The sequence below is a fragment of the Euphorbia lathyris genome, chromosome 8, assembly GCF_963576675.1.
Source record: "Euphorbia lathyris chromosome 8, ddEupLath1.1, whole genome shotgun sequence".
Classification (NCBI taxonomy): domain Eukaryota; kingdom Viridiplantae; phylum Streptophyta; class Magnoliopsida; order Malpighiales; family Euphorbiaceae; genus Euphorbia; species Euphorbia lathyris.
In genome coordinates, this window is record NC_088917.1 from 60,665,248 (window position 1) to 60,809,426 (window position 144,179).

A 144,179-nucleotide genomic window follows, 5' to 3' on the forward strand; every position below is an offset into this window, starting at 1 on the left:
TAGATTCTTCTCTTGCTGAGTTGCGTTTTGTACACAGCGACATCGTTTTGATAAACGCGGGCCGAGTTGTCTTGAACAGTTTGACTTGGGCTTTGACTGTTGTATTAGGCTTGGGCCTTTTAATCCTTATGTCTTATAAACAATTTAACTCAACATTGAACAAACACATTAGTGGAATAAATCAAAGCATTTAAACTTAGTGTTTTTAGAATATGCTTTTAAGTATACTTAAACAATTTTGTCAAATCAAAGTTATGTGGAAAGGTGTTTCAACAAACTCCCCCATTTTGATGTTGGCAAAACTATTCAGCGAGGAACTCAGTATTGAGCTCCCCCATGATAGTTGACCTATTATAACTTAGCAAACTCCCCCGTAAGGGTTGAGCTACTGACTCAGTTTTACTCTTAAACATTTTAAAGGTTTAATCGAGTAAGTCTAAGGTCAGTTTTCAGATATAGGCCAGTTCATGGAACATATTCTATTTTACTCAGTGTGGAGCGGAAGGTTTTATCATTCAGAGGGCGCTGAGTAATTTGTTGTTCAATGAGTTTTATAAGGCAATGTTTTATAAACATATAGGTTAGTGTCAAACATGTTATCAGCATTTGGTTCAATCAATAAATTTTATAAGCCTTTAAACATAGCTGATTTAATTGAAGATACATAATAACATAATACACAGCATCGTATAAAAATGATTCATAACTCAGAGTTTGAACAGAAGATGCAAGTATTGATATTTAATATAGGTAGTCAGTGTACAGAAGTTCAAAGACAGGCATACAGACTACATACTTAGCCTATACTGAGCTAGCCTATATATCTATTTCTTTTTCTTCTGTTGGGACTGATTAGACCCATGCTGTGTTCTCGCTTGTTCTTTCTCTCCCGTTTTGTCAGCATCGGGAGGAGGAATCCTAAAGCTGTCGGTTAAGATGGCCCTGGTCAGTTCGTTGGACAACGCTTTAAGTCTGTCAGCGCTTTCATTGATGCCATCAAAGATAGCCACACCATTATCTGAGACCTCAGTAGGTATGTTAAGCTCAGCAGCGCTGATTATGCTAACTATGAAGGCTTCAGCTTTGCCTATCCATGTAAGTGCGTCGGTCATTCCAGCAATGACTTGATGGAATGTTTTGAGTAAGTAGGTGTCATAGTATTGACGTTGAACATTATTGTGACGTATGTGATTAAAGGTTTGTCTGGTGATAGACAGCATTTCGTTCTGTTTCATAGCGTCAGTATCCATCTCTTGCTTGTTCAGATTCAGCAATCGAACAGCCTCTCCAATTTGCTCTACTGAGCACTGAGAATAAGAAACCATTTGCTCATTGGTTTTGAGTTGCTCGGTGTGAAGCTGAGCAAAGAGCATCTTTACTTCATCAGAAGTTGCATAGCGTGTGTTCGCAGCTGACAAGGTCTGAACTTGTTGTTGTAGAGAGTTTAAGTGTTGAACAGTTGTCAGCTGGATTTCAGCCAGCTTTGCAATGGAATCCCGCTTAGCTTGCTGTGTTTGAAAAGTAATGATGACATTCAGCAAATCCTTGAATCCCTTAACTTCATTGAGAAGCTGAGTGACTTGGGAAAGCTGAGTAGTCTCAATAGTTGAAGACCCAGCAGCAAGAGGAGTAGGTTGTTGAAGGTCTTTAATCAAAGCTTGCACTGAGTCGATTATTCTCTTTTCCAGACTCAGTGGCATTTAGGTAACTTTGAGAGCCTTCAGTGACATCAGTATGACCGGTAGGAAGAGGAGATAGAGGAATGACGTGGTCAGTGACTGGTAGTGTGGTTCCAATCTGCACTTGAGGTTCTGGTAGAACTGATTGATCGGCAGATATGTTGAATGGAGAAGAGGAAATTCAAATACTGTCAGTGCTGACGGGGGCAGTGATTTTTGGAGTCAGCACAATGCTTGGAGCAGCAGTATTTACAGTAATCGGCTCAACTTGACTTGTTGAGTTGGCGGAAGCATTTAAGTCGGCATGTTCCTTTTGGGAAGAAAGAGAGGCTTGCTTTTCGATAGATGCCGATGTAGTAGAAGGTTATTGTCGTTTGAAAAATTTTAGCTTAACGACAGAAGGGTCCTGGGTTGGCTTTTGAATAACGAAGTCAGGAAGAGTTGGTGGTTGTACAGGAGGTTCACTGACTGTCTTTTCACTTGCTTTGACCAATATTCTTTTGCGAGGAGGATTGTCAGCCAGAATAGATTCGCCTGAGTGAGATGGAGAAGTTTCTTCTTGTTCAGTGTTAAGCTGGTCAGCTTGCTCATGTACTTGATCAACATCGTGTTGGTCATGTTCTTGTTCTTCTCCAGCAGCCAACTCAGTATTGGCTTGCTCGGCTTCAACCTCACTGGTTGTCTCCTTATTATCCTCAGCGTCATTCTGACCGCTGGCCTCTTCTTCTTCGTCATCTTCTGAACTATCACCATCTAGTTCTTCCTCAACTTGTGCAATAAACTGGTCGTCCAGATGCACCTCTTCTTCTTGTTCCTCAAATACAGTTCCTAGACACTGTGTGTAGTGAGAGTCACCAGGCAAAATAATGTCAGTAGGGATAGCATCGAGGGGAGTCAGTGGAGAAGACTTGTGCTTCTTCTGAGGCTGCACATCAGCATTAGTCCTGTCCTCAGTTTCAGGCTCATCTTGCCTGCTCCTTTTCTCAGCTGACTTAGGTCTCTCCTGACCTGGTTCAGCAACTGACTTAGGCTTCTTTGCCTTAGGCTCAGCCTTCTTTGAAGTGGTCTCAACAGCTTTCCTCTTGCGTGAAGCTGGAGCCTTAGTTCTTCTCCTTTTCTTCGGGGCAGCTGTTTCCTCAGCTTGTTGTTCATCAGCAGCAGCAGTTTTTCCTTTCTTCAGAGGCTGATTGAACTTTAAAGCCCTCAGCGAGGCTGCTGTGATTTCAGATCCTCTAGCTTCAACTTCATCAGTTAGGTCTATCTGATGATCAATGAGGATCCTTGTGATGAGTGATCCCAGCCTTAGAGTTCCGGTACTCCTTAGGAAGCCAGCAATGAGGAATACTGGCATGTTGATTGGCTTATATGTCAGCATATGCCATATGAAGCATTACTCGAAGTTCGTTGCTGAGGTGGTGCAGTTGATCTTGGGGTAGATGAAATAACTCAGCAGATAGTGAGCCATCTTTTGGTGCTGACCCATAGAGGAACTGGATACTTCTCCTGAGTGGCCTTCAGGTTTATAGAAGTTGACTACGTACCCAGTTTTGTCCTGATCTCCAGATCTTCTCAGCTTTGCTCCTTCATTTTTCAACTTTAGCAGGTTTGCCAGATAGTCAGGATTTATAAAGATAGTCTTTTCTTTTACCACAGTTACCAGACAGTCCTGGTTGTCATCAGCAACACGGAGGTTGTGGTAGAACTCCCTTACGAGGTCAGGATAAGTGTGATCCCTAATAGAGAACAGCTCGGTCCATCCATTTTGCGATATCCATTCGCAGAAGGGTTGCTCGGAGGTTACGAAGGACTCAGAGACCCATCGTGAGAAATCCACCTTCCATTCGCTAATGTTACCAAAGACCTTGGTATAGGTTCTGGTTTTGGTCGGTTTTTCTTTGGAAAAAGTAGCTTGCCCAGTTTTTCCTTTACTCAACGTAGTGACCTTGGTAGTTTTAGGGTGACCGGCACCGGAGATGTTGACGGAAACTTGAGTCATTATTTCAGAAAGGTTTGAGAAGCTTTGAGAGTTTTGAGAGAGAAAGCTCTTTGCCTTAAAAATTCGATAGATGTAAGAAAATAAAGAATGGGGATTTGCCCATTATTTATAGCGGTGAAGTGTGGATCTTATCGAATCCATGTGTCAGTTTTGCCTTGGGATTGTCAACCGACAAAGATCCTGGCATTTATGACACATTCGGCGCGTACGTCATCCTAGGTGGCTTTTCGCGTGCTTAAGCAATAAGTGCAACGGATCAAACACTCAGCGTTTAGAATACTAAGCGTTTTGAATTCTGAGTGGTCAGTAGTATGAAAGAATGATTGCTCAGTTTAAGATTACTACTCGGTGTGCATATTGACTCAGTATTGATGTGTATTTTGTGTTAAGTGCTCAGCATAACAATCACTCAGCATGCATTTGCATAAATCATTCAGCATAGTAATTCACTCAGCATAAATTCACATTTTAGAACAGGAATTTACTGAAGAGGATTGAACATACCAATGGCTTCTCTCAGTATGCTGAACTATTCACGAGCCAGTGGCTTTGTGAAGATATCCGTAAGCTGCTCATCCGTTGGGACGTAGGTCAGCTTTATCTCACCCTTGAGTATATGGTCTCTAATGAAGTGATGCCTTATGCTGACATGCTTCATTCTGCTGTGTTGAATTGGGTTCTTTGATAGATCAATTGCACTTTTGTTGTCGCATTTGACCTCAATTGTCTTTGTTTGAACACCATAGTCTTCAAGCTGTTGCTTAATCCATAGGACTTGAGCAACATAATGACCAGCAGTAATGTACTCAGCCTCAGTGGTAGACAAGGCTACTGACGCCTGCTTCTTGCTGAACCAAGATACAAGACAGCTTCCTAAGAAATGACATCCTCCAGAGGTGCTTTTTCGTTCTAGCTTGTCTCGACCATAGTCAGCGTCAGTGTATCCAACGAGTGTAAAGCCATGTGTGTTGGGATACCATAAACATGCATTCACTGAGCTTTGCAAGTATCTAAGGATTCTTTTTACAGCTATGTAATGGGATTCCTTAGGGTTAGATTGATATCTAGCACAGTAGCATACTGAGAACTGAATGTCCGGTCTACTGGTTGTTAAGTAAAGTAGAGAGCCTATCATACCTCGATACAATTTGCTGTCTACTGACTTACCATTCTTGTCAGTGCAGAGGACAGTGTCAGTGCCCATAGGAGTGGATATTGGCTTGCAATTTTCCAAGTCATATTTCTTTAATATCTCCTTGTCATATTTAGCTTGACTGATGAAGATGCCATTCTTTCCTTGTTTTATTTGAAGTCCGAGGAAGAAGTTGAGTTCTCCCATCATCGACATTTCAAACTCAGTCTGCATTTGTTTGCTAAATTCATTGCACATTGATTCGTTAGTTGCACCAAATATTATATCATCAACATAAATTTGAGCCAGCAGGGTATCTTTACCCTTTCTCTTAATGAATAAGGTTGTATCAGCTTTGCCCCTGACATAATTTCTAGTCAGCAGGAAACTGGTCAGCCTCTCATACCAATCACGTGGTGCTTGCTTGAGACCGTACAGAGCCTTTTTGAGTTTATAAACGTGGTTTGGGAACTTTGGATCCTCAAACCCTGGAGGTTGATTGACATACACTTCCTCGTTTATAACTCCATTAAGAAATGCACTCTTAACATCCATTTGGAATAATTTAAAGTTCATGTAAGATGCATATGCACTTAAGATCCTAATAGCTTCTAGCCTTGCCACTGGGGCAAAGGTCTCACCATAGTCAATACCTTCTTGCTGACTGTAGCCCTGAGCTACAAGCCTTGCTTTGTTCCTGACTACATTTCCTTGCTCATCCAGCTTGTTGTAGAAGACCCATCTTGTTCCAATGGTCTTCTGACTCCTTGGATGTGGCACTAGCTCCCATACATCGTTTCTTCTGAATTGGTCAAGTTCCTCTTGCATTGCGCTCATCCAAAATTCATCTTCCTCAGCATCAGCGAAGTTCTTAGGTTCCTGTACTGAGACGAAGGCTACATTGCTGAGGTACTTCCTGAGTTGATTCCTCGTCATCAGGGTATTCCCAGTAGAATCAAGGATTGCACTCTCTGACTGCCCTCTTGGAATCCTTATCTCTTTAGGTAGATTTATGTCTTGTGCTGTCTGTGTTTCAACAATCTCTGCAGAAGTAGATGGGTCAGTGAAAGTAATCTTAGGTTCACTCTTACTCTTGGCCAGCCTTTTAGTGAATGACTCAGTTGCTGGTTCTTGGTCAGCGGTTACTGAGTGTGGATCATCCTCGGTCAGTTTCTGGTATCTACCTGCAGGGTTAGTCTCGTCGAACTCAACATGTACTGACTCTTCCAAAACTTGAGTTCGTTTATTAAAAACTCTGTATGCTTTGCTGTTTGTTGAGTAGCCTAAAAAGATAGCCTTATCAGCTTTTGAGTCAAACTTTGCTAAGCTATCTTTGGTATTCAAAATAAAGCATTTACAGCCAAAGGCACGAAAGTATCCGATATTGGGCTTTCGTCCTTTCCAAAGTTCATAGGGGGTTTTCTTGAGTATAGGTCTAATTAGAGCCCTATTAAGAATATAGCACGCTGTGTTAACAGCCTCTCCCCAAAAATACTTTGGAAGCCTATGCTCATCCAGCATTGTCCTGGCTATTTCAACCAGAGTTCTGTTCTTCCTTTCTACGACCCCATTTTGTTGAGGTGTTCTAGGAGCAGAAAAATTGTGGTCAATGCCGCTGGCTTCACAGAATTCAACAAACTTTTGGTTTTTGAATTCTCCACCATTATCACTTCGGATGTGAGCCAATTTTAGGTCTTTATCATTTTCAATTTTTCTAACCAAATTTGAAAATGTCTCAAAGGTCTCATCCTTGCTACTCAGCAAGATGACCCAAGTGTACCGAGAGAAGTCATCTACAATGACCAAGGAAAATCTTCTTCCACCCAGACTCAGCAGCTGGACTGGACCGAAGAGATCCAAGTGTAGTAACTCTAACGGACACTTAGTTGAGATAATGTTTTTGCTGTGAAAAGATTGTTTGGTTTGTTTTCCAGCTTGGCAAGCGTGGCATAATTGATCTTTTTCAAATTTAAGTTCAGGCAGTCCCTCAACCAATTGCTTTCTTGCTAATTTGGCCAGGAGGTCCATGCTTACATGACCAAGTCTCTTGTGCCATAGCCAGGAATTTTCTTCCTTTGATACTAAGCATACAGTTTTTGAAAACTTTTTCTTTAAGTCTAGCATAAAGACATTATCTATGCGAGGGGCAGTTAAGATTAACTCATTTGTTTTACCCTCGTATATTTTACATCCAGTAGCATCAAATATAACTTTTCTCCCATTGTCACATAGCTGAGCTACGCTGAGTAAGTTATATTTGAGTCCGCTGACTAGGGAGACTGACTCAATAGTGGGGTTACCTCCAATGGTTCCTGACCCTACTATCTTACCCTTTTTGTTGTCTCCAAAACTTACACTTCCTCCTCGTTTACGCTCAAACGTGATGAATTGAGTTTCATCACCAGTCATATGCCTCGAGCATGCGCTGTCAATATACCTGTTAACTTGAGGAAAAATCCTTGATCGGAGCACTTCCCTGTGAGGTGTCGTTGGGATCGGCCGGGGACACTCCGATGCCAAAGTCAGTAAGATGGATCAAGGAAACCAACGGAATTGACAAGAATGGTGAGAATGTGTGTGTGTGTACCTTGATAACCTAGGGGATCAGGCTATATATAGCTGGGAAGTTGTAACCTTCAGGTAACTAGAAAGTCTCCATTAATGCCTCATTAATGGCGGTTACAGGTTATTCTGAACCTGGCGGATTAGCTAATTAATAACTCATTAATGATCTTTTATGGCCGAGTCAGTGGCCAGCCGTTATAGAGGCGAAGGGAGAGATTCGCCCTATAGGTCCGCCAGCGGATCTCTCTGAGCTGATCTAGGGAGATCCGCCAACCAGCTTCCTTTTGGAGACCACTACGCGGCGTACTTTGAGGTGAATATCCCTTTTGGTCCTCAAGATAATATCTCAATGTTATCAGAAGCCCCCCTAAAATGTCCTTAAAGTCCTTTAGGGCTTTTGAACTTCCGCGCGCCGTCATAAACACTTGCATTAATGAGCACATTGTTCAATGCCATTGGATGATTGACACGTGTAGTGGACACACTGTCCCAGGAAGAAGAAAACTTCTTTCTTCTTCTTACGCTTTCTCTTTCTTCCTCATTTCCCCATTTTTCTCCTGCGCTCGAAGCTTTTCTGGGATTTCTTCTGGGTTTTGCACCAAGCTTCCGATTTCTCATGTAAGCTTTTCTTTTCACTTTAACTTTTCCTGGATGTTTAGAAGTTCGTCTTCATCTTCTAGATCAACTTCAGAACTTTTTAATTCCTCTCCTCCTCCTGAAATTGAAGTAGATTTTAGCTGGACTACCTCGTCATCGGAGAACTCCCATTCTTCCGAGGACACGGTTAATTCCGATTTAGCTGAGTTTGATAACTCGGCGCGTAATCATTACCAGACTCGTTCCACTAGGAATCCCTCTCTTTTTACTTCTATCTCCGGTGCTGCTCCGGCCGGTGACCCTAGGTGGTTCCGGGGATCAATGGCCTCTTCTTCGATTCCTCCCAAGAAAAAGAATCCCCGAGCGGAGTCCACTACGTCTCGCATGAATGCCGCGGATCTAGCGAATCTGGCGGATCACTTTCCCTGGATAAAAAATTATGAGACCCAGCTCGCCGTATCTCATCAACGTCCTTCCTGTCCGCCTAGCGGCTTCCTCACTTACTTTGACATCAGAGTCAGCCAGCTACATCCTAACTGCTAGTTGGACATTGCTTTAGACTGCTACCTTGCCTCGAATTTAGGAGTTGTATACACGAGCCATATCTTTAGAGCTTTTCACAAACCCTCAAAAAGGAAGTCCGAATCTTATCTCATGTTCGCCAAGTTCGGAGCTTATTCGCCTTTTAGCGAATAAATGTCTAATGTTCATTGCTGGGATGAGAAATTCTTCTATGTGAAGATAAAGGATGGCGAACCATTGGGCTTTCCTTCAGTCTAGAATCCCAGGCCGCTACATATGGCGGGTGACATGCGAATTTTAACAAACAGTGATGAAGAGGTGGCGGAGCTCATGAAGCAGATTAAGGCGGATGCATGGACTTATGCAGATGCCTTAGCTTTCATGATGAGTGATATCCCATTGATTCGCCGGGAAGAGGATAAATTTATTTACTCAAAGATTGCGCAATTTGACCAAGGTACCCTTCATTTCTTCGTGAACTTTGATTACTTTAATGTTTTCTTTGGCAGGGGTGTATCTAAGGCCAATCACGCTCTTGCAGAGACACGCAAGAAGTTTTTGGAGGCTGAAGTACGCAAGAAAGGTCAAGCGGTGAATCCTCCAGCTGATACTGGTAAACGTCCCGCAGAGAAGGTAGCTGATCCGCCACTAAAGAAGAGGAAGCCCAACACCGCTGGGGGCGTTAAGCTTATGGCGGACTCCATGAGGTCCGCCAAACCTGATGAGGAGATTGCACAGGTAGTTTACCTTTTGATTTCCTTTCGTTCATCAAGTTTCGGACCGGAGTATGACTCTTTCATGTTTGTGTAGACGGCGAAGCCTGATATTGGTGGATACTGGTCCGCCAAATTGGGAGCCCAAGGTTCTTTCGAGAACGAATCCATCCTAAATGATCTGGATGAGGCCTTGGGTCAGGTGGGCGAAGTGCAGAGGAACTATGACCAGATTCCTGGTTCAATTCATGCTCAAAAGGGGAAGACGGAGCTCCTTTCGGTGAGTTTATTTTAGAAAAGATGTAGAAAGTATTAGTTCCTTAGTCCTTTTGCTTTTTGATTGAATCGTTTGTTTTTTACAGTTGTATGCTCGCCTTCGCACCATGGAAAATGAGCTCCTTCAGAATGTGGCGGATAAGGCAACTATTGAGAGGTTAGAGAAAGAGATAGTGGAAGCCAATTCCACTATTGCTTCTATTAATGCAGGTCTTGCTTCTGCGAATGCAAACCTTGCTTCTGCCACAGCCGCTTTAATTCTCAGGGATGAGGAGATTAAGAGTCTAAAGGCAAAGATTGCATCTGATGCCAAGAGCCACGAAGACGCCCTTGGAGAAGCTGAATACACGACGGGTGTGCAAGCTTTTTATTACGGCGAGATGCTTCTGGCGTACTTCTCCTTAGCGCATCCTGAGATTAACTTCACAGACCCGCAATTCGCCGTCCCTGAACCGAAAGATGTGGCGAAGTTCAATAAAATGCCAGACGCTAAGGAGTACCTCCGTGATTACGTTCGGAGATGGATGAAGGGACCTATGGAGGAAACCAAACCCTCTACTACGGTCTTGGTGGATGAGCTTGATGAAGTGCCCCTTAAGGCGGATGCAGAACCAATTCCTGACCAGGCTCTTCCACTTGGTCCCGCATCTTTGGTGAATAAGGAGGTATCTCCTGATGGCGTATCTGCGAATGTGGAGAAGGAGGATCCCCAAGCAAGCACCGTGGGCGAAGAAAGCGCAAAGGAGGATGCTCCTATTGTTGTTTAGCTTGCTTTTATTTGGGATATTGTAAAAACATTTCTAAGTACAATTTGTTTTGATCTTTTATGGAAACTATGTTATTTTACCTTTACGTTTGCGTAAGGAAATATATAGACACCTAGGATTTGGAGTAGGTGGCCAGCCATACTCCATTGTATGAACCTTTCTGAAGGTTTGAAAGCTGTTCTATTCCTTCTAGAGGAAGTAAAGCTGCCCAGGGGATCGATTTGCTACCTATCTTTGAGGTGAAATGATCCGCCCGTAGGACTTGTGAATTCCTATCTGGGAAGGATAAGAGAGTGTAAAGACCTTGCGTCCAAGGATCGTTTTAACTCTATTGGAGATTGGGATCCGCCTAGAGGCGGATCCACCCATAAGATTGATCCTCTTATGTTTTTAAGGGCATCGAGGACGTATCTCTAAGGTAGCGATACATTGCAAATGTGGAGAGCGTTGGATGCCCCCCCTCTTTTTAAGACTGGAATATTGATATTGCTGCAGTAAACAATAAAAAGAACATAGATAATAGAACAAATGATGTTTATTAATGGGAGAAACCTTATTACAGCAAGTAGGTCTTATAAGTGAGCCTCGTTAAAACCTTTAATAAGAAAAACCACATGGGAAACAGCTTATTAAAGGAAAAAGAGTACTCAAGACCGTGTATACACTTCATTTTCTGACAAAGTATTTGCGGAGATTTTGGAGGTTCCACGTGTGTGGTAGTGTATTGCCCTCCATGTCCTGTATTTTAAACGTGGCTGGTCCAATCTTATCCACTATCTGATATGGACCCGTCCAGTTAAGTCCTAGCTTGCCCTTGCCTTCTCGAGATTGGATTTTATCAGCTTTACGGAGCACGAGATCTCCCACATTTAGATCCACAAGTTTGGCGTTTTTATCATGGTAAGCTGCAATCCGCTGTTTGTATGCTGCCATGTGTACATAGGATTGATCCCTACGATCTTCAATCTGATCTAGGTGCTCCCTTAGTCGTTTGCCGTTGTCCTCTTCACAATAAAAGGCCACTCGGTCACTGGGGACCTGTATTTCGACTGGAATAACGGCTTCAACGCCATGAGAAAGGGCGAACGGTGTTTCCCCTGTAGCCGTCCTTGGGGTGGTGCGATAAGCCCATAAAACACTTATTAGTTGATCCGCCCATTTCTTATCATGCTCTCCCAATCTTTTCTTTATCCCCTTCACGATCGTTCGATTGGTTACTTCGGTCATTCCATTGGACTGGGGATAATAAACGGAGGCGAATCTGTTCAGGATGCCCAACCCCTCACAGAAAGCCTTGAATTCGCCACAGTTGAACTGTGTTCCATTATCGGTGATGATGGTATGTGGAACACCGTATCTTCCTACGATGTTGTCTTTGACGAATTCCACCATTCGTTCTGCAGTAATGGAGGAAACAGCTTCGGCTTCTACCCATTTGGTGAAATGGTCTACTGCCACTACCACGTACCTTCTTTGCCGACGAGTCGGGGGAAATGGGCCGACAATATCTATTCCCCAGAGGGCGAATGGACGTCCTTCTATGATTGGCCTCTGAATGTGTTTGGTAGTATGTGATTCATTCGCATGAACCTGACAATTGTGACATGATTCTACCAATTTTTGGGCATCCAATTCAGCCGTGGGCCAGTAGAAACCTGCTAACCTGGATTTTTTCAAGATGGTGGCGGATGCTTCATGTGCCCCACATGATCCCTCATGTAGCTCTTTGAGGATCTGTTGCCCTTCTTCCGGTAGAATGCATTTCAACCAAGGATGACTAAAGGACTTTCTGTAAAGGCCGTCATTGATCAAGGAGAAATAAGCTGCTCTCCTGACTATCCGTCGTGCCTCTTCCTTGTCTTCAGGTAAGGTTCCATTTAGCAGATATTGGCGAATGACCGATCTCCAATCATCTTCTACCGTTGTGAGTAGGGATACCTCCTCTAAGGCAAATGCTGGAGCTATTTTAACTTCGAAGGGACAATCCGGATCTGTCCAGTTTTCTTCACAAGACGCCATTTTGGCCAAATGATCAGCCTCTATGTTGGACTCCCTTGGTACGTGAACCAGCTCCCATTTAGTTTCCTCAGCTTCAAGGCGATCCAGCAACTTTTTGACTTCCGCTACGTATTTGGCCAGAACCTCGTCTTTCACCTCGTAATTCTTGATTACTTGGTTGACCATTAGTTTAGAGTCGCTATAGATTACGATCCGCTCCGGAGTGATTTCTTGGAGTAAGCGTAATCCCAATATCAGAGCTTCATATTCATCAGCATTATTAGTGGCATGGAAATTTAATTTTGCTGCGTATCGTAATTTTATGTATTGGGGACCTTTGATCACAACGCCCGCACCCACTCCATCCACCGATGAGGCTCCATCGGTGTACATTGACCATTCCTCTATCGGAGGCTTGGGATGATCTATCCCTTCGTCAGTGAATTCATTCACGAAGTCCGCCAGGACCTGACTCTTTAGAGCTGACCTGCTTTCATACCTCACATCGAATTCGCCAAGGCGAATTGCCCACTCCATCAACCTTCCTGAAGTGTCTGGTTTCTGCAACACTTTTCTCATTGGTATATTTGTTCGAACCACTACAGTATGCACCTGAAAATATGGCCTAAGGCGGATTGCCGTGGTTACAACAGCCAGTACCATTTTATCAAGCTTTGAATACCTGGTTTCGGCGTCTTTCAAAACCTTGCTCACGTAATAAACCGGAAACTGCTGGCCATCCTCTTCTCGTATCATAACCGTGCATACGGCTTTGTCTGTGACCGATACATACATGTAGAGATCTTCTCCCTTCAAAGGTCGACTCATCATGGGTGGCTCTGTGAGGAACTGCTTGATTCCTTCGAAGGCTCTTTCACAATCCTCATTCCACTCGAATGCCTTTTGTTTCTTGATGACTTCGTAAAAGGGCTGGCATCTGCGAGCTGAACAAGAGATAAACCTGCCTAAGGCTATGATACGCCCGTTAAGGCGTTGTACCTCTCTGATATTCCGTGGTGCTTACATTTCCAGGACTGCCTTAACTTTGTCAGGATTTGGGCTAACTCCTTTTTCGCTGATCATGAACCCTAAGAATTTTCCATAGGTTGCCCCGAAAGTGCACTTCTCTGGGTTTAACTTAATGTTGTGGCGTCGGAGTACGTCCAGTACCTCCTTTATATCATCTGCATGCTTTTCTACGGTCGTACTTTTGATGATCATATCATCTACATAGACATAATAATTACCCCTTTTACTATCTGCGAATATCTTGTTCATCATCCTCTGATAAGTTGCACCTGCGTTCTTAAGCCCGAAGGGCATAACTTTGAAACAATAAGTGGCTTGGTGTGTTACGAACGAGGTCTTGATTCTATCTGAGGGCTCTATAGGGATTTGATGATAACTTGACTTCACATCAGTAAAGGAATACATTGCGTGACCGGCGGTTCCATCTACAAGCATGTCAATACATGGCAAAGGATAGTTGTCCTTGGGGCAAGCTTTATTGAGATCTGTAAAGTCAATGCACATACGGTAAGATCCGCCAGCTTTTTTCACCAACACGACGTTCGCCAACCACTGAGTGTAAAGTACCTCCTTGATGGCATCCACCCTCTAGAGCTTGGCGATCTCTTCCTCAATCACCTTCTGCCTTTCCGGGCCATGATTTCTCCGTTTCTGAGCCACAGGAACTGCATCCTTATCAATGTTGAGTTTGTGAGTGATTACGTCTGGGCTAATTCCGAGGAGAATTTCATCCTTCCATGCAAAGACATCCTCCGCCTCACAGAGCACTTTGGTGATTGCATCTTTAATCTCGCCCTTGAGCCCCTTAGCCATTCGCACCTGCTTTCCATCCGCCATAAGGTACATTTCGGTCTCGCCCAAGGCCATTGTGACGCGCTCCTCTTCATCTTCCTCCTTAGACTGGGGGCGAATCATTAATGATGCCAAATACGTCTCTTGGGCCACCTTTTGGCTACCTTTGATCATTACACCTCCCTTGGCCGTGGGAATGTAAAGTGTTAAGTGGCGAATGGAGATAAGAGCTGCAACTTCAGAGATAAAAGGTCGTCCGAGGATGATATTGTAAGCTAACTGACCATCCAAGACCGAAAACTCAAAATCTCCCCTCCAAACTTGATCATCGTCTGTAAGCTCACAGTCCAAAGTAACTTGGCCTTTTGTTTGAATAGTATGTCCCGTTACTCCCAAGATATCGACCACGGTTGGCTCTACTTGAACAGGATCAATCCTGAGTTTGGCGAAAGCTCCTCGGGTAATGATATTGCATGAACTTCCGGTATCAATCATTACCCTTTTCATCTCTCAGCCTTCAACCATCATAGTGACGACCATAGCATCTGCATGGGGTGGTATATCCGGACCTGCCTCTGAAAAGGGGCGATTTAATGACGTCCTGTCAAGGGCAGTAGTCCTTGCCTTTTTCACCGTTGGCTGGTACCCAGGTCCGCCTGCTATGACATTGATGGTACCCTTTCCTTTCTTCTTTGGGTCCTCCTTGGGTCTGTCACCTTCTCCTCTTTTGCCTTCCGTTTGGATGAACCGATCCAATTTGCCCCTTTCTATGAGACGCTCAATTTCTCGAGCTAATTCCCATCATGCATCAGTGTCATGGCCATTTTTCCTGTGGTACTTACAATAGTTTTTAGGGTTTTTACCATTATTGGTATACTCCCCCCCCCCCTTTGGTTCGGGGTATGAAATGCTCCGCTTGTGTTGGCTGTTCTCGATCCACATAAGAACTTCACTCTTAGAAGCATTGAGAGGTGTAAAGGAGGTGACAAACGTTGATTTATTCCTAGAATCTCTTCGCTTACTTCGGGAGGAAGGATCCTGACGCTTGTCTTTGTCCCGATCTCGAAGACGAGATTCGCCCCTGTCTCTTTTTGGCGATGATGGTGAACCTCGGCGAATGTCGTCTACCTCTATAAAATCTTTACAACGCTCCATCAGCTCCGCCATGCTGGTGGGTTTCTTTCGGATGAGATCTTCCTGCAAACTCTTGCAGGTAGTGTTTCTTACGAAACATTCCACAGCTACGGAGATATCTACATCAACGATTTGTATGCATAATTGGTTGAAAGTGTCCACATACTCCCGAAGGGGTTCATTCGCTTTCTGCTTTAACTCAAAAAGCTTTCCAGATTTCACCACTGCAGGAATACAACCGGCGAATTTAGCACAAAATTCCCTGCTTAATTGATCAAAGCTGTTTATCGAGCCCGGAGGTAGAGATTGAAACCACAAATAGGCTGGGCCCCCCAGCGTGGTGACAAACATTTTACAGAGCACGGGCTCGGTGGCTCGATTGAGCCTGGCCAGTATTCGATACTTTCAAACGTGAGCTTCTGGATTATCTTTGCCTGTGTATATTGCGAGATTGGGAATCTTAAAAGCTCTTTCTGTCTCCTCCGCCTCAATCCAAGCTGCAAAAGGCGAATCTCTATTGGCGAACGGGTTGTGCCTGGCATTTTCTTCATTCATATGGAGCACCAGGGCCCTTACCCTATCATCAAAATTTTCTGGATCCGCCCTGGGACGGCCTCTTCGTGGCGATCTGCTTGGAGAAGAAGAAGAAGAAGAACTCGAATCACACGATGGATCTGATGGTGAACGTCTTCCTTCATTACCGCGTCCACCTCCTCCGCCTCCTCCTCCACCACCACCTCTACCTCCATTTCCTCCACCTGGGGGAGTCGGACCGCTTCCTCCCCCCTGGCCTACTGACGGGATGTGTCCAACAGTTCCTGAAGGCGGCGGAGGAGGTGGTCCACTTGCATGGGATGCCTTTTCTGGCCTTTTACTTCGCCTACGGCCAGTAGATGGGGGCGATCTGCCACGACAGGAGGATCTTGCTCGTCGGGGCGAAGGTGACCTTATCCGCTTATCCTTCTCTTTTTTATGCTTCTTGCGAGTTGGCCCTTTAGATCCGCCAAGGGATAAATTCGTCCGTGGACGCCTGGGTATATCGGACCCACCAAGATTCAACCCCGGACCCCCAGATCCGCCAGGAAGGGTCGTATCATTTCTTTGACTTCCTTCACCAGGGAATAACTCCCGATTAATTGGTCGCTCGCCACCTGATGTCGTGGCCGTTAACATGGAATCCGTGTTGTGAGCTTGAAGGAACGAGGAGCTATGGGCACCTGGTCCAAGGCCAAAGTTTAACAAACGCAAAGATGAAACGGTTGAAGTAGACGTCGTACTCCAATGCGGAGGAAAAGTCATGTATGTTCGAAGGCGATTTCCTATCTCGAGTCCATATCGCGCCTCGATATCTTGTGCACACATATTGATAAAAGCAGCGGTAGGCATGTTATTGTCGACATGTGTTATTGGAGCGGTTGTATCGGTGCGACCAGCACTAGATGGTGTAATTAACGGTCAATCCCTGAGGAGGGATTTTCACCTCCGTTGGTCATTGCGTTTTCAGCGTGAACGAAGAAACCCTTTGTTTGATTAAGGATTCCACGCTCACCGCACCAATGTTAACTTGAGGAAAAATCCTTGATCGGAGCACTTCCCTGTGAGGTGCCGTTGGGATCGGCCGGGGACACTCCGATGCCAAAGTCAGTAAGATGGATCAAGGAAACCAACGGAATTGACAAGAATGGTGAGAATGTGTGTGTGTGTACCTTGATAACCTAGGGGATCAGGCTATATATAGTTGGGAAGTTGTAACCTTCAGGTAACTAGAAAGTCTCTATTAATGCCTCATTAATGGCGGTTACGGGTTATTCTGAACCTGGCGGATTAGCTAATTAATAACTCATTAATGATCTTTTATGGCCGAGTCAGCGGCCAGCCGTTATAGAGGCGAAGGGAGAGATTCGCCCTATAGGTCCGCCAACGGATCTCTCTGAGCTGATCTAGGGAGATCCGCCAACCAGCTTCCTTTTGGAGACCACTACGCGGCGTACTTTGAGGTGAATATCCCTTTTGGTCCTCAGGATAATATCTCAATGTTATCAATACCACATCTTTGACTTCTCAGCACATCTCAGGCTTACCTGCATTGTAACTAGTTACTTTTAGGTACCCAATTCTTTTTGGGTCCTTGCTTGTTAGGTGCAATAGGTAAAGCATCATATTTTATTTTATGGCGAAATACATGGACAGTATGGCCATTCTTTCCACAGAAGTCACAGCTGACCTTCTGTTTAGGTTGTCTCACTGACTGGTCAGCACCCCAGTGCTGAGCATGCCAGCACACCTTTGTGGTGTGACCTTTCTTCCCACAGAAGTCACACTAGACGTTCCGCTGGGGATTCCATCTCTGCTGAGTACCTTGGTAATGAGTTCTCAGAGGAATGTTTCTTTTATTTGGAACCTTTAATTGGTTCTGGATAGTTGTGATGTCCTTTCTCAGTTTCTTTGAAACTGACTGGATTTCAGAGACAAACTCATGTATGATCTTCATATTATCATGCAGAGTTGAGTTGTCCTGAAGAAGGTATCTGAGGTCACTCAGCTTGACCTCTTCAACCTCATCACAGCGCCTGCTGAGTGCTCTAATTTTCTTATTACACTTTTTGACAAGTGTATAGAGATCACTCAGGGCATTACCTATTTCGTTTCTGAGCTGGGAAAGTGATATTACCTCATTTGATTGCTCCTCATCGTCAGATTCAACGGAGGGGTCAGCATGCTCAGAGACGCATGGCTCAACAAGTTTGTCAGCCATGAAGCATATCTTTGCTGACTCGGTGGCCTCAACTTCTGTTGATGAAGACTCATCACTATCGCTCCATGTAGCCACCATTGCCTTTTTGCCGTTCTTCTTATCTTTCCTCGGCGTGGGGCAGCTTGACTTTATATGGCCAGTTTGATGACATTCAAAGCATGTAATGGGCTTTGAGTTGTCTTTCTTGTATTTGCTATCGCTGGAGTCAGCTTTATACTTATCAAACTTTCTGTAAGGCTTCTTAGAATATTTGTCATTCTTCCTGAAGAGCCTTTTCATCTTCCTTGTGAACATAGCCATCTCCTCATCATCTGTTGAGCTCCTGTCAGTGGAGTCAGCTTTCATGACAAGAGACTTCTGCTTCTTATCTTCAGATTTTTCCTTCACCTCGAAGTTTTTCATAGAGATCTCATGGGTCAGCAACGAGCCGATGAGTTCGTCATATTTGTAGGTGGTTAAATCCTGAGCTTCCTCAACATCGGTCTTCTTTGCTTGCCAGTCTTTAGGAAGACTCCTGAGTATCTTTTTGACTTGTTCTTCCTCAGTGAAGATTTTCCCAAGTCTCTTGAGCTCATTAATGATGTTGGTAAACCTTGCATTCATGTCAGATATGCCCTCATCATTGTTCATCTCGAACAGCTCGTACAGTCTCATCTGCTAGTTGACCTTGGACTCCTTTACTTTATTGGTTCCTTCGTAGGTGACCTCCAGCTTCTTCCAGATCTCTTGCGCCGACTCACAACCTGAGATTTTATTATATTCTGCAGCATCGAGCGCACAATGAAGCATATTAATAGCCGAAGCGTGATTTTGAAGCTTCTTGAGATCATCCTCTGTCCATTTGGCCTCAGCTTTTACAACTGTTTGGCCAGCCACAACTTCGACAGGTACAAATGGGCCTTGCACTATAGATAGCCAGGCACTCATATTTGTAGCCTGAATGAAATTTTTCATCCTATTCTTCCAGAAGGTATAGTTAGACCCAAAGAATAGGGGAGGCCGAGTGATGGACAGCCCCTCAGGCAATATCTGAGTTGTTTGGTTTCCTGGGAGAAACCGAGTACTGTTTTCGCCCATAGTAGGGATCAGCTCAAGGTTGTTAAACCTTTTAAAATGAGCTTTTAGGCTCTGATACCACTTGTTGGTCCCTTATAACGTTACAAGTATAGTTCCAATGGGGGTTAGGAACTATTTAAACTTTTTAATGATTTAGGGCAGACTTCTTTTCTCAAGAGAAAAGGTTTTAACAGCGGCGCTGAGTAAACAGTAAGATACTGGCTTAGTCAACTGGTGACTAGGTCAGTTTCTTACTTGAGTCAGGAGATAGCACTTAAAGTCTATTCCTGAGCTCAGATGTTCGATGCGCACAACTCAGCTTGACCTCTTTACTTGGTCAGTTTTTGGTTATTTAAGCAAGCAATATATAAGGAGTTTAAGGTAAGAAATACGTTACTCAACAGATTTATCCAGGTTCGGCTTCTTCTAAGCCTACGTCCTGTCCCCGGAACACGTTCCGAGATTTCGAATCCTCTACTGAGCTCTTTAAAGGTAGAGCCTCAAACCTTTTACAATCTTAGCAACTGAGTATAACAAGAGTACCTTCCTCTATACCTCTACTCAATCCTAATCTCTCGCTGAGTACTATAACCGAGTACTCAGCCTCTCCTTTCTAATCTCTAGAAATGATAAGTGTTTGTCCTAAACAATGATTGCTAAGACACCTTAGATGATTTAATAATCACTCTAGACTTTTACACAAATATATGAAATGTAGTGTAAGATTTGCTTTGCTTTTTGCTTGCAGAACTTGTGTAGAAATTTGGTCAGCGTAATGGCTTGATCAAGTTCTGTGTTGAATGAAGCTTCTGATGGCACTATTTATAGAGACATCTTGAGGCATCAGTCATTTCGAATTTCGAAATAACCGTTGGAGGGAAACGACTTCCTGTCGTTGTCATCCTGACTTGCTCAGAGCTCTCGGCCAATCAGATTTGGGTATCTTCTGTCATCGGTTAGCTCAGCAGAATGTCTCTTCTTTTATAGTAAAGTCAACTGGACAGCATACTGTGTCGTCTGAACTTTACCCAAAGTGGAAACACTTTGTCTGGAAGTTTTCCTTAGCCAGCTGCTGTCTTGTACGCTTTGTCGAATCAACTCAGCAGCTTCGTTCCGAAGTTGTTCTTTGAAGGTCTTCTAGATTCTTCTCTTGCTGAGTTGCGTTTTGTACACAGCGACATCGTTTTGATAAACGCGGGCCGAGTTGTCTTGAACTGTTTGACTTGGGCTTTGACTGTTGTATTAGGCTTGGGCCTTTTAATCCTTATGTCTTATAAACAATTTAACTCAACATTGAACAAACACATTAGTGGAATAAATCAAAGCATTTAAACTTAGTGTTTTTAGAATATGCTTTTAAGTATACTTAAACAATTTTGTCAAATCAAAATTATGTGGAAAGGTGTTTCAACATCCCGTCCCACCTATGGGACAGACGATTGTGCCGCTTGTTCCACCTAAGGTGGGAACGGGTGGCAATCCCGTTCTGGCCCAAGACGAAATGCATAGTTCATGCGTTCTGCCCTATGGCCAGAATGGGTGGCGCACCTGTCTAGTGTGATATTTCTGAATTTCGCCTCTGATTTCGGAGGCAAAACTCGTGTTTTCAAACAAAATCTAAGAAAAAAACTTACCGGGATGCCCATTAAGCCTTTTCCCATCCTGTGTTTTGGTGTCATGAGTTTTAGGTCGGGTTTTTTAAAATCCAAAAAAAGTTTGAGAGGATTTGAGAGGTTTGTGTATTTTGAGTTGAAATTATGAGAAGGGCAAAAATGTCAAAAGAGGCGGTGATAAGTAATTTAGGAGTGGTAAATAGCAGTTTACCTTCTTTTTTTTTTTGTAATTCCTCATCCATGTATACATATATAGTGGTTGCTCATTGATTAATTCATTAACTATTGAGTATCAAACATCTTCAAACTTTTCATCTCGCAATTACCAACGTAAATATAGTGATGAAGGTCAAACAAACTCGAAATTTTTTCATATTGATCCATGTGGTAAGTGCGGTTATATTTTTTGGGACATGCCTATTGGTCCACATATCCAGTATGATTATTTGCATGTTATCATATGTCCCCTTTCAATGAATCGAAGCATTATTTGGCCTGTGTTCAGAGAATCGAAGCTTGACCTAATCTTGGGTTTTATCAGGGGCCGAAGTAGGATTTGATGGGTGAAGGATGTTACAACATTCATTAAAAATGATAGCATTCTTTTACATGTGATGTTTTAATTCCTTAATTGGGGTAGTTGAGAAATTCAAATACGGTATTGAGACGTGATATCAACTAACAGGACACAGAATCACTTGTATATGCCTTTTCAAATAAAAAAGTCCTCCCACTAGAATATAGCCACGAGTCAATAAGTGTGCTGCTAATATGAAAAGCAAAAGCAAAGGGTTTGGGGGGTTATCGAGTGGCGCGCTTGTAAGGATGTCTTTCAAAACCGTCTCTTTTCTTCCCTAGGTGCAAACAATCTATAAAATGGGGAGGGATTTTTTAGTTGACTTTTTACATTATATCTCTTTTATATATAGATGACAATCGTCCTTTTATTTGAGGATAAATAATAAACTCTTAATGAAAAGAATAAAAGCATCTCCTTTGTATAGGAAGGACAATCGCTCCTTTTCTATAGGATAAAAAATCGCCTCCTAATTCGGAGATAAAAATTATCTCTTTTACATGGGATGATTAGTCATCATTTTCTTTAAGGACAAAAATGTATCCTTTAATTTAAAGATAGAAGTCGTTTCTTTTATATAGGGACGATAATCGTCTCTATAAATAAGGGTGATAATCATTCCTTACAATGGGAACAATATTTGTCCTTGATCTTAGGGCGATAATCATCTGGTGATGTCATCATCTCTGATGTCCCTTATAAAAAGGGGTACATGATATTAAGGGAAATAAGAGGACAATAAGGGTTCGTTTGGTACGTTGTAATGCAATGTAATGTAATCAAAATTGTAATGTAATCAAATGTGTAATGTAATGGAATGAAATCATGATTACATTACCATGTTTGGTTGTCAAATTTTAATAAAATTGATAAAATGCAATTATCCTTACAATACGCATGTTTATATTAGTTAAATACAATTTTCATTTTTTTTTTTGCATTTTTCTCGTTTTTCGCATTTTTTGCATTTTCATGTTTTTTCAATTTCATTTTCCATTTTTTTTGTTGTTTTTCTCTTTTTTCTGTTTTTTTCATTTCGCAAATTTTTCTTGTTTTTTCTCGTTTTTATCATTTTCGTGTTTTTCGTATTTTTTCTCGTGTTCATGTTTTTTCGTTTTCAGTTCTTTCACTTTTTCGTATTTTTTCGGCTTTTATGTTTTCATGTTCTTTTCGTATTTAGCCATTAGTAATAAAAAATACAAATACTATTTGTAATGGGGATTCATGTTTATTTTGTTTGTAATGTCCATTACATAAATTTGTGAAGAAAAATTGGATGATGTAATGGTGATTCCATTACGATAAAAATGATATGACTAACCAAACATAGTAATGAGTCTCCATTGTAATGGTCATTCCATTACGACACCCATTACAGCGTACCAAACGGAGTCTAAATGTTTTAGGTAGGATTGTCAACGGGTAGGGTACATGTTGGTAGTGTCAACCTTAAATCCTTACTCGTTTATTTTTTCATTAGATGTACCTGTCTCATTACCCTAACATGTATACTTTATGATCTCATTCCCGTCCTATTTAAAACGTGGGTACCCTTATCCGTTAAAAATCAATAGATAAAACAAAAAATATTACAAATTTAATAAACCATTCATAAATAATTCATCCACAAATTTAACAAATATTCTGAATTCTAAATTACTTCAATTATCAATAAATTAAAATACACTAAAAATAAATAGATAAATATATGGCAGCTACCGGATAAAAGGTACCCTATGGGATATTTCCATACCCGTCTCATACCCGACATGGCTAATTTTATTGATCTTATACACGTATGATATCTTTTTATATAGGGTACGGATAATCATATTAGAGTTGGATAGTACCGGATACCCGCGGGTACAGTAGTCGTTGTGATTTTAGGAGACAATATTTTTAGTCCCAATATATATATTATATTGGCATGAGATGTCACCTCATATATATATTGTATTGGCATGAGATGTCCCCATAATGAGGTGATTTGGTTGAGTCATCAATTCAATAAGGCATGGTGCTTCTCCATCATATTATATATGAAATTGAGTCACCCTAACTAACTGGAGCCTTAAATCAAACAATTCAATAATTTAATTTCTGAAAATAAAAGAAGATAAGCCTCTTAGCTGAGGTGGCGAACACATGTTAGAATAGGCAAAGGTGGAATGATGATAAATCATTTCATAAAAAATAGATATATTCTCATCCACATAAAATAGGGGAAAATAAAAAGAATAAAATTAAAAGACAATAACTGAAAGTGACGGGTGATGTGGATGCTATTATCCTTTTCTAGATTGGATTGGATCTACGTTTTATTATTTACGGCATCTCCAACTACAAATTCTTCTTTTCTTATTTTTTTTTTGGTAGAATAGGAAGGCACACACGCCCGAGAAAATCACAAACAACACTAACTAGTCACTATCCTTAATGATGAATGCCCACAGCAATCCATATAAAGGATATCTTGGAGGCCTGCAGGAGGCGCACCACACTCGTGATGATCCAAGGGAAGAGTACCTGCGAAGTTCGCCATCCAGTCCGCTGCTTTATTTCCTTCTCTAAACACATGGGAAAACTTGATATCCCAGTTTCTATCCCGAAGATCTTGACATTTGAAAATGAGCCATGCGTGGGGGTGGTGGACCGCCGTTGTTGAGTTCATAAAAAAAAGGACCGAGGCCGAGTCCAGTTCCATATGAACTTTTCTAAAGCCTTTATTCCAAGCAAGAGTTAGACCAAAGAACAGCCCCCACAATTCTGCTAGAAAGGCCGAACAGATGCCAAGGTTGACCAGAAAGCCTCCGAGCCAATTACCGTTAAGATCTCTAATTAGACCTCCTGAAGAAGCGAATCCCGGGTTGCCTCTGCTTGACCCATCAGTATTAACTTTCACCCAGTCTTCCTCCGATGTCCGCCACTGAACCCAAATAGGACCTCTCATCGGTATATTTCCACTAGATTTTAACTGATAAGCTTTAAATATTTCACCAGCTCGAGCCAAGACCCAATCCTTTCTTGATTGATTAAACTGACGCCCCTCGAAGACCCTCTGATTCCGCCATTTCCACTGCCACCAGATGCAGGAAGCAAAAATAATTGGCCATGGGATTCCATTAAGGAGCTGCTGTATTTCAATGTTTATTCGAGTCCAATCTGACCAGTTTGCATTAAAGAACGCCTGATGGTAGCTGCTTGGGATGATCTGTTGCCAACAAAATCTGCTTTGGGGGCAGTCTCTTAGAGCATGCAGCAAGGTTTCTTCAGAGTTACAAAAGATACAGTTACTATTCGTTGCTAAGTGTCGTCTGGCTCTCTCGCTATTGCACAGGATCCCCCGCTTTAGCGCAAGCCAAAGGAACATCCGAATCCTCTCCGGAACCATAAGGCGCCATACCTCCTTTGTAAAACTAGGCTGGTTGTTTGACCCCTCGTCACCCTCCAACGATGCGCTTCCTGAAGCAACAGTGAAAGAGCCATTAGATGATTCCGTCCAGAACCATCCGTCCCTACGGTCGCCTTCTGAGTCCACAACGATTGACGCCATCTGCATCAACGCTGATTTCGGAAGATAAGTCGACAGCAAATTCCAATTCCAGCCAGAGTTTGCCATCCAGAAATCACCGACACACTTTTGAAGCCAATTCGGCGGGACAGGAATGAGGGCCTGAGAAATAAGCGGTGTTTTACCACACCAAATATCATACCAGAACAAGGTATCGGCTCCCGTGAAGATGATTCGACCCATTCTGCTCTGAAGAACCGTCTGCGCTGGTGACAATGCTCTTCCAGATTCGAAAGTTAGTCGGCCGGTGTTCAAAGATTCGCATACCCTGATTCATTCTCCCGTACTTGCTCTTCACTACTGATATCCATAAAGCATTATTATTTGTGAGGATTTTCCAGCCAAGCTTAGCCACCAAAGCTAAATTGAAAGTTCTGGTACAACGGATTCCCAATCCTCCATATTTCTTGGGGAGACACACTTCTTTCCACTTTACTCGGTGAATTTTACGCTGATCGGCCGTTGAACCCCATAGGAAGGCTCTATTCAGGGCGTCAAGCTTCGAGCACACCCTTTTAGGTAATAACACATGTTGCATTACAAAGGCTGGGATAGCGGACGAGACAGATTTGATAAGCGTCAATCTGCCCGCGAGGGAGAGGCATTTGGCCTTCCATCCCGTCATACGGCTCCTCACTTTATCTACAAGGTAATTGAAAGTAGCATGAGTAGGACGCTGATGAAACAAGGGAACCCCCAGGTAAAGACCGAGATCCTCAGTTTGACTAACACCAAGGATATCCCCAATACCGCGGCACACCAAATCAGACACATTGGGGGAGTAGAAGACTTTAGATTTCCCAAGGTTTACCTTCTGACCCGAGCAAGCACAAAAATAGTCCATAATCTGTCGAATTGAGTGAGCCTGAGCCACACTTGCCTCAGCGAGGAGAATAATATCATCTGCAAAGAGAACATGAGAGAGCTTCGGTCCCCCTCTCGAGACTTGAATGGGATTCCAAATTGCAGCCTGGACTGCATCTTCGATGAGATGGCTAAGCCTTTCCATACACATGACAAAAAGGTAAGGCGAGAGTGGATCCCCTTGCCTGAGGCCCCGAGAAGGCTGAAAGCCGGAAAGCTTTTCTCCATTCCACATCACGTGCATAGAGGAGGCTTCAACACAACTCATGATTAAGTTAACCCAATGGGAATCAAAGCCAAAAACCTTGAGAGTGTCACGAAGAAAGTTCCAGCTGATCCTGTCATAAGCTTTCTCTAGGTCTAGCTTGATGACCATACTCCCCTTCCGACCCTTCTTCCTTTTCAAGGTGTGGATAATCTCTTGAACAAGAATGATATTGTCCGAGATAGCCCGGCCCGGGAGGAAACTGCTTTGCATTGGGCCAATCATGCTTCCCAGAACCGGTTTGAGACGATTGACAATGCACTTTGTAACTAGTTTATAAACAACATTGCAGAGACTTATCAGGCGGAATTGATGGAGATATTCAGGATTAGACACTTTAGGGATCACCGTAAGAAGGGTTGAATTAATTCCTAAATCCATAGCGCCCGAATGAAGGATATTAATCACATACCTGCACAGGTCCCCCTCAATTAAGCCCCATTGCCGTTGATAGAAAATTGCTTGAAAGCCGTCTGGGTCTGGTGCTTTGAGAGGCCCCATCTGGAAGAGGGCTGATTTTACTTCAATAGGCGTGAACTGTCGAGTGAGCCCCGTTATTACATAGTCATCCAATCGAGGGAAGGAGTGAGCCGCTTGCAGAAGAGGCCGGTTGAAATCAGTTTCACTATATAGTTGTTCAAAGAAAGACCGAACCAATACTTGGATCTGATCTGCTTCCCAAACCCACACGCCACCAGCATCCCGAATACCTTCGATTCTATTACGTCGCCTACGGATAAGAGTAGAAAGATGAAAAAAGTGTGTATTACGGTCACCATCCTGTAGCCAATTAATCCTTGACTTCTGAAGCCAGAGGGTTTCCTCTTGGGCAAGCACCTCATCCAGCTCAGTCTGAAGTCTGCGTTCAAGTCTGATCAGTCCGTTTGTTACTCGTACGACTAAAGCCCGTTGGGTTCCTGCTAGCCTATTTAACAGTTTCTGCTTATTGTGATGAATATTACCGAAAACTGAATGATTCCACTCCCTCGGACTCGTCTCAAGGGACTCTAAACTGCTACGGAAACAATTGGAGGATTGCCAGTTATCAGCCAGAAATTGCTGAAAATTTTCGTGACTGAACCAGGCGGCCTGAAAGCGGAAGGGGCGAGCAACTCTAGGCGGAACCGAACCAACATGGGACAGACAGATTGGAGTATGGTCGGATTTATTCCGTGGGAGATGACGAACAAAAGCTTCAGGGTGACTAACTCTCCAATCTGAACTGCATAAGGCTCTATCCAGTCGGCAAGCTAGCCGAGTTCGTGCAGTGATACCCCTATACAATGTAAAAGCAGGTCCCTAAAACCCAAGATCAATAAGCCCCATATTGTTGATCCAGTCAGCGAACATTGAACAGCGATTCATAACACTCAAGTTACCTCCTTGTTTCTCCTCAAGTGACTTGATACAATTAAAGTCACCAATCATGAGCCACAGATTGTCAATCTGTGATTTCAGTAAGAGCATTTGATTCATGAATTGGCGTTTAAAGTGAAGCTGGGGACGAACGTATACAAATGTTAGAAAAGAACTGATGCCCGACTGAGATCCACTGAGAGGAGTCACCTTAGTGTGAAGAAACTGCGGATCCGAATGAATTACCTCAACAGAGAGACTATGACTTTGCCAAAACACCCAGATGCCTCCACTAAACCCCTCAGTTTCCACAATTTCAACATTGGAGAAAGAAATTCGTCGACAAAGGTCCAAAGCCCGCGTCCCCGGGAGACGAGGCTCAAGCAGAACAAGAATATCAGGATGATGAGAGCTCACCATATGACGAAGCGAGCGGATAAAGTTGGCATTTCCTGCGCCACAACAATTCCAAGATATTACTTTCATAAATAAAAATTGATGAGAGGATACCTGGGGACTACAAGCTACGAACAAGGGTTTTCAAGCCCCCCCAAGGTCCCTCTTCCGGGGTCAGAAGACTGGTTAGCAACTTTGTCCGCAAAAGCTCCCAGGGTTTGCCCTTGAGCGTCTTTAGATAGTCCACTATGCCCTTCCGGTTGTGTACTGAAGACAAATCCACCTCCCCCAGCCATAAAGATAGGGGATATGTTTTCTTTTGAGCTTTCAGCCCGAAAGCGTTTAGATCGGTTTGGACTAGCTGTGTCAGTGCTCGGCTTATTTGATAGAGAAGCAAACCCATTCTCACAAATAATCTCCCTCATCGGCTTCCTGAGTAGTTGAACTCGCCCCTGATTCCCTTTGTCGGGTTTAGTTTGAGTTTTCCGCCCTGGTACTACTGTATCTTGTTCATTAGTTTTAGCCAAGCTCCCTGACCGAGCACCCCCGGGATTTTCTAGAGGTTGGATCGGCTCTGAAAGAGGTTGTTGTTTAGGCCCTCTCGGGGAATACTTTCTTCTTGGGACCATCCTCCATGGCCCATACTCATCCTCTTCCCTATCCTTATTCTGAGCTTCCTGGGTCTCAGACGAAGTGGTATCCGGTTGAACTGGGGCTTTACCATAATTCTTTTGCACTGTCCTCACCACACCTGATAGCAAAGCTGGGGCAAGACATTCAGTTCTGAGATGGCCGTATTTTCCGCACTTCGTACAGGCTACATATAACCCCTCATATTCAATACGATAGGTTAATCCATTAACTTCGAACTCAGCAATGAGGGGTTTCTGAAGGTCTACTTCGATACAGACTCTAGCAAAGCGTCCTCTTGCTGTCTTGAGCGTGTGCTTATCAATCTTCACTGCTTTGCCAATGACATTAGCGGTAGTCATAATAAAATCCTCATCATACATTTGAATCGGTAAATCCGGTAGACGAACCCAAACTAAAGTAGAGGTAATAGAAGCAGAAGCTGCCACGAAGTCAGAAGACCATTGCCTAACTGTGAGGTAGTGTCCCTGGACAGTCCATGGGCCATCACTGACAACCCGATCCCTATCGGCCAAGTCATCAAAGCGAACAAGATGAAAGCCGTTGCCGACGTCCATAATATTCACACCCCCCTTAAGCTTCCATAGTTCTAGGACTCTCCTCTGGAGAGCAATAAACCCGACATTCTTGCCCAAAACTTTGATAATTAAAGCATCATTCCACTTTAGGGCCCAATCATCGAGCAGTTGGGGGGCGACCATAAATTTCGGTTTGAGAGGGTTTATCTTGTCTACGGAGACTAAACCCGCAGCTTGTAGGTCTCGAGTGGTGTGGCGAGGGCTTCTAATCTCAGGGCCGGCGAGGGAGTCGCGATAGGAGGGGCGTTCGGAGGTGTCCATCTGGACGGGGCCGCCATCGCCGGATGGAGGCGAGGATGAGGGAGGGGGATCGATCATGCGAAGGTTTTAGGGCAGAGCAATTTGATAATCACTTCTTTTCTTATCTTATTTCATAGTTTTTTTTGTTTATAAAAAAACTGGTAATATATTAAGAATCGAGCAATAATGCAATACAATAAAGGAGGGAGGTTTTAAATGACCAACTACCCCGGTTAGATTCAGACGTAGGGATGGCAACGGGTAGTGTACCCGCGGATACTCGGCACTACCCGACCCTAATGGGACTATCCGTACCCTGTATAAAAAAGTATGGGATGGGTATGTGATCAAAATCATTACCCGTTAGGGTAATGGGACGGGTATGGGAATACCCCCTAGGGTACCCGGTACCCGTCATAAAAAAAATTATATCAATAAATATCATTGTTTTTTAGATGTAAGACATGAAATTTAAATCCCAACCATTTATTTTTCAACAATTGAGTGATACGACTAAGTTACTTTATTCTTATTAATTAAGGTTCAATTTATTCAATTTTTAGATCGATGATTTATTAAATTTATAGTTTGTTAAATTTGTAATATATTTTTTTATTTATTGATTCTTAACGGGTAGGGGTACCCGCGGGTACCCGCGAATTAAATGGGAAGGGTATGGGATGCAAAAAGTATACCCGTTCGGGTAATGAGACGGGTACAAGTAATTAAAAAATAAAAAGGTAAGGGTTTGGGAATGGCATTACCCGCGGGTACCCTACCCGTTGCCATCCCTATTCAGACGCTACAGCTCATGCTATTGTATGTAGTAAAATATTCGTTGACCTAAAAATGAAATTAACCAAACAATTCCCTAAATCTTTCAGCAAGGATTGACAATCATCAATCAATAAATCCAGAGCCGAATTGCCACTAGTTTCTTGCCACAAAACATACATTAGTAATTGTGAATCTGATTCAATTAGTACGTCCTGCCAGCCGTTATTCTTGAACCAACTGAGTACCTCTCGACATGAGAGCGTTTCCACCATAAATGGGTCCAGTTCACCTCGAACCACCCCATTACCCGCCGCAACAAACGAGCCTTCCCAATCACGAATAATAAAACTGAAGTCTCCATACGCCAGATGCGGGAACACAACACCATGAAAATTAACCTCGAACCCAGGCAGCAGCACCAGGCGATCTATCAAGACCATTGTTCCACCTAACCATTCGAGCCAAGTCCCAGCTAGCCAGAAAACCAGTAGCTCGTGTGAAGATGACTACCCAGGGACCCATTTCGATTGCCAAACTGCTTTATTACGCGCCAACCAAATATGTTATGTAGTATGATACTAGCCTCCATAATATCATGAAGTTTACTTTGGTGCCAAACCCTAACTAGTCCACGAACTATTGCAAAACGGGCTTGGAATACCCTGAATGCCCGTTCGACATCCTTCCGTTGCAAAAAGAGACTTTGGAGGGTTCAAAAAGATAAAGTGATGGTGAATGCATACTTTAATGGTGGAAACAAACGCACCAAATCCAAACTGGCCCGCTTAATCTGACGCGTCAAATTTGGCCAGTTGGACGCCAAGCGTTCGTATACTTTCCACTAATCCCCTATTTATTGCCTATTATTCTAGCAGACAAAATACACTCCCAATTATAATGGTTGTTTACTTCTAATATTCTAAAAACACAAATGAAGTATAACCACTAAACATTCTCTAAGATTTCAATTTGTGTATTAGCAAATTGCTCATCTCCATTTATGTGCATTTATGTATAATGTCTATTTCGTGAAATGAGTTCATTTCTTATTGATGCACGTAAATTTGTTGTGTGTTTATTAGAGGTTGTAGTATTTATTTCCGTTTTTCTTTTAAATTTGCATCTCTATCTAAAAAAGTCGGCTTAGACTCATTATAAAACATATCCTTGTTAATCATTTTACATATTAACACGAAATAATTAATTATAATTTTATCAAATAATAACAAATAAATAGCAAATAGCTAACAGAAACAGCTAATAACAAATAGTAAATAGTAACAGTAATAGTTAAACCAAACGGATTCTAAATTTACAAGTATTAATTAGGAAAAAAAAACTTTTTTGTAGTTTCATTTTGAAAATAAATAAATTGTTAAAAAAAACTTTTCGTTCATAACAAAATATAAGACAGTAAAGTCTGTTTTGCATTAATATTATATGAACTAATGATATGAAGTACTTTTTATACATATATAAAAAAAAATATTGTTAAGATTTTGTTCATTATTTAATGGTTAATATAAATTACAAGTGTTAAGTGTTAAGAGTGCACTTGATTTGCACAAAAGTAGTGGTGAGTACAAGATTGGATTCGTTTGAATTTTTTTCTTTTTTTATATATGCATATTATTATCTAAATGATTCGGAACTAGTTTTTCCATACCACTATAAATTTTATTAAAACTAAGTTAGATTTAGATTATAAAAGCAAAACTAAGTTGTTTTGAATAAATAGGAAAATTTATTCTCTACCCTATTGTATATTAAAATTGGATTTTATAATTAAATACAAATTTAATGAGATAATTAATCACATCAACCTTAATTTATCGAAAACAGAAAAATGAAACCGTCCATAGTAGGAGTGATTATAGCGGCAAGCGGGAAACCTAATGCTAAGGGTGGTTGGTTCCAATGGCCTCTTGAATCCATCCAGGCCTCATGTCTCCGCGTCCATCCAAAATATAAGGAGAAAAGCAAAAAAAAAAAAAAAAACCTCAAATTTTTATGTCTATTTGTATTTGTTTCAGAAAATAAATGACGCATCCCTAATTTTGTTCGTGAATCTTTAATTCAAACAATGGAATCAACGTATATGCTTCAAAAAAAACCTATTAAAAATTGCAAATTTGTAAATTTACTTGTTTTTTTTTTAAGAAAAATAAGTTTCATTAAACGGAATCAACATATAAGGAATATAAAATAAAATCTGAAAGGATAGTACCCCATTCTAAAAGTTCTAACAAGGAATGAGAAGACCTAACTAAATCATGACTCACCTTATTCACAGAACGACCTATAAATCTGACAGAAACGTCATTGATACTAGAAATAAGACTTTTATAATCGTCTATAATTGAACCATAAAAGAACGAAAATATACTTATTTTGTATTAATAAACTAATAATCAGTAATTATAGAAATTAAAGTTAATTATTTTGACAATTAAAACAAAAGATAGCAATGCTATTTTGCAGGCTTTTTTGTCACTGGACCAGGAGATTTGTTGCACGTTGGCCATGACCCTATGGACTATATGGTCTCAGCGGAATCAAGTGGTTTGGGAGCACAAATTGTTGCTGCCGACCCAAGCAGTCACTGCAGCAGCTCACTTCTTGGCGGAAAGGCGGATTGCCCAACCTGTAGCACTACGAAGGATGGGAATGCCACTGTAAATCGAGAACCTGCCCAACCGTCATCTTCATCGCCTAATCGCTGGACCCAACCCGCTGCTGGCCATGTCAAATGCAGCTGTGATGCTGCCCTGTTTCAAACGGAGAATCACAGCAGTACAGGAGCTCTAATTCGATCCTCGGATGGATGGTTTATGGTATGCAAAAGTTGTTTATTCCCACTTATTAATGAAATACGAATTGTAGAGGCCCTTGCCTTAAGGGATGCGACTCTTTGGTCAATTCATTTACTTTGTGCCAATGTGTTGTTTGAGACTGATCCTTTGCTTGTGGTTAATATTAGTAAATAATTAATTGTAATTACCTTATACTCAGTCAATATTTGGCTTAGTCATAACTGTTGAGAGATATTAGGGAAATCCCTCAATTATCTCTACAATCTTTTTAGTGGTTATCTGTGTATATTTAAAGGATTCTTCATCATTAATAAAAATTAATTGCTTCATGCACTTCTCTATATGGTATCAGTTAGCCATTTCTAATCCTTCTTCTTTTTCTTCATCTTCTCCATAGGGACGTCGTTCCCAACCCTAACCATGGCCGGCGATGGCCCTTTCCAAATCCCTAGCCCTCATGACGCATTGAAACCCTTTTCTTTTGTCAATCTCAACAACGTTGTCAAATTAACACCTTCCAATTACATCAATTGGAAACTTCAGGTTGAAGCAATTCTCGAGGGGCTGGATCTTTTCAAATTTGTTGACGGCTCTCATCCCTCTCCTCCACTAACTGTTACAAACACAGCCACACCACCAGTCACACGAACAAATCCGGCTTTTCTCACATAGAAACGCCAGGATCGCCTCGTTTATAGTGCTGTCCTCCCCACTCTATCAGATTCTGTGGCTTCTTTAGTCACTCAAACCACAACCTCTGCTGACTTATGGTATGTCTTGCGCAAAACATTTGCCTATGCCACTCGTGGTCATATCAAACAATTAAAGGACCGCCTTCGATCAACAACAAAAGGTAATTTTTCAATTACTGAATACATGAACTCTATCAAGGTTATTGTAGACCTTCTTGCCTCCATTGGTTATTGTCTCGATTGAGGATGTTACAGATCATGTTCTTCGTGGGCTCGATGACTCTTTCCAAACCATTATTGATGGCATAAATGCAAGGGATAATCCTACCGCCTTTGATGAACTTCATGAAAAGCTTATTCATCATGAGCTAACACTCAAATCTCATCATCGTCTCGCAACAGGTTCTGCAACCGCACTCATGGCACAATCCCAAAAAACAAAACCCAAGGCTCGAGTTATTCCTCCCAGTGCCCCTTTCTAGCCGTCCAACCGTCCGTACCAGCGTTGTTCTACTCTGCGACCTTATTTAGGCAAGTGCCAATGGTGCAAAACTCCTGGTCATCTCATGCCCCAATGTCCAGTTTTCAAATAGCAGCATCCGCACATTCCATTATCGTCACCTCCGGTTAGACAGTCCAGTTTTCATCGACAAGTAAACACGATGAACACATGTCCCTCCGATTCGGCCTATCTTGTTGATATCGGTGCAACACATCATGTCACCACGAATTTAAATAATCTTGCCCTCTATCATCCATACACAGGTCCAGACTCGCTTTTCATGGGCAACGGTTCAGGTTTGCATATCTCTCACTCCGGCACTCTTAAGTTTGATAATATGTCATTGTCTGATGTTTTATTTGTGCCTACCATGAAACAAAATATTTTGTTAGTATCTAAACTCATAGCTCAAACAAACACTGCCCTAACCTTTTTCCCGGACTATTTTGTTATGAAGGATCTCTGAACCGGTCAAACGAAACTTAAAGGCCCATGTCGCAATGGTGTTTATGTGTGGCCTACTGCATCTCCATCTGTCAATCATCTACATATTGAAAAATCCAGTAGTTGGCACCACAAAATTGGGTCATCCATCCTCCTCAATTTTTAAGTTTATTCAGAAAAATCTCTTTAGGCCATTTAAAATTTCAGCAATCAGATTGTTATTCTTGTCAAATAAGCAAAAGTCACAAACTTCCCTTTCATGAATCAACTCTTGTTTTGACTTATCCTTTGGAAATAATTTTCTCTGATGTATGGATTTCGCCTGTCATATCTACTGATGGTCTTAAATATTATTGCATGTTCATTGATCACTTTACTCGTTATATTTGGCTTTATCCTATGAAAAGAAAATCTGATGTGCAATTTATTTTTCCTAAATTTAAGAATCTTGTTGAAATTTTTTTCTCCAAAATCATAAAAATTCTCTACACCGATAACTGAGGTGAATACATTGGCCTGTAAAAACCTTGTTGACAATGGCATTACCCACTACACAACACCACCTCATACACCCGGACATAATGGGATTTCTAAACGCCGAAATAGACACATTGTCGAAACCGGACTATCCTTAATGCACCACTCCAAAATTCCCCTCAAATACTGGCCCTTTGCTATGACAACAGTAGCATACCTTATAAATCGTCTCCCCACACCAATCCTTGCCTATGAATCCCCCTACTCCAAACTCCTTAACCAAAACCTGACTATTATCAACTTAAGAGTTTTGGATGTTTGTGCTTTCTTTGGATTAAACCGTATACTAATCATAAGCTTTCCCCAAAGTCTACCATGTGTGTTTTTGTAGGTTATGTTGCTGATCAATATGCATATCAATGCCTTCATCCTCAAACAGGAAGAGTTTATGTCTCTCGCCATGTTCGCTTTGTAGAAACAGAATTTCCTTTTTCAAACTGGAAATACGTCCGGAGATTACATCGCCCATGTCATCATCACGAACTACCCTTACTGCGCCTATTTTTCAACAAGTAGAACCACCAACTCGACAACCCAATACAACACATACTTCACCCTACACAAACCACCTGATCTCCAACCCTCATTCCATTGTATCTCCCACTATATCACTGTCACATCCAATTACCTCACCAATCTCAACCTCGAACACATACCTCACCAATCTCAACCCCTCCTACACAAAGAACCCGACCACGTCTCAAACCCCCAAGTCCCACGGGTGTCATCCCAAGATCCCGTAATAACATCTCCAAACCTCTCACCAAAATGAATCTCCATCTACACACCCAAACACCAACCAAACCCACAACCATTACCCAAGCTCTTCGTGACCCGGATTGGCACTCCGTAATGCAACAACAATTTGATGCACTATAGGCCCACCATACTTGGGATCTTGTTCTACCATCCTCAGATCAAAATCTAGTTGGCTATAGATGGGTATGGCGCGTCAAACACCACCCTAACGGGAATATTGAACGCTACAAGGCTCGTTTGGTTGCCAAAGGATTTCATCAGCGTCTTGGGTGGGATTACAATGAGACTTTCAGTCCTGTTGTTAAACCAGTGACAGTTCGTGTAATTTTGACTCTTGCAATTCATCGAGGGTGGTCGCTTCGCCAACTTGACATAAACAATGCCTTTCTTCAAGGTACTTTAAATGAAGAAGTCTTTATGCTCCAACCATCTGGTTTCATTGACAATCTCATCTGAATCATGTATGCCTACTCCGTAAAGCAATATATGGTCTAAAGCAGGCCCCAAGGGCGTGGTATAATGAACTCTAGAGTTTCTTATTGTCTCTAGGCTTCAAAAATTCAGTTGCAGATGCTTCACTTTTTATTTATCATCATGGACTAACCACACTTTACTTGTTAGTCTATATTGATGATATAATCATAATAGGAACATCGTCAGATGCCTTGAGCAAGTTGATTACGCAGCTAGCAACGAAGTTCTCATTAAAAGATCTAGGTGCCCTTAATTATTTTTTGGGAGTCGAAGTTCTGCCTACCAACAACAACAACAACAACAACAAAGCCTTAGTCCCGAAATGATTCGGGGTCGGCTAACATGAACCATCATATAAAATTGTGAAAATCAAGTCGTGTCAGCGACACAGATTCGCTCCCTCCACTCCGTCCTATCCACTACCATATTTTCCTCAATTCCCAATAAACTCATATCACTCTCGATCACCCTCCTCCAAGTTTGCTTAGGTCTTCCCCTACCCCTCACCACTACATCCCTTTGCCACTCTTCGGTTCTCCTAACCGGCGCATCAAGCGCTCTACGTCTCACATGGCCAAACCACCTTAGTCGGTTTTCTCTCATTTTATTCTCAATAGATGTGACCCCTACTTTTGTCCTAATTATTTCATTACGCACCCGGTCCTTTCTCGTGTGACCACACATCCATCTCAACATACGCATCTCCGCCACCGACATCTTATGGATGTGGCAGTGTTTCACTGCCCAACACTCCGTACCATATAACAATGCTGGTCTAATTGCCGTCCGATAGAATTTTCCCTTCAATCTATTAGGCATGCCGGGATCACAAAGGAAACCCGTAGCACTCTTCCACTTCGACCAACCAGGTTTAATCCTATGAGCAACATCTCCATCTACTTCTCCATCCGTTTGGATAATAGATCCTAAATACCGGAAGCAATCCGAGGCCTGAACAACTCTCCCATCTAGGGTGATTGTCCCTGCCTCCCTACTCCTACGGCCGCTAAACTTACACTCCAAATATTCTGTCTTACTTCGACTCAACTTAAAGCCTCTAGATTCTAGAGTTTGCCTCCATAGTTCCAACTTTATCTCCACTCCTTCTTTTGTCTCATCAACCAACACAATATCATCTGCAAACAGCATGCACCATGGTATACCATCTTGAAGTGAACTTGTTAGTTCATCCATAACGATGGCAAAAAGAAATGGGCTTAGTGCGGAACCTTGATGCACTCCAATCGTAATAGGAAACTCTTCAGTCTTCCCAACACTAGTACATACACTCGTGCATACTCCCTCATACATGTCCTTTATGATGTCAATATATTTCCGCGAAATGCCTTTCCTTGTCAAGGCCCACCAAAGTACTTCCCTTGGTACCTTATCATATGCTTTCTCCAAGTCAATGAAAACCATATGCAAGTCTTTCTTCTTATTTCGATAGTGCTCCATTAATTGTCTCATTAGATGGATGGCTTCCATAGTTGATCTTCCCGGCATAAAGCCAAACTGGTTTTCCGAGATCTTCACCGTCCTCCTTAGCCTTTGTTCAATCACTCGCTCCCAAAGTTTCATAGTGTGACTCATTAATTTGATTCCCCGATAGTTGGCACAATCTTGGACATCGCCTTTGTTCTTATACAAAGGGATTAAGGTACTTTTCCTCCATTCTGCCTACCAAAGATGGAATATTCCTATCCCAACGTAAATATGTGAATGATCTCTTACACAAAGCTGGCATGAATGACACCAAATCCACCTCCACCCCTCTATCTGCATCTACTCCCCTGCTACGAGATGGAGGGACCTTATTACCTTCTCCCACTGAATACCGCACTATGGTTGGCAGCCTTCAATACCTGAATTTGACAAGGCTAGACATTGCTTTTGCCACCAATAAACTCTCCCAATTTATGCAAAAACCTACAACCAAACACTGGTCTGCACTCAAACACTTGTTACGCTACCTCGGTGGCACAAGGTTCCATGGCATTATCATCTCCAAAACATCACCACTGGTCTTCCATGCGTTTTCTGATTCGGATCATGGAGGTGATAAGGACAATTATCTATCCACAACTGGGTATCTTTTCTATCTTGGTGGCACACCCATGTCGTGGAGTTCCCTTAAGCAGCAGTCGGTAGCAAAGTCTTCAATTGAAGCCGAGTATAAAGCACTTGCCGATACAGCTGCTAAATTGCTTTGGATACTCTCACTTTTTGATGAACTTGGTTATAAAATTCAACAACCTGTTATATAATGTCACCCCTTGGCGCCATAAGCCTTAGTGCAAATCCTGTTTTTTTTTACTCAAGAATGAAGCATATTGCACTCGCCTATCATTTCGTAAGGGAGCAAGTTCAACAAGGCACGTGTCTCCTATATCTCCACTGCTGATCAGTTGGCTGATGTCCTTACAAAACCACTACCACGCTCACGGTTCGATTATCTGCTTTCAAAGTTACAACTCCTTTACAAGTCGTTCAACTTGTGGGGGAATATTAGTAAATAATTAATTGTAATTACCTTATACTCAGTCAATATTTGGCTTAGTCATAACTGTTGAGAGATATTAGGGAAATCCTTCAATTATCTCCACAATCTGTTTAGTGGTTATCTGTATATATTTAAAGGGTTCTTCATCATTAACAAAATTAATCGCTTCCTGCACTTCTCTATAGTTAATAGTGTCAATTTCGTCAAGTCTGATCTATCAGAATATGGATCAATTATACAGGATTGTCATCTCCTCTTGAGTAGCATGCACGATTTTAAAGCGTCTTATGTGTTGAGACTAGCAAATAGGGGCTCATGTCGTTGCACGTCATGCCCTGTCTAATGCTAATGATTTTATTATCTTTCTACTCCGAATTGGTGGCAGGAAACTATTGTTCCCGATTCAAACTTTTGATTTATATAATTCTTTCTTAAAAAAACAAAAGATAGCAAAATAGATAAAATTGAAATAAAATCAACCAAAGTCGGCCTATTAAATTCATAATCTTAAATTTTTTATATATGAGATAATATATGATTTTCTGATATACATAAAATATACTATTTGATAATTAGATAAATATTTGTTATATGTACAAATATGGTTTGTCTTCCAAATTTAGCTGAAACAGAATAGTGGAATATGTAGCGAAAGAGCCAAACGTTTCTTTGGCAGTATAGTCCCCAACTACCACCTAAAGGAATATATGACATCAATTTCATAACTGTGTCAATTATTCCTATTATTTTCAGGAAAATTGGGTTACTTAAAAAAAAAAATATTCATATTAAACTTTGTTGGCAGTATGTTTATGGATTAATTTAACTCTCTTCCTTTTGAAATTCTTTCTTATCTGTATCTATTCATAAAAAAAAATATTTATATTCGAGTTTAGCAAGAGCGAAAGCGATTTACCTCGATAACTCATGATCAATGCAACATAAATTTTATAATCTATGTGATGTCAATAGAATAACTACAGGTCTGTTTATCTCGAAAGATTTCAATAATGGTCCTGTTTGGGAATTAGCTGTTAGCTGATTACATTATCTGATTTGACTAGCTGTTTGTGTAGACCTGTTTGGTAAAAATTAGCTGATTGATAATAGCGGTTTGTGCAAAAAGACGAATAAGGGCATTAATTTTGGCGCAGGAGAAGATGAAGTCTATCTATTAGGGTTAAAGAAGTCCATTAATTTTAATATTGCAAAACGCTAATTGAAAAAGCTTCTTTTAAGAGCTTTTTCTAAATTAGCGTTTTCATCCCAAAACTCTCTCCCAAACCTCTCTCCACCAAACACTCCAATCAGCGGTTTCAGTGGTCAAACCTCTAAAGTTGGTTAAAACCGCTCTTTTTATCCCAAAACGCTCTTTACCAAACAGGGCCAATAAAATTTGAATTGCAATTGTTTTTCTACGGATTTAAATTTGTGAAAAATATTAATATTTCATTTAATTTGTGATTTATTTTCATGTTTTAGCCCTTCGGTAAATGTATGTAATGAAATCGTGAAATATTAAATTAATATTGTTTGAGAGCTTTTTGAGAGTAAATGAAATTTTATGGAAGTTAACATTTTACTTTTTTTTTTTTTTTTTGAATCATAACATTTTACTTTTATTAGCTCTAAACTCTAACCTTCAAATTTAGGATTAATGAGAATAACTATAACATTTTAATGAGATTTCATAAAAAAATAAAAATAAAACTTTTTAATGGTAGTTAACCTTTTAACTCTTATTTACATTCCATAAACTCTTAAATAATATTAACTTTTAACATTCATTATCCATTTAATTCTCACATACAGTAACCTCCCAACTTCCAAACAAAATTTTAACTTTACCTTTTATGATTTTGACAATTTTGCCATTGTCATATAGTTTTACCAAAACTTCGCATTCTCTCATTCAGAAACTTTCAACTCTCAAATTTCTCTCCAAAATCACTTTTTGGAACGAGAGTCATGTCGGGAATGAGGCACGGTAAAGGAAGAAGATTGATTCATAGCAAGGTACGCTTTTTTTACAAATTTCGTTCAAAAACACTAGGAGACGAAACTCAAATTCCGCCTGCCCGAAAGGCAGACGGTTCGAGATTCCGCCTGCCAAAGGGCATGCGTTTTTTTCTGATCGCTCCTCTTAACGGGGCGAAATTGTAAATTTCTTCAATATTAGAGGGGCTGAAATTGGAAAAACGCCTATACCGAGTTACTGAAACGTCCGATTGTTGTTTTTACATTAAATTTGTATTTATTTTTCATTAATTAACGTAAATTAGTGTGTACATATGGAATATATTAGTGTGAAGTTATTTGACGTAAGTAGCGAAATTGATAGTAAATAACGGAAATGCTTAGGGTTTAGGAACGGATTTCAATTAGAGTAAATAACAACTGACGTTATTCGATTGGTTTGTCATTTTTTAGAGTTTTGAGATAGACAGGAGTTCCAAACATTGGATACAAGTCATCCCAAACAAGCATCCAATGTGCAACGGTACAAGATGTACCATCCCACCTAATATGATGGACTGCTGAATCAATCACGTCAAAGTAAATTGGCTCGTATAGTGTACGGTTAACAAGAATTTCATTTGCAATGCACACTTTTACTAACCGCCAACTATTTTGATCGCCAAATACACGATATGCCACAACACGGAACCCGCAATTACCATCACCTACCACGTCGAGATAGCCTTCAACAAACGGCTTAATTATTCCCGGAATTTTATCGGCATGGTAGTAATCTGAAATATCAGATCTAGAGATGATTATGAGAAGGTATTTAGTGTAATATTTAGGAACTAATACACAAAATTTAGTAGGTTTTTGAAGGGAACAATTTGATTAATCTAATATGCAATTGACCTCTAGAAATTCTTATCACTAGTTATTTGTTTTTTTCCCTCAAAGCCACTAGTACATGTTACTAACCGTTCGGGGATCCGTATGGTTCAGGAGTAGTAACCCCATCCCCATCCAAATTTAGCCTTCGGGATAAAATTTCCCATGCCCTTAAATAATTCGGCGATTCTCCGCTTCCATCGGTTTGGATCTCTGCCTCGTTGCTACCCTTAGTCTTCCCTCTTTTAAAAGTAGAAGAAAAACGACAATGTTGAGTTTTCTTTGGGATAGAGTGTGGAGTATGCTTAATGTATGGTATAATAAAATTCCAAGCTGAAAAAAAGGTTCTTATTAAAGCTATTATTCAAGGTATCCTATCTTACGTATGAGTGTTTTTCTTTTTCCAGTATTTTTTAATAAAGAGCTTCAGAGGATTATGAATTCCTTCTGGTGGGATCCTATGCCTAATGGGCATCACTAAATCCATTAGGCCTCATGGGAAAGGTTTTGTGATCGGAAGGAAAATGGTGTTCTTGGCTTTCAACATCTATAGTCTTTCAATTTGGCTATGTTGGGTAATCACATTTGTAATCTCATTTATAACCCTAATGCCCTTTCAATAGGCTTCTCAAACCTAAATATTTTCCTTAAAGGAGTGCCTTAACGACTCATTTGGGAGCGAAATTTGGAGCGACATTTGGAATGCAATTTCTCATCTCAATCAAGGTTATCGTTGCAGAATTGGGGATGGTTCTTTAGTTCGTATATAGGATGGTCATTGGATTCCCCGTGATCACTTTTATATCATGTATAATACTTTTTTGCATTTGGTTTAAGATCTTTGGAATCCGGGAACTACCTGGTAGGATTCAGAGCTTATAGTTTACACCTTCTCGATTGTGGATGTTAAGGTTATCCTTAAGTTACATGGGGTCTACTAATCTTTTGGACTCCTTTTGTTATAATTTTGATTACAAAGGTAGTATAGTTGTCTAGTCAGGGTTATCATGTGATTGCAAATAATATTCTTTTCGATTCTCCTCCAGATGACATGTCGGTTGAGTGGGAAAAAATATAGAATCTCATATTCCCCCTCGAGTGAAGCATCTTTTTATGGAAAGTATATGTTTGGTGTTTACCATTATGGGAATGCCTCTACCTAAAACGGTCAAATGTCCCAAATTCTTGTGCCTTCTTTGATGATAGGTTTTGTGGATTACTAATTTGATATGGATTGTTGGAATGCATCAATTTTTACTATTGTTAATCCCCACTATGGATTCTTTCATGGATTGGTTCTATTTTATTTTGCAATATCCAGACCCAGTGATCATCAAGAAAGCCTACATGATTATTTGGGTCATTTGGTGCCATTGTAACGTTGTTGCTTGGAATAATAATCTCACCAGTGCCCAAATCAGTGTCTCTCTCTCTTGATTTTCTGGCATGATTTTTGAATGACGCATCATTGTCCTCCTCATCATCAGGACGCCAACAATTCTTTTTCAGATGTTTGTTGATCTCATTCCTCTCACAACATGTTGAAATTAAATGTTGACAGGTCCATTTTTAGTAACATTGGTGTTGTTGGTTATGGTGTGATTTTGAGAAATCACAAAGGCGAGGTTAAGGGGTTCTTTTCGAAGATCATTCTTGGGTTCCTTAATGTTATAATGGCCCTCTATTGGGTTAAAAAATTTAACATCCAGAATGTCATCCTCAATATAGATATTAAGTTGATGATTGATGCTCTTCATTGTGCTTCAGATATCTTCTCCAATTTTGACAGTTAGATTGTGTGATGATATTAGCTTTAAATTTGTCTGACATCAAGCAAAATAGGTTGTTCGTAGCATTGCTACGCCATCCTGATTCCATTGTAGTTACTCTTTTTAGCTACGTGGGTTTTTTTTGTGTTCTGTTACACAGTGACGTAAACACTTTCTCGTTAATGAATTATTTCTCTTTATCGATCATAATAAAGCACTCAATTGTTCTTTTTTTTTTTTATTAAAAGTCAAATTCTTATTTTAACATGTTTCCATATGATGATTATAAGTAACTACTTTTTATTCAACCTAAGATTAAAAAGCAAATTAAGGGTACTTTTGTTGAGTTGCAGTTAAAATTGCGAAATAGTACCGAGGCCAGCAGCCAGCCGACGTGGAAAACCAAATAAAAATAACACATCAATCGGAGCAGAGCAGTCTTTCACGCCTCTCTCTCTTTCCCCGAGGACTTCCCTTCTCCAACTCAGACAGCATCCAACTATCAAATTATTATTATCATTTTCCATTTCTTTTATTATTCCCTGCTTCTACTTCATACTCTTTTCACATTTGCCCTCCAATTTATCTCACCAACCAACAATCAATCTATCGAATTCGTAATCCTTTCGATCGGTTTTCCTTTTTCAAGCTAAGCTCAGGTTGATGATAATACTTCTTCTTTTCCTTTTCGTTTTTTCAAGATTTTTCTGACGATGTTTCTATGGATGTATGTATGTATTTACATGCATTCAATTGTTGTCCCTTCTTTAATGCAATGGTTTGAATGAATTGTGATTTTTTTTTTTTTTTTTTTTTTTTTTTTTTTTTTTGCGGATTGATTAAAGTGTTTAATCGTTTTTCATCAATGGAATCTTGAAATTTATCTTTTAATGATACCTTTGAGTCTTTAGAATTGACGCCGTTGGTATAATTCCTCTTTTTGTTGGTTTTCTTTTATATATTCTTTCGCAATTATTCTTCGCACACCCTGTTCCTTTCTAAAGTTGAAATAGTATAAAGGAAATGCAAATTGGGAGTCTGTAGTGTCTTTTTTCTTTGAATTATTGAGGATTCTGTGATAGTTACGGTTCAAGTAACTGGATCATGTTTTTGTTCTAAAACTTTATATATTTTTTTGGTGAATTTCAGGGCTCTGTGTGTTATTAGAATCTGAGTGGTGAAAGACTCCGATTTGATTGAGAAAAGAAGCGTTTGAATTTTTTACAAAAATGAGAAGAGGTGTTCGATCGGCATACAGAGTTATATCAGCTTTTCAACATCGAGAATGCAATTACTCTGTTGGTTTGATGAAAAGGCAACAAAAGCATTTGATAGATACCAATTCTAGTACTTCGCTTTATAGACACGTCAATCCTGCAGATACTGATAGATTTTCGTGCCCCAAATTTATAATCTCAAGAACTCTGTCGACATCTGCTGCTGAACATTCTAATGGAGGTAGCATTCCTTTTTTTTTTTTTTGAGGGGTAGGGGTGGGTATTGAACGCTATAGGGGAAGAACAACTTGAAAATTGTTTCTGATTGCTGCCTGTATTGATGTTTTATTGGTTCAATTTGCAGATTTGAGCAAGGCAGGACCACTTGTAGAGTATGAGAGAAGAATTGCTGCCGGAGACCTAGTGGATGGTGATAATTGCCAGGTATGATTACTCTATGCATTACCCCTTACCCATATTCCTTTTCATAGTCGTAGTTGCATCGAAGGACTTTTTCCACATTCTGAAAGTTGACCATCTTTGAGAATCTTCATTTAGTTATATGTGGATAAATTTTCATGGCGATCGATTGTGTACTGTGGAGTGGTAACATAGATGTTTATATTCAGCTCCACACTTATACGAATTAGTATATCTATTCTGTTGTGGCTCATATTGTAACTTAAAGTCAATGAGATCATGATTATTCAGAAGCTGTCATATAAGGGGTTGTGCATGCTAAAGTTTTCAGTGCAATTATCTTGCCTTGCTGAAGGGTATGCCGACCATGATTTCTGCAGTTGGGCACCTTAAGAGAGCTCCAAAGACTTTATGATGAGATTGTTGAATCAGCTGATGCCTGCAAGTTGGATCGATATGCTGCTTCAGACAAATCTGGAAGGTATTTATTCCTTGTTGTTCACAAGTTCTGATTTCCATTTTCTATTACCTGCATGGCAGATGAAGTTCTTATTTGTATAATTAATCACTTTTCACATGTCATTTTGCCTCTAATTTGCCTCAATTATACTTAATCTTCAGGAGTAGGTGGTTATGGTCACGTTTCATGCCACAGGCCTCATATGCACCTGTTAAAGGACTTTATCTTTATGGGGGAGTTGGAACTGGGAAGACTATGTTGATGGACTTATTCTTTGATCAATTGTAAGCTTTAACCTATTGCAGTTAAAACAATTACATTGTAGTACCCTGGTATTTTTGTAAGAAGCTCAGCGAAAGCAAAAGAGAAGCATGGTGTGCAAGGATTGAATAACTTCACTGTTGCTTCTGCTTTTATCGTTTGTTATCTCATTCATCAGGCCTTACAACTGGAGGAAAAAGAGGATCCACTTTCACGACTTCATGTTGAATGTCCACAGCCGCTTGCAAGTAAGAAGCAGCTTCTTTTCTTTTAATTGGAATTCCTTATTTTTTACACTGAAATTACTGAATGATTACAGAGGCACAGAGGTGTGGCAGATCCACTTGAAGTTGTAGCTGGAGAAATATCCGATGAGGCTATTTTATTATGTCTAGACGAATTCATGGTAGAAGCACTGGATCCTAATGCATGCTGATAAGACATTTCAGTTTAAATTTCTGGCAATATGATTATTTTTCTCTGACTTCCTTTTGTAGGTGAATGATGTTGCTGATGCATTGATACTAAACCGTCTATTTAGACAACTTTTCAGCAATGGCATTGTAAGTCTATTTTGTATGCTCTACAATATGGTTGGAGTTAGATGGAAATATCTGGTACTCAGATCTGACATGCTTACGCTTGATGGAGGCAAGTGTAGATTCTTGTTGCTACCTCAAATCGTGCGCCAGATAATCTGTATGAACGTGGATTGCAGAGGGATCTTTTTCTTCCCTTCATTGCGACTTTAAAGGTATGCATATATACATAGGTGATGCTGTTCTAAGTGTTCGCACGCTTCTTATTATATTATAGACATATGTTATATCTTAATTGTTTGGATATTTGTAGGAAAGATGTGTGGTTCATGAAATTGGTTCGTCAGTGGATTATCGAAAATTGACTTCGGTAAAGTTTTGATAATAAGTTAGATTGCTTAAAAGTTTACTTCTGCAGTTTGTGTAGCTCTTGATTTCTTACGTGTGTTATAATCTACATCACATAAGTGAATACTCTTACATGTAGGCTGAGCAAGGTTTCTACTTTATCGGTAAAGATTTATCTGACCTACTTCGTCAAAAGTTTCAAGAATTGATTGGGGAGGAAACAGCTGGTCCTCAAGAGGTGGAAGTAGTAATGGGAAGAAAATTGCAGGTATGTACCGTTCTAAATTCTGATAAATAGTATAAAGCATAGCCTACTAATTCAATTTCTAATTGTTTCTTAATGTTGTCAGGTTCCACTGGGTGCAAATGGATGTGCATATTTTCCTTTTGAGGAACTTTGTGACAAACCTCTTGGTGCTGCAGATTATTTCGGATTATGTAGTGAGTCATATTCAGCTGTTTTAATTTTTACGTGCACATTCTGCATGCCGGCAATTGTTAATTGGGTCTCTACTTCAATTGGGTTGAGTTTGACATTAAAGATTGGAAATGCAGAGTGGAATTGTTTGAATGTAGAAACAGTTGCCTTTCTTAATAATTTCAAAATAAATAATTCTGTATTATTTTCTTGAACAAACATATTGATTTGTTTCCTATTGCAGTACACTAACACACTCAAAAGTCAGTGTATGATTTGAAATCCCCTTTGAAGATTCTGAATTTTGAAATGGAAATTGTGCAAATTGTTGGGAGGGGAGGGGTGAAAAAATATCTAAAGTATTTCCTCGTACATATCTTAAAAATGTTATACATTTCTTCTTGGATGAATCCTCACAGAGTTTTTTTCCCCCTATTGACAGAGAATTTTCATACCTTGGCATTGGAAGGTGTCCCAGTCTTTGGACTTAACAATAGGACAGCAGCTTATCGGTTTGTTACTTTAGTTGATGTATGTCCTCCCTTTCCTGATTGGTTGATTGCCTTGAATCAATAATTTTCCATGTACTATTTTGGGCCTAATTAAACATCTAATCTATGTGGTCAATGGTCATCTTCCTCAAGCTAGTTAATTTGTTCTCAATTTACCATGATTCAGTTTAAAATTACCATTATTATTGTTTAAACAGAGAGGGATTCAAATAGTTATTTCCTTTTATTTTATTTCCACTTTCCATGATTCAGTTTGATCTCATTTAACTATGTGAGTTTATCCTATGTAGGTGTTCCTATTTAGATTATGTTTTTATTTGCTTTTCTGGGTTGAGTTCATGCTTTTAACTGAACAATTAGATGGTCTTGTTATTTTTCCATTGATATGGCATCCTTTGGGTTACTTTCTGCGGGCAAAGTTGTTTTTAAAAATAAATTGAAGGAAGCAAATTGGAGCAAAAAGAGCAGTTTCATCAATTTTTTGTGATCTACTGCAATACGCTTGTCTATGTGCTAAAAGTTTGGCTAAGCCTCTCTCTCTCACACACAGTTGTTTCTGATGTTTCTAGGATTGTTACAGTTAGCAAATTACTGTTGTAGACGATGTTTGTCAACCCTAAATCTGTAGATGAATCTTCGGCAACAAGTTTAACTGTCATATGCCTGACCTTTCTCTACGTATTTGGCAAAAGGCCTTCTTTCCTTCAGCTGCAAACCCGAACACCAATTTCCTGATAAACTGTTGTTAATGGTTAATAAAAAACAATATGTATATGCTCGTTTCATCTATATAAAAACAATGGCGCCTAAAATTAGATAGAGTAATTAGTCTATAGAAATCATTTTACCTTGAGTTGGCTATAGAAGTTACAAAGTGCTGAAGTATAAACTCCTAATGTTTTTTGATAGTGTTTATAGTCACACATAAGCACACTCTTATACAGGGATGAGAGGTTTTTTCATGGAAAACAGAACTCTGTAGAGAACTGAAGAAATGCTGTTTGTAGATTATATTCTGAAGTTATTTTAGCAATTGAAGAGTTATAACCTGACATTTGAACTGAAAGCACATTGTATGAGCTTGGTTGTTGAACATCTCACAACGGATGCATGATTATTAATAATGGGGATCTCTTGCATTTGTTTCCCTAAAAGGAATTGTTATCATTGGTACAGGTGATGTATGAAAACAGGGCCAGACTAATGTGTACAGCAGAGGAAAGTCCTGTAGAACTATTCAGAAGGGTAGTTACAATTTCGGATGCACAGCAAACTGCACCAAGAACCTCTGCAAGATCAAGGAGAAATGATGAAGCAGACATTTGCGTAGATAATGAACTTGGGTTCGCAAAAGAACGCACCATAAGTAGGTAAGTACAGATATTTCAGCAGCATCTAATTTCTGTAATGCACATTATAGCCACCTACATGGTTCTAATCAAGGAATCCTGAGTTTTAAAATCTGTTCTTTATATGGTCATTCGCATGCCTAGTGATTTAGGTGTTTCTGGGGTTATGGAGTTAAACATCTTGAGAAGCAGAGAAACAATGGTCAAACAACTGCTGTTTATCTAAAAAAACTATCAAATATAGTTTCGGTTAGTTAAACTTTCAAGACCATAATTGAATTAATTTGCTGCAATTGGGGGGGAAAAGGGCCTGGATGATAAGTGCTTTTTCAATTGACTCAAATGGTAGGCTCGGATTGAATAGCTATAAAAATAGAACAAAATTTGAATCTGTAAAACATAAAGTCAAGAAAGTTATTGAAGATTTGAATGGGATTAAATTTTCATATCGAATTATACGGGACTCAAGACTTTCAATCTTTATTTGCAGAAGGTTCCTAAGAGATGAATATATTTGATGAATTCATTTGTTTATGTAAATGCAGATTAACAGAGATGAACAGCAAAGAATACTTAGAGCAGCACGCGGCCAGGTTAGCAGAGAAGCACGAAGATGTGATGGTTGCCAGATAAAAAAAGGATTCCATTATTTGAATATGATTATCCAATCCTAATAAAGCAAGCTTCATCAGTGGTTGGTATAATGAAATAAGGGTATGGCTAACAAAGTTCTAACATGATTATGGTTTTGTGACCATTTTAGGTAGAGGTTATACTTAAAATTGAACTTAGTGTAAGTTATCAGCTGTAAAATAATGCCTGGTAGAATGTTGTTTGTAACATTTAATTAAGTACATGTATCCTGGTTAGTGGAGTTGATTTTATGAAATCTCGCTTCTCGTTATTACAGTGTACCGTGGGCTATATGCTTTCCTGTTCGCTTGAAATATTTCTTCTTTTGTGGATAAGAATTAGTATTTCATGAACATTTCTTCTTTTTTGGGACATCTGTAACAACAATCTGTATGTACTCCGATACTAAAATACGCATTTTATCAATCAGATCATCATTAAATTGTTCAGAAATTGATGAAAATGCATATCCTTTATAGTAAAATTCATTTTGAAGTGTCATTGTGCTTAACTTTTTTCTCAAATGATAAGAAAAAGGCATTAATACATAAACACTCGTTACTACAATATTTTAAATCAATTTTACATGGCTTATCTACTTCTACCTGAGTGTTGAGACAGGTTAAAATATCATTACACTAATTTCAAACACTATCCCCTCAAATGAAAATTATTGAATTTCGTTAAAAGTTAATTAAATTCATCTACAACGATCCAAAGTCTTCTGAAAAATAAAACTTACAGAAAAAATGAACTCAAATCGCTATAATCAAACTGATCCTCAAATCTAATTCTAAAGCAAATATTTTAGCCTTTTCAATTTCAATTGTCAATTAACATTCTCCAGCAAAATTTAGTTACAGTTCAATTTCGAATTCAAACATTCATTTCGATCCTATAAGTATTTATTTCAATTCCAGCATTGTCCTACTTTAATTGAGCCATTTCATCACGATATTAATTATTAATTATGAATTTGATTATTTCATTTTTTTTAGTTTTTACAATCGCTTCGTTCGACAATCAGGTTAAAGCACATTTACTTTTTATAATTTTTCATATAAAATTACTTTTTTAACATTTTCTAAATGACAACAAAAATAATGTCATTTTTCAAAAATAAAAAAGATAAAAAATAAATAAAACCAAAGAGAAATTACAATCATTAATTTAATTTGAGATGCTCAAAGCCACCAAATTAAGAGATTGTTTTTTTTTTAATGAAAATAACAACAAAATATAAAGCAATACTTTTACACAATAATAACGATAAATTAGCAAATGGAAAAACAAAAAGTATATATTATTACAAATTGGAAAAAAACCTGAAGTTGTTGAAACCCCGTTATTCTTGAAGTCGGAACCTTCTTCTTATACAGTCTCCGTCCCTCCCCAGCAGCTCCGGCGAACCCCCGCCCGCCCTCCATTTATATGACTCTTTAGGTTTCATCTTCTTTTTATTAATGCATTCTTTCAAATGTATATATACCTTTTTCGGACATATCTATTTAATCTTAATCCAATAACTAATCTATATATAATCAATAATTCTAAAAAAATTAGGCTTATTTTCTTTAAGGAAAATTTCTGAAAAAGGTGTTGAATATATTGACATATTCTAATTCTTTTTCAAATTTATATATTTTCTTAGGAAAAAAAGATCATTTATCTGAGTTTTTTCTCCAAGAATCCGTTAATTAGAATATATATGATCAGAAGATTAAGATTTTGTAAATCTATTGATTCATCATCTTAAATTTTGATTAGGCTTTTTTTTTGTTTTTCCTGATTGAAATTACAATTTAGGATTTTATCTTTCTTCCTTTTTAATCTTTGAAATAGAATGTCAGCTGGCGATTTCAGTCAGCAAAGCATGAGAAGAGCTATTGGAGCTCTGAAGGATTCCACGACGGTTGGATTGGTGAAAGTAAATAGTGGAAAGAAGGTTAATTCATCTTAATTAATCTCAATTAATGTGAGCCTTGGCGATATGTAAATGTTGTCGTAGCGTGACCGAGAGGTCACGGGTTCGAGTCTTAGGAGCGGCCTCTTGCCAAAGATATTGGCAGGGGAAGGCTTGCCTCCAATACACTCTTATGGTGGGACCCCCTCCCTGGACCCTCGCTTAGCGAGGACTCATAGTGCACCAGGCCGCCCTTTAATCTTAATTAATGTGTTTGTTTATAGATATTGAAATATTGATTATTAATTAATTAATTGTTCATGTGATTAATCCAGGGGCTTCAAGTTGCAATTGTGAAGGCCACAAACCATGATGAGGCTTTGCCTAAGGAGAAACATATGTGGAGTGAGTCAATATGGGGATTATTCAATTTTATTTTCAGAATTTTATAATTTGATAAAAAAATTAATTGATTTCATTTCTTGTATCAGCTATATTTGATTCACTATCTGCTTCAAGTCCGCGTTTCGATGTTGCTTATTGCATAAACGCTCTTCACAAACGAATTTCCAAAACACGTAATTGGACGGTATGTTTAGTTTACATCCTTAACATAGTACCAGAGCCTCTTATACTACCACGATATTCACTCGTTCGCGTATATTTTCAGGTTGCATTAAAGACATTGGTTGTGGTACACAGAGCATTGAGAGAAGTTGATTGTTCATTCCATGAAGAGCTAACTCATGGCAGCAAAGGCAGACTTATGCTCAACCTATCGCATTTCCGGGATGATTCGAGTCCTCATGGTATCTATATCTTACTTTTCTTTGTGTTTGTAAGGTTTTCAGCATCAGGAACTGATTGAAAATCGGGTTTTTTCGTGTTAAGCATGGGACTATTCGGCCTGGGTTCGAACATATTCGTTATATCTCGAAGAACGTCTCGAATGTTTCTCTAGATTGAAATATGATGTTCAGAAAAATCACTCGGTATGTTATCAGTTTCGACCATGAATATCATTCCGTGAAGTTGTTAATGAACTTGTTTTTCTTTGATAGAGAATGAAGGGGCTTGACACCCAAATATTACTCGAAAAATTACCTTCCATGCAACAATTACTTTTTCGTCTTCTTGACTGTAAGGTATGGATATACGCACGTATTTATCCGATTAACCGATTCAGAGAAACTTTCATAATCTGATCCATGTATAATAGTCTCAAAAAACATTCAACATGTCTGTCTCTACAGCCAGATGGGATCGTGGCGCGTAATAGCTTGATTCGATATGCTCTTTCAATTGTAAGATTGTTTATAAAATTTTCTTTGCTTTTCATATCCGTGATTGGAGTTGACTTATCCTATCGTCTTGTACGCGGTTTTCATTTCAGGTTGCAGGCGAAAGTGTTAACTTATACGTGGCAATTACTGACGGACTTCTCGATCTGATTGACAAAGTAAGTTGTCGCAAAGATTCTACAGAAGAATTTTGTTTTTCAGCGCATAAAATTGATACATTGTGTATGTTTTTCGAGTAGTATTTCGAAATGGAGCGACAGGATGCTTTACGAGCATTAGAAATTTATAAGAAGGCAACAAGTCAGGGGGAAAAGTTATCCGAGTTCTTTGAGATGTGCAGAAGCCTTGAATTCGGAGAAAAACAGAAGTATATGAAAATTGAACAAGTATGTATATGAAATCTTATCATAATTTAATTTCAATTCCGCCTTTAGATCGTGTAAACGTTGAAATTAACCAATTGCTTGATATGTACGAGTGCAGCCTCCGCCTTCATTCCTAACTGCAATGGAAGAATACGTAGAAGAAGCACCGCATATTTTAGCACTCGAATGGGTTCAAGTATGATTTACAAAACTCTTGTTTTTGTTCTATGCTTTTTCTTGTAATCTAGGAAATTGAATAAGCTACACATATATGTATCATCCCCGAGGCGTATCTAGGGTGTGGCTGGGGTGTGTGGCGCACCTTTGACCGTCGGAGTTTTTGTTGGACTCCGTCGGTGGTTGGTCTGAGGGTGCTGCAATTTTCACCATGCAGAATGCCATCTGCAATGGTGAGCATATGAGCGTTTCGATCCTGAATCCGTCACTATGTATCACATAGGAATTTTGTCGGTGACGCAGTTTAATAGGTTCAAAATTGACATCTCCTAGAAATGATCTCCTCAATGGTCATATCTTACATCTTCTAGACACATAAGTCTATTGGAGATTGACATGTACGATTGTTCTCTTACAGACATATAGCGGTCAGAGATGAACTTGTTGGCCCTTATCTCTAGGGGTGTTCAAAAACCGAACCGAACCGAAATAACCGACCGAACCGATGAATTTCGGTTTTTTCGGTTTGGTTTTCGGTCTATTAGGTTCGGTTTCGGTTTTAAATATTTAACAATATCGGTAATATCGGTCGGTTCGGTTTTTATGACAAAATAACCGAATTAACCGAACCGACCGAAATAGAGATTAATTAGATTTATAATTTAGGTAGAGACTTTATATGACCTAGACTTTGCATTTTCCTCCGACCATCCAAAGAATGTAACTATTTATAATTTTTTTTATCAATGTTAAGTCTAATACATTAATATTGTTCTACTAAGAAAAAGACATTAATACTGTTCAAACATTGCTCTAATACTGATCAAATCAATAACATTAGTGCAAATTATGGTTGCAATGCGAATTGTGGTCGTAGAAGGTTTGTAATTACATTTTAATAAAGTTTTATTTTTAATTTTCAAACTTTGCATAAATTTTATGTTGTATACTACTCAACTTGCGTAACTATTTTTTAGACTTTAGATTAAACTAAATTAATTAAAACTTATAAATATTAATTTATTTTTTATTTTAATTAGTTAGCATGTGTTAAAACCGAAAACCGAACCAAACCGATCGAAATAATCAGTTCGGTTCGGTTCGGTTTACTAATATTATTCGGTTAGGTTCGGTTCTCATTTTAAGTGTTATTCGGTTTTCGGTTATTTCGGTTCGGTTCGGTTTTTAGACCGAACCGACCGATGAACACCCCTACTTATCTCCGACCAGGATAAAGTTCCGGAGGGTAAAAAAGAGATGGGGTTAAAGCAGCCATGACTGGAGGTGCGAAAATAACTATGTCCTAGAGTGAAGTATCGTTTTCCTTGAATGAATCCCAAGAGTAATTCCCCTTGAATTAGCCTCGGTCTATGATAGTCGGCAGAGACATCAACCGGTCAAAGATTCTTAAGTAGACATTGCTATAGGAGAATTTTGCAACACGTACAAGAGCGAGAGTCCTTTGACCCCGTGACTCTGGAGAGAAATAAACAAAATTTAGAATTACCGATGCAAATTTCCACCGCTATATATATAATTTATGTTGGTAATTTCACTCTATTTGAATCGGTAGCGGATTTAACTTTAATGGCAGAATTGGCGACGAAATTATACGCCGTGGATGCTTGGTCCCAAAAAAATCTGCAATTTTAACATGTTCTGGTTCATTAACCCCGGAGTATTTGTTTCTGGCTCCACCATTTAACTCACTCCGACACATGTTAAGTACAACAACAACAAAGTCTTAGTCCCGAAATGATTCGGGGTCGGCTAACATGAACCATTATATAAAACCGTGAAATCAAGTCGTGTCAGCGACACAAATTCGCTACCTCCACTCCGTCCTATCCACTACCATATTTTCCTCAATTCCCAATAAACTCATATCACTCTCGATCACCCTCCTCCAAGTTTGCTTAGGTCTTCCTCTACCCCTCACCACTACATCCTTTTGCCACTCTTCGGTTCTCCTAACCGGCGCATCAAGCGCTCTACGTCTCACATGGCCAAACCACCTTAGTCGGTTTTCTCTCATTTTATTCTCAATAGATGTGACCCCTACTTTTGTCCTAATTATTTCATTACTCACCCGATCCTTTCTCATATGACCACACATCCATCTCAACATACGCATCTCCGCCACCGACATCTTATGGATGTGGCAGTGTTTCACTGCCCAACACTCCGTACCATATAACAATGCTGGTCTAATTGCCGTTCGGTAGAATTTTTCCTTCAATCTATTAGGCATGCCGGGGTCACAAAGGAAATCCGTAGCACTCTTCCACTTCGACCAACCAGCTTTAATTAGACCTGTCCATGGGCCGGGCTGGGCCGGGTTCGGGCCGGGCCTGGCGGGCTTTTGTGTAAAAGTGCTCGTCCCAAGCCCAGCCTAGCCCAGTATTAATTTAGGCGGGCTCGGGCCGGGCTGGGCTCGAGCTTAAAAATCAAATCCCAAGCCCAACTCATATAAGCCCACCTAAAAAAATATACATAATTTTTAATTATAAAAAATCAAATTTATACTTAAAATAAATATTTAATTATAAATATGTAAATTTTTTAATTAATATTAATAAGGCGGGCCGGGCTGGGCCGGGCCGGGATATTTTCATATGTCCCAAGCCCGCCCAAAAAATAGGCGGGCTTTAGCGGGCCTGGACCGGGCTGGGCCTAAGAGTAAATTTCATTGTCCAAGCCCGGCCCAAGGGACACGGGCCGGGCGGGTACCCGGGCCCATGGACAGGTCTAGCTTTAATCCTATGAGCAACATCTCCATCTACTTCTACATCCATTTGGATAATAGATCCTAAATACCGGAAGCAATCCGAGGCCTGAACAACTCTCCCATCTAGGGTGATTGTCCCTGCCTCCCTACTCCTATGGCCGCTAAACTTACACTCCAAATATTCTGTCTTACTTCGGCTCAACTTAAAGCCTCTAGATTCTAGAGTGTGTCTCCATAGTTCCAACTTCCGCTCCACTCCTTCTTTCGTCTCATCAACCAATACAATATCATCTGCAAACAGCATGCACCATGGTATACCATCTTGGAGTGAACTTGTTAGTTCATCCATAACGATGGCAAAAAGAAATGGGCTTAGTGCGGAACCTTGATGCACTCCAATCGTAACAGGGAACTCTTCAGTCTTTCCAACACTAGTACGTACACTCGTGCATGCTCCTTCATACATGTCCTTTATGATGTCAATATATTTCCGCGAAATGTCTTTCCTTATCAAGGCCCACCAAAGTACTTCCCTTGATACCTTATCATATGCTTTCTCCAAGTCAATGAAAATCGTATGCAAGTCTTTCTTCTTATTCCGACACGTGTTAAGTATTGGGATTATAATTAAACGACTAGTTGCGAGAAGATTGATACAGTCAAATTAAGGTTTTGACATTGAAATGCTATTTAATTGATACAAATGCATCTGAAAATCAGATAAATGATGAAGAAGGTTCTACTCCCCAAACAGTTCCTGCTCCACAAGCCATTTTGTCAATCAATCGCAGACAAATTGAGGAACTGGAACCAGAACCAGAGCCGGAAACTGATCTTGTTACTAATCTTTTGGTTAGAATTTTACTTCCCCCTAAACTTTTTATTTTTTATCATCAGCATTCTAATAATTGTGAATAAATTATGCATTATTTTTGTGACTCTCCAGGACCTAGATATATTGAGCCAGGAAGGACCTGAATTGAATAAGAATAATGAAGCAGATCCAGTAGTTACCGACGGTAAAGTATCCGTTACTTGTTGGTTATTATTTTTGTTCCGAGATTCTAACTGTTGTGTTGTATGAAATAATGCAGAGAATGTTATAAATGTAGAAAACAAGATGAATCCGACATACGAAACGACAAGTTGGGAGCTTGCACTCGTTTCAGCTCCAAGCTCTAATCAAACTGCACTTACATCTACTAATTTCGTAAGTCTCGTATTTTCAGCTCGTTTAATAAGTAGCAGCAAACCACATGTAAATGTCATTTGTATTTTTGAAAATTGACTATTTATCGACGGAATAAATTGACTACACGGAATAAACTGACTACTCGTAGTAGATTAAACGCATGAACTAATAAATTGATTAAATGGGATAAAATGAAAAACCATAATCTAATCGATCGGATGTTTATGATTTGTAGGCTGGTGGGCTGGATCTATCAACACTTGATAGTCTGTACAACAGTGCCATAAATACGGGAATGAATGGAAACCAGAACAACGTTATTCCTAATTTTGAGTCGGGCAGTGGAGGAATGGATATCGTTATTCCTAATTTGGACTCAGCCACGAGCGGAGGAATGGATATCGTTATTTATAATTATGAGTCAGGAGTGAATGGAAACAAGAAGAAGCTGAATCCTTTTGAGTCATTTCATGATCATAACAAGGCCTCATTTAGTGAAGAGAGTAACATAAATGAGGAAATGATAGTAAACTCAATAGGAGTAGAATTGGAGCAGCAGCAGGGTAATAAGATGGAGATTGTTCCATCTAATCCTTTTGCAATTCCTGTTATGGGTGAAAATCTAGATTTTCATGATTCTTCTAACTCTGGCTTAATTTAATTAGCAACTTAATTAACTCTCTTCAATTTTTCCACTATATGTATCATTCAACCACAAATCAATAATATTAGTATTTAAGAGAGTTATGTTTGATAATTGCACTGCACCCTTTTTCAGTATATTTCCCAAATGTTTCTTAGATTTTTTTTGTTTATAATTTTAATTTTCATGATAAAATCATGTTTAAATTTACCAATGAATTAAATAAAAAGCTAAAAGTATACAAGAACAATGAAAAAAATAAAATAAAGAAGAAAGAGTTATAATATTAATAATAACTATTTTTGAGCTTTAACTATCAGTTTAAGATAATAATAAAAGTTGTTCTTAACTTTAAATATCAGCTTAAATTTTTGGTTTAATTTTTTCTTTGATAGTGTAGCTCACATTATTTTAGATGTATAAAATTAATGAATTTCACAAGTAATTGTGACCAATTTATGCATAAAAACTTAACGCATATCTACCATGTGTATCTTTAACAACTGACGTGACAAACACAAAGCTAGAATTGCAAATGGGATGGTATAGGCGTGGGGTTGTTTCCCCCATGGTTGCCTATGTCTAGATGTAGGATCATTGTCTCCGTTTCTGAAATCGAGAAAAATTATCCATCCATTTCTAAATAGTATTAGTGAAATTTAAAATTATATCCCTTAATACAATTAGCCGTAGTCTATAAAACATTAGTATAAGTAATACATCATTTGGATAAGGAAGCAATCTAGGTTTAAGATTTTGAAAAAGTATAAATTTAGACTTCACGTTCAAAATAACACCAATGTATGTTTAACGTTTAACTCGTTAACAACATGTTACATGTCATTCATATTACACCATTAAGTTTTTATTTCTCTCTTCGTGTACAATTGAGGTAATTTAACAAAGTAATATGAATGACGTCTCACATTTTGTTATCAAGACCTAAATTGATATTCTTTTTTAAACGTTAAACCTATATTGGAGCTATTTTATACATAAAGCGTAAATCAATACTTCCCTAAAAACGTTGGGCCTATTTTTTGGTACGTTATCCCTTCATTTTACGATATTAAACCTTTGATCTTTTATTTTTTTATCACATTAAATCACTACTTACCAAATTAATAATTTTTATAATTACCCGAAATTACTTTATTGAAATCAAACGTAAAATTAAGTGTTTTTATTACAAAAAAAAAAAAAAAAAAGGAGGAAATTTGTGATTCACAAAAGTTAATATCCCAATTCAAGAAAGGGATGGGACTCCCATCACCACCATCTACACAAGGTCTATTGCTATTCAAACTTAAAGGTAGCCTTTTCTGATTAGTACTCTCACACGTCTCAGCTATTAATTTATGACATTCCAAATAAAGCTCTGATCACCAACCCATGTATTAACGAACAAAAATGAAGAAATAAATTGTAGCATCATTTACACAAATGCACAAATGGAAACTTGAATTTCAAAGGATGACACCGTTTTTCAAAGTGTTGATGGATAATTTACCATTTTACAAACTGCAAACACAAAATTCTCTATCTCTATCACCAACATTATATAAAAAACCTTTTCCACCATCGCACTTGGTTCCCACTAATTCTATTAACTAAATAAATGTAGCAGCAGAGCAAATATAAAAATGCAGCAACAATGATCACATACTTTTCTTCTCAACTAACGCTGGAATGAAATGGAATAGGAACCTGTATTTGGATCTTTAATTGCTTTGAAGTTGTCAATACTCAACCCTACTTTTCCCAGCAGTGTATTCCCTATATCCTTTGCTTTTGCTGCTCACCAAAAATAAACACATTTCAAACTAAATTAGACAGATGTCAATGCCTCAACACAGAAACAAGCCTGTCCACAGCACAATTTCAGATGCCTAATCTCTCTATTGTTTCCATAGCACATGAATGGCAATAACAATAAGAGCTATTCAGTTTTCTGGCCTATAAAGTTGCCCATAACTTATAAGAGCTAAAATTCAAATGGAAAACAAGGAAAAAGGATAGAATAATTATGAGGCAGGAAAAAAAAAGAATCAGAATATTTTAATTTTCCAGATCATGAGCATCAAGTCTCATGAACATTGGGGAAGATCAGAAAAGTTTATCTTACAAAATGGTACATCAATCTACAAACCATATCTTAAATATGCTTAACAAACTCTATTATTTAGGAAGGTCGTATTAGCCCCATTCATGAGAATCCATTACATCTGGACACTAGCATGCTCCCTTAACATTAGCAATGCACACCCCTTTTCCATGCATAAAAAAAAAAAATCAACATTTGATTCTCAAATTCAGAATTTTCTGGCTAAAGAGTTAAGCGAACCCACCAACAATAAGTTATGCTATCTATCAGTTTCCTTTAACAGAATGGCATAACATAACAAATAAATAATGCAACCAACAGCAAAAACCGTTTCATGCTTTTGTAGCTTTGTACAAACCCCTTTACTTTAGCAGATTAATCCCAAAATCCCAATTTTAGTAATTAGATGCAATGAGCCACACAGGTAAACTACAATTATCGTTGACAGTTTCCCTACCCAAGACCTAGTTTTCAAGTAATCAAGAGTTTCAAATATTTAAACATCCTATCTTTTTGCATAATAGTGGATTAATGGATTTCACTTTCTTCTGTTAGTTTTAGCTACCATCCCAAGGATCAGGAAAAGGCAAACAGGGCACACAAATGATGAAACTAATTTGTGCTACCTTCCATCAAACGGGTTCAAGTCAACTTTAATATAAAGCATATAAAGCAACGTGTCTCTTCTGGACATGAAATTTTGTCATGAAAAGTAGAAAAGGACCCGGTGTTTTAAATTCCAAGCTTACTGAAATTGGAGAAAATCTGCCTTCCAGTATTGACACAGCCACAACATATGACTATTATCGTGCCATGTTACTGGTCTAACTTCTAAGATAATCTGCCAAATTACTATTAAAGGAAGACAACCAGGTCAACAGAAAGCATAAAAAAGAAGTTTGTTCGCCTACCTATCATCTCTTCCTTCAGTTTTTCTCGTTTTTCTGCAGCCAGTGGCTCCAAGCGGCAAATTGCTTTCTTAGCTTGGATATTAGAAGGATCCAATTCTAAGATTTTCTTCATATCTGCAGGTAACCAAAATCCATATTTTTCGTCAATGAGAAGAAAGGAATTACACCATATTCATTTCCAACAAGCATAAAGAGCACAAGAATTAGTAATGCCTCCGTGCATGCATGCACACAAAAAACAAAGGGCTTATAAAACCAAAATGAAAAAATGAAATAGAGAGCTCAAGACAAACTAAAGAGATGTAAAAGATACAGAGACGCATTATATGAATTCTTAAACATAATGCAAGAAATTAACTATTAATTAAACACTTACCAGCTATTGCCTCATCAAAGTGTTCTAGCTTTTCATGGGCCTCTGCTCTTCTAACTAGAGCTTTCACATAGGACGGATTTAGTTCTAGTGCTTTTGTGCATTCCTTGATTGTATCCTCATATTTCCCCTAGAATCATGCTTAGTCAAATCAAAATTTAATTATTCGAAAGTTTATAGATAAGAAGTAAAGGCTGAATTCAAAAGCCAAAGTGTTATGGCTACATATGATTATGGCACCAAGAAATACCACCATCGGTATAAAAAAAAAAAATCAAGACATTGTTTGCCATGGTTTTGATACTCCGGGCCTTGCAAAATCCAATTTAGAGAGAGGGAGAGAGAGATGGCAAGAAACAGAATTTGTGATGTTTGAAATAATAAAATGCATACAAAAGTCAAAGTTGCACTTAAACAGATGCAACAATGCTATCAAATTCCAAAACTGAAGTATGAGGCCACATGCATTTTATCTCAAATATAACAATTGTCAATTTCTAGTAGTGCAGTGCCCTTCACCTAAGAAGGAAAGGAAAAGGGATGCACATAAATAGTTTTATTTGACCAAGCTCATTTTTTCCTCACAAACCCATCGGCGCACCAAAAGAATCTGTTGCTACAACTTGATTATTTTAGTAGAGAAACTGTATAACATACCAATTTCAAGAAGCAAATACCACGATTTGAATGACATATGGAACGCAGATCCACAGATGAAGGCATGTCAGGCACAACTTCAAGAGCAATTTCATATTGCAATAATGCCTCCTCATATCGCTCATCTCCAAACAATTTATTTCCTTCCAATTTTCTATCATTTGCTTGTTCCAAAGCTTTCTGTTTCATAAGGAAACAATATATAGCTCAATACTCTTCTCAACAAATATATAAACAAATCTAATTAACCAACCATGCTGATTTCCTTATATTAAAGAAAAAACGTTTTAGAACAGAAGGAATCCACACAAAAGTAATTCAGAGTAAGATCCTAGCTATTTCAGGTAGTCAAACATTGCAGGTTCGCATTCAAGTAAAGGAGTATGATTTTTACTATACTGGTATCTTTGTTATAGAACACAGATCACTTGGTGTTCAAAAACGTTATACTTCAGCTGCAATCCAAAATGTTGATACAAGCATGTTTTCTTCTCCCCTATTGAACCTAAGTTGTAAGTTATACCAACTAAACTAGAAACTCAACTCGAACCCAATGCACCACGTAAACCATTTAGAAAGTTTACTACGCCCTAAATGTGGACAATTGAAAACCAGAAAAATGAAAACGATAGGCAAATTAGAGACTAAAGAGAACTAGTTGCTCTGCTATTAAGCTAAGACAAGCATACAATATGCTGTAAAGGCAAAATGGAACCAGTTAGGGCAACCAGAGGTGTACTTATTGACAAACCTGTTTCAATTCTTCGTCGTTTTTATTGGATTCCTCTTGCACTACTAGTGCCGGTTCCTGAGGTTCCTCTTGTTGCTGTTTAGGTTGATGATCTTCGGAGCTGCCCTCTTCGTTATCGCTCAACCCGTGTTCGCTTGCCGTTTCAAATCCATCAGAGTCGTTACCCTGAACAGTCGTTGTTTCTGGTGGCTGTGATATTACAGTGTCAGTAACTTCGCTAGAATCTGAAGACGTAAAGGGCTTTGGTTTTGGAGGATTATTGGTTAGGGTTGGTTGGTTATCTTCTTCTTGTTGCTCTATGACCACCATTTTGAAGCTTCCAGGCCTCGCTATTGATCTGCGCACTCAAAACGAAAAATCAATAATCAAGAATAAATAAATCAATATCCGTAGGATAGAATCCGCGGCACCGATTAATAACTTCATATATAGATATGTAAAAAACGAGATAATAGCTATAAAATTCGAGGAAATACCAGGAAGAAGATAGAAGAGATTCGTGAGATGGAGGAAAAACAGTATGAAAACACAAGGATGATGGCGCCGAGGTCAGTAATGGGGGATTAGGAGCCTATTGAACAAGAATTGGATGCGCTAACAAGTAACCGGAACTTTTGTCCTGCGAGTTCCAGATTCCAGAACCATCGACGACGTGCTCTTTGGCAGGTTATCGATTTTTATTTTTTTTACTCAATTTTACTTTTTAGGAGCCTGAACTTTAGTAAGAACTTCATTTAGCTCCCTGAACTAATGAACTTTTTGAATTAAAGCTTGATTTCACACAAATAATAGCAAAGTACATGTGCCATTATCTTAGACTAATAGGAAAGACTAATAAAAAAGTATGGATTAGCGGAAGGTGTGAGATTGAACTAAATAAGAATGACGATCTGACAATATCATACCATAATCAAAAGGTACAATAGTTCGAGCGACCAGACCTAACATAAATACATTTCCTTAGACACGTGGACCAATGGAAAAATATATGAGTCCATCATAGATCAAAACCCGCCAATTTTGCCTAGGATTAAGAAATTTCAAATCAGGTATAATACAAATTACCTAAAATACATTCATCATTTAGTTGTCTTCCGAGAAATTTAGAGAGAACATTAAGCTGGCAAATTTACCTCTAGGCATCCTATAAATACGGCGTAACATCATATTCAAGCTATATACATACATCTATTGCAATTACTCTTAATTGTTTGATACCTTGTCTAAAAATCTGTTGACTTAGGCATCGAATATGGCTGCGGTCAACGACATCTTTTTGTCTTATAACAGGCACCGAAAATGTCTCTTCAGGCAACAGAGTTTTATCTCATAAATTCTCTCATATCAAATTGGTGCAGTGAATGTGGATCAAACCAACCAAGCGACTATGGATGATCAAGGAAACACAACTAACCCAACATCCTCGCAATAACTTGGCACCTTCCACGATGCCATCAACAACCTACTAACTTTTCTCCAGATAGCCCCGGTAATTGACCAACGTATTGATGAATACTTGGGGTCTCTTGAACCTTCAAACAGAGAATTTATAGACCAATCACAAAGAAACTCCTTTACTGTTCTACATGCTACCATTGAGCAGGCAATAACGATGGTCGAGCTGCATGAAAAATTAATAGCAGCAGAAGAAGCCATTAGGTTTGAAAAAGAAATAAGATTCCACGGCCTGTTCCACCAAACGGAATACAAAACGTAGTCGTTCGTAGAGGGGAACATATCACAAAAGTACCACAGAGAGGACGAATGAGGAAAGACTTGCAACAAGCAGCAAACTCCTTGTAGAAACCAAAGTAATTGTCATATGAATGTCCTTCTCCCATAGTGAGAGTAGCTGGAAAGGCTCCTTCGAGGAAGATACTCTAGTCATCTCATTAATCGGTTACCATCATCTTTATCAACGACAAGACACCTTTAGAGATATGGCATGGAAACCAGCTAAAAATTATAATTCCTTACGTGTGTTTGGTTCCACTACATACTACCACGTTAAGGAATCAAAGTTGGATCCGAGAGCAAAAGAAGCGGTCTTTATGGGCATTTTCTCTAGAGCCAAAGGGTATTATTTATGGTGTTGTGAGTCCAAGAAGATAATCTTTAGCAGGGATATTATATTTGATGAATCCACCATATTGAAGAAGGTAGAAGATAAGCAAACAGATGGTACTCCACAGCAGGTGGAGGATACTTCCAAACAGGTGGAGTTTGAAGGAAGTAGAAAAATTGTTCCATCAATGGAATCTGATAGTCGTGCTGTAGAAGGATCAGATGAAGAAGGTGAGGTTCCAGTATAAGAATCACCATAAAAAGAGATGCCAATTGCATTGAGAAAGCTACATAGAAATAGAAAAAAGCCTGCTCGTTATGAAGATATGGTGGCTTGTGCATCTTCAGTTGAAGAAATTCCTACATCCTATTCTGAAGTTGTACAAAGTTCAGAAGATGAAAAATGGAGAAATGTTATGGATGAGGAGATGCAGTCCCTTGAAAAGAATCAGACATGGAAGCTAGCAAGTCTACCAAAGGGAAAGAAGGCAATTGGATGCAAATGGGTATTTGCAATAAAGGAGTGATTTCCTGACAAGTCCAGTGTTCACTACAAGGCAAGGTTGGTGGCTAAAGGCTACGCTCAGAAGGAGGGAATTGATTATAATGAAGTATTTTCTCTAGTTGTAAAACACACCTCCAATAGAATATTGTTGGCTTTGGTAACACAGTTTGATTTGGAACTAGTTCAATTGGATGTAAAGACTGTGTTTTTACATGGGGACTTGGAGGAGGAAATCTATATGACTCGGCTAGAGGGATATAAGGTTGATGGTAAGGAAAAATTAATGTGCAAGTTGAGCAAATCATTGTATAGATTGAAGCAATCTCCAAGGCATTGGTACAAGCGATTTGATAAGTTCATGATGGGGCAGAAGTACACCAGAAGCAAGTACAATCACTGAGTATATTTACGCAAGCTACAAGATGGATCATTTGCCTATCTTCTCCTTTATGTTGATGATATGTTGATTGCGTCAAAAAATAAAGGAGAGATAGAGAAATTGAAGGCTCTACTGAATCAAGAATTCGAAATGAAAGATTTAAGTGAGGCCAAAAAGATTCTCAGTATAGAGATAAGCAGAGATAAGAAATTGGGGAGACTTTGTTTGACTCAAAAGGAATATCTAAAGAAAGTATTAAGACAATTTTGCATGGATGAGAAGACAAAATCAGTCAATACTCCACTTGTCCTCATTTCAAACTTAGTGTAGCTCTATCTCTAGAAAGTGATGAAGAATGAGAACATATGTCAAATGTTCCATATGCGAATGCAGTTGGTAGCTTGATGTATGCAATGGTGTGTACGAGGCCCGACATTTCACAAGCAGTTGGAGTTGTGAGTAGGTATATGCATAATCCTAGTAAAGGACATTGGCAAGATGTGAAATGGATTATAGGGTATATCCAACATACTGTGGATGTTGGTTTAGTGTTTGAGCGGGATGTGAAAGTCGGCCAATACGTAGTAGGATATTATGTTCGGACTATGCCAGTGATTTGGATAATCGGCGGTCAACTACTGGTTATTTGTTTACTATAGCAAAGGCACCAGCTAGTTGGAGGTCTACCTTACAGTCGACGATTTCTTTGTCTATGACGGAGGCAGAGTACATGGCAGTTACAAAAGCTGTTAAGGAGGCAATTTGGCTTCAAAGGTTGTTAAAAGAGTTGGGAGTTGGACAGAAGCATGTCAAAGTGCATTGTGACAGTCAAAGTGCTATTTATTTAGCAAAGAACCAAGTCTATCATGCAAGGACGAAGCATATCGACGTTCGTTATCATTTTGTAAAGGAAATTCTTGAAGTAGGTCAAATACAGTTTCAGAAGATTCCAACCGCTAACAATCCTGCAGATATGGCAACGAAGGTAGTAACATCAATCAAGTTTCAACATTTTTTGGACTTGATTAATGGCATCTCTACTTGAAGTTGAAATTTGAAGACACTACTGAGTATGGGAAAGGATGGAGAGATAGTTTGGTTGAGGTTTCTTGGAAGATCGCCAAGGTGGAGATTGTAGAAAAAATGGCTCTCTTTCAAGAATCTCATATTGTTAGTTTAAAGGGAAGAAGAGGAAAAAGTATATATTAGTTGTTCAAAGTCCCACATTGGAAAGCTAGACTTTTTGGGGGAGTTTGGAAGACTATATATTAGGGCTTGGGTTTTAGGCTTAAGACACCCCACAACTAGCCTCCTCTAATTTCTAAGGCTTAGTTGTTTTTTCCTCCTTTCTCTATTGTAATATTTGCTCATTTGAAATATTATTTAGTAGTGTCCGAGGACGAGCCTTGGCGCAATGGTAAAATGTTGTTGTCGTGTGACCGAAGGTCACGGGTTCGAGTCTTAGGAGCGGCCTCTTGCCAAAAATATTGGCAAGGGAAGGCTTGCCCCCAATACACCCTTGTGGTGGGACCCCTCCTCGGACCTTCGCTTAGTGGGGACGCGTAATGCACCGGGCTGCCCTTTAGTGTTCGAGGACGTAGGTAATATTGGCCGAACCTCGTTAAATCCTGGTGTCTTCTCTATTTGTTTTATGCTTTAGCTTTCAATTTGCTAGTCATTTCCGCAACCGGTTATATATGTTCAATGCAATTCACGGTTACACTGAACTAGATAGCAAATTAACTTCTTAATTTCTATCTATTATATCAATCTAAATTAATCCAACTAAACGTATAACGGACCGGTGCTCCGACTTAAGAAAGAATTGTCCCATTCTCCTAAGAGCCCATAAGAAGTCAAGTTGATTTTGACCTTTACTTTTCAGTGTATAGTTGTAGTATAATACGATCATCATCAACTATATCCAAATGAATCGTGACTATTGAAACTGTCAAGTTACATGTACAAAGACGTTATTCACTTGCACAAGTTGAATTAACTCAGAAGTGCTTGACTTGAGTTATTTAAGTTTATTATCATTTAATTAGAAATATAAAGTATAGTCTAACTCCATCTTGTATGAACATTTTATGTTTATAAATATAAACTAAGGAATAATTTTATCTAGTTAATGTTGAAACACCTTTCCACATGATTTTGATTTGACAAAATTATTTAAGTAAAATTAAATATATTCTAAACACACTAAGTTTAAATGCTTTGATTTATTACACTAATGTGTTTGTTCAATGTTGAGTTAAATTGTTTATAAGACATAAAGACTAAAAGGCTTAAAGCCCAATACGGAAGTCAAAGCCCAAGTCAAACAGATCAAGACCACTCGGCCCGCGTGTGCAAAACGCTGTCATTGTGTACAAAACGCAGCTCAGCGAAAGAAGGATCGAGAAGACCTTCGTTGAATAACTTCGGAACGAAGCTGCTGAGTTGTATCGACAAAGAGTACAAGACAGCAGCTGAGCAAAAACAACTTCCAGACAAAGTATTTCTACTTTGGGTAAAGTTCAGAAGACACAGAAAGCTGTCTAGTTGACCTTACCATAAATGGAGAGACATTCTGCCGGACTGACTAAAAGCTGCTCAGTACTGACCGAAGACAGAAGATACTTGAATCTGATTGGCCAAGAACACTGACCAGGACTGAGTGATAACGACAGGAAGCCGTTTCCCTCCAACGGTTATTTCAAAATTCGAAATGACTGATACCTCAGACGTCTCTATAAATAGGGTCTTTCAGTTGCTTCATTCGATGCAGATCTTCATCAAGCCATTACGCTGACCAAAATTCTACTCGAAGTTCTGTGAGAAAAAGCAAAGCAAATACTTACACCAAATTCTATATCTTTCGTGTAAAAGTCTAGAGTGATTATTCAATCATCTAAGGTGTCTTAGCAATTATTGTTTAGGACAAATCTTTATCATTTCTAGAGATTAGAAAGGAGAGGCTGAGTACTCGGTTATAGTACTCAGCGAGAGATTAGGAGTGAGCAGAGGTATAGAGGAAGGTACTCTTGTTATACTCAGCTTCTAAGTTGTAAAAGGTTTGATGCTCTACCGTTAAAGAGCTCAGTAGAGAATTCGAAAGCTCGGAACGTGTTCCGGGGACAAGACGTAGGTTTAGAGACCGAACCTGGATAAATCTGCTGAGTAACATCTTTCTAACCTTAAACTCCTTAATATATATATTGTTTGCTTAAACAAAACTGACCAAGTAAAGAGGTCATGTTGAGTTGTGTGTATTGAGTATCTGAGTTCAGGAATAGACTCAAGTACTATCTCTTGACTCAAAGAAAGAAGCTGACTTAGTCACCAGTTGACTAAGCTAGTGTCTTAATTTACTCAGCGCGATGTGTAATCCTTTTTCAAAGAAAAAGAAGTCAGCCTTAACGTACTAAAATTTTAAATAGTTCCTATCCCCCCCCTTGGAACTAACTTGTTACGTTATAAGGGACCAACAAGTGGTATCAGAGCTTAAAAGCTCACTGTGAAAGGTTTAACTACCTTGAGCTGATCCCCACTATGGCTGAAAATAGTACTCGGTTTCTTCCAGGAAACCAGACAACTCAAATCTTAACTGAGGGGTTGTCCATTACTCGGACTCCCCTATTCTTCGGGTCTAACTACACCTTCTGGAAGAATAGGATGAAAAACTTTATTCAGGCAACAAATATGAGTGCATGGCTTTCAATAGTCCAAGGCCCATTTGTTCCTGTTGAAGTTGTGGCTGGCCAAACAGTTGTCAAAGCTGAGGCCAAATGGACAGAGGATGATCTGAAGAAGCTACAAAATCACGCTTCGGCTATAAACATGCTTCACTGTGCGCTTGATGCTGCAGAATATAACAAGATATCAGGTTGTGAGTCAACGCAAGAGATCTGGAAGAAGCTGGAGGTCACCTACGAAGGAACCAACAAAGTGAAGGAGTCCAAGGTGAACCAGCAGATGAGACTATACGAGCTGTTCGAAATGAACAATGATGAAGGAATCTCTGACATGAATGCAAGGTTTACAAACATCATCAACGAGCTCAAAAGACTTGGGAAGATCTTCACTGAGGAAGAACAAGTCAAGAAGATTCTTAGGAGTGTTCCTAAAAATTGGCAAGCAAAGAAGACCGTTGTTGAGGAAGCTCAAGACTTAACCACCTATAAGTATGATGAACTCATCGGCTCACTACTGACCCATGAGATCTCGATGAAGAATTTCGAGGTGAAGGAAAAGTCTGAAGACAAGAAGCAAAAGTCTCTTGTCATGAAAGCTGACTCCACTGATGGAAGCTCAACAGACGATGAAGAGATGGCTATGTTCACCAGAAAGATGAAAAGGTTGTTCAAAAAGAATGACAAATATTCTAAGAAGCCTTATAAAAAGTTTGATAAGTACAAAGCTGACTCCAGCGACAGCAAGTACAAGAAGGACAGCTCAAAGCCCATTACATGCTTTGAATGTCATCAAACTGGCCATATCAAGTCAAGCTGTCCCTCGCTGAGGAAAGAAAGAAAGAACGGCAAGAAGGCAATGGTGGCAACCTGGAGTGATAGTGATGATTCATCATCATCTGAAGCTGATGCCACTGAGTCAGCAAAGATTTGTTTCATGGCTGATGAACTTGCTGAGCCATGTGTTTCTGAGAATGCTGACCCCTCCATTGCTTCTGACGATGAGGAACATTCAACTGAGGTAATATCACTACCCCTGCTCAGAAATGAAATGGTTAATGCCCTGAGTGACCTCTACACACTTGTCAAAAAGTGTAATAAAAAGGTTAGAGCACTCAGCAGGCGATGTGATGAGGTCGAGGAGGTCAAACTGAGTGACCTTCGATATCTTCTTCAAGACAACTCAGATTTGCATAGTAACATTGGAATTATGCAAAAGTTTGTCTCTGAGGTCCAATCAGATTCTAAGAAACTGAGGAAGGACGTCACATCCATTCAGAACCAACTAAAGGTTCCAAACAAAAGAAATATTCCTCTGAATACTCAGTACCGAAGTACTGGTCAGCAGAGATGGAATCCTTAGTGGAATGTCCAGTGTGACTTCTGTGGGAAGAAAGGACACACCACAAAGGTGTGCTGGCACGCTCAGCACTGGGGTGCTGACCAGTCAGTGAGACATCCTAAACGGAAAGTCAGCTGTGACTTCTGTGGAAAGAATGGCCATACTGTCCAAGTATGCCGCCATAAAATAAAACATGATGCTTTACCTGTTGAACCTAACAAGCAAGGACCCAAAAAGAATTGGGTACCTAAAAGTAACTAGTTACATTGCAGGTAAGCCTGAGGTGTGCTGAGAAGTCAAAGATGTGGTATATTGACAGCGCATGCTCGAGGCATATGACTGGTGATGAAACTCAGTTCATCACATTTGAGCGTAAACGAGGATGAAGCGTAAGTTTTGGAGACAACAAAAAGGGTAAGATAGTAGGGTCAGGAACCATTGGAGGTAATCCTACTATTGAGTCTGTCTCCCTAGTCAGCGGACTCAAATATAACTTACTCAGCATAGCTTAGCTATGTGACAATGGGAGAAAATTTATATTTGATGACACTGGATGTAAAATATTCGAGGGTAAAACTAATGAGTTAATTTTAACTGCCCCTCACATTGATAATGTCTTCATGCTGAACTTAGAGAAAAAGTTTTCAAAAACTGTATGCTTAGTATCAAAGGAAGAAAATTCCTGGCTATGGCACAGGAGACTTGGTCATGTAAGCATGGACCTCCTGGCCAAATTAGCAAGAAAGCAATTGGTTGAGGGACTGCCAGAACTTAAATTTGAAAAAGGTCAATTATGCCACACTTGCCAAGCTGGAAAACAAACCAAACAATCTTTTCATAGCAAAAACATTGTCTCAACTAAGCGTCCATTAGAGTTACTACACTTGGATCTCTTTGGTCCAGTCCAGCCGCTGAGTCTGGGTGGAAGAAGATTTTCCTTGGTCATTGTAGATGACTTTTCTCGGTACACTTGGATCATCTTGCTGAGTAGCAAGGATGAGACCTTTGAGACATTTTCAAATTTGGTTAGAAAACTTGAAAATGATAAAGACCTAAAATTGGCTCACATCCGAAGTGATAATGGTGGAGAATTCAAAAACCAACAGTTTGTTGAATTCTGTGAAGCCAGCGGCATTGACCATAATTTTTCTGCTCCTAGGACGCCTCAACAAAATGGGGTTGTTGAAAGGAAGAACAGAACCTTGGTTGAAATAGCCAGGACAATGCTGAGTGAGCATAGGCTTCCAAAGTACTTTTGGGGAGAAGCTGTTAACACATCGTGCTATATTCTTAATAGGGCTCTTGTTAGACCTATACTAAAGAAAACCCCCTACGAACTTTGGAAAGGACGAAAGCCCAACATTGGATACTTTCGTGCCTTTGGCTGTAAATGTTTTATTTTAAACACCAAAGATAGCTTAGCTAAGTTTGACTCAAAAGCTGATGAGGCTATCTTTTTAGGCTACTCAACAAACAACAAAGCATACAGAGTTTTCAATAAACGAACTCAAGTTTTAGAAGAGTCAGTACATGTTGAGTTCGATGAAACTAACCCTGCAGGAAGATATCAGCCGCTGACTGAGGATGATCCACACTCAGTATCCGCTGATCAAGATCCAGCCGCTGAGTCATTCCCTCAAGGGCTGACCAAAGGTAAAAGTGAACCTCAAATTGTTTTCACTGACCAGTCTACACCTGCAGAGATTGTTGAAACACAGACAGCACAAGACATCAATCTACCAAAGGAGATAAGGATACCAAGAGGACACTCAGAGAGTGCAATTCTTGATGCCGCTGAGAATACCCTGATGACAAGAAATCAACTTAGGAGATACCTCAGCAACGTAGCTTTCGTCTCAGTTCAGGAACCAAAGAACTTTGCTGAAGCTGAGCACGATGAATTCTGGATGAGCGCAATGTAAGAGGAGCTTGATCAATTCAGAAGAAATGATGTATGGGAGTTAGTGCCACATCCAAGGAGTTAGAAGACCATTGGAACAAGATGGGTTTTCCACAACAAGCTGGATGAACAAGGAAATGTGGTCAGGAACAAAGCAAGACTTGTAGCTCAGGGCTACAGTCAGTAAGAAGGTATTGACTACGGTGAGACCTTTGCCCCAGTGGCAAGGCTAGAGGCTATTAGAATTTTGTACGCTTATGCAAGTTATATGAACTTTAAACTGTTTCAAATGGATGTTAAGAGTGCATTCCTTAATGGAGTTATAAATGAGGAAGTTTATGTTAATCAGCCTCCAGGGTTTGAGGATTCTAAATTCCCAAACCACGTTTATAAACTAAAAAAGGCTATGTACGGCCTCAAGCAATTACCACGTGTTTGGTATAAGAGGCTGACCAGTTTCCTGCTGACTAGAAATTATGTCAGAGGCAAAGCTGATACAACCTTATTCATTAAGAGAAAGGGTAAAGATACCCTGCTGGCTCAAATTTATGTTGATGATATCATTTTTGGTGCAACTAACGAGTCAATGTGCAAGGAATTTAGCAAGCAAATGCAGACTGAGTTTGAAATGTCAATGATGGGAGAACTCAACTTCTTCCTTGGACTTCAAATTAAACAAGGGAAAAATGGCATCTTCACCAGTCAAGCTAAATATGCCAAGGAGATATTGAAGAAATATGATCTGGAAAATTGCAAGCCAATATCTACTCCTATTGGCACTGACACTGTCCTTTGTGCTGACGAGAATGGTAAGTCGGTAGACAGCAAATTGTATCGAGGTATGATAGGCTCTCTACTTTACTTAACAGCAAGTAGACCGGACATTCAGTTCTCAGTATGCTACTGTGCTAGATATCAATCTAACCCTAAGGAATCTCATTACATAGCTATAAAAAGAATCCTTAGATATTTGCAAAGCTCAGTGAACGCAGGTTTATGGTATCCTAACACTCATGATTTCACACTCGTTGGATACACTGATGCTGACTATGGACGGGACAAGCTTGAACGAAAAAGCACCTCTGGAGGATGCCACTTCCTAGGAAGCTGTCTTGTATCCTGGTTCAGCAAGAAGTAGGCGTCAGTAGCCTTGTCTACCACTGAAGCTGAGTACATTGCTGCTGGAAGCTGTGTTGCCCAAGTCCTTTGGATCAAGCAACAGCTCGAAGACTATGGTGTTCAAACAAAGACAATTGAAGTCAAATGTGACAACAAAAGTGCAATTGATCTATCAAAGAACCCAATACAGCACAACAGGATGAAGCATGTCAGCATCAGACATCACTTTATTAGAGACCATGTACTCAAGGGCGAGATCAAGCTGACCTATGTCCCAACGGATGAGCAGCTTGCGGATATCTTCACGAAGCCACTGGCTCGTGAACACTTCAGTATACTGAGAGAAGCCATTGGTATGTTTAATCCTCTTCAGTAAATTCCAGCTCTTAATATATGTTCATGATGAGTGAATTACCATGCTGAATGACTTATGCTATTACTTGCTGAGTGGATAGATGTATGCTGAGTATTTAATGCTAAATGAATGAATATCACATACTGAGCAAATATTGGCACCGAGTAGTTATCTCAAACTAAGAAATCAATTACTTAAATCATCCATTTGTGTAAAATTGACTACTCAAAATATAAAACGTTTAGAATTCTAAACATTGAGTATAAGATCCATTGCATTTAATGCTAAAGCACGCGAATAGCCACCTAGGATGACGTATGCGCGGAATGTGTCATAAATGTCAGGATCCTTGTCGGTTGACAATCCCAAGGCAAAACTGACATATGGATTCGATAAGATCCACCTCTCACAGCTATAAATAATGGGCAAATCCCCATTTTTATCTCTTTACACTTACCAAATTCTCTGGCATAAATACTTTCTCTCTAAAAACTCTCAAAACTCCCAAACCCCTCTCTGAAACTATGACTAAGATTTCCTTGAACATCTCTGGTGCCGGTCACTCTAAGACCAGTTCCGATGAACCTTTCAGGCATTCTACTCCGCCTGGAATGACTGAGGCCACTACACCGAGCAAAGGCAAAGCTGGCCAAGCCACCTCCTCTAAAGGAAAGCCGGCCAAAGTCAGAACCTATACTAAGGTCTTCGAAAACGTTAGAGAGTGGAAGATTGACCACTCAAGGTGGTTCTCTGAGGCTTTCGTAGAAACCGAGCAACCATTCTATGAATGGATATCGAAGAATGGCTGGACCGAGCTGTTCTCAATCAGAGATCCAACTTACCCTGACTTAGTAAGGGAATTCTACCATAATCTGCGGGTTGCTGACGATAACCAGGACCACCTAGTAACTGTGGTAAAAGAGAAAACAATTTTTGTCAACCCTACCTACCTTGCCAACTTGCTGAAACTGAAGAATGAAGGTACAAAACTGAGGAGGACTGGTGATCATGAAGGAACTGGGTACTCTGCCACCTTCTGCAAGCCCGCTGGCCATTTTGGAGAAATTTCCAGTTCCTCAATGGGCCAGCACCAAAAGATGGCACACTACCTGCTGACCAATTATATCTTCCCGAAGATAAATTGCACCAGCTCAGCAACAAACTTTGAGCAATGCTTCATATGGCATATGCTGACCTACAAGCCCATCAACATGCCAGTATTCTTAATTGCCGGCTTCCAAAGGAGCACTGGAACTCTAAGGTTGGGCTCACTCATTACCAGAATCCTTATAGACCATCAGATTGACCTATCCGAGGAAACTAAGGCCCAAGGCTCTGAGATCACAGCTGATGCGCTGCGTGCCTTAAAATTTGACCAACCGATTAAGAAACCCAAAGGTGCTAATCAGCCTGTTGAGGAGACTGTCCCAAAGAAGGGCAAAAGAACAAAGGCTCCAGCTGCCCACAAAAGGAAATCTGTTGGGACTCCTTCAAAAGATGATGAGTCTCCGGCCAAGAAGCTGAAGTCAGTTGCTCAAAAAGGTCAGGAGAGACATAAGTCAGCTGAGAAGAGAAGCAGGCAAGATGAGCCTGATACAGAAGAAAGAATAGATGCTGATGAGCAACCTATTGATGCTATCCCCACTGACTTCATTGTTCCTGGTGATTCTCACTTCACACAATGTTAGGGAACTGAAGCTGAGCATCAAGAAGACGATGTGCAACTGGATGATCAGTTCATCACACAGCTTGAAGAAGAGCTAGAAGAAGACGAAGGGAATGATCAACAGGAGGAAGAAGAAAGTGGTTAGGATGACACTGAGGAGACAGCCAGTGAAGAGGAAACTGCTGACCCAACTAATACTGAGTTAGCTGCAGATAAAGAACAAGAACAAACTGACCAGCTCAATGCTGATCAAGAAGAGACTTCTCCTCCTCACTCAGTAGAGTCTATCCCAGCTGACACTACACCTCCTCGAAGAAGAAGACTAGTAAAGGCAAGTCAGACAACTGTCATTGACCTTCCTGTCCAGAAGCCGACCAAAGACCCTTCTACACTTAAGCTAAAATTTTTCAGCAAACAAACTTCTTCTTCTCTGCCAGCTTCTCTTGAAAAGCAAGCCTCTGTTTCTTCACTACAGGAACAAGCCGACTTGAATGCTTCTGCCAACCCTACAAGCCAAACCGAGCAAGTTCTCGCTAATGCTGCTGCTCCAAGCACTGTGCTGACTCAGGACACTCCTCCCCCTGTCAGCACTGAACCCATTCAGCTTACTTCTGCACCAACAATCATTCCTGTCGATCAATCATCTCTACAAGAGAACCAAGTGCAGATTGAAAACCCCCTTCCAGTCACTGACCATGTCGTCACTGAGAAAAATCTGACTCCTCCATCAACTGGTCACACTGAGGAAACTAGGCAATCTGATGAAGGATCACTCAGCTATCTACATGCCACCGAGTCTGGTAGACAAATCATCAACTCGGTGCAGTCATTAATCAAAAATCTTCATCAAAATGTTGAACCTACTGTTGGGTCTACCAACAATGAGTCAACTCAGCTGTCCCAAGTCACTCAGCTTTTAAATGAAGTTAAAGGACTGAAGGATCTGCTAAGTGTTATGATCTCAATTCAATCACAACAACCCAGGCAGGACTCAATAACGAAGCTGGCTGAGCTCCAACTGACAACGGTTCAACATCTTAACACTCTTCAGGGACAATTCCAGACCTTGTCAGCTGCGAACACTCAATATGCAACTTCTGCTGAAGTTAAGATGCTCTTTGCCCAGCTTCACACTGAGCAAAATAAGACCAATCATCAGCTGGCTTCCTACTCATAATGCTCGGTGGAGAAAATTAGCGAAGCCGTTTGTTTGCTGAACTTGAATAAGCAAGAGATGGACACTGACCAAATGAAGCAGAATGAGATATTGGTCACTACCCAAAAGACTTTCACCCATGTGAGTCACTATAATATCCAGCGTCAATATTATGACTCAGCCTTGCTGAAGACATTTCATCAAGTTTTTGCTGCACTGTCAGATACAATTACTTGGGTGGGTAAGTCTCAAGCCTACATACTGAGCATGCTCAGCGCAGCTGAACTCAGTATACCTAAAGAGGTCTTGGATGATGGCGTTGCTGTCTTCGACGACATCAATGAAAGTGCCGACAAGCTTAAGGAGTTGTCCGCCTTACTGACCAACGCGGCCTTAACCGACTCCTTTAGAATTCCTCTTCCTCCCGATGCTGACAAAACGGGGGAGAAAGAACAAGCTAGAACTCAGCACGAGGCTACTAGAAGTAGTCAGTCTAAGCATAAGAAGAAGAAATAGAAATAGGCTAACTCAGTTTTCTGTGTTACTTTGTAGTCTCTATGTTTCTTTTTGCTTATCTTTTTGCTGTATATACTGACTACTTTATTTCAATACAATACTTGCATCTTTTATCCAAACTTGAGTTATTTTATATGATGCTGAGTATTATGTTACTATGTATCTTCAAATACATCAACTGTGTTTACTGCTTATAATACTTGTTGATTGTATGCTATGCTGATAAAATGTTTGACATTATCTTGTATGTTTATTAAACACTGTATCATAAGACCCATTGAACAATAAAATACTCAGCGCTCTCTGAATGATAAATCTTCCGCTTAACACTGAGTAAAATAGAATATGTTCTATGAGCTGACCTATATCTGAAAACTGACCTTAGACTTACTCGATTAAACCTTAAAATGTTTAGAGTAAAACTAAGTCAGTCGCTCTACCCTGACAGGGGAGTCTGCTAAGTAATATTAGGACAACTATCATGGGGGAGCTCAACACTGAGTTCTTCGCTGAATAGTTTTGCCAACATCAAAATGGGGGAGTTTGTTGAAACACCTTTCCACATGATTTTGATTTGACAAAATTATTTAAGTAAAATTAAATATATTCTAAACACACTAAGTTTAAATGCTTTGATTTATTACACTAATGTGGTTGTTCAATGTTGAGTTAAATTGTTTATAAGACATAAAGACTAAAAGGCTTAAAGCCCAATACGGAAGTCAAAGCCCAAGTCAAACAGATCAAGACCACTCGACCCGCGTGTGCAAAACGCTGTCGTTGTGTACAAAACGCAGCTCAGCGAAAGAAGGATCGAGAAGACCTTCGTTGAATAACTTCGGAACGAAGCTGCTGAGTTGTATCGACAAAGAGTACAAGACAGCAGCTGAGCAAGAACAACTTCCAGACAAAGTATTTCTACTTTGGGTAAAGTTTAGAAGACACAGAAAGTTGTCTAGTTGACCTTACCATAAATGGAGAGACATTCTGCCGGACTGACTAAAAGCTGCTCAGTACTGACCGAAGACAGAAGATACTTGAATCTGATTGGCCAAGAACACTGAGCAGGACTGAGTGACAACGACAGGAAGTCGTTTCCCCCCAACGGTTATTTCAAAATTCGAAATGACTGATGCCTCAAACGTCTCTATAAATAGGCCTTTCAGTTGCTTCATTCGATGCAGATCTTCATCAAGCCATTACGCTGACCAAAATTCTACTCGAAGTTCTATGAGAACAAGCAAAGCAAATACTTACACCAAATTCTATATCTTTCGTGTAAAAGTCTAGAGTGATTATTCAATCATCTAAGGTGTCTTAGCAATTGTTGTTTAGGACAAATCTTTATCATTTCTAGATATTAGAAAGGAGAGGCTGAGTACTCGGTTATAGTACTCAGCGAGAGATTAGGAGTGAGTAGAGGTATAGAGGAAGGTACTCTTGTTATACTCAGCTTCTAAGTTGTAAAAGGTTTGATGTTCTACCGTTAAAGAGCTCAGTAGAGAATTCGAAAGCTCGGAACGTGTTCCGGGGACAGGACGTAGGCTTAGAGGCCGAACCTGGATAAATCTGCTGAGTAACATCTTTCTAACCTTAAACTCCTTAATATATATATTGCTTGCTTAAACAAAACTGACCAAGTAAAGAGGTCACGTTGAGTTGTGTGTATTGAGTATCTGAGTTCAGGAATAGACTCAAGTGCTATCTCCTGACTCAAAGAAAGAAGCTGACTTAGTCACCAGTTGACTAAGCTAGTGTCTTAATTTACTCAGCGCGCTGTGGAATCCTTTTTCAAAGAAAAAGAAGTCAGCCTTAACGTACTAAAATTTTAAATAGTTCTTATCCCCCTTGGAACTAACTTGTTACGTTATAAGGGACCAACAGTTAATTACGTAATAAAAGATAAAATGTTTTTTAATAGTTAACAATTATATTGAATGAATCAAATAACTCAAATCAACCATTCATATATTTAATAAAAGTATCCAAAACTATTATCTCGTGGGACTTCTTTAAAGCCTCCACCTCACTCTTCTTTGCTTTCTCTTTCAGCTCCTTCTAGTAAAGCCTAAAAGTTAAACCAAGGGAGCAAAAGGCAAATGGAATGTAACTACAACAAAAGCAAAGATGGAGCAATAAAACAAACATGTATCGCTAAATGAGTTTATTATTTTAATTGCATGAATTCGCCTCTTTTACTTTTTTTTTTTTTTTTTTTTTTTTTGTAAAGTTTTCGGTCTATTTGTAGAACTAAATTTAGTTCCTCTGAGAGCCGTCCATTTAGTTCCTCAAAGAGCAGATACGTCATGATTCAGTCTTAAGCTCAAATTTGAAAATTTAAAGATGCAAGATATTTATGTACTTTTTCGAATTTAATTATAATAAGTATTGTACCATAGGTTCTTATATATAATAGTACAATTTTTAGTAAGAAATATTGAAATCTATTTCCCTGGAGGTGTTTGAAAATGAAATTTTTACTTATACTTTTGTACTTCTGAATTTTTGTTCGATTATTAAATACTTTTGTTTAGTTAATGTCGTTTATAATTAATTTTTTAAACTATATTTCTATTCTTTCCATTTGGATAAAGATTTAATTTTTCCCTTCTCAATCGTTGTATTACAAATTTATTTATAACGTATGAAATTATATACTTTTGCTTTTTAATATTTTTACATACGGATAATTTTATAAAATGATTTACTATTATTGACTTATTATTTAACTGTCACATTAAACCTTTAGTATTAATTATGTCTAAATTTTTTATTATTTTAAACAATTATAAAAACTTGTCAATATTTATATTTTTTACAAGTTAATCACAAAAAATAGCTTAAAATGTTTATTATATTATAAACAACTTGTTAAAATACACGAAATTATTTAAAAACTTATTTAAAAGATTCGGTGTGACAGTTAAATAACTGTCAAATCAGTCATTAATATTTTTTTTGTTAAATAGGAGTAAAATTAATTTTGTTTTTCAACATTAAAAATAAAATTACATTATTTTAGAATTATTTTTTTTTGAAAAGCATAATTTTGGAAGTTAAGATAAATATATAAGCAATTTCGGACTCCTTTTATTTTAATCTTATATAAGTTTTCTTTTTAATTTGTCCAGTTTCTCGATTACTCTTTAGATGGATTATCTTCCTATCAAATCTTTCTGCGCATGCTAGAACTTAAATTCGAGATCTAACTTAAACGACTTGATCTCGTTAACCATTTAAACCAACTTTAATTTGATAATTTTATACATGTTTTAATATATATATATTAAAAGGGCAAGGAAAAAAGGGAAACAAGTAAAAGGTGGTGGTGCCGATAAGAACGTGTAGCAAAAATAGTTCACCAACCCTTCTTTCTATTTGTATCCATTAATCCCACCTACGCATATCCCTTCCTCCCCTCTATATATTAATTTCCCCTAAATCATATATTAATTAAAATTAACCAAAATTATGAAAGAATTAACCCAAATAACTATGAATTCTTCTTCTTCTCCTGTCTGCGTTCTTGATGCCTCCTCCTATGTGGGCTTTTGGATTCTCAAAGGCCTCTTGACTAAAGGCTACACAGTTCATGCTGCCATCCAACACACCAACAATATCGGTAAGTAAGTCCGTCTACACGGACACTCCTCTTTAGTAGCGTTTCTGCTTATTCGTGTTCTGATTTGGGGTTTTTTGTTTTGTTTTTTTTAGGGGAGACGAATATTGAGAAGAAAATAAAGGAAATGGAGAAAGAAAATGAGAAATTGGTGGTTTATGGTGTTGATGTTTTTGATTACCAGAGTATTTTAATTGCTTTGAAGGGTTGTTGTGCTTTGTTCTGCTGTTTTGACTCTGCTGATGGATATGATGTATGTAATTGTAAACTAGTGATTTCAATTGGGGTTGTTACTAAATTATTTGTTAATTGATGGTTTAATTTGTGAATCTTAATTGAAGGATGTGAAAGTGGTTGATATGGAAGTAAGAGGAGTAATAAATGTAGTAGAGGCATGTGCACAGACAGAGTGTGTAGAAAAGATAGTGTTTACTTCTTCTTTGACTGCTGCTATTTGGAAAGATAATATTAGTACTCAAGTTGATGTTGATGAAAGATCTTGGAGTAATCAAGACTTTTGCAGGAAATTCAAGGTTTGCATTTCTCACTAATAATATATTATCACTGTATAATTATTAATTTGACCTTTTATATTATCAATGCATTCCTCAGGATAGATTTAAAATTTATGCAAATAATTTTAATTAAATCATATTATTTTAAAACGTAAGATAACTTTTTTTCATAAAAAGAGATAAAAAAATTTCATAAAAAGTAGAGTTTTAAGAAAAAACAGTATTAGGAATGATTTATGTTTATGGACCGTTTGGTTCACTTGTTTCCTGTTTGTTATTTATTGTTACTGTACTAATATACAATAGATTTTTTTTAAAATTTTACTAAAAAATGTTTTAAAAGAACAAACCGTACACTTAGTTATTTTAATAATCTAATCAATATTTTATTTGTTTTTGTGAAAATACTTAAACAGAATTTATTAGAAATTACTGTGGATAGGACGGAATGGAGGGAGCGAATTTGTGTTGCTGACACGACTTGATTTTACGGTTTTATATGATGGTTCATGTTAGCCGACCCCGAATCATTTCGGAACTAACGCTTTGTTGTTGTTGTTGTGAAAATACTTAAACAACATTTATTAGAAATTGAAATAGTATTTTTAACCAATTAAATATAACTCAATTGATACCTATCAAGAAAAAATATTTTTAGTACATTATTTATTGTTTGGTTGGATTCTTGTTATTTTGTGAATGGTTGGGATAAGGCCCATGTGGGAAAATTATTTTTTATGTTTCTTGTAAAATAAGTTTCAAACTGCTCAATGTTGCTAGTTCAATTTTTCATTGGGTTTTCAAAAAAATATTTAATAATTATGCGATAAAATTATTAAAAAGTTACAAATTTCTTTGTTTGAATTAAGTTAGAATTTTTATTACGAAAACAATGACTTTTTTTTTCAAAAAGCATATTTCCAATAATTGTAGTGTTAAATTGTTACCTTACTTTTAATATTTATTTTTGTATATGATAGGGAAAATGTGATTTTAATACATACAGTATATATTTATTGGAGTAACAATCAAGATGATATCTTACATAATATCTATATAAAAAAAGGAAAATATCTTTTTTTGAGAGAAAAAAAGGAAAATATCTCATAATTGATATTTTTTGTGAAGGAAATAGATGCCAAATTATATCAATTATATCTTACTTTTTATATTTTTTTTATCATCAATATTATATATTGATTGGCAATGAGAAGGAAATAGATCAATAATTGTTTTATCCTCTATTCAACATTATCTTAAAATGGGTCTTTCCTATCTTTAGTGTTCATATCATTATTGGATTTATCATCCTATTTTTAGTGTTAAAATCAATATTCGATTTATCAATTAAGTTTGATTTGAGTGGTTAAAGGGCTCAAATTATTTAAACTAGATCCCGAATTGGAATCCTAATATATATAGAATATTTTAATTGAAATATGATTTACCTAAAGGCTCTGACGAGTCTCAACGGCTCAATCTTAGTTATTTTATTTTGTCAATATAAAAAAAACCCTTATTTTATTTTGTTTTTCCTCAATGCTCTAGCCATTTCTATAGTCTTAAAAGTAAAGGTAAGTAAAATATATTGATCCTATTTGTTTATCGAAAAATAATATGTTTCTGAAAATATTGGATAAGAATAAATTTTATACTAGAAAATAAAATATTTTCCAGTGTTTTACTATAATATCAAAAAATGGTGGGCGATTATTGTTTTTAAAATGATAAGAAGGAATGTAATAGAATTCCAAAAGTTTAAGAAAATGTTTCTCTTTTCAAAATGATAAAACATTTTATTTATAAATTGTTCTGTTGACTTATTTTAAACAAACAAACATTGAAAAATCAAGAAAATATTATTTTCCGACAAACAAATAAGATCTTGCTATCATAAATTTGTATTATTATTTTTTTTAACAATATTATCCATCTATCATTATTAGTTAATTTATATATCAAAAAATGTAGAAAATTGTTTGAATTTTGACTCATTTAGGTCCATGCACTTTTATTTTTGTTAAAGTTTGACCATCTATTAGTGATTTCCAAATAAACACGTAGCATATAATTGGATGATATATATATAGTTTGATTACATGTTCTTTAATAATTGTATATGAATGGGTAAAGTCAATTATGTAAAAATTGAAATACGAAATACGAAAAAGACTAAAAATAAAAAAGTTTGAAAAATTGTTAAAGTTAAGAATTGAATTGAATTTTATATATATCTGCGAGATGCAGTTGTGGTATGCCCTGGCAAAGACAGAATCAGAACAGGCAGCTTGGGCATTAGCAATGGACAGAAAAGTTAAGATGGTTTCGATTAATGCCGGAGTTGTTTTAGGACCTAACGTTACTCAACTAAATCCTCGTTCCACAATCTCATACCTCAAAGGTACGTAAACAAACGTTGAGACGTAAAGTTCCGTTAACAATACATATAAATAATTAATTAATATATAAAAATGTGCGTTCAGGGGCAGCTGAAATGTATGAAAATGGAGTTTTGGCTATCGTGGAAGTATCGTTCCTAGTAGATGTTCATATAAGAGCTTTGGAGGATGGAACAACATGTGGGAGATATTTTTGCTTCAATGAGATAGTGAATACTCCTCAACAAGCACTTCAACTTGCTCAAACTTTGACCCCTTTAATATCGTTTCCAGCCGAGAGATATGAGTATGAAGAAGGAAGTGAGGTCCATGCTGAGAGGTTGAGGGCCAAGAAGTTGAACAAGTTGGTAGAGGGTACTGCTGCCTAAGCCTAATCTCTCTCTCTTACAATAAACAATAATTCTACAAATACCATGTCCTTTTATTATCCAAGACTTTTTTTCATATAAATTAAATCAACCCAATCATTTGAGATTGCTTATTTTTCTTATTCAATCATTTATTAATTAGTTAGTTAAATAATTACAAATGTCATTATTTCAATTGTAATTTTGAAATCGAGTTTATAGATCTGTTAATAAGAGTGAATACATATCATGTGGTTGATTTGTTTTTATCTTGATCACCTGCGCAATCTAAATCAACATATCCTTTAACAAAAAAGTTTTGATCCTCCATAATACAATATGGTATCTATGGTCCTCTTTAATGTATTAAATGACCTCTTTCAATGTTCTTAACTAAGATTCTCCATAGATCTACTAACTGCTTCCACTGCTTCTGCATATCATGCAAACATTAAACTTCTCATTCACGATACTCGAGACATTTTCATCCTCTCATATTCATTGTTAGGACTCGTTTTAAGAGTTAACTTGAAATTAACAGGAAGTGAGGCAGAAATTGGCTTACAATCTTGCATATTAAAATGTCGTCAGATCTTTCTCAAATAATGCTTTTGACAAAGCAAAATCTTCCTATCATTATTATATCTCGGTGAATTTGCATCCCCATAATCTTGTTTGTTGGTTCCAAACCCTTAATTTCAAACTTTTCTAGCCAATTGTGCCTTCAATTATTTAATACGATCTTTGTTTGGGTCTGTTTCTAACATGCCATCTAGATATAACAAATGATATAATCATTTTCACCGAGTGTCTTAAAATGTGCACAAAGGTCTGAATTGAGTCCGTTGTATTGTATTTAAGACTTGTAATGAAGGAATCAAATCTCTTATACTAGCATCTCGTCGTTTGTTTGAGACCGTACAAAGATCTGTTCAACCTACAAACCAAGTTATTTTTTTCAACTTCTTCAAAACCTTTTGGTTGGAGCATATAAATTTATTCTTTAAGATCTTTGTGAAGAAAAGAGGTTTTAACATATAATTATTCTAGATGTAGGTTAAATGCAGCACACATTGTCAAAATTACTTCGAATGTTGTAAGTTTGACCAATAAGAAAATATCCCGTTAAAGTCAATTCCTTCTTTATGAGCATATCCTTTCACCACGAGTATTTCATACTACTCACTTAATTTTCACTATTACACTTGATTTTAAACACTCATTTGTTACCAATAGACAAGTTCCAGAGTTTTATTATTATAAAGAGCTTTTGTTTCCTTTTATTCCATCCATGAAGATGAATATAAAATCTTCATTGCTTTTTAAAAAGTTGATGACTCTCCATACTCCGTTAGAAGATAGTATGCAATATAACTCTCCATATAATATTCTGATTGCCAACCAAGTTTTTTTTATCAACCGACTTGACCGTTGAAATTCTGGTATCTTAATCTCAACTGATTCTTATGCCTCATGCTCTAGTTTTGCTTCACAAGAATTTTCTATTGACATTCTTTTGAGAGATGTACTCAATATCATGTAGGCACAAAATAGGTTAAATGTATGACAATCTTTAAGTTAATAAAGGGCTACTAAGACCAACTTTAATGGAAGGATTTTTATTGTTATAATCTTAGGTGGGGTTATAACAATCCAGTAAAGTAGTTGTAATAAAATTTGGTTTGTTACAGATTTTAGTAACAAAGAAATATAAATCCCTAAAATCCAAAAACATAAGATCTGATAGCCACGCATGGCGCTATAAGCGCCAGATGCGGCGCGTGGATTACATGTGCAATATCTAGCGAGTATAGCGCCAATTGTGGCTGCTTTTCTATGTTGCCAAAGTTGGTAAAAATGTTACTCAGTACGCGGTAAATTACAGATGTATTACCTATTTGTAATTAATAATTTTTTTTACCCTATAAAATCATAAAAAAACTCTTATCTTTTAAGTGTAGGGATCCTCTAGAGTTAAAAAGCCTCTGAGTTGGTGGAGTTGTAATCTCAACCATTAATTGCAAAATTAATGGATGAGATTTAATTAATAAATTTTAATATTTAATTAGTCATTTATTGATCAATCAAATCTCATCCATTCATTTTGCAATTAATGGTTGAGATGACTAGAACTCCACCAACTCTAGAGGATTTCAACTCTAGAGGATCCCTAGACCTCTTTTAATGGATTGTTACTAAATCTTGTTACTTCCCTCTCTTAAGTCACATGTTGTTACCAATCCTTGTGGATGCTTTAAGTAGAGGAGGTTGAATAACAAAATTAGACAAGTTTAGGGTCGACGAAGGTATTGATCCTAAATTATATGTATGCACACTTATGACTACTAAACTTCAAAATGTGACATATCACACAAATTTACATTTTCTAATGTTATGACCATCAAATTTCAATTAGGAGGCGTTTGGTTCGGGATCTTTAGGAATGAGAATGAGAGAGTTTCATTCCCTTTGTTCTTGTTTGTTTAGGAAAAAAAAAACTCATTCCTTTTACCCAATTTAGATTATGGGTTTACCCTACTTTAGGTTAAGCCAATTACCCCGGGCCCTATAGAGAATTGGATTCCCTTTACCCAATTCTCTTTCCTAAACATATCCAAACATATAGGAGAATTAATGCTTATTCATTTCCTTTCCTTTAGTTTCCTTTCTTGATTCTTTTTTCCTTACCCTTTGTGAACCAAACGCCCCCTTAATGTCTTAAATAAAAAAATTTCAAGAATTGATAATGTTTTAAGCAATCTTAATTTTTCAACATTTTCATTTTTGAAACCATTCATGTATACCTTGTTTGATTAGAAGATAAAAAGTGAATGTTTAACGAGAATTTTTTTTATAAATTGTGAATTTTAAAAATAAAAAATATAGTTCTATGATAGATATGGTTCTAATTAACTTTAATTTTTAATATTTTTATTTCATGACACTAATTAAAATTTAGTAGTTATAATATTAAAAAGAGTAAAATGATTTATTTTTACATTTTAGAAAATGAATAAAGTTCATGGTATGTGTGTAATTTACCCATTATTACTATATGGACTAATGATGTAGTGAGAAACATTCATCCACACCGAGATACTGCAACAAAACTTGATCAATCTACCCCGTCGATAAGGTAAAAAAGACCTTTGATTATGGTCATGCAATCACATGGGCGATCAAGATGCGTTCAGACAAATGCGGTGGCATATACTACCTTCAAGTTCCTCGATTACTATAATCATTAATAATTAAAAAAATAAAAAACGAAAAAGAAAAGAAAAATAGAAAAATTCAGAGAATGGGAAGCGGGAGTAGAGTTCTGCTGGGTAAATCATCCTCCTCCCTTATCTTATTTTCACCGGCTCTCACTTCTTCCTCTCAGCTCAGATTCAAATCCATATCTTGCCCTAGATCTCATAATCACCATCATCACCGTATGGCCGCTGAAGCTTCCTCATCTTCGTCGTCCGACAATATTATTAACGCTTCTGCAAATGACGCTTCTGCTTCCCCCTCCTCTTCTCCCGCTCCTGTTTCTGCTATTGAATTTCTCTCTTTATGTCACAGCCTTAAGGTATCCACCTTCGATTAGTAATCAAATGAGGCACACCATTGTAATTATTTTTGTTTCCGGAAATTGATTGGTTGATGTTTGTGCGTGGCGGGATTTGTTATTTTCTGTGATTAGAAAACGAAAAGAACTGGATGGGTGAAGAGAGATGTTAAAAATCCTGAATCTATTGCTGATCATATGTATAGAATGGGATTGATGGCTCTCATTGCTCCTGATATTCCTGGCATTGATCGAGACAAGTTAGGGCTTTCTCTTTATCAGTCTTAAGTTCATTTCTACCTTTTTTTTTTGTTTTTATTTTTATTTATAAGTCCCTGTATATGATTCACGATTTTTTCTTCTCTGTAATTTTCAGGTGTGTGAAAATGGCAATTGTTCATGATATTGCAGAAGGTTATCTATTTTAAATATTTTTAATATAGTTCAATTTATTTGGCAAATGGACCTCTATTGGTGCTTTGATATTCTGTCATTGTTGATCTCCAATTTGCTTGAACAGCCATTGTTGGAGATATAACCCCCTCATGTGGTATATCCAAGGCAGAGAAAAGTAGACAAGAGCGGGAAGCTTTAGATCATATGTGCGAATTACTAGGAGGAGGGCCAAGAGGTTCTTCATTCATTAATATTTTATTGTTTGTGGGCACAATCATTTTAATGCTGAATGGACTTTTTGGTACCTTGTAGCCGAGGAAATAAGTCAGTTGTGGATGGAGTACGAGGAGAATTCATCACCTGAAGCCAAAATTGTGAAGGACTTTGACAAGGTAAGTATTTAACAATTCCATTACTTTAGTTTATGTTATCTTAAACAAATATGGTTCACAACAATTGTGTTACTGTATGCACGATACAACAACAACAACAACAACAAAGCCTTAGTCCCGAAATGATTCGGGGTCGGCTAACATGAACCATCATATAAAACCGTGAAATCAAGTCGTGTCAGCGACCAGTACAAGAATATTTGTTGAACGGTTTTGTCCCTTTCTTGTCCTTTCTATGGAAATACACTGTCAAGAATATCAACGTATTTTGTGCGTGCGAATGCGTGCGCCTGTGAGAAAAGGGTTAAAACAAGAAAATTGTCATACGTGTTAATTATTGCAAGGTTACATACAATGTATGAATTATTTCTATTCCTTCTTTTGTGATTGATTATTCCAAAACTTAATCTGATTCTGCATTTATACTTTGGTACCATCTAGGTGGAGATGATACTTCAAGCCTTGGAATATGAAAATGGTAAGCTGTCTTCATTACTTTTGGTCGTTTTCATTGTATGTGTGTGAAAGATCTGTGTGAAGCATGCAAATGGTTTGTGATCTGAATCTTAAGTATATTCTGAAAATTAAGCATATAAAGAATAGGATAGTTTTCCTTTTTTTTTTTGAAAAAAATTCTATTGAGTTTTCTTAAAGAAAGTTATCCTGGGATACTTGCTATATACCGTACGAAACTCTGTTCCAAGTTTGTTCATAGTGCATACATGAATTTTGTTCAGTAGAATAGTCATATGTTAGATTGTTGACAAAGGATGGCAAACAAACTTTCTGAGAAGCAAAAGATAAGTTTTTCTTCATACTTAATAATATTCATGATTTTCTATCACTGTTATTATGTTTTTTGGCTTACAAACTTTAAACTATTGGAAGGCTCTTTTATAAAGATTTCCTCTTTATATGTCCAAATTGAGATTGACTATCTATTAAAGACTCATATTTGTGTCTTGATTGAGTAAGCTTTCATGAAGATGATATACCTAATTGTTCTGTAACGATTTTGTTTTTCTCTAGAGTTTTATTTGCATGATGAAATTATGTTAACCCTTTCCCAACATATAGCTGATTCAGCTTTGATAAATTAATGTTTATAAAGGTACACTCGCAATTCTTAACTTGAATATTGGATTGGATTAGCATGTCTTTGTTCACGCTGAATTCTTTCTGATGTTGACATGGCCTTAATATTTAATTGAGTTGGTACAGTAAAAATGTGCAGAATAAAATTCCTCTTTTTTTGTTAAATTGCTGAATAGGTTGAACATGGACAGGATTAGACATGCATAGTTTTTTATTTCTTTTGTCAATTTGGTTTGATCTATCTTTGCTCTGTTTCTTATTTCATTGATTTCATTAGATTGATCTTTGAGGAGAGGTGCAAACATGATTTAGTAAATTGGCTTCTTCACCACACTTTATGAAGAGGATAAGTAAAAGATTGTTCAAAGTCATCACCTATAGACATCTAAGAGCATCTCCAAGAGACTCTTAGTGCACTCTTTAAAAATAATATATATTGACTCTTAGTGATTTAAGTGTGACCAAGACATATCATCTCCAACAATACTCCTCATATTCACTCATTATTTGTTATTTTATCATTAATTATTAGATATTGTTATATTTACCAATAGTGAAAGGAGAGAGACTAACTGGGGAGAGAGACTCTCTATTAATAGAGAGAATGAAGAGACTCTTAGTAATTTGAGGAGCCACTAAGAAGCTGTTGGAGTTGATTTTTAACTCTCCCTCCTCAAATTTTAACTTAAGAGCCAAACTAAGAGGTTGTTGACCTTTCAAACTTTGAGAAAAATAATTGTGTTTCGTTTAGTTTGAAAAAGAATGTCTAAATTTACTAGGTGAGGAGTGGCATGACTGCTGCTGCTATGTGGGGTTATATGTAGCTAAGAATTTAAAATGTTATTATTTCTTCAATTGTGATTTGAATGCTTTATACATTATAAATTTGCCACTTTCTTGAATGAATTCCCGAAGCTGTGACTTGGGCATAACTAAAACCTTGCTGAAGTCAATGACCGTTCTACAAGAGTTGGAACTAATATGGATTATTTGTTTGCAGTGCTTACTGTGGAGATTTAGTGTCTTCACTTTCCTTTCTAAATCTTATAGTTGATTTGGCAAATTTTATTAGTAGTTATGACTGAGCCTTAGGTAAGGCCTCTCAATGGGGCTTATGGATATATTGATGTTAGAATTGGTATTATGAAGTAAAACATTCTATGTTATAGTTCATTCATAAAGGAACCTAGCCATCTTATTTCACACCTGCTATCCCTTCATTGGACAAAGGTGATTTTTTCACCTACAACTTTTGTTTCTGACTTTGAGATAAGAACTTTTAATCGCTTTGGTATTAGCGATGGGCGAGGGGATTTGTATTCTAGTAAATGCCAACTCAAATGTTACAATATTTGAAACTATATACTTATACTTGCAATGACTTACCTTTCTTTAGAATTTCAATTGGTTATATAGACTTTGAATTTTTTTACATGGCAACTGAATTTGCTTTTGGCTTTCTACAGAACAAGAAAGAGATTTGGATGAGTTTTTCCAATCAACTGCTGGTAAAATTTCCGAACTTAATTTGCATCGTTTTTTTTGTTGAATCTTTGCAGTTAATCTAACTTAGAATAGTAGTTTTCATGTTAATTTGTTCTATATTGTGAATTTTATGACCTAGACAAGATTATAGATAACAAGTATGTGAGATATCCTTTGGATAAATTATAATATACCTACTACATATTTAACAAATATATGCATTGAACTTTGTTCTTTCCAAGGCATATTTTATCACTTTGTTAAAGGGATAAGGTATCAAAATGGCCTAAGGTTTTTGGGAAAGCGTCGATTTAGCCCCAACTTACAAAATAGCACCATTTTAGCCTCAACGTTTGAAATGCGTTGGGGCTAAATCGGCGCTTCCCCAAAAACCTTGAGGCCATTTTGATACCTTATCCCCTTTTTTAAATGAAGCAACTATTTGAGCCTTGAGTTTCATATATTCTCTGTGTTCTGTAAAATGGAAAAGATTACTTAGTGATTAAACAAAATAAGAGATTCTAACAAAACTGAACTACTAAAAGGTTATTCCACTAAGAAACTTGAGAACGAAATTTAGTATGTTAATCATAGGAATTAAAAATTAATGACCATATAATTACTGTGAGCTAGGCCCTGAGTGTATTTTCTGCATGATTTGAGGTTTTGTCTTTTTCTTCTTCTTCTCTCTCTCTCTCTCTATATATATATATATATTTAGATGACAGTAACACTAGAGCAGGACTGCACTCTTTGTTTAGTAAGCACTAGAGAAGGAAAATAATATTTTGAAGAAAAAGTTAACAGGCTATAATGTCATGGTCTGCTCCGGTTCAGATTGAGGGATTTCATTGGTCGGGACTATTACTCCCGGAGTATTGTAAAATTTCTCGGGAAGGAAATGGTTAAAAGCCGTTCCCATATGCCGAGACCTGTCATTGGGCCAAATCTGCATCATAGTCTTATTTCCTCTCCCAGATCAACTAAGAAATTTTTCTTGTTCTCTTTCACTTCATCCTTTGAAACCTTGTTCCTTAGCTGAAATTTCCAAAGTTTCACACGTTCTTAATCATTTCATATCACCATAAATATATTGAAAAAATATGAGCATCTTCTCAAGTCTGTCTTGCGTGTCCCTTACAGTATTTCAGTTCTCTATTTTATTTTATTATGGGATAAGGATCAAATTTGACCCTAACGTTTTTGTAGAAGTGCATATTTGACCCTAACATACAAAATGGTCCAAATTTAACTCTAACGTTTCCAATCAAGATCAATTTTAGTCCTATGTTACCGAAATTTGAAAATGTTGGTTTGACTGTTATTTAAGTGTCATGTCGGACCTTGCAAACAAGTTTGTCGATAAACTGAAGAGCTTTGGAAGGTCCTACGTGACAATTAAATAACAATCAGACCAATATTTTCAAATTTTTGCTAATGTAGGATTGAAGTTGATCTTGCTTGGAAACGTTAGGGTTAAATTTCGATCATTTTGTACGTTAGTGTCAAATCTGTATTTCACCGAAAACATTAGGGTCAAATTTGGCCATTATCCGTTTTTAATTATTATGTTGTTACTTCTTATGGAGTAGGACTTTGAAGAGGGTAGGTGTTGGACATAAAACCAATATGTCACATGTTCACAACAAGTCTACTAATTGAATTATGCCAATAGGTTTACAATACTTCAATCTATGAACAATTGATTCTCACATCATCCATTCCATTTACCAAAGTTCACATATCATAATGAAACTTGCAATATTGAGAGAATTCGAGTATCTTTCTCCATTTCAGTTTTGCATAGCCCTTTTGTTGTTATAGTTTAATTTATGAACTCAAGAGATGAACAATTAATGAGTTCACTCATTTTTAGGGCAAGAAGATGTCATTTTTGTATTAAATTTTACATAAATGCATCGCATGGATGGTTTCTTTCCCTTCATTTAATAACTTGTTACATAAATTTGCAAGATGATGCTTTTGGACTCCTAAATAGTAAGGGCAAACCATTTGGTAGCCAATTAGTTCTGATCTGAGTAGCCTATCAATTGTACATAAGAACATTGTGCAACAATAGATCGATTATTCTTTGTTTTATGCTGAAGTTTTAGTTGGGCTCATCTGTTGAAAGATGATTTTTTTAAGCTGAGCCTTGGCGCAACGGTAAACATTATTGTCGTGTGACCGAGAGGTCAGGGGTTCGAGTTTTAAGAGCGGTTGCTTGCCAAAAAATTGTCAGGGGAAGGCTTGCTCCAATACACCCTTGTGGTGGGACCCCTCCCCGGATCCTCGTTTAGCGGGGACACGTAGTGCACCGGGCCGCCCTTTATTGAGGCAATATATGTCTTAGCTTTGTTAAAACATTAGTAGTAAGATTAGAATTGCATTAACACACTTCAATTCTTGATTGAATGTTTGTAGGTAAGTTTCAAACCGATGTTGGCAAAGCTTGGGCCTTGGAAATAACATCGAGAAGAAAGCGGCAATAATTTCAACCATGCCGGGTGTTTTTATTTTTTATTTTTTTAATTCTTATTTCTTGACTGTAGATTGCCTAACTTGAGATTTATCCTAGTGTTAAAATTTTCAATCTCCATTTCGCAGTTATCTAGTTAAATACTTGAACATTTGACCAGCAAGCACTGCAGTAATCCTGCTTATATATTAAATGGGATAGGGTTAAATTTGCCCTTGGTAAAAGTAATTTTACCCTTGTGGTATAAAATGGTCCAGTATGGTCCGAATGGTTGAAATCTTAGTCCAATTTTTCTTTTACGGGGAGGGGATATAGGAGGTGGGATAGGGATAAAAAAAACGATATAACTTATCCAGTGTTTTGTTTGAGAGACGGGAGGGTGAGACACGGGAGCGATAAACCTTTTATCCCACTAAAGTTATACCTAGAGGGGCATGGTATAAGACATGAGGATAATTTATTTAGATGGAAAAGTCTAATTTTGCTTTTAAATTTTATTATTTATGATAGATTAAATTTAATTAATTTCATTCCAAATTGATACTATAACGATATATGAGTCTATTTAAATTTGGATAGGGATAATATAGTAAAATGAATCATTTTATCCCTATTCTACATACTAAGCATGAGATAATAAATTATCCTATCTTATTTATATCTTTATTCTAATCTTTTATCTTTATCCCTATTCGAATATTTATCTCTTTCCCTATCCCCATAAAATACCAAACACTTCGTTATAATATAAACTTTAGTTAATTTTTTTTGGCTTAATACATCATTTGCTCCCTGAATTTGTCCAAAATAGTTGATTGGCCTTCTGAACTTTCAAAGTGTCTCGATAGCTCCCTGAACTTGCATAAAATGTTTAGTTAGTCCCCTGAACTTGCGTAAAACGTAATCAATTGATCACTCGGTTGTAAAAAAAGTAAGTTAAATGCGGAAGATGTATTCCACGTGTCTTAGAATGTTATTACATAATTTAAAAATAGAGTAAAAATGAAGTTATTACTTGCTCAACTACAAACCTTGTATTCTCTAATATTACAACCACAATATCTCGATCTTAATTGTTTTACTTTTTTTGAGATGCGTGCAATACATTTTCCGTATTTAACTTGCTTTTTTTTTGCAACCGAGTGATCAATTGATTACGTTTTACGCAAGTTCAGGGGGTTAACTGAACATTTTATGTAAATTCAGGGAGCTATCGAGATACTTTGAAAGTTCAGGGGGCCAATTAACCATTTTGGATAAGTTCAGGGAGCAAATGATGTATTAAGTTTTTTTTTTTCTAAGTACTGATGAAGATTGCGATGAAATCCTTTTCAAAAGGATGAAGTTGAGCAATAATTTCTATCATGGGGTTATATTGCGCTTTTTTTTATTTTTTTTATTTTTAAGAAATGCTTGTAATTTCATTAAATAAAAGATGAAGAAATACAACAGGTAAAATGTAAGGAATAAAACCTCACATGATTACAAATTAAAACAAATACAATATCTACGAAAGGATGAAAATGACTACAAAGAGCAAAAAGAACCCATAAAAGGCACAAAAAATACAAAATAACAATATATTTTTCGTTAATCTAAATCTGTAGAAAGACATCTGCAATCCAATTTTCATCCTTTAGACCATTCCGAACATTCGGATCTGAGTCCTTTTTTTGTTGCAACCACGTAGATTTATTGATCTACGGACAAGATAAACAATTTCCGCTCTTGCTAAATCCAAAAAAAGCATAAACGACAGAATAATAGAGAGCAGATATAATCAGACGGATAAAGAGTTTTGATGAAATATATAATACACACTAAAAAATCAATAAAAAAAATACGGAAACCTAACCCGATGTGAGGAAGAAGAAGAAAAATCCTTTGTCCTTCTCAAAGTTGATCAACAAAATAGAAAAATCGACATAATAATAACATTAAATAGCCCCAAAATTAACAGCAGTTAGACTCTTGGTTGGTATGCTGCTATTGACCGGTTCAAATAGGAAATGGATTCAATTGCACTCTTTTTTTTGGGGGTATCCAATTCAATATTTTAGTAGAATTTGAGTCCTTGAATTATTATTATTACTTTTGCCTAATTAAATTTTTTGACTTTATATTTTAGTAAAGTTTAATTCAATATTTTAGTAGTAATTTTCCTCAGTTAATTCAAGTTTTCCAGTATAATGTTATTTTATTTTGTTTTTCAATCATTTTTATAAGGTCGGTATCGTTTTGATAATTGAATCATTCGGAATTTTACGGCCTCTTTATTTCTTACTATCATTTCGGTGCAATTTTATTCAAAGTTTGAGAATACTATAATTCTTTGGCACGCCTCATTTCATAGAAAAGAGTCAAAACATCTTGTTAATAGTACTATAAAGATCGAATAATATTAAAAAAGAAGGGTGTTTTGGGAAAATAGGAAAAGCAATGTTGTCAAAATCAAATTAATACAAAAAAGAAAGTGAAAGCTTCCAAAAGCTATTGTTTCCGTAAAAAAAAAACAATTGTTTTATAAATTTAACTAAATATATTGTTTAGCGAAGAGAGATTTGAGATAAAATTAGAGATTTGAATCATTTTTAAGGGTTTAACCACTCAAAACCTTTAATGGTGATGTTCGATGAAACGCGGTTTCAAACAGCGAATTGAACTCAAACTCTTAGTTTTGAAAAAACTGATTTTATTAGTTTTTCAATTAGAAAGTTAAAACATATATTTTAAATGATTTTTTTTATTCTTAATTACTATCTTTACCTAACAAAAATAAACGTTGATCAGGTGATTTGTGTAGTTTTTTTCAAGTCCATTTGATAAAACTTTGCTGTAACTTTTGATCTCTTTACACTTGCGATCATGCTTCTGTTTTGAATAATGGTAAACAAACTCATAACAAATTTACTTGAAATAACAATTTTGTATAGATTACATGGTAAACTGCTTTTATGCATTTATCTCTTCTTGAAACTTCCTATTATTAGTTTGTTTTATTGAATTACACTGGTATTGAACATTTATGGTTATTAAAAAAAAAAGTCATAAAAAATCAAATATTACACAAATAACCAGTCAAATCAGTTAAACAAAAAAGTAATCAGCTAACAACTAATAACTAAACTTTATTTGCCAAACAAAACTATTATATTTTATGTTATTTGGAATAAAAAGTTAAAGTAACTTTAAAAAGTAAAAACAAACACGACCTAAGGGTTTTTTGGTCTTCACTACAAATATTCTTATTGAGATAATCATGTTCGGGATTTAGCTATAAGTAAAGTTCATCATCCCTTTATATATATATATTTTGTGGAAATCAAATCTAAAATCTCTTTGAATAAACTCAACCTACGATAATAATTAAAATACGTGCAAATACACTGCTAGGAGTTTTTTCTATGCCATCAATCCTATTTTTTTTAAAGAAATCGACATAATTAAAATACGTGCAAATACACTGCTAGGAGTTTTTTCTATGCCATCAATCCTATTTTTTTTAAAGAAATCGACATCTTTCATTTTACCAGGATTTTTGAATAAGACAAAGTTAATAACTCGACTGTAAGGAGAGTCAATTGCTTACGCATAAACCATAATGATTAAAAAAAAAAAGACAATTGCATACCCATTAAAAAGAAAAGACAAATTATAGAGGGAAGTAGTGTCCGAAGTATGAGTGAAGGCACCAAATATGATAACATAGGATTCTAAAGTATCCTAAATCACTTTCACCCATGTATCTAATATTTAAGAATATGCTATTTAGTTAGTTTGCAAAATCGAACCCGGTTCGGAAAGAAGAAAAGAACAAATACTAAATAATTAATATAAACTATAGAACTGTTAGAATAATTCTAAAGTATTAGATAGGTTTCAAATGATGTATGAATTTTGTCCAAGTATAAAAGATAGAGATTGAATTCATATTCTAAATATAAATATAATTACAAAGTTAGGCCCCATTCAGTGTCGGTGGATGAAATGAAAGGTCAAAGCACTAATATGTAATTATAAGCATAAAGATTCCTATATTCCAATCTAAATCCCAATTTAATAAAATCCAATCAATGTTGTCGGTGTAACTTTTTAACCTTTTTTTTCATGAAATAAATAAATAAATTCTAAAATATAATTACTAAATACATAAAAAAAATTAGACAATTTTGGATTCTCTGAAAGAAGAAGTATCTATAGGGAACATCACCCGTATTAATTCTAATTGAGTTATTTTTTTTTTGACCTGAAAAAGAATCTCATATATAATTTGGATTGGCATCTTCAACAATAACGTTTGATAACCAATCCGATACCATTGTTGACAAAAAATCGCTAGCATTGGAACAGGATTGCCTAGCTACCAAATGTGCCGCCCTGTTCGCTAAACGAGAAATAAAAGACAATTTAAAAGAAGAGTTGGATCGTAAAATAGCTCGACAATCATGAATAAGCGATCCAAACTCTGAGATATCCTGTTTTTCAGACTGAATTGCATCAACAACCATCTTAGCATCAGATTCGAATTCAACATTCGTGTACCTCATAGTAGCGAGCCAAATCATGCTAGTGCGAATAGCCAGTGCCTCGATTACTCGTGGCTCTTTTGTACTTGGGATAAAGCTGCTACTACAAAATAGAAATGTTCCCACTTCATCTCTAATTACTGCTCCCATACCGCTGCTCCCTAATTACTTGAAGATGGCTCCGTCAATATTACACTTGAGTGAACCGGAATCAGGTGGCTTCCATTTCTGATTAGCCAATATACGCACCGGGAGTCTGTTGTAGGGGGGTGCTGCTGTGTGGAGTGTGTCGTTGCTGTTCGGCCGGGGTCGATGGTGTTCCGGGATCTGGCGCAGCTGTTCCGCGCCGTTCGTTGCACCTGCCGATGATGTTCTAGGATCAAGCGCTGTCGTTCCGCCGTTGTGAAGCTACTGCTGCCGTCGCTCGACAGTGCTGCATGGTAAGGATGCTGCGGAACAAGGCCCTCCTGAGCCGGTTGCTGGGATCCGTCGTCAAGTTGCATCCCAGTAATGGTGTCACGAGTTCGCTGATCCGGTTGTCTGTTGTCTCTTGACTGTATACCTTGGTGATAGGCCCTCCAATCACGAACCTCGTCCAATTCTATCTGCCAACTAGTGTCCGCCGGCCACCAAATCATATGCCACAGCACTCTATTTCTGTGGTCCCAGATTGTCTTTAGCGCGCAGCAAATCCGGACAATGGTATCCTGATTCGAACCACAAATCTCTGTTAGTAGCCAATCAGCAAAGTTCAGATCGCCCACTTGTGGAGCTAAAATTCCAGCTATTTGCCAAATATCACCTGCAAAACAACATTCAGCAAATAAATGGTTATCCGTTTCATCCTGCTCGACACACACCGGGCATTCAACTGTGATAGGGACTCTTCTTTGGGCCAACCTAGCTCAAGTTGGTAAACACCCCGAACAGATCCGCCATATAAACTGTTTAAGCTTCGGGGGAATCATCAATTTCCATAGACTTTTCCAACCCTCATGCACTCTGCTTCCCTCTTCAATCCCCATTCCCGTCAGGTAACCCGAACGCACATTATAGAACCCATCTTTTGACCAGTGCCAGATTCTCATATCCTCCCCAACATTGAATGGTAGGATAATATCACTAATGGCATGCACTTCAGCTTCACTAAAGCACCCCTTTAGTCTATCCAAGTCCCACCCTCTACCATTCTCAAGCAACAAATCAGCAACCTTTAAATCCTCCATTCCAGGAACCATAAAAGAGTTTATACAAAAATCATCTAGATTAGGTACCCATGCATCCTCCCAAACTCTAATAGATCTTCCATTCCCTACCTTCCATCTTAGCCCTTTTCTAAGTATGCTAATGCCTCCCCAGATACTTCTCCAAACCATACTAGGATTATTGCCTAATTTAGAGAAAAGTAAGTCTTCCTTAGGAAAATATTTTGCTTTGAACATTCTGCTTACTATAGTATTTGGGTATTTTATAAGTTTCCACCCCTGCTTTCCTAGCATTGCCAAATTAAACATGTGTAAGTCTTTGAAACCCATCCCTCCTAGGTCTTTGGCATACATAGTTTTCCCCAATCAAACCAATGGATATTTCTTTTCCCCCCAGGTTTCATACCCCACCAAAAAGAATTCATTAGCTTTTGCAGCTCATCACAGATAGATAAGGGTAAAAGAAACGTACTCATACAAAAGGTAGGTAGAGCCTGAGCCACTGACTTAAGCAACACCTCCTTCCCAGCCTGGGATAAGAATTTCAGTCCCCAAGCACCAAACTTCTTCCTCAGCCTATCAACCAGGAAAGCGAATATCCGACGTTTAGACCGTCCAATTAGTGAAGGTAGTCCCAGATATCGGCCCGTGTCTAGAGGAATGCTAACTCCCAGCAGCCCTTGAATCTCAATTTTTACCTCCTCAGTCACATTTGCACTGAAAAATATGCCAGATTTATTCAAATTCACAGCCTATCCCGAAGCAACCTCATACTCGGTCAAAATGCTCATCACCTTTCTAGCCTCATCTGCCGTTGCTCCAAAGAACAAAAAACTGTCATCAGCAAAGAAAAGATGTGTAATGGTCGGAGCCCTGCGGCAAATTCGGCATCCTGATATTAGTCCATCTCCTTCGGCTTTTCTTATTAACTTGGATAAGACTTCTGCACATAGAATAAACAGGTATGGGGATAACGGGTCTCCCTGTCTAAGCCCCCTGCCTGGGACAATTTGGTCGGTGCATTCTCCATTCACTGCCACCCTATACTTCACTGTTGTAATGCATAGCATCATCCAACTAATCCAGGTCTCATGAAATCCCATACGAATCATTACCAGTTTCAAGAAATCCCAATCCACCCTGTCATAGGCCTTGCTGATGTCAATCTTGAGGGCAGTCTGTCCTTTCTTTCCTCTGTTCAGCCTTTTCATAAAGTGGATATTCTCAAAAGCCACCTGTACATTGTCAATTATAGATCTTCCAGGGACAAAAGCAGATTGTGTTTCTCCAATTATCTGAGGGAGGACCCCCTTCAATCGATTTGCTAGTGCCTTGGCAATTATCTTATAGATTACATTGCACATGGAGATAGGGCGAAAATCCTTCAACATTCTAGGGTTGTCAATTTTAGGAATAAGGACAATTGTCGTATCATTGACCCCATTAGGAAATTCCCCATCTTTAAGCCATTTTGCACAAGCCGCTCCCAATTCCACACCCATTGTATCCCAAAAGGTTTGAAAAAATCCTGGACTTAGCCCATCAGGGCCGGGAGATTTGTTTGGACTCATAGAAAATAGGGCATGTTTAAACTCCTCTAATTCAAAAGGTGCCGTGAGAGCATCATTTGTTGCTGAATCAATCATTGTGTCAATAACCTGAACCGTTTCAACCCCATTCTTATTTGATGCAGAGAAAACAGATTGGAAATATTGTTGCGCTAACTCCAACATCTCTCCCTGATTATCCACCTCTTCCCCTAACTCATTGATGATCGATGCAATAGAATTATGTTGTCTCCTTGCTTTCACGCTAGCATGGAAGAACTGTGTATTTCTATCTCCCTCAGTCAACCAGAAGACTTTAGCCCTCTGCTTCCAATAAGTTTCTTCTGCTTCCAGGGTGTCATTAAGTTTTCTCTTAGCGAAGAAATATAGAGCAATCGACTCCCTATCACTCTTACCATATAATTTCTCCATTTGATTTCTCCATTTCCGTATCTGATTCTTAAAGTGCACATTAAAACCCTTCCCCCACTCAGCCATCTTTTTCACACAATTCTTCAGCTTTTCAGGAACAGGCCTGCTCCCCTGACCTGTCCAATTTCTGATCACAAGCTTCTTAAACTCCTGCTCCTTTAACCAATTCTCCTAAAAAAAGAATCTTTTAGCCTTGCTTCTTCCCTTCTCCCTTTCCAAACTAAGTAAGATTGGTAGATGGTCTGAATACCCAGACATACAAGATTGAAGATGGTAATTAGCAAACCGATTCAACCACTCTGCCGAAGCAAAGCCCCTATCAAGCTTTTCTCTAACCCACAACTCAGACCCCCTGCCTCTTTCCCAAGTGAAAGGCTTACCTTTTAGTTCCAGTTCACACAATCCACACTCCTCAATAGCTTTAGCGAACTCTTGCATTAAATAGGTAGGGAAAGCAGCACCCCCAGCCTTTTCATCAGAGTTCATAATGCAATTAAAGTCCCCTATCACCACCCATGGTAGTTGGGAGTCTCCAGCCAGTCTCCTCAATAGCTCCCAAGATTCCCCATGTCTACTGCGTTCAGCGAACCCGTAGAAACCTACCAGCCTCCAATCTCCACGAACATTGTCAGAAATTATCGCGTCGATATGATGCTCGGAGAAGCTTTTAATCGACACATGTATCTCTGCTTTCCATAAAATTGCTAGACCACCACTACGCCCTCTTCTATTTACAGAAAAAGCCCCTTCAAACTTCAACTGCTGTTTTATAGAGCTCATCCGCCGATCTTCTACTAGTGTTTCCATTAGAAATAAAATAACCGGTTTTTGGGACGAAACTAACTCCTTTAGGGAGCGAACTGCCCGGTGGTTTCCCAGACCACGACAGTTCCAGCTTAAACAACTCATTCCCCCGGGCGGCCCTGTGCACTAGGGCTCGCCGAATCTTTGTCTGTAGAAATCCCCTTATCCTTTCCAAGAACAGAGACTTCTTCTCCTTGCACATTCTCCCCATCACTCTCTCTCCCCTGCCCCTCCCTCCTCCTCTTTCTTGCTTCAGTTAGCTCCATCTCAGTGTCCTCTAGGACCCCCTTATCTCCCCCTTCCTCTCCCCCTTTCACTTTTCCCTCAGTTTCTACTGATGCCCTAAAAAAAGGCCCTGAAAAGGGGCATATCAGCACTTCCCTCTCCCCTCCCCCTAATTGTTTAGGTTGCACTCTCTCCCCTCTCCCTCTTCCCAAATTAGTAACATCCCTCAGGGCTCCCGCCCGGCCACCCCTAAAATTCCCCCGCCCTCTCTGGCCCGCTCCTGACATACCGCTTCCATTACTCTCCCTCAACCACTTCGCCCCACTCTGATCACCCCCCCCCCTTCTCATTGGGGCATTAAGCCAATCCCCCCCGCTCTCTCTGAATTTCCACTCCCTGCAGATCAAACAATTTTTCACAAAATCGTTCCGTGTGACCCAATAGGCCACAAATATAGCAGAAAATCCCCAAACGTTCATATTTGAAAGTAGCCAATGACCAGATATTTCCAGCACTTTTTAGTTTCTTAAATCTTTTCAGAGGCATTCTACTGTTCAGACTGACTCTAATACGCATAAATTGCCTATGTATGCCAATGTTATTATTTTCATCATACTCCTCAAATTCTCCCAGGAAATTCCCTAATTGTTTTCCCACTATCTCAGACATAGTCCCCATTGGAAAACCATAAATTTGAACCCAGATTGAATATTTTGACAAAGGCATATCATCCACATTAACCCCTAAGCTCCATTTGTTCATAATCAACACATAGTTATCAAAGGACCAGGGTCCTCCAGCAATCACCCTATCTCTATCAATTGGGTGGAAAAACTCGAAGGAATAAAGATTAGAGCTAACCTCTTGGATTTCAACTCCCCTGCCCGGTCTCCACAGTACAGCCAAACAGTTCCTCATACTCAAGAAATTGAGTGGCCTATCAGCCGCGAATCGACCCAGGAAACGTAATCCCGAATCCACCATCAATTCTGCAGTAGGCGGCGACTCCAACTCGAGATGCCCCTCCTCATCTCCCTCAATTCTCAGGCCCTCCATTTCCCTTTCCATTTCAGACACACCAGTGACACACTAAATCAGCGCACACAGCCAAATTTTAGCCCGACACAAATGTCCCAAATCTGCAGCAGTGCCGATTGTGATATCAGAGAATGAAATAGGCATATACGCAATTTGGTCTAGAGAAACAACTACCCAAAATAATTACAACGGAGGCTAAGCAAAACAAGACCAGAGGTTCTTCAATCCCAAATCCAGAAAAATGCAGGAGCTAAATTCACTTAAGAAGAAACAACACTTTGGTCCAAAGAAAACAAAAATTACCCAAACCAACCTCAACAGATGCAAAGCACAAGAACAAAGGATCTTCAATCCCAACACAAGAAAAGCCCAGGCACAAAATTCACTCAAGAATAACAGCAATTAGTCCATAGAAAACAAGCTACCCATAACAATTAATCAGCGGTAAGCAAACAAGACTAGTGAATCTTCAATTCCAAAACCAGAAAGACGCGTGAACTACATTCACGCAGGAAGAACAGCAAAACGAACACATAACGATCGCTCAAATTAATTATTGAGACTAACCTTCACTCCGGCGGAAGGACGCTCTCACCGGCACCAGAAACGCGGTCGACGGCCTTAACACAGGGACAGGCGACGACGGCGGCTACTTCAGGCGGAACGAGAGAGACGGGTAGTAGCTATTATTTGTTATGTTTCAATTCTAATTGAGTTATTAAATAATTAGAAATTTTAATTGTATTGAGAAATTAATTTATATCTAATTTTTTTTTGAAATAAAACACTTCTTAATTATTAGAATTGGAAAAAAGAATAACATTGAGATATGGTGGTAGACATGCCCACACAATACGAACAGACTGGGAATTGACCGTCTTAGCCAAGAGATGAGCAGCTGAGTTCGCTGGACGTTTTACATAAGAGAGTGCACAATTGCCTGACTCTTTTAAGATACTAACACAATACAAAATGACCTCAAAACTAAGCGGTTTACATATTTCTGAGATGCGTTCTGAGTTAACATTGTCTCCATAAGAAACACTAACAAGGGCATGTGGACTTGCACCAGATCCTTTAGAACACTAACTGTTCATGGGTTGCTCAGCCCACGGCAGGAGGGGCTACCACTTGTTGGTATATTCTTGCTCCTAAACACCATGGATTTAGACTTATCCCCTGCAGGAACTTCATCAACGTTTGAACTGTCTGAATTATCCTCATCAACTGCCTCCAATGGATTCCTCAGCCATCTCCCCTCCAAGTCTGATTCGGTGATGGTGACTCCCTTCACAAGCTTCCATATTCATGCTAGCATATTCTTTATGCTTTCAAGCTATATGTATTTGGCAGTTAGAAACTGACCAATAGTAAACCAGAATCTGGCCAATAGTAAAGCAAAAATTGACCAATAGTAAAGTAGAAACTTTGATTCGTAGGATTAACAACATGTTCTTCTTCCAAAATCACCCCTTGTTCCTCCTCGTCTTCTAAACATAATCGAGAATAGGCCTCCATTAATCCATTCCCTTTGTCCATTGAAAATCAGGTCGAAACCCTAGCTTGTAACGTAAGTATCGCAGAAAATATAATTAGGTTAAAAACTTCTCAAGAGAGAAGACGACAAACGCTCTAATAGGAGGGACTGAGAGCTAGAAGTTATTTAAACAGAAAAAATGTTTAAGAAAAGAAAAAGATGAACAAACAAAAGAAGACAATAATCAGAGATAAAATCTTCAATAAGCAAAGAAAAAAGGCAATAGAGTAGAGAAAGAAAGATGAAGAAACAGAAGATCTCTCTCCCCTTCATCTTTCAATTCGACATCTCTCTCTCTCTCTCCACAAGGGACTTCACGCTTAAATCGTGGAACAATTGTTCTTCCTCCCGAACAACTTTATCGTGGCCGGTAATGCAAGTTCGTGGTTTAAATTCTTCAGCTGCAATCCCAATGAAAATCTCTTTGTAACTTGATAAACCGGTGATTGAACTTGTGTGATTAGTTGAGTAAAAAACTTCATTAGTATTAGAATCGTAGAATTTGTATTCTGTCTGATTGATCTACATTTTGTGTTCGAAACGACGTTTTTTACTAGTATATTATAATTATATATTTGGGTTAATTAAAATATACTTAAAACATATTTTATGGATTGTTTGTGCGTAAAAAATGGACTGGAAATCGCTAAAAATATTGTTAATTTGTAAACTATACATTAGTTCATTAATTTAGAAAAATATTTCAGCCTCAGCAGAGGGTATGCTATGTGCAGACCCAACTTTTGCTTGTCTTTTTGACAAAAAAAAAGACATTACTAATGTGATCGAAGACCCTTAAAACTTTAGGATGAAAAAAAGTTGGGAACAAAAAGATGTAGGGAAGACAATGCATGGCCCCCATGCGTCAAGTACCTACATTCCACATGGCGCATTGCAATTGATGGATGTGGGCATCATAGAATTCCCAGTAGTTGGTGGAACAGGTGTGGGTATTATGGAATTTCTTGTAGTTGGCGCCACTCCATTAGATGTCATTCCATTCGTTCGCAGTGGAACTCTATTTTATGCACAGTTCCACACTTAAAACACCAATTTGATAACTGATATAACTTTCTTGACCTTAATTCATTCCCTAAGAGGTGTCATTTTTGGCCAGAGACACTCAGATGGTAAAGTCAGTAGAATATTGAGTAAGAGAAATGGGTAATGATAAAAGTTTGAGAGAAGTTAGCCAATAAACCTGAAATATACCCGGGTTAGGGTATTTATACTTTCTTTTGTAACCTTTTTGCATTAATGGAGTCGTAATGAAAAATCTCGTCATCACTCATCTTAATGGCTATCAATTATCATTTAAGAGTATTCATTCCCCTTTGAAGAAGATATAAAGGCGTCGTTTAAAACTCCTCTGTAACCACCCAAATGAGATATGATACTGAACGCCCTTCTTTGAAGGTTGGCGGATCCTTTAACGATCATTTCTGGATGATCCAAACCTGGTGTATTTAGAAAGACAAAATCTATGTAGACGAATTTCATATTGAGATCCAATTTGTCTTTGTCTTTGTAGGTTCCACTTATTTCTTCACTATTATATGTTTTACCCGTATGTTAGTTGGTCATAATACCAAGAATAAATCTGAATGTTATCAATATGTATGACTACTTATATTTGTGAATAGTAATTACTTAAATTGAGTGGTTTGAATTGTTGAGTACATGCATTTATTGCGAAATATATGGATAACGTGAAAGAGATGGTTATGTTATTGAGATTATTGTCACATGATCAGTAAAGAAGTTTGAAGTTCATAATTTTTGATCTATGAAGAGATGTGATGATTTTGAATTGTGAGTTTATGTTGTAATATGTTTGCGTTAGAATAAAACGTATATAGCTAGTTTGGGTGGGTATGTTTAATGATCTAGAGGTTTGATAAATGTGATCACATGCATTTGTCTTGGAAGGAATGCGATAATGTGTTATTTTGCTCTAATTTGAGCTTGTATTGTGTCCTAAAATAGAGGTGATAGCAGTGCCGTGTTGTTGAGATAATTACTTTGAGGTTAAAAGGGTATGTATCCTAAAATTGAGGGTGATAGCGTATACCTAGCTACGTTGAAATATTGTTAACCATGAGACCACTGTGCATATTTCACTTAGGCTTAGTTGAGCTCTTAAGAATGAACATAGCAAACTTTAGAGTTATTGTATGTAGTGAATGGGTCATGTAGAGATATGGTACTTATATTTTATACTTGATTATTTGATTCCTTAAATATGTCACATATGGTTATATGTATTTATATATTCATTAATATGCCATGTCGTGTGATTTAATAACTAAATGCATGATGTAAATTGAATTATATGCATGATGTAAATTGAATTATATGATTGTGCGATTGTGGTATGTGTATGTATATATAAATATGAGTAATTATGGTTATTGAGTATCTAGCTCATCCATTGACACCTATTTTTTAGACTAGGTTCAAAAGTTCTCCTATTGCTAATTATTTTATATTGATCTTGCATTCAGGTTGGCCAACATAAGCGTCTAATTTCCATTAGTATTTTCATGGACATTCATTAGAATTTATTACATTCAAGGGTTGATTTATTTTGTTAGAATTAATTAAATTTTGACAGCCGATTAAATTATTTTATTACTTGGTTCATGCTGTTTGCAGATGATATTGTGTTGGTTGATGAGACGAAAGAAGGAGTGGAGATGAAGTTGGAACTATGGAGGCAAACTCTAGAATCTAGAGGCTTTAAGTTGAGTCGAAGTAAGACAGAATATTTGGAGTGTAAGTTTAACGGCCGTAGGAGTAGGGAGGCAGGGACAATCACCCTAGATGGGAGAGTTGTTCAGGCCTCGGATTGCTTCCGGTATTTAGGATCTATTATCCAAACGGATGGAGAAGTAGATGGAGATGTTGCTCATAGGATTAAAGCTGGTTGGTCGAAGTGGAAGAGTGCTACGGATTTCCTTTGTGATCCCGGCATGCCTAATAGATTGAAGGGAAAATTCTACCGGACGGCAATTAGACCAGCACTGTTATATGGTACGGAGTGTTGGGCAGTGAAACACTGCCACATCCATAAGATGTCGGTGGCGGAGATGCGTATGTTGAGATGGATGTGTGGTCACACGAGAAAGGACCGGGTGCGTAATGAAATAATTAGGACAAAAGTAGGGGTCACATCTATTGAGAATAAAATGAGAGAAAACCGACTAAGGTGGTTTGGCCATGTGAGACGTAGAGCGCTTGATGCGCCGGTTAGGAGAACCGAAGAGTGGCAAAGGGATGTAGTGGTGAGGGGTAGGGGAAGACCTAAGCAAACTTGGAGGAGGGTGATCGAGAGTGATATGAGTTTATTGGGAATTGAGGAAAATATGGTAGTGGATAGGACGGAGTGGAGGGAGCGAATCTGTGTCGCTGACACGACTTGATTTTCACGGTTTTATATGATGGTTCATGTTAGCCGACCCCGAATCATTTCGGGACTAAGGCTTTGTTGTTGTTGTTGTTGTTGTATTACTTGGTTCATTGACTACGTGTTTTGATAGATATTATTAATTAAGGAGAAGAATTTATTGGGTTATATTGTTGTCTGTTGTTAATTTATGACTAATACTTTGATTTCTGTACGCCTTTAATGTGGCCCTGGAAGGGGGTTACTAAAGGAGTTCTAAAATCGCAACGACACCAGTCCTTGATTCCACAACTAGAATCATAGGATGGCAGTTCAAGCCAACGCAAATTGTCACGGGCTATTAGTGGACATTCTCTAATTGAAGGCTTACATGTGCCGTTGAGCTCCATTAAGGTGTATAATCTTTCAAGCTATCATATTTACCCCTTACACCTTATAAATTGAATAGATTGTTATGCCGCAAAGGTACATATTTCCTTTGCACTAAAACCATAATTCCATACTTCTCAACATCTACTTTTCTCAAATGTGTTAACCTTAGCATCGGAATAGGTGTCGATCCCCGACCCCCTTCTATGATCTCATTTTGGTCTTATTTCAGACACCGAAACAATCCTAATTACGACTAAAAAACTCTTCATAAATTTATTTATATCAATAGCCTTCAAAATAATTTAACCATTGTCTTGATAGCAGTGGCGACGACACATTGTTCCCCCTTAAATTTTTGAAAAATAAAAATTATTATATATGAAATTAATATCAAAATCAATTAGTCTATACTTGCCCCTTTTCATTTTTTACTTTATCAATATATTACTCGATAACTTTATTTTGTGTATAGATTCTTATATTTTGTATAGTAGTGGTAATTATTAGATCAATATTGTGTTTATATTATATAAATTATCAAATTAGTGTCAAACGGATTAGTTTTAACTCAAGAACAACAACAATAACAAAGCCTTAGTCCTGAAATGATTCAGGATCGGCTAACATGAACCATCATATAAAACCGTGAAATCAAATCGTGTCAACGACAAAATTCTCTCCCTCCACTTCGTCTTATCCACTACCATATTTTTCTCAATCCCCAATAATCTTATATCACTCTCGACCACTCTCGTCCAAATTTGCTTAGGTCTTCCCCTACCTCTCACCATTACATCCCTTTGCCACTCTCTAGTCCTCCTAACCGGCGCATCAAACGCTCTTCATCTCACATTGTCAAACCACCTTAGTCGGTTTTCTCTCATTTTATTCTCAATAGATGTAACCCCTACTTTTGTCCTAATTATTTCATTACTCACCCGGTCATTTTTCGTATGACAACACATCCATCTCAAAATACGCATCTCTGCCACTGACATCTTATGAATGTGACAATTTTTCACTGCCCAATACTCCGTATCGTATAACAATGCAGGTCTAATTGTCGTGCGGTAGAATTTTCCCTTCAATCTATTAGGCATGCCGGGGTCATAAAGGAAACTCGTAGCACTCTTCCACTTTGACTAACCAGATTTAATCCTAAGAGCAACATCTCCATCTACTTTTCCATCCATTTGGATAATAGACCCTAAATACCGGAAGTAATCTTAGCCCTGGACAACTCTCCCATGTAGGGTGATTGTCCCTGCCTTCCTACTCCTATCGCCGCTAAACTTAGACTCCAAATATTCTGTCTTACTTCGGCTCAACTTAAAGCCTCTAGATTCCAAAGTTTGTTTCCATAGTTCCAACTTCCTCTCCACGCCTTCTTTCATCTCATCAACCAACACAATATCATCTGTAAACAAAATGCACCATGGTATACCATCTTGAAGTGAACTCGTTCATCCATATGGCAAAAAGAAATGGGCTAAGTGCGGAACCTTGATGCACTCCAATTGTAATAGGGAACTCTATAGTCCTCCCAGCACTGGTACGTACACTCGTGCACGCTCCTTCATACATGTCCTTTATAATGTCAATATATTTTCACAAAATGTCTTTCCTTATTAAGGCCCACCAAAGTACTTCCCTGGGTACCTTATCATATTCCTTCTCCAAGTCAATGAAAACCATATGCAAGTCTTTCTTCTTATTTCAATACTGCTCCACTAATTGTCTCATTAGATGGATGGCTTCCATAGTTGATCTTCCCGGTATAAAGCCAAACTGGTTTTTCGAGATCTTCACCGTCCTTCTTAGCCTTTGTTCGATCACTCGCTCCCAAAGTTTCATAGTGTGACTCATTAGTTTGATTCATCGATAGTTGGCACAATTTTGGACATCGCTTTTGTTCTTACACAAAGGGATTATGATACTTTTCCTCCATTCTGATGGCATCTTATTGTTTCTCCAAATTCTGTTGAAGAACGTCGTCAACCATTCGATTCCTCTCTCTCCCAAACATCTCTAAATCTCAATAGGAATTCCATCAAGTCTTACTGCTTTCTTCAATTTCATCTTATTTAATGCCATTTACTTCACCATTTTGAATTCTCCGCATGCAGTCACGATTTATCATATCATGAGGGGTACTTATATCTACAACATCTTATCTGCGATTTCCATTAAATACATCATCAAAATAGGACCTCCATCGTTCCTTGATATCCTTATCTCCAACTAGGACTTTTTGGCCCACATCCTTCACACATTAAACTTTTCCGAGATCTCGCGTCTTCCTATCTCTCATCCGAGCAATTCTATATATGTCTCTTTCCCCTTCTTTCATATCCAATCTTGTATATACATCCTGATTCACCTTTGCTCTAGCATCTCATTTGACCTTCTTTTCTTCCCTTTTAGCATCTTTGCACTTTTCGTAGTTCTCATCACTCCTGCATTTCTCTAATATTTTATAGGATTCTCGCTTACTCTTTCATGCTTATCGTACTTCTTCTGTCCACCAAGATGTGTCCTTACCCGGTGGCATGCTACCTTTAGATTCCCCTAGAACTTCCTTCGCTACTTTCCTTATACTATGCTCCATCTTAGTCCATATCGAATCTATATCTAAATCCATATTACAAGTCCAAATATCTTTTGTGGCCATCTTATCCATAAATTTTTGTTGGTTCTCCCTTTGCAGTTTCCACCACTTAATCTTAGTCTCCACTTGTGGTGTTCATTTTCTTATACATCTCCTACTTCGAAAATCAAGCACCACTACTCTATGTTGGGTGGTCGTACTCTCACCAGGGATCACCTTATAATCAATATAACTCTTTCTCCAAGCACTCCTTACTAGGAAGAAATCAAATTGGCTCGCATTACCGCCACTACGATAAGTCGCTAAGTGGGAGGTTCTTTTCGTAAACCAAGTGTTCGTGATACTCAAGTCATAGGTTGATGCGAATTACAGAGTATCATTTCCTGCTTCATTTCTATCTCCAAAACCAAAACCTCCATGAACACTTTGATAGGTTCATACTTGACCCTAATAAACATACCATGTGTGATTGAAAAAGGGCTAATTGGGATAATTAAATGTATAAAATGAGGACTAAAAGGCTTTTTGTGCAGATCATAAATGACAAGACGAAAAAGCTGCCATGCAACCTGTTTTGCAAGAGAAAAGTTGAAAGAGACTCGTCGGACTGATGGGTAAAAGCGAGAAGCGCTGAGGACGGCAGAATAGGGAGGCGGTAGCAGGGATGGACCAAGCAACATGATGAAAAATTCCAGACCTTAAGTGTTCAAGTGTCCAAAGTCAACACCAATTTATGAAGAACAATTTCACTTTTTCTGAACAATCTACTTTTGTAATAATCTTTTTATATTTTGTACCTTTCCTCCTTATTTATAGCGGACAAGTAGGAGGAGGAAAGGAGGTACCTTTTTGGAGAGCCAAAGCTTCGTCTCTTTAAGGAGAACTCTCTGATATTTTAACCTAACTCCATTGATGAGGAGTTATTGCATATTTTGTGGCTGTTCACTCTATACCGTGAGTGAGTAGTCGATTGAATGAGCTAAGCCAGCCAAGGGCTGGAGCTGTAAGTTTTCTTAACTTATTTATGAATGAATGTGGTTTATACCTTGGGTATTTAATGATGCTTTTCATGTATGTTTCATTAACTGTTATCTAAGTATTTATGAATGATGGGAGACTGCTTTCATACTCACGGATCTATCATTGAACATGTAAAATCAGAAATAGAAATATAATGGTTTTATATCAAGGGTTTTCTGAAAATGAAATGCTGCTTATTGTTTAATGCAAGAAAGAACCACTTTTGGGGACGCTTGAATGTGTAGTAAATCTTAGAATCTCAAGAACACACGAGAGTTGACTTGAGTGAACCTAAAGCAGAGACCTTGACCACATCATATTACATTCATGAATAAATAGGCAAAAGTTATACTGCAAGCTCCCTGTTCCTGCTAGGCTTAGCTTGTTCCACCTTTTTATTGTGATAAATCATTATTTTCTGATCGCACCTTTTGAAGATCTGTTATTTTTAGATTGTTCTAATCAAATCATATGAAACTCATTTCCAACTGAAAGAAAGAAGTTACTGTTACTACAAACACCCTGCTCTATAAGGTTTTTCTGCTAAAATTATTCATCAATCCCTGAGGAGAACGATACTCTACTTACCGAGATATTACTTGTACCTAGTGCACTTGTTAGAGTCTACTTTTAGGACAACACACTCTCAAACCCATGTCGCCTAGAACCCACATGTCCATTGAGATCTCTTTTAACTCAACCCAAACATAAAAATGTAAATACAAATATTATAATTATAATATTGAACTTATACGATATAAATCCATTATTCTTATAAAATAGACCCATTAAAAGAAATAAATAGCTAAAAACAAAAATAGTAAGGATAAAAATAAAATAAGCAAAATTACTTTGGATGATGACTTTATTTTTTTTCTATTATTGGATTAATTTTCTATCTCATCATCCAATGTTGAAAACAACAAAGTAATGGTTATTTTGTCAAAAAAAAAAGTAACCATATCTTGCACTTAATTTTTTATTCGGACTTATATGATGTTTTACGAGATAATAGCCAAATTTGACTGTAATTTTGTCAGAGAAATACATATTCGATCCTAAGTTATGAAATTGTATAAATTTATTCCTAATATTTCCAACTAAAATCAATTTTACCCCATACTTATCGAAATTTGAAAATGTTAATTTGACTATTACTACTTAATTATCACATCAGACATTCCAAACATCAATTATGTCTAAGGTATTTAATGTCATTAGCACAATTACAAAGAATCTATTAAAATGCTAATAATTAATTCTACCGCATATAAGTTAATTATAAATTTTTTTGTCAGTGTAAAATGTTTACTATATTATTAATATAGTTTCAAATAACTAACAAAAAATTTGTAAGAAACTGCTTCAGTTCAATAAACGTGTTTGGAAGATCTGATATGACTGTTAAATCAGTTCGTTCAAATTTTCTATTAGATATAAGTAAAACTGAACTTGTTTAAAAATGTTAGGAGGAACCATTTCGTACGTTCGGTCAAATCTGCACTTTCAAAAAAAAATTGAGTCAAATTTAACCTATATATGATGTTTCACCTAATATTTTTCAATATATATACATACTAAATTTATCGGTTAACAGAGTCTATTGGACATTGGAGATTAAAAACCGAAACCATTAGTGATTATTTTTAAAAATAAAAATCATGCATTAATTTATCGATTTCGATTAATCTAATTATCAATTTGTTTTCGATTAATCTAATTTTTGCATCTACTCAATAAAAATCTTAGCTCCTATAGTTCCACCACTAATAAGATGACAAATAAAACTTGAGAGAATAGGATAATGATTTTAAATATTAATCTCATTTTCAAGTTAACAAATTTTATCTCTCATCAATAATAATAATAAATAAATAAATGTAGTGTGAATCTTGTCAAGAAATCTTCAATTGTCATATGAAATAATCTTCTTCTACCTTCTTGTTTTTGGAACCATATCGAAATAACAGTGTTATTGATTTGAGCAGAGTAATAGAACAATATTGCTTCCATTTCTGGATAACATATATACTTGTCTTGTCTTACTATAACAAGTTTTCTTTTCTTATATACCACAACACAAATCATTTTTTTTTATAACATGTTTCATTTGCATATATTTCACATACATAGTCAAAACATTTTTTCCTAAGAACATCTCTATTCCTTTGTATATTCAATTAAAAAGGATTATTAATACTTATGTGGCATTTATGATAATTTTAGCAATCTTATTTATTTAATAAGAGACAAAATAAATTATTAGACCAAAAAATAAAATTAAAATATTAAAATATGGAAGTACTGCACCCTAGTAAGTAAGTACTAGTGTACACACAAGATAATAAGGACAAGCGGACCAGAGAGCAAAACCATAACCCAATCAGTACACAACAGTACAAAGGGTACACTAAAACCCCAATTACTCCAGTTTTACCCTTTACTATTCATTAAATACCCCCTATTATCTCCCTTCTCTTTTATATTTGTCGGCAGCCAATTTACTCAGGGGGATTGCATACTTTACAGCTAGACTATATGTTACGTCATTTCAGCCCTCCGATTCAGCCGAATCCAACGGCGATTGTTTTTCCTTTGGGACCCACTTCTCCAGCCGTATATCACGGTTGTCCTACCTGTCTCTTTCTCTCTTAGCTGTCTCCAATCATTTTCTTTTTTAACTCTAAATAAAAATAATAAACATTCTCTCTTTCACCAGAAATTAAATACTTGCTTTTAATGTTTAACCAGAAATAAATAAATAAATAATCGGTGCTATAATTGATAATTATATCCCATTAAATAAGCTAATGATGAAAAATAATTAATCAGAAAATTTTTACTTTCCATTTACAATCACAAAATGATACAAAAGGCTAATTAATTAATGAGGATTTAACCCCAAGAAAAGAATATTGTGTCTCTTCTTTTTCTTTTGTTTTCTTTTACCACCCATTTTTTTTGTTTGGGAGAAAGAAAGGGAAAAAATAAAATTAATTTACAGCCTTTCCATGATTATAGCCGTAATACGAGAGATACCATTTAACAAACTTCTTCAATCCGGTTTGTAAATCGGTTGTCGGTTTATACCCGATTTCTCTTTGGGCCAAGCTAATATTCGCGTGAGTAAATGGTACGTCGCCGTTTCCTGGCATATCCAGGATATTCCTCTTCGCCTTCATCTTCAAATTCCTCTCCAGTATGTTCACAAGTGCCGGAACAGTTACCGGTGATGTATTACCCAAATTGAATATCCGATACGGTGCGGGTCCTCTCTTTTTACCGCCCGACCCGGTACTCTTTCCCGAGGTATCCAATGAACCGAGACAACCTTTCACTATATCATCAATGTAGGTGAAATCACGAGCAAGATCAACCCGGTTCTTGCCCCGATATACCGTTATCGGTTTCCCTTGCAGGATATTTCGGGTGAAGGAGAAGTAAGCCATGTCGGGTCTGCCCCATGGGCCATAGACAGTGAAAAATCTCAACCCGGTGATTGATAAACCGTAAATGTGATTGTATGTGTGGGTGATTTCCTCACCTGCCTTTTTCGTTGCGGCGTAGAGACTCGCCGGCTGGTCGGTGCGATCAGATTCCGAGAACGGGACCTTGTCGTTCAAACCATAAACAGAGCTCGAAGAAGCCCAAACCAAAGCCGGCTGAGGACTAGCCGATTTGATAACCTCGAGAAGCGTGACTAAACCGGCTATGTTGGAATGAACATAGGAATTGGGATTTTCCATGGCGTATCTGACTCCGGCTTGAGCCGCTAAGTGCATAACGTGAGTAAAAGCGACGACATCGAATAGCTTGGCTAAGAGCTGCGAGTCGTTTAAATCGCCTTCAACGATAAAGATTCCATGGTCAGAAAGAAGAGACTTACGAGCTTTCTTTAAAGACGGATCGTAATAATTGTTAAAATTATCAAGCCCAACGACGCCGTCTCCTCTTTTCTTCAAAGCCAAAGACACGTGCGAACCGACGAAACCAGCAGCTCCGGTGACAAGAACCGACATACCGCCATTCCGGTGGATCTGAGCGGAATTCCGGACTTGTTTCTCCCATTGAATCCCTCCCCACGAAGCCGAAAAGTACTTGCTACCGGAATCAATAAAGCTCTGGAAACTCAAATAAGAAGCCGTCAACGCAATTAAGAACAAAGCCCATAAAAACAAGGTGCTAGTGGACGCAAAACACCGGTGAAACTGCCGATTACCCCGGTCAATCTTGAATTTTCCGGGAGTAGAAGGAAAAAGCTCCTCCTGCAGAGAGGGCATAATTGCTCAATTCAGATTTTCCTCTTTCTTTCTTGGTTTGAAAGGATTAATACAGAAAAGCCAGTGAAATCGATTGAAAAAAGGCTTTAGAGATGATAATTGGGGGTTTGAAGAGAAGAAAGAAAAAGGAAAAATAAAAAGCGAACAGATGCAGAGAAAATAATGGGAGATTGATTTTTCTGCACCTGCCCAAAAACGTAAAGAATGGGAGGGATATATATAGTGGTTAATCTAGAACAGAAAAAGACAGACAGGCCTACGCGTGAACGCGTTGAAGAACAAGGACGGCCAGCTTGGGTTGGGAGGGAAGGAGGAGAGAGGAAAATCTATTATAAAACTAACAAATTTAACTCAATAATTTATTAATTAATCTATTCCGCGAAAGTAACCGTGCCACGGACTGGATGACGAATTACGCAAGAAGTTTATCTCTAGATCTTTAGGTGCCGCTGCAGACATTCTGAATATCTTATTTTCTGATATTGGTGGTACTTGTCTTTCTAAGATAACTAGCATCATTTAGTTTGTTCTTTGTTGTGTTCGATTTCGTCCCTCCATTAAGATAAAAAAAAAAAAATTAATCTATTAGAATTTTATTTTTTAAAAAATAATAATAATAAAAAAAAGAAATATGGTCATTTGTCCTTCAATGGTCTTCTATCTTTATGCTAATCCAAATCTCACTTTCTTTATGAAACTGAAAAAAATAAAAAATAAAATGGAAATCCTAAAAGAAGGTAGAGTCTGGACATTCTTTACCAAATTAAAACATATGATTCTATTTGTTTGATGAGTCCTTTGATTTAGGTGAGTACATTAAATACAGTTAGATGTTAGTGGCTTATGCTCAACAACCTAAAAAATAATACTCCTAGCTTGGTAGTAAACATAATTCAAATATAACTGTTTCATTATTACCAATATTATATTAAAAAAATCTTTTTTTTTTTTAAATTTTACCAAGTAAGCTTTTGAATAATTCCTTTAAAAAATATTTTAGATATAAATAATTTCGATAAAAACATTTGGTGAGGAATTATAGTGTTCTGTCATGTTAGATAACAGAGTTAAATGAAACCGGTATATCAAATCTAGGTTTTTTTTTTTTGAAGATACGGAAGCATTTAGTATTACTACAGCAAATCTGATTATATTTTTCTTTTTTTTCTATGAAAAATCTGTCTAGATTTATATATAAATAAAAATGAACATACATTGTATCTAATACTCTACATACATTGTATATTTTTGCTTTACATATTGTATATTTTTATATCTAATACTAGCATTTTTTATATATAAATAAACATGTAAATTATTATTATTATTATTATTATTATTATTATTATTATTATTGTGATGAAATAATCTTAAGGTGCACAGATCAAGTAAAAAGAGGTTGAAGCCTATTTTAGATTTATTTCTTCAATAATGAACTTTATACGGTCTAAAAGTAACTCTAAAGTTTCTAAACAAAATTAATTTTAGCGATATAACACGGAATTTTTGAAGAAACTGATTTTGAATATCACATCAGATTCCCAATAAAAATGAAATCGGTATGTTATTCATCGGTTTCATTTAACTCTGTCAGATTAGACAAAACATTACAGTTATAAAAAAAATTGAACCAAATGTTTTCATTAGAATTATATTGAAAAGAGACATTTTTTAAAAGAATTATCCTAAACTTTTTATCTTTTAAAATTTTCAATTTGACATATTAATTAGTGTTACGTATTAAAAAATTTATATTAAAAATATAGTGATAAACATTAAATTTTATTAAAAATACATTATTCATATGTATTTAAAATTATATATATATATATATATATATATATATATATATATATATATATATATAAAAGAAGGATCAAATGAAACACCTCCCTATAAAAACAAATTATTTATGTGAGAATGATATTATTGTAAATATTTTCACTATAGTAAGGATATTTCTCATCTCCTTTTTTGTTTTTCTGTTTATTTGTTTTCTTCCTCTTCTATTCTTTTCGTTTCTTTTATTTATTTTTCCTTCTCTGATGGTTCTATTTCAATTCAGATATGTCAAAATTGATTACTGACGAACAATGGTGAAAGGCGGAAGCGACAGACAAAATCCGAATCCTTCATAGTGTTGCTCATATTCTGGATTCTATCTGTTTCAATATCGTGCATAAAACTTTTTAGAATACAGACGGTAACATATAGAACATGTGTAATATTGTTTAGAACATTCTACTTAACTTTTTAGAACACATACTATAAAATATAGAACATATACTCCAACATATGTTCTAAAACTAATGTCTTATGTTTTAAAACTAATTATTTAAAACATTTTACTTAATTTTTTTAGAACACATGCTATAAAATATAGAATATATACTCTAGCATATGTTCTAAACTAATGTCTTATATTCTAATGCTAATCTTTTTTGTTCTAAAACTAATCTCATTAATGAGTGTTATCACATAAAGGGAGGTGTTGTGTTCTCACCTGAGTTCTCCCATATATATATATATATATATATATATATATATATATATATATGGGTTCACTCTTAATGGGTATTACCCATCTATGAGTACCTAGAAAAATGCGTATATCAAATAGATATTATTTTTTTAATCAATGCAATTTATAACCTAACTATTTTGCTCTAATTAATTTTCTCTCTCATAATAAATATTTTCTAGAAAATAGAAAATATAAATTTTAGAAGTTAGTGTCTTTTTGAAAAAAGTAATTTCAATTAATTTTATTTCATGTAACACATTAACCAATACAAATTAATTATATAATTTGAATTAATATTAAAACATAATATTAAAAGAATTTTAATATATAAATTAAAGTTAAACTGTTAATTTTAATTTAAAAAAAAAGAATAATTATGAATAAGTTGGCAGTGCTGCCAACTTATTAAATTCCGAAAGTTGAGTAGCTCAACTTTTGGAAATTTTTTACTTGGTCGGCAATTGCTGCCCATGCCGTCCAGCGTCGCGGATGTGATCCGCGATAGAAACGAATCCGGTTTTCATCTCCAATCACATTTATTTACAGTTTTTATTTTTTCTAAGTATTTTAGTTTTAAAAAAAAACTAAAATTAATATATATAAAATTAATTAATCACATTATTTTAATTATTGCTTATTTTTATTTATCAAAAAATTATTGTTTATTTTAAATGGTATGAATTGAATTGAGTTGTCTAATTAAGGATATTTGATACAGTTAATTATCGAACTAATTCATTGATACAAACTTAACATAACGTAACTTAACTTAATGTAACTTAGCGTAACATAACTTAAAATGACTTAATGTAACTTAATTTAACGTGACCTAACAGAATATAACTTAGCATAATGTAACGTGACGTAACATAACGTGACGCAACATAACGTGATATAACATAATGTAACATAACATAACATAACATCATATAACAGAACGTGACGCAACGTAACATGACGTAACGTAACATGACGTAATGTAGCGTAACATAAAGTGATGTAATATAACGTGAGATAATGTGACGTAACTTAATATAAGGTAACATGACATGACATAACATAATGTAATGTCACATCACATAACGTAACGTAACTTTACCTAACAAAAGTTAATGTAACTTAGCATAACATAACTTAATGTAACTTAATTTAACATAATCTTTTTTTTTTGGTAAGAAGGGAAGAAAAAAACAAACAAACAAAAACCTAACCCGGGATCAGTCTAGAAAGACTGACCCCAATCCTATCCTCAAGAAGAGAAGGTAACAGAAAAGAAGGAGGAACAGAAAGGGTAGAAATGGAGGAATGAAGAGTTATTTGCTGAGAAGACTGTCTTTATTCCTGACCTCCGGTTTTACTTCTCGAAAAAACTCTCTGTTATTACAAAGAGTTTTGAAGGAGAGCCCCTGGTTCACCCCTCCCCGGTTAAAGAGGTCCAGTTAGTTGGTTGGAGGAAGCCCAGGGAAGGGGTTGTCAAGTTGAATACGGATGGCTCATCCCTTAGTAATGGCAGAATTGCTGCTGGTGGAGTTCTTCGGGATGCTGGTGGCGCCTGGCTGGCTGGGTTTACCCATAACTTAGGTACGGGCTCCTCCTTTACTGCGGAGCTCTAGGGGATCTTGTCTGGCATTAAACTCGCCATTCGCATGGGTGTTAAAAGACTTTCGGTGGAGTCTGACAATTTGGAGGCTATCAACAGGATTTCGGATAGACAGGCTGTTTGTCTTAAGAGTCAGAATCTCATTAAAGCCATCTTGAGGCTTCGTCCTGCCTTCGATTCTCTTACCTTCTCCCATATTTATAGGGAGCAAAACCGCGTGGCGGATCGCTTGGGAGCTGCTGGGCATGGGGGGATGTTAGGTATTTCTACCCTTTCCGTTCCTCCTTCTTTTCTAATTTAACATAATCTAATAGAATGTAATTTAGCCTAATGTAACTTAATGTGACATAAAGTAAAGTAACGTAATGTGGCATAACGTAACGTAATATGACGTGACGTGACGTAAGGTAACGTGACGTGACGTGATGTGACGCGATGTGACGTGACGTGATGTGACGCGATGTGACGTGACGTGACGTAATGTGACGTAACGTATCGGCTAAACTAGCTTTGTACTTTTCCTATATTTTATATAGTGTTGTAATTAGAGTTGTAAATGAGGAAGCCTCTCATGAGCATCTCGGTGGTCAGATCGATAAAAGCCTGGGTCTACTAAGATCGATTTATAAACAAGTCGCTTGTGAATACGGTTTAGAGACTCGATTCCTAAACGAACCGAACTTGATCATGACAAAACTCGGCTCGAGGTTCTAATATCATAGAGGATAAATTTTACAGTTGTGCAAATAAAAACTTTCTTTTTAATATGTTCTAATCTAGTTATTTGATACGTTCACTTCCCCATACTGACACATTTCAGTTCAGTGGTGTCTCAGTTCAGTGATGTTTCAGTTCAGTAATATTTCAGTTCAGTGTTGTAATTAGAGCTGTAAATGAACAAGCCTCTCATGAGCAGCTTGGTGGTCAGATCAATAAAAGCCTGGGTCTACTCAATTTGATTTATAAACAAGTCGCTTGTGAACACAATTTAGAGACTCGATTCCTAAATGAACTGAACTTGAGCATGACAAAACTCGACTCGAAAGCTCATGAGCAGGCTCGGTTGTAGGCTCATGCACAAGTTCATAACTAAGCTCGATTATAATGTTCACGAACAACATTGTTAGGTTTTTTTTCTGAATCATCATTAGTCACCTCATATCTTCATCATATTCACTTGTCCTTCTCCCATACCTCTTTTTATTTCTGCCTCCCTCGTCTCGTAGTATTTTTTATTTAACGACTAAAATAAGGTTTTTAAAGTTTATTCATGTAAAATTGTACTATTTCATTTGTTAAACATTCTATTATTTTATTTGATATTATTTCGTTCATGAACAAAAGAAATAAGTTGATCGCAATCAAGCTCGTGATTAAAATAAATGAGCAGTTCGTGAGCTAAACTCGTGAATAAGATAAATGAATTGGATCGTAAGCAGCTCGTGAACAAATGATCTTCTAAACGATCCGAGTTGAAACACAAATTCGAGCTCGAAAAGAGCTCAAAGCTCCGGTCGAGCTCGTTAACATTATGATGAGTCGAGTTTGAACATGCCAAAGCTCGGACCAGATTGGTTCGATTACAACTATAGCTCTAATAGAATCAAGTTGTGGCCTGCTCATGCTCGGGTCATTAGAAAATTGACAAGTTCGAGCTCAACATTTTGTTTGTGAGCTAATCACAAACTGTTAATGAGCTTGTTAACGAGCTTTGTTCCTATTAGCTCATTAGTTTTCTTATAAGTTTGTTCATGACTCTATAAGCGAGCTTGCTTTTGAGCTTTTGAGCCGAGCTTTATCGTGTTCAAGCTTGGCTTGTTTATAAACCGAGCCAAAACTAATCGAACTTTTATCAAAACAATGTATATTATCCAGCTCCATTAAGATGAATCCTCTAGAGAAAGTGATGACATGGAATCTCTACCTCGTTACATTATGTTAGGTTAAGTTACGTTACTTTACGTTAGGTGACAAATTGAGCTTACAGTCCTAAAGTTTTATATATTAAGGAAAGCTTAAGGAAATAAGAAAACCTAAAGATTTAAAAATTGAGCTCATAAAAAAATGTTGAGCTCGAACTTGTCAATTTTTTGATGAGCCAAGCATGAGTAGGCCACAAATTGATTCCATTACAGCTATAGTTGTAATCGAATCGATCTGATCCGAGCTTTGGCATGTTCAAACTCGGCTCATCATAACATTAACGAGCTCGAGCGGAGCTTTGAGCTCTTTTCAAACTCGAATTTGTGTTTCAACTCGGATCGTTTAGAAGATCATTTGTTCACGAGCTGCTTACGATCCAACTCGTTTATCTTATTCGTGAGTTTAGCTCACGAACTGCTAATTTATTTTAATCACGAGCTTGATTGCGAGCAGATTATTTCTTTTATTGACGAATGAAATAATATCAAATAAAATAATAGAATGTTTAACCAATGAAATAATACAATTTTACATGAATAAACATTAAAAACCTCATTTTAGTCGTTAAATAAAAAATACTGCGAGACGAGGGAGGCGGAAATGAAAAGAGGTATGGGAGGACAAGTGAATATGATGAAGATACGAGGTGACTAATGATGATTAAAAAAACCTAATAATGTTGTTCGTGAACATTATAATCGAGCTTGGTTATGAACTTGTGCATGAGCCTACAACCGAGCCTGCTCATGAGCTTTCGACCCGAGTTTTGTCATGCTCAAGTTTGGTTCATTTAGGAATCGAGTCTCTAAATTGTGTTCACAAATGACTTATTTATAAATCAAACTAAGAAGACCCAGCTTTTATCGATCTGACCACTGAGCTGCTCATGAGAGGCTTGTTCATTTACAGCTCTAATTACAATACTGAACTGAAATATTACTAAACTGAAATATCACTAAACTGAGACATCACTGAACTGAAATGTGTCAGTATGGGGAAGTGAGCGTATCAAATAACTAGATTAGAACATATCGAAAAGAAAGTTTTTATTTACTCAACTATAAAATTTGTTCTCTAAGATATTAGAACCTCGTACTCCAACCTTGGCCATTTTACTTTTTCAAGGCATGTGCAACACACATTTCGCATGCAACTTACTTTTTTGAAACCGAGTGATTAATTGTAGAGGTGTATATTCATTGTGTCTTTCAAAAATGTTGGAGGACATGGTACTATTTAAATATTTTATGTCCTTTTTGGATCAATATGTTAACCGTAATCATCCAAAAGGTTTTCTAATATCATTTTTGAGGGGTTATGTAATGTGGTTATAACAATATAGGAGGTTCGAGCCGTGTTTGCAAGTAATAATTACAATTTTATTACTTTTGTTAATAAACGTGACATGTAAAAATGAGAGAATATAACAATAATTTTAAATATTTGTTTCGTGTCATTTTCGGGTTAGGATGTCAACCCTAACATAACCCAAAAAGATTTATGTGTCAAAACAAAAATGACTCATTACATATTAAGCTAAACTCAAACACTTTGTTTCGATTTTGTGTCAATTTCGTGTCGTGTAATCATATCATGTATACTTTTGACACCTCTAATTAATTGATTGTTTTTTTAAGTAAGTATGTAGAGCGAGCTATCAAAACACTTTCAAAATTCAGAGACCAATCAAACTTTTTGAATAAGTTAAGAAGATAAATATACTAAGCGATTAAATTATCTATATCTACAATTGTATTAAAAAAATATTGTATATAATGGCAACCCAATTAATTCTTTCAAAAATTTTGAAAACAAAAAAATTCACTCAAGACTTTAATTAGTTAAGGGAAATAAAAAAGTAATTAATCGGTGTGCAAATTGTATTAAAAATTAGTAGTACAATTCAAAAAAAACTTAGTACAGTATACTGATTGAAGAAAATAATGGTTTAAAAGAAAATTGAAGAAAACAATTGTTTTAAAAATAATAGACGAATTATAAAAAAAAAAAATTGAAGAAAACAATTAAACAACCAAGCTCAAACTTTAAAATAATCACACCTACATTTTATTCTTGCTTAATTTTTAGTGTTGTAATTAATTTGTAGAGTGTAATTAATTTTTAGTATTGAAAAATATGTATAGTCTTTATATTTTCATATTGTATTTATAACACTGTATATAGTAACTTGATCTTATAACTCACCCTAATAAATTTACACAATTTTCAAGAGTATCCATGGATGAGTAATACCCATTGAGAAATAATCCATATATATATATATATATATATATATATATATACCTCATTAAAAAAGCATTTCTCAGTTTAATTAGTGCATTGAACTGAAGAAGAAGTACAATCATAATGTAAAAGGTCAAATAAAAAAATTTGCACATCAAGCCACACAGTTAAATCAACATTAAATTTAGTCAGTCATGCAATATAGTGAACAACTAAGTTTGGTTATCCAGAACAAAGCAAATTACATAAGAATTTAATAGTGGAAAAAAATAGAACAACACTAACTAATAATTGAACCAAACTTAGAGAAGTCTTCCTCTATAGAGTCCAAAGCCTTTACTGAAATCTCAGAATCAGGTTCGATTACTACATTGTTCAAGCCCAAGTTTTTTATTAAAAGAAGTTCTTATTTGATCCCAAAAGCCTCAACTTCCTGAACCTCGAAGTGACATGTGAAAAGAACATAATGCCTCGTGAGAAACTTTCCCTTCTGATCCTCACAACCATCTCTAAAGCCATCAAAACTTCTTCCTTAAAGAAAGCTGCATCCACAGTACACTTCAACCAGTTGGCTCGCGAGTGACACTAATGACGGGAAGAAATGAGACCATGACCAACTGTCACTACAGTGTTGTCATTGATAGGAGAATTCCGGACAGCAAGCCAATCACAGAAGAAAGACACTGAAAGAGATAATAGTAGATCGAACATAAACAACAGTATCATTCTATAATATATTATTCCTAGACTTCTAAATACCCCACACAATAATACATAACCTCCCACAGTCAAAATCAAATAATAGAAAAAAACACTAAAAAAGTAATCTTGGAATCCTTCAATATCATACACAATTAGTCAAAATCTGCAATAAGTCCGACTGCTTCCAATAATCTTGTGCAAACATACATGCAAAAAACAAATGCCATCAATTTTCTATACCCTGAGAACAAAAAATGCAATAAATTGGAACAGTTATACCTCTTCTATTTAGTGATTCCATGTCAGCAATACACCCTCGAGCTGTTCGCCAAGTGAGATTCTTGATTTTAGGCAATATCTTTGCCTGCCAAAAACACTTCGAATCCTGCAATCTAGTTTCTTCAGATGATTGAATTGAATCAAAACCCATAACCACTTGGTACCTAGATTGACTGAATAACATGTGATGCGCCTCAAGTTGACGCTTAAAGACTCACTAAGGGATAAGTGTACCGTATCATTATCAAGTAATAATATAGAGAAGTTCAGGTATCGAATCCACAAGATTTATACCGCAAGTACCAGATGTTATGGTATTAAGTTATTTGGGGTTGTGTCAAAAAGGCCCAACATGACTTAAGAACCTCAGATGGACCCTGGCTCATTCAGGACAAGAAGGAAGGTTAGCCTTGACCGAAGCTTAGACTAAGGTCAAAGCTTCGGTCATCCTAACATTGCCAAACATAGTCTTTAAAGGAGCATTTTGGAGACACATGGACCAACCAATACACTGGACTCCAAATACACGCTCCTCACCATCATAAGCTGCCACATGTCCAAATATACAACTCTAATTATCTATAAATAGTAGAAGTATCCCAAGAATCTAGGGATCTAATTCTTAATCATTCTGATATATTTTACTTAGTCTTTGATATTCTCTCTACATTATCACTGCCTTTAGCATTGGAGAGGGTTCACTGGACTCCGACCCCCTTTTTTGACGGTTGTTGTGATTTCAGGCGATTAGAATCCTGATCAAAGATTCGTCACTCATAAATACGATAACATTTTAGTGCGATGATCGTGGATCCTAGTTCGTAGAGAGATGGTTTACTTTCACATCTGTTGTACATCCCATAATTGAGCCTATTCTTCAACAGGTTACTCCACAAATTGCTCAACCAATTACTCACTTTCCAGTTCCATTCAGCCAAAGAATGGAAGATATACCTAGTTCTTCAGCTGCTGCCAATCGTGGCTTGTTGGATTCTCATAATAAGCTAATCATGCCTCTCTTTGTTATACCAGTTCTTGATCAGTAAATTGAGGCCTGTTTTGGAGCCAGAGCAGCATTTCTTAATGGATAACCTTACAAAACATGGATGGAAACTAATCTGACATTATTAGGTAAGCAGGGATGGAAACTAATATCAAATCCACAATCTTTAGCTAGCAGGGTCTTCAAAGCCAAATATTTTCCTACTGGTACATTTTTAACTTCAAATATGCACAATAATCCTAGTTTTATTTAGAGGGGATTTTGGAAGTCAATAGGAGTTTTGGATTTGGGATTAAGGTGGAAAGTGGGGAATGCAGAAACAATTCAGGTGTGGAGGGATCATTGGGTTGAGGGAAGAGAGCATGGCATGATTAGCTCAGTAGGTTGGGAGAGGAGGAGATGAGGGTTGAGAAGTTATTTGTGCAGGGGTCCAAGGTGTGGGATAGAGCACTACAAGAAAATAACAGCTTACCAATGACAACATGGCGTTTGTAAATGTCTGATTTTCGTTGGCAATCTCTATTAGCAACGACATACCAACGAAATGTATATCGAAGCCAAATTGCTTCATGGTAAAATATATGCCAACGATAAAATCCATGTCGTTGGCATTTGCATCACCCAGATCGTTGGCAATTTCTTGGTGGCCACCTAATAGAAATCATAGTACTAGTTAATAGAGACCAACAGTGTCGTTGTTAAGTTGTTGGTAATTATTATGTTGTTAGTAAGTCATTATCACATCCCACATTAAATTTGGTGCCAAATTTATTGGCGTGAAAAAGAACATGAACAATGTCGTTGGAGTGTGGTTGGTAAAGTGAAAGTCGTTGGTATATTGTTGGTGATTCCCTCACTAAATTTGGTATCAAATCTATTGGCGCGGAAAATAACGTCAACGAAATTGTCGGTATGTCATCGCAAAAATATGTATCGTGTGTAAGTCATTGGTAATTATGTCGTTGTTATGTTGTTGCTAATATATATCGTTGGTAGATCGTTGGTAATTATGTCGTTGGTATGTTGTTGCTAATATATACCCTTGGTAATTATGTCGTTCGTATGTTGTTGCTAACATGTATCGTTGGTATGTCATTGATAATTAAATTGTTGATATGTTGTTGCTAATATGTATAGTTGGTAAGTCGTTGGTATAATGTCGTCATTAAATTTATCATTAATAAATATTATATTGCTATATATATATATATATATATATATATATATATATATATATATACCAAGATGAATTTTATATTCTAATTATTTTCAAACAATATTATAAGTGATACATAATAAAATAAGATCACAAGCAAAAAAAAAATACAAAACATAATAATTATATTTATCAAAATAAACTTAATATAAATGATTGTTAAAAGTTTTACATTAAGTAAGCAAACATTACAATATATCCCAAACATAAGTTCTATAAATCAACTAGGTAAGTATGGACAAGACAAACATTACCATATATCCCAAACATAAGTTTCATAAATGAATGAGTTAGTTTGAAACTTTCAAAATCATAATCCTAAGGCCTCAAAAGGACAAACAACTAGTTAAGTATGGATAAGCAAAAAAACAATAAGAAATAGTAGGTTACTTAGATTGAGGAAAGGATGGTCTGCTCTCAGAACTTTGCGCATCTTAATTTGTAGAAATATTGGGAAGCATCTCCCGAATCAATTCTCTAAGTCATTCCTCATTTTGATGATTTAAGTCTTGACGTATGTCAGTTACTTCTTGCTGTAGGGTGTCATATTGTCCTTGTAGGGTGCCATATTGTTCTTGTAAGGTGCCATATTTTTGTTGCAAATTTTCAACATCCTGCTCTAGTTGGGGTAAATTACACCAATGGTACCTAAAATATACTCCAATTCACACTTTGGTACCTGAATTATATTTCGTCCCAAAAATATACCTCAAGTACGAGTAACCGGACATTTAAATATGTGCGACCGGAAATAACCAGTCAACAATTATTCGACCAATATAACACTTAAAAATTTGACACGTGTCTTTTTTTAGTCTGAAAAAACAAACGGTTTGATTGCATACAAGTTACTTCTTCTTCCTTGTTCTGTTCGTTAGAAAACCAGTGCCACCGTTCTCCATCTGTCTGCTAATCGTCAAAGTCGCCGATCTTCATTACCTTCGCTTGTCCAGACCGCCCCCGTTCTCCATTGTCTAGGTAGACTTATACACTTTCATGTGATAATGGAATCACTTTCTTTTCTCTGGTTTCTTTATTACTTTTAATATATTAGTATTTTAGAGAAACAAAAGACGGAGATGGCTATGGTGTTAATGTTGTTGCAATTCTTTGTTTCCATTAAAAATTTGAGATTTGAATTTCATAAAATCAATTAAAACAAACTTATATTTAATTATAAAATAACAGGCAGTCTCCTTCTTTCTGTTCCACCGATCAAACTCAAACAATGAGATGGAATTCTTTTGAAAGTACTGGGCTTGAATTAAAGCAAAAACTTGAAATTTTTGTATGAAATTCAAATCTCATTTCGAGGTGTAAATCTCCACGTTTTAAACAATGCTCTTTATCCGTCGCAATCTTCGTAGATAGAGGATATGGAGGTACCGGAGAATCAAATCTCGAAATGCCAAAACTTTCATAATCGATCGACAAAAAGTTTGGATGATGAATTTATAAATGAATTTAGGCTGAAATATGCCAAAATTCATGCTCAATCTCATTTCTTGGTAGAGGTTGCCCAGATGGTCTCTCTTTCTATTTCTTTCTCTTACGCCTCATCGTCTAAAAACATTTACTTAAATCATTCTTTCAATTTTAATCAGTTATGAATCTTCATGCATTTGTGATAGACCATGGGAAAGGAGACATAGAAGGATTTTGTGGAGAGAGAGAAGGATTCCGGGAAAGGAAGCTTTAGGATTTGAGAAGATGAACTATGGGATGGTAGAGAGAATTAGAATTTGGATATTAAAAAGAGTAGAGGCTAGTATTTATTTTAGTCAAAGGGTATTATTGGATTTTTACTAATTTTTATGTAAGTGAAGTGTATGGTGTGTCCCATTTTTTAAGTTGAAAATGGTCAAACAGATGTTGACCGAGTATAAACCGGAGAAATGCACATAATTGTCCAGTCACCCGTATTTCGGGTATATTTTTGAGACGAAATGTAATTCAGGTACCAAAATGTGAATTGATATATATTTCAGGTACCATTGGTGTAATTTACTCGCTCTAGTTGAGCATTATATGCAGTAGATGTTGGAGGTGTAGAAGTAGTGTTGTTGTTATTGCCATATAAATTACTCACTGACCCAATTCCATAAATTCGATCTCTTCTTTTTCCTGTTGCAGCCTCTATAAAAATTTGGCTCTCATCTATCACCTCTGGAATATTGTCCTCTTGCTGCTCCAAACGTTCTTGACGTAAATTAATGACACGTTCCTATACACATTGAAGTTTCATTAATTAATTTGTCATACAAAAAGAAATACACAAATATATCATAACAATATCAATGTTTGTGGGATTACTCACATTAATTTCATGTGCTTTCAGATCCACAAACTAGTCAATAACTAATAGTCAATTACTATACAAAATTTGTTAAATCTCATTAATCAACAACGAGCCATCCACATTTTTCTTTAACATACAAACTCTACTCTAAATTAGCAGCCACAACACAAAAAGAAATGTTGGTATGAAAAGACAAAACCTTCACTAATTCTCCACAAAGCACTTAGGATAAATATAAGTAGCTACTTCTACTAAGACAAGAAAAAAAAATCTAGTATTTTGTTGGTCTTTCAACAACTATGCATTACCACGTACTGGCACAAGACTTTCAAGAAAAAGAATTTGATCATACCAAGTAGGATCGTTGTGTATTTTAATCTTCCCAAAACTCTTCTTTTTAAGATCATACGAAACCATACCAGCCATACCAATATCCAGCAAAACCTTATTTCCTCTGTTTATTAGAAATTTTCTATGAATAAGTTACGTGTCCTATAACGAGTTCATTATTCTGGATCTTAGCAATATGTGAAAAAATTATATTTTTACATTCAACGAGAATGAAAAAATAAAAAAAATGTAATATTACACTGCTACCAACCACCATTATGCCTTTGCTGTCCTACATCCAACTAATTTCATCTCTATGATATAATCTCTCTTGTATATCTTCATGTATATAAAAAAACAAGTTTAAACATCATTTGAAGGTAGTAAAGATGCAAATTCGAGAAATACCAAAAGTAAAAAATGGAAGACTACAAAACTAATGGCAAGCTGCTATCAGAATATTTGTATAAGCATAATCTGGTGTTTTCTCTCCTGAAGTAATACGATTTTTTATGACAGGAAGATCCCCATTTAATGTTATGTTCGCTACAACTGCTTGGGCTTATTCTAACATCATTCTCGATGTGGGACGCCAAGCTCCGAGTTTCCTTAGTTTCATGCTACTTACAATTCCAATCCTAAACTAACATATACATATTGTTAAATACTAGAACTCTGAGACCAAGTTTAACCAATAATATCCACAATTTTAAGCGCACAGTATAACAATTTAAAATACTCACAAGTCTCCTTGCATATTCTACATGTGGGATAGAACCTCCAATATGGCAAGAAGGACCAACCCCATTCTTTCCTCCTTTTCTATTTTCTGAATTCCTTCTTGATCTGCGGAGAAATTCTTCACTGCAGAAATACTTCTGCCATTCATCCCAAATTTGTCACACCTGATCCTATACGACCTCAATCGGCATCGGGCGTGAAATAGAAAGATCATAATCAATACTTAAGAGTCTCCAATTAATCCAAATATCATTATATTACAATTGCAATACCAAAGTTCTAACCATAATTCTAACAGTAAGCAGCCAACTTTCAAATCTCGCATAATCGGTCGCTAACCTTCTCTATATCCTGTACTTTCTCACCTAAAAACATTAAAACATTTAAAAACGTGAGACAAAAATCTCAGTAAGAAACTATCAGCTATAAAAACCAACTTTACTTAACTTAGCTACATATATACATTTATCAAGGGATTTAATCAAAACCTTATAAAATATACTCAAAACTTAAGTTTATAATATAATCATCAAATCTTATAAAATATACTCAAAACTTAAGTTCATAATATAGTCCAAGTAGTAAACCAAAAACATATAAAATATATAATATTGTATTCATCCTCGCAAAATCAATCATAACCGAAAACATAATCCAAATGAATTTAAAACATTGTATCCATCCCCGAATTCCACCCGTGTAGATCATAACATCAATCAGAACAATATCGAGATATCTCATTTATATCTCGTTCCTTGCCTAACAGTTAGGACTACCAGCCGTGCACTCTGGCCATACCGTCATTAGGTATGGTCTTACAAATACAACTCCTACCCCGAGCAATCCTAGATGGACAAAACCATTTAATCTGTCGAAATATCACAACTCATAAAAATCATATTTGGACTTCAATCCAAAATAATAACAATAATAACCGCAACAGATTTCTCAATCCAAAAACAATTCTTAGAAATCATCAAATTCTTTTTATTCAATACATATATACATTGAAACCCAAAACATATATGTATATATGTGAATCAACCAAATGAAGCCTTAAATCAACATAATCAAGTAAAATCTGAAATTCACATAGAAACATAGTCAATAGCTTCATTTGAACTATAATTTCACAATAAAAAGCAAAATCGTGAAAATTCCCAATTTACAAAATACCTGTATAATCCTTAAATATCAATTTCTGAAAATTCTTTGATTATAAATATATCTATATACATAAAACTCAAAATATAGTTGATAGTTACTTACCTTGGCTATAAATTGAGAAAAATATACCCGATCGATTCTTTTCTAAATTCTGTCTAAGCCATTTCCCTCCAAACATTGCCGAAACTCAAAAACTCTTCGGTTAAGACTTAGAACTATATATAAAGATGCTATGTTTTAAATTTCAAGTGATTCGGACGGTCAAATATCCGTAAATCAAAGAAACGGTGGAGAAACGGTTCAGAGAAAATTGATGAATTTTAAAAAGAATAGAAAAAAAAAATGAAAAGAAGAGGAAGATGATAATCGTATTCTCCAGACGATTTGGAATATATATCCAAATATGGTAAATATCATGTTTGATCCTCTATCTTTCTATAATCTTTTAAAATTATTCTAAACTTTTAATTTATACATAAAACCATCAAATTAATATCAAACTTTTCCTATAACACCAAATAAAAATCACATACCCAATAATTATAATATATATTAATATCAAAATATGAATTCTAGAAATTTAGTCACGGACGTGATAATTCTCCCCACCTTAAGAAATTTCGTCCTCAAAATTCACGTTCTCATCTAAATTTTCTTCCTCAAATAATGTCCAACATCACAAAATTATGTCACATTATCAAGATTCCTCATAATCATCATAGGACCACAAATTCTAATGTTTCCTTCCATTAACTTCAACATTTATCAATATCGACATCCTTATAACAATCCTTGAAATATAACTCGTAGTAACTTTAAACTTCAACCTAGTCAATTCCATCACCAATAAATCCACAATAAAACTTCAAATATCATATATTCAATTTTATATGATATGATACACTTTATATTCGTATTTTCCTAACATACACCAAATCTCACTTTAATAAATTTAAATCACAATTGATTCCATCAATTGTATATATATCAAATATATTTCCCTTATCTCCAAGTTCTACAAACTTCAAAAATATTACTTTTGAACCGCTAATATGTATGAGATTATATTTTTCTTAGATCTTTCAAATAATTCGAATCAATAAACATCATACACCTATAATCATATTTCATCCTGATTAATATGAACTCCAAGTCATCATCATCAATCAAATACAAACCTTATATCGATAACATATTTCCTCTATGACTATCACATTGACTTATTTATTTTTGTAAATCCTCTATAATCAAATCCTTATAACAAGAAAAATCAATATAGATCATTCTTATACCCATCATCCTACATCCCATTAATAACTCCAAATAAATTTAAATTTCTCATCAAACTATATGGATAACAAATACGATTTACTTAAATCGCAATGTGAAAGTTTTTGAAAACGCCAAACAATATCCTCAAACACAATAAAAGCCTAAATTTTTTATAATGTCATTCAATTTCTTTATTTGATCTATAACTACTCAATTTGATCTTTATGTAAATTTAGACTATAATCCTCGAAACTTCAATCTTTTCTCCAAACCATAAAACCGTATACCCAAGGAAGATAGAATACCTAAATTACGATAATCAATGTTTTTTTCCCTCTAAACTCCAAATGATATCTTTACACCCATAAAAGTCAACAAATCTATAATATCATTGGATTTGCTTATTTGACCTATAAACACTCAATTTGATCCTTATATTCCTTATATAAACTTAAACCATAATCACACAAACTTCAACTAAAAATAACTTCTATTAACAATATATGTACTACAAAATTTCAATAATCAACATATATATTCTCTTATATCATATTCATCTCTTAATTTTCCTACCTCAAACTGTGCTTAAAATCAACAAAATTTTATCCTCAAAATTCATATATGAATTATTTCCTCAAACCTCTAAACATCATTTATATAACTCTCAATAATTCTAAACCTCAACCCGATAAAGTTCAACAATAGATCTGCACTTCGAATTCGGATATCTTTTATTCAAATTAAGATTCCATAACTTGTTAAACTTCTATCATAATCTCCAATTTATAATCAACCTCCAAAACAATTAATTGAAATCTCCACATTTTCGCTTTCTTAATCACATATATATTATCTTCAAAACTCATCATATCATTTCAAAGTCCCTAACCTTACTTCACTTCTAGGATACGTATATTTTTAAGCTAACTATTAAACTCTCAAATATCAATTCCAAGTCATACTAAGGAGAAAAATCAAACAAAAACCAACTTCTGGTTTAAAGCTAAAATGACCTACATATTTCATTTATAGTCTAACTTCTTCATACGGAGTCCGAATAAGACGATTCAGAAACCCCTGGAAACGTAAGATAAAAATAAAGAACTTTCATTTAGGACTCCATAACAGATTCGGCCTATATCTAGTCTAAAAATGCATCACAAGATTCAGGTACAAATCTGATTTTCCAGCAACACCTATATAGACAATTCTCTATATCTCTAGCTCAAAGTTATGACTTACTCATAACCCATATCACCAAATATCAAATAATTTGCTTATTTTCATACACCCAATATGTTACTAACCATCAAATCTCATTTCTACCCCTCATTAGGTAGTTACTCAATCCTCGAAAAATTCCAAATTATTTCTTAGCTTTCACCAAATATCCATATTCCTCAATTACTATCGATGATTTCGTAGCTATCACAAAATATTCATATTCCTCAAGTACTATCAATTATTTCTTAGGTATTACCAAACATCGATATTCCGCAATTACTATCAACCTTAGGTCCGAAGAATTTAACCTAGAGCTCTGATACCAAACTGTCACACCCGATCCTATACGACCTCAATCGGCATCGGGCGTGAAATAGAAAGATCATAATCAATACTTAAGAGTCTCCAATTAATCCAAATATCATTATATTACAATTGCAATACCAAAGTTCTAACCATAATTCTAACAGTAAGCAGCCAACTTTCAAATCTCGCATAATTGGTCGCTAACCTTCTCTATATCCTGTACTTTCTCACCTAAAAACATTAAAACATTTAAAAACGTGAGACAAAAATCTCAGTAAGAAACTATCAGCTATAAAAACCAACTTTACTTAACTTAGCTACATATATACATTTATCAAGGGATTTAATCAAAACCTTATAAAATATACTCAAAACTTAAGTTTATAATATAATCATCAAATCTTATAAAATATACTCAAAACTTAAGTTCATAATATAGTCCAAGTAGTAAACCAAAAACATATAAAATATATAATATTGTATTCATCCTCGCAAAATCAATCATAACCGAAAACATAATCCAAATGAATTTAAAACATTGTATCCATCCCCGAATTCCACCCGTGTAGATCATAACATCAATCAGAACAATATCGAGATATCTCATTTATATCTCGTTCCTTGCCTAACAGTTAGGACTACCAGCCGTGCACTCTGGCCATACCGTCATTAGGTATGGTCTTACAAATACAACTCCTACCCCGAGCAATCCTAGATGGACAAAACCATTTAATCTGTCGAAATATCACAACTCATAAAAATCATATTTGGACTTCAATCCAAAATAATAACAATAATAACCGCAACAGATTTCTCAATCCAAAAACAATTCTTAGAAATCATCAAATTCTTTTTATTCAATACATATATACATTGAAACCCAAAACATATATGTATATATGTGAATCAACCAAATGAAGCCTTAAATCAACATAATCAAGTAAAATCTGAAATTCACATAGAAACATAGTCAATAGCTTCATTTGAACTAGAATTTCACAATAAAAAGCAAAATCGTGAAAATTCCCAATTTACAAAATACCTGTATAATCCTTAAATATCAATTTCTGAAAATTCTTTGATTATAAATATATCTATATACATAAAACTCAAAATATAGTTGATAGTTACTTACCTTGGCTATAAATTGAGAAAAATATACCCGATCGATTCTTTTCTAAATTCTGTCTAAGCCATTTCCCTCCAAACATTGCCGAAACTCAAAAACTCTTCGGTTAAGACTTAGAACTATATCTAAAGATGCTATGTTTTAAATTTCAAGTGATTCGGACGGTCAAATATCCGTAAATCAAAGAAACGGTGGAGAAACGGTTCAGAGAAAATTGATGAATTTTAAAAAGAATAGAAAAAAAAATGAAAAGAAGAGGAAGATGATAATCGTATTCTCCAGACGATTTGGAATATATATCCAAATATGGTAAATATCATGTTTGATCCTCTATCTTTCTATAATCTTTTAAAATTATTCTAAACTTTTAATTTATACATAAAACCATCAAATTAATACCAAACTTTTCCTATAACACCAAATAAAAATCACATACCCAATAATTATAATATATATTAATATCAAAATATGAATTCTAGCACGGACGTGATAAAATTTGTTGTGACACGAAGAGAAGCTTTTCCTTTTTTGAGTTAGCGTTGTATAACATTTCATTATATCGGGGTTGTGCAATTTTTTCCATGCAATTTTGACTAATTCTTCTACGGCCTCATCCCATTAATATCATTTTTGAAGAAAAATAAAATGCAAAGAGTTCATATTTCATACAACTTCATCCTAATAATATATATTTGAAGAAAAATAAAATGCAATAGGAAGAAGAGTTCATATTTCATATAATTTCATCCTAATAATATATATTTAAAATGGATTCAAATTTCATACCCTAAACTCCTCAAAGTAGAACCGTTTTGTTTCTGTTGTTACTTTCTTCCAATTGCAACCGAACATATCAACTTTGTTCTCAAATATTTTTCGAATGGAACGAGCACAAGGCGGCCATAAACTGCAGAAACAAAATAAACCAGTAATAGAATTATAATAGTCAAAGTATAATTACTATGTAAAATAAACTACCATATGTAAAAACAAATTAAACTAGTAATACAACCAGTAATTGATTTATTTTTTCTTACCAAATTCTCATTCTATATCACAAAAGGTGAAATACTTACGTATCACCAACAAGATGGATGACTCGACGTCCATTAACAGTTCGTCTAACATTAAGCGATTCATAAATACTTGGTCTTACGCCATTTGTAGCCCCATTAGAAACATCTTCATTTGAAACTTGTGGTTCTTCTATGTTATGAGCACCACTTACAGCTTCACCTCCACTAGTTATTCCATTGTTACCAGCACTAACACCTTGTGTAGATGTATCGTTGTTACCAGCACTAACACTTTGTGCCATTGTACCATTGTTACCTGCGGCTACATCTAGTGTAGTTGTTCCATTGTTACCAGTAGCTACATCTAGTGTATTTGTTCCATTGATACCAGTAGCTGCATCTTGTGTGATTATTCTAATGTTACCAGCAGCTTCACCTTCTGTACCCATTTCATTGTAATCACTAGCTGCACTTTCTCTACCTCTTTTTCTTCCACCGTTTCTTCCACTATTTCTTCCACTGTTACCTCGAGCCATCACTAAAAACAAAAATCAGTTGTCAAGATAAATAATTGCTTTAATATTTTCAAACTAACATACAATACATAAACTTAAACAAAATCAACTATTAAATAAATAAAAAATACTTTTAACTAATGTAGCTAGATCAATATAGAAGCAAATATGTTGTTCATACAAAGCAACACATAAATAACACTTTAGCATAATCTATTCGTTATAATCATCTAAATCATCGACATCTTCTATATCAACTTCAGTAGCATCTGATTCCGCGTCGAGTTCAAGATCTTCTGATTCAGAATCTGATTTGGACATATTCGATATGATGTTTTCTTCATCATCCATGTGCACCACAAGGTGCTCATTTTGTTCATTTAGAACTACTAATAAAATAAGACTAGGAAGCAAAAACCAGACGAACTCAGTTACATCAACATCAAGACCTTCAACTTCATCTTCTTGGTAAGCTACATCTGCATTTTGAGTTTTTTTAAGTAGAAGACTTTTGAACCTCGACTACTCCACTTGGTTTAACCTTACAAACAGCGGCCCAATCTATCTTGTCACGTTTTAAGTTTGGATACGACACATACTATACTTGAGTAGCTTGTACTACAAGTACAAATGGCTCATATTTATGAAAACGTAGTCGAGTATTCACATCAACTAGTTTATACCGTTCGTGGACCTTCATCCCAACATGTGCTCTAGGATCAAACCATTCACAATTAAATAATATTGTCTTTTTAATTGGCAATGCGGGATATTCTAGCTCAAGAATCTCAATTAACCTCCCATAGTAATCACTTGAAGTTTCACTATAGTTTTCACCCTTGATACAAACACCACTATTCATTGTTGATCTTCTTGAACCATGTGAAGTGGTGTGAAATCTAGATTTGTTTACAAAACAAATAGGATATGATTTGACTGTTTCAATGTTACTTGAGCTAGATCATTGATTAACTGGTTTTCAATTACATTACTTGAGCTAGATCATTGATTAATTGGTTTTCAATTACATTATCACAGGCCTACAAAAAAAATTATTAAGTTAAATAATATAGCGTTTGAATGAAACTATATGAGAATGATAAAATTGAAACACGGGAGTCCTCTACACAATACATTAAAAGTTCCTCTGAGATTGCAACAAATCAACAAGAGAGATTATGTTTTGGAAAATGAAAATTCATAGGAAGAGGATTATGGAACACATACCTTAAATAGCAAGAGCTTCACCAATATACAATAGGCAGAAGATTAACCGAACCTTCTGAGCTAATCGAACCTTTTACAACAAATCTTTTGAAGGATATACAATAGGCAAAAGAGCTTCACCAACATATCTTAATATTCCTCTTTTTTATAGAACCCCTCTATTTTGAGCTAATCGAAGAAAGCCCAGACTCTAGGATATCACGATTGTATTTGAAAACCAAGATTAGGTAGAAGAGTTAACGTGCTTACAGGGAAAAAGAGGTAGGGAGAGAGTTGGGGGAAAATGAAGTAGAAAGAGAGATTTGAGAAAAGGAAGTAGAAAGCGAACGGTGTAGTCGGAGGATTTCCATGGGTGTCCCCTAATTTAGGGTTTAGAGTGATTGAAAAGCAGAGAGAGAAAGTGAGAGTCCCAAAATCTTTTCTTCAATACAATTGAGAGGGAAAAAAGTGAAATAATTTAGGTTTCGAGCCAAAATTTTGGAATCAGCGGGAAGAGTGAATTAGCGGGAGAGTGAAATAATTTCAATAAAATGGATTTTTTTTAATAATTATTGGTAAATCATTGGTATTTTTTTTATATAATTTTGTAATTAATTGTCTGGACTAAATCATTGGTAAATTGTCTTTAATTCCAACGACATTGTGTGGACAGGTATTGTCATTGCAATTGCCCATGACATATGTCATTGTTGCTATATGTTGTTGGCATGTTGTTGGTATTATCTGGGTATATTCATATATAATCTGGGATTAATAGTTTCCCATGTAAATCGTAGGTATGTCGTTGCGAATACCAATGACTTAAGTGTCGTTGGTAAAATGTTATTGGTAAACTGTTATTTTCTTGTAGTGGAGGAAAGTTGGAGAGCATGTTCTCTATTGAGAAAGTGGAAGATATAAGTAGAACTGTGGTTTCTTTTTAGAAATATACCTGATAGGATGGTGTGGGGAGGGACCCAAAATGGAGTGTATTCCGCTAAGTCTGGGTATAGAGCACTTGAAGAGCAACGGTGGGGTAACCTGCCAATTGTCCCATGGGGTTGTATTTGGGACCTAACGATCCCACCAAGAATTAAGATGTTTATGTGGAAGTTGTGTTCGAAATGCCACCTTATGAGGCCCACATTAAGAAAGATGCATGTCTTAGTGCTAAATAATTATGTTATATGTGAGGTTGATATGTAATATAGTTGACATCTATTTTATGCATGTCCATATGCAGTGTAAAGCTCACAAGAAGCGGGACTGAGGGTCCCAAACAGGGATTTTGAGGATGTGGTAGCCTGGTTCTCTGCTTAGTGTGCTACAAGTAATCATGAGAGGTTAATCTTAATTATATGTAATCTATTTTCTGTATGGAAACACATGAATGATGTGCTATGGGAGAATAAACCGATGGCTGCGGTGGACGGGTTGAGATTGAATCTGCTATTTGTTAGTGAATGGCAACAAAGTAGGTCCTGTTGCGATGGTGAGGGCGAGTAAAGGAGCTCGATGGTCAGCGGGAGTATGGGTGCATGTGGGGTTGAGGGGATGAGGAAGACCGGGATGCAGATGGGGCGAGAGTTGGGGTAACTGATGCATTTAGGGGGGCGTAATGAGGGGGAAGGGCAGGTAGGGTGGGAGGTGGAGGGAAGGGAATGGCAGAGAATAGGGGCAGATAGGGGGGGATGAGGGGAAAAGGTTGGTAGTCGGGAATAGGGCCAAGGTTAAAGAGCCATACGTTGGCAGGGGCCGATGAGTGGGTGGTGGAAGATAAATGTAGATGGAGCAATTTTTCAGAGCCAAAACTGTTGTGGGTAGGGAGCAGTATTGCGAGATAAGGGTGGTCACTTTCTAGCTGGGGTGAACGTAGTAAAGATTGGGTGTTAGATGCAAAGATGGTCGAGGTTTACGCTCTTAGGAGATCTTCATTGGGCACAAGGTCAGGAGCTGGAGATGGTAACTTTTGAGACAGATGCACAGATTGTGCCTATTGGGGTTAATTCTAATATTACAACTTTAAACTATTTTGGTGATTTAATTGAGGACTGTAAGATGATTATGTCACGTCACTCGTATAAGGTGACCATTGTTCTTAGGCTAGCGAATAGAGTGGCTCATTGTGTAGCTAGAAAAGCTCTTTCTAATACTAGTAGTTCGTTGTTTTATGTTTTGCTAGACTGATTTGAGTCTGTAATTAATGAGGATATTTATGTCTTTAATATGAGATTTGTTTTAAAGTTTCTTAGACTATCATCAATTCTTTGAATTTTTCAATTTTGAGGTCGTCAACGTTCATTTTAATTTTGAAGTCTTTGTTTTTAGCAAAGTGAAAAATTTAAATCATCCCCTGATCGGAAAAAAATCCCTCTTTGAATAAAAAAAATTCTACACATACTTATTTGGCAAAATATGAAAACTCATTTTTTTTTACTTTATCCTATTTTTTTATACAAAAAAAATAACTAATAGGCCTAATATATCACAAACTCCCTGAACTTGTCCAAAATAGTAGATTAGATGTCAATTATCGTGTTTCGTGTCAAAATCGTGTTATCTCATATTTATGTTCCATATGGTTTTATATATGATAAATGCTAGAAAAATGATTTTTGTGTCAATCGTGTCGTGTCAGTCGGGTTGGCTCTGTAATCGTGTTTTCGTGTCAGAAATTGCCACCTCTATCCCTAAACTTTGCAAGTGTCTCACCAGCTTCCTAAACTTGCTTATTTCATATCACCAGCTCCCTAAAATTGTCCATAAAAGCAGATTAGCTCCCTAAACTTTGCAAGTATCTCACCAAATCTACAAACTTGCTTATATTGTAACAACTAAATACAAAAACCACTATACTAACTCTCGATCCTCATCCATTCAATCTCTCAAATCTGCAACACTAATTTTTATGTTTTTCTAGACTGACTTGAGTCTGTAATTGATGAGGATATTTATGTCTCTTTAATATGAGTTTTTGTTTTAAAGTTTCTTAAACTATCATCAATTCTTTGAATTTTTCAATTTTGAGGTCGTCAACGCTCATTTTAATTTTGAAGTCTTTGTTTTTAGCAAAGTGAAAAATTTAAATCATCCCCTGATCGGAAAAAAAAAATCCCTCTTTGAATAAAAAAAATTCTACACGTACTTATTTGGCAAAATATGAAAACACAGTTTTTTTTAACTTTACCCTATTTTTTTATACAAAAAAATAACTAATAGGTCTAATATATCACAAGCTCCCTGAAATTGTCTAAAATAGTAGATTACATGGCAATTATCGTGTTTCGTGTCAAAATCGTGTTATCTCATATTTATGTTCCATATGGTTTTATATATTATAAATGCTAGAAAAATGATTTTCGTGTCAATCTTGTCGTGTCAGTCGAGTTGGCTCTGTAATCGTGTTTTCGTGTCAGAAATTGTCACCTCTAAACTTTGCAAGTGTCTCACCAGCTCTCTAAACTTGCTTATTTCGTATCACCAGCTCCCTAAAATTGTTCACAAAACACTACAAGAAAAAACGCTATCACCGACGGCAACAATCTGTCGGTGATGGACTAAGTTGCGTCGGTGATCGTTATCACCGACAGAATTCCGACAGATTCACATGTGTCGGCGTTGACCTCGTAGGTAAGCAGTTGCGAGAAATTTCTTCCGACGCAAAAAGTTCACCGACACAAATTGTAGTCGGCATAAGGTGTCGGAAATTCCAACTAATTTTAGTAGGTGACTCGCGTCGGAGATTCCGATAACATCACCGACCCACATGTGTCGGTGATTTATTTTTCGAAATATTTATTTAAATAATTCACCGGCAGATAATCCGACCAAAATGCGTTGGGAATTTTAAATCATTTTAAAGTAATTTTATATTTTCTTTGTCACTTTATTTGGATTGAAGGTAACTCTAATATATATATATATATATATATCAAAAGATGTTCTAAAAAACACTATTGTATCCACAAGAAATGCAACCATAACACTAAGCAATCTATCACAAGTATGGTTAGGAAAACAATAAAAACCGTGGAAATTAAAAACCGTGAAAATTACTCACAGTTTTCAATAGCCGTACAACATGTATGTCCAATTTGATGCCTAGAAACATGATTACTAAAAATTATAAAAAGCTCCTGACTGCATTGCTATTCAAAGCATCTATCGATAATACCAAAATAGAACACAGTTACGTTCTATGAAGACAAGCCACACCCCAATCTAATAGTAAAGCAGACGAAGCAAAGCTTAATGAAACTCCCATCAGGCCTGCCTAAGTTGAACATAAATACAAGTCTGTCAGATGACACCAACTTTAACATTGCCAAGCAATTGCACAACAAATTCATGATCAATGGAGGAAAAAACCAAGACATGAAGCTCAGTTTTAGAATAGATCCACAAAATATGCTGAGATACCGAATTTCTAGCTAAAATTGGACTGAAAATTTCTTCAAGGTATGAACTAAAGCGTACCACTTTTCCACAGTATCTATCATATTCCCAAGCTTCCCTTGTATCAGATCCCTGCCTACTGCAAATTGGACCTATATGCAGAATAAAATTAAAAACAGAGTCTTTAGTCAACAGAAATGTATGAAATCAAATGGATATTTCTGAACTCATATAGTATGGTTTTACCTCAAATATCTTTCCACTTGATTCAACTTTCCATTCACTATAGTCTGCAAAACAACAATCAAGCAATGATCCCCCATTAGTAATTAGAGGCAAACAAATTCATCGTCCACATTAAATTTCTAAAGATAAAGAGTGCATAACTTGTACATACACTCATTGATAAGGAAATCTTCAACTTCACATGCATAAGAAACCTCAAGCTCCGTAGTAGCTAATCATGTGAGAAAATATAGAAGAGGGTTCAACAAAGAATACATCTAATCATAGCAAGTTTCTGCAGTGTAAGCTGACCCACCCATATCTGTTAACAAAGTTAATTATCAATTTGCAAATGTTCTCACTAGTTCATAAACAGTAATGTTAAAAAAAAAGTGTT

General features: G+C 36.9%; 7 protein-coding genes across 17 annotated transcripts in view; 4 read left to right on the top strand and 3 right to left on the bottom strand.

Annotated features, from left to right (window-relative positions):
* Positions 1–43,681: 43,681 nt before the first annotated feature.
* LOC136202837 (uncharacterized) lies at positions 43,682–49,670 on the top strand. Its single transcript, XM_065993758.1, has 15 exons — positions 43,682–43,901; positions 44,392–44,700; positions 44,824–44,903; positions 45,260–45,360; positions 45,501–45,623; positions 45,779–45,848; positions 45,920–46,006; positions 46,098–46,163; positions 46,262–46,354; positions 46,453–46,509; positions 46,627–46,755; positions 46,838–46,928; positions 47,348–47,436; positions 48,594–48,787; positions 49,312–49,670. Exons 2-15 carry the CDS (start codon positions 44,472–44,474, stop codon positions 49,397–49,399), a joined length of 1,497 nt encoding a protein of 498 aa, XP_065849830.1. The 5' UTR covers positions 43,682–43,901; positions 44,392–44,471; the 3' UTR covers positions 49,400–49,670.
* A 1,047-nt stretch (positions 49,671–50,717) lies between these two features.
* On the top strand, positions 50,718–57,753 carry LOC136203490 (putative clathrin assembly protein At5g35200). 2 transcript variants are annotated; one of them, XM_065994655.1, is made up of 15 exons: positions 50,718–50,842; positions 51,242–51,344; positions 51,638–51,707; positions 51,794–51,891; positions 51,973–52,111; positions 52,194–52,294; positions 52,364–52,447; positions 52,556–52,606; positions 52,696–52,761; positions 52,843–52,989; positions 53,087–53,164; positions 56,594–56,725; positions 56,820–56,892; positions 56,968–57,083; positions 57,301–57,753. In XM_065994655.1, exons 2-15 carry the CDS (start codon positions 51,243–51,245, stop codon positions 57,724–57,726), a joined length of 1,683 nt encoding a protein of 560 aa, XP_065850727.1. In that variant the 5' UTR covers positions 50,718–50,842; position 51,242; the 3' UTR covers positions 57,727–57,753. The 2 variants fall into 2 exon arrangements, with proteins under 2 accessions (XP_065850727.1, XP_065850728.1); XM_065994656.1 differs by lacking the exon at positions 50,718–50,842 and having other exon boundaries at positions 51,216–51,344.
* A 1,326-nt stretch (positions 57,754–59,079) lies between these two features.
* Positions 59,080–63,230, bottom strand: LOC136203557 (uncharacterized). Its single transcript, XM_065994743.1, has 6 exons — positions 62,981–63,230; positions 62,505–62,841; positions 61,754–61,933; positions 61,100–61,226; positions 60,724–60,837; positions 59,080–59,502 (listed from the first exon to the last, which is right to left on the bottom strand). Exons 2-6 carry the CDS (start codon positions 62,811–62,813, stop codon positions 59,387–59,389), a joined length of 846 nt encoding a protein of 281 aa, XP_065850815.1. The 5' UTR covers positions 62,814–62,841; positions 62,981–63,230; the 3' UTR covers positions 59,080–59,386.
* A 17,312-nt stretch (positions 63,231–80,542) lies between these two features.
* On the top strand, positions 80,543–84,253 carry LOC136202104 (cinnamoyl-CoA reductase-like SNL6). The gene is made up of 5 exons (XM_065992576.1): positions 80,543–80,805; positions 80,898–81,055; positions 81,144–81,335; positions 83,565–83,718; positions 83,801–84,253. Exons 1-5 carry the CDS (start codon positions 80,655–80,657, stop codon positions 84,082–84,084), a joined length of 939 nt encoding a protein of 312 aa, XP_065848648.1. The 5' UTR covers positions 80,543–80,654; the 3' UTR covers positions 84,085–84,253.
* Positions 84,254–87,262: 3,009 nt separating this feature from the next.
* LOC136202772 (uncharacterized) lies at positions 87,263–93,601 on the top strand. The gene is made up of 8 exons (XM_065993636.1): positions 87,263–87,640; positions 87,755–87,879; positions 87,996–88,033; positions 88,140–88,250; positions 88,328–88,407; positions 88,849–88,885; positions 90,969–91,010; positions 93,412–93,601. The coding sequence occupies exons 1-8, from the start codon at positions 87,365–87,367 to the stop codon at positions 93,477–93,479; spliced, it is 777 nt and encodes a 258-aa protein (XP_065849708.1). The 5' UTR covers positions 87,263–87,364; the 3' UTR covers positions 93,480–93,601.
* A 21,409-nt stretch (positions 93,602–115,010) lies between these two features.
* LOC136202341 (UDP-glucuronate 4-epimerase 1) lies at positions 115,011–116,666 on the bottom strand. The gene has a single exon (XM_065992901.1). The coding sequence runs from the start codon at positions 116,464–116,466 to the stop codon at positions 115,180–115,182; it is 1,287 nt and encodes a 428-aa protein (XP_065848973.1). The 5' UTR covers positions 116,467–116,666; the 3' UTR covers positions 115,011–115,179.
* A 20,824-nt stretch (positions 116,667–137,490) lies between these two features.
* The window catches only part of LOC136201956 (uncharacterized), an 8,456-nt gene continuing 1,767 nt past the window's right edge, over positions 137,491–144,179 (bottom strand). For 5 of the 10 annotated variants that reach the window (XM_065992354.1, XM_065992356.1, XM_065992351.1 and 2 more), the window contains 4 exons: positions 143,955–144,104; positions 143,804–143,847; positions 143,639–143,709; positions 137,491–137,979 (listed from right to left, as the gene is read on the bottom strand). In XM_065992354.1, coding sequence (XP_065848426.1) covers positions 137,498–137,977 — 480 coding nt within the window. In that variant the 5' untranslated portion in view covers positions 137,978–137,979; positions 143,639–143,709; positions 143,804–143,847; positions 143,955–144,104 and the 3' untranslated portion in view covers positions 137,491–137,497. Of the gene's footprint in view, positions 137,980–143,192; positions 143,710–143,803; positions 143,848–143,944; positions 144,105–144,179 lie in introns of those variants that run through there. The other 5 variants (XR_010674227.1, XR_010674226.1, XM_065992353.1 and 2 more) reach the window with 4 other exon arrangements.

What these genes read in the sequence shown, in the direction of transcription:
- LOC136202837 (XM_065993758.1), top strand. Translation starts at nt 44,472, where the DNA reads ATGAGAAGAGGTGTTCGATCGGCATACAGAGTTATATCAGCTTTTCAA. An exon ending in ATGTCCACAGCCGCTTGCAA is followed by an intron (nt 45,849 to 45,919) that starts GTAAGAAGCAGC and finishes GAATGATTACAG; the next exon opens with AGGCACAGAGGTGTGGCAGA. An exon ending in AACTTTTCAGCAATGGCATT is followed by an intron (nt 46,164 to 46,261) that starts GTAAGTCTATTT and finishes AGGCAAGTGTAG; the next exon opens with ATTCTTGTTGCTACCTCAAA.
- LOC136203490 (XM_065994655.1), top strand. Translation starts at nt 51,243, where the DNA reads ATGTCAGCTGGCGATTTCAGTCAGCAAAGCATGAGAAGAGCTATTGGA. An exon ending in TAAGGAGAAACATATGTGGA is followed by an intron (nt 51,708 to 51,793) that starts GTGAGTCAATAT and finishes TTCTTGTATCAG; the next exon opens with CTATATTTGATTCACTATCT. An exon ending in CACTTACATCTACTAATTTC is followed by an intron (nt 57,084 to 57,300) that starts GTAAGTCTCGTA and finishes TATGATTTGTAG; the next exon opens with GCTGGTGGGCTGGATCTATC.
- LOC136203557 (XM_065994743.1), bottom strand. Translation starts at nt 62,813, where the DNA reads ATGGTGGTCATAGAGCAACAAGAAGAAGATAACCAACCAACCCTAACC. An exon ending in GTATTTGCTTCTTGAAATTG is followed by an intron (nt 61,227 to 61,753) that starts GTATGTTATACA and finishes GCATGATTCTAG; the next exon opens with GGGAAATATGAGGATACAAT. An exon ending in ACTGAAGGAAGAGATGATAG is followed by an intron (nt 59,503 to 60,723) that starts GTAGGCGAACAA and finishes TTTGGTGAGCAG; the next exon opens with CAAAAGCAAAGGATATAGGG.
- LOC136202104 (XM_065992576.1), top strand. Translation starts at nt 80,655, where the DNA reads ATGAAAGAATTAACCCAAATAACTATGAATTCTTCTTCTTCTCCTGTC. An exon ending in CCAACACACCAACAATATCG is followed by an intron (nt 80,806 to 80,897) that starts GTAAGTAAGTCC and finishes TGTTTTTTTTAG; the next exon opens with GGGAGACGAATATTGAGAAG. An exon ending in ACTTTTGCAGGAAATTCAAG is followed by an intron (nt 81,336 to 83,564) that starts GTTTGCATTTCT and finishes TGCGAGATGCAG; the next exon opens with TTGTGGTATGCCCTGGCAAA.
- LOC136202772 (XM_065993636.1), top strand. Translation starts at nt 87,365, where the DNA reads ATGGGAAGCGGGAGTAGAGTTCTGCTGGGTAAATCATCCTCCTCCCTT. An exon ending in CCTGGCATTGATCGAGACAA is followed by an intron (nt 87,880 to 87,995) that starts GTTAGGGCTTTC and finishes TGTAATTTTCAG; the next exon opens with GTGTGTGAAAATGGCAATTG. An exon ending in ACTAGGAGGAGGGCCAAGAG is followed by an intron (nt 88,251 to 88,327) that starts GTTCTTCATTCA and finishes GGTACCTTGTAG; the next exon opens with CCGAGGAAATAAGTCAGTTG.
- LOC136202341 (XM_065992901.1), bottom strand. Translation starts at nt 116,466, where the DNA reads ATGCCCTCTCTGCAGGAGGAGCTTTTTCCTTCTACTCCCGGAAAATTC.